This window comes from Myripristis murdjan, chromosome 19 (assembly GCF_902150065.1).
Source record: "Myripristis murdjan chromosome 19, fMyrMur1.1, whole genome shotgun sequence".
In the NCBI taxonomy this organism is placed as follows: domain Eukaryota; kingdom Metazoa; phylum Chordata; class Actinopteri; order Holocentriformes; family Holocentridae; genus Myripristis; species Myripristis murdjan.
This window is the reverse complement of record NC_043998.1, coordinates 1,515,801-1,650,702: the sequence shown is the minus strand read 5'-3', so window position 1 is coordinate 1,650,702 and position 134,902 is coordinate 1,515,801. Positions and strand designations below refer to the sequence as shown.

The 134,902-nt window shown below is 42.2% G+C and overlaps 4 protein-coding genes across 6 annotated transcripts in view; 3 read left to right on the top strand and 1 right to left on the bottom strand.

Annotated features, from left to right (window-relative positions):
* The first annotated feature begins 15,046 nt into the window (after positions 1 to 15,046).
* chst15 (carbohydrate sulfotransferase 15) lies at positions 15,047 to 47,951 on the top strand. Of its 2 annotated transcripts, XM_030078519.1 has the most exons (8): positions 15,047 to 15,313; positions 34,269 to 34,857; positions 36,186 to 36,525; positions 40,625 to 40,768; positions 43,329 to 43,485; positions 44,269 to 44,425; positions 45,851 to 45,998; positions 47,666 to 47,951. In XM_030078519.1, exons 2-8 carry the CDS (start codon positions 34,417 to 34,419, stop codon positions 47,866 to 47,868), a joined length of 1,590 nt encoding a protein of 529 aa, XP_029934379.1. In that variant the 5' UTR covers positions 15,047 to 15,313; positions 34,269 to 34,416; the 3' UTR covers positions 47,869 to 47,951. The 2 variants fall into 2 exon arrangements, with proteins under 2 accessions (XP_029934379.1, XP_029934380.1); XM_030078520.1 differs by lacking the exon at positions 15,047 to 15,313 and having other exon boundaries at positions 34,083 to 34,857.
* Positions 47,952 to 58,405: 10,454 nt separating this feature from the next.
* cpxm2 (carboxypeptidase X (M14 family), member 2) lies at positions 58,406 to 84,586 on the top strand. Its single transcript, XM_030077930.1, has 14 exons — positions 58,406 to 58,740; positions 62,192 to 62,293; positions 67,523 to 67,632; positions 69,923 to 70,062; positions 74,642 to 74,726; positions 75,697 to 75,847; positions 76,117 to 76,205; positions 78,077 to 78,200; positions 78,418 to 78,614; positions 79,129 to 79,308; positions 80,512 to 80,809; positions 81,190 to 81,329; positions 81,868 to 81,967; positions 84,249 to 84,586. The coding sequence occupies exons 1-14, from the start codon at positions 58,443 to 58,445 to the stop codon at positions 84,509 to 84,511; spliced, it is 2,277 nt and encodes a 758-aa protein (XP_029933790.1). The 5' UTR covers positions 58,406 to 58,442; the 3' UTR covers positions 84,512 to 84,586.
* Positions 84,587 to 94,409: 9,823 nt separating this feature from the next.
* LOC115378158 (G-protein coupled receptor 26-like) lies at positions 94,410 to 98,753 on the bottom strand. The gene is made up of 3 exons (XM_030078337.1): positions 97,861 to 98,753; positions 96,446 to 96,559; positions 94,410 to 94,653 (listed from the first exon to the last, which is right to left on the bottom strand). The coding sequence occupies exons 1-3, from the start codon at positions 98,529 to 98,531 to the stop codon at positions 94,410 to 94,412; spliced, it is 1,029 nt and encodes a 342-aa protein (XP_029934197.1). The 5' UTR covers positions 98,532 to 98,753.
* Positions 98,754 to 125,194: 26,441 nt separating this feature from the next.
* LOC115377425 (uncharacterized) overlaps positions 125,195 to 134,902 on the top strand; it is a 15,950-nt gene continuing 6,242 nt past the window's right edge. The window contains exons 1-6 of one of the 2 annotated variants that reach the window (XM_030077134.1): positions 125,195 to 125,354; positions 125,753 to 125,883; positions 126,095 to 126,195; positions 126,878 to 127,026; positions 127,737 to 127,965; positions 129,140 to 129,360. In XM_030077134.1, the coding sequence (XP_029932994.1) occupies positions 125,765 to 125,883; positions 126,095 to 126,195; positions 126,878 to 127,026; positions 127,737 to 127,965; positions 129,140 to 129,360 (819 nt within the window). In that variant the 5' untranslated portion in view covers positions 125,195 to 125,354; positions 125,753 to 125,764. Of the gene's footprint in view, positions 125,355 to 125,752; positions 125,884 to 126,094; positions 126,196 to 126,874; positions 127,027 to 127,736; positions 127,966 to 129,139; positions 129,361 to 134,902 lie in introns of both variants that reach the window. The other variant, XM_030077133.1, reaches the window with a different exon arrangement.

The window sequence follows — 134,902 nt, the reverse complement described above, 5'->3', positions numbered from 1 at the left end:
ACAACAAAATACTACAATTATGCTTTTTATCCACAGCTTCAAAAAATGAATATACTAATTTGTTAGCTACTGCTTTATGCTGAGATGCACATTAGAATACATGAGAAATTATTTATATCTACATTTACCATTTCGTTGGGCTGCCGCACAGAATGCATAAATGAACAGTTGTGCAGTAATCATATTTCCATTTGGCAGAATCAACACACATATGTCTGAAAGATTTTTTCTGTAAAAGCCCAAACCTCTGATGCAGTCACCCAGATCAAATTTCTTCTTTTCTTTCCCAGGGAAAATGTTCAGGTGTGCAGCAGGAGAAGCAAGGAGGAGACTCGACAACTGGGCCATTACTTTGGATTGTGAACCCACTGATCTGCTGCAAGGCTTTTTTTATATATATAAATATCAATATCATTTTTGAGGTTGCTGGAGGAGGCAGCCTTAAAGCCAGTATTCCATTGTGCTTTCCACTGGGATCGAGCCCATAATGCCTCTATCCAACCTCCCAGGCTGAAAAACAATCATGTGTGAGCTGCAGGTCTCTCAGTGTCTGCTTCCAGTAATAGCTGCTGCCTCTGTCTGCTACAGACAAATAAACACTGGCCATGGCGGAGGGCTTTATACTGTAGGAGCACAGCACCATCAGCCACGAGCACCCTGCCCAGTTCAGGCTGAAAGCAGAGCCTCGAGCTCAGGCAGTCTCAGGATATGAAAAAGATACAACAACTGACCGTGACCTACCTACCAACAGTGATATTAAGGCATGGGCTGTACTGAACACAGAAATACAGTTCTGTTAGTAAAGTAAAACATAGCTCAGGTCTGAACGTAATGAGGACATAAAGCATCCTCACCTTATTATTCTAAATCAGGTTAGTGTTTGAGAGTCGCGGCTGAGAGCACCTAAATGAAGAGCCGGAGGTCTTACTGGCAAGGAGGAGCATGCTCTAATCACAGTGTTCATTAAAGGTGAGCAGCAACATCTTAGGAATGTGAAATAAGGTTTAAGTCTATCGACCGAGTCCCTTTCCTTCAAAAATGCGACAGCGCTGCGTCATTAATCAAAGCAATTGGCTTGATTAAAGATTTCAGGTTAGGCGTGTGAAGTTGACAAATGATCGCTTTTTAATGGTCTGAGATCTGCCATCCCACATGTGATATTTAGCTATAAATGGAATATGCAAACACAAGGGATTATCCACAATTAGGGATGCATCGGTATGAATATTCATGAGAGTAACAGAATCTGGCTCTTTATCAGCGCTCTGCAGTTACCTACCTGGGGCCTTTTGGTGACTGAGAGGCTTTCTTTTGATCCAGTGTGGTATCGTCTCAGTCAATTTATCTTTCTTCAAACATTTCCTTTGACAGAGATTGAGACTGATATGAATTAGCAGGTTATTGCATGTGCTTTGTTCGTGGGCGCCTTGTGCTCAGTAAGGAGCGAGGCATGGTAAACAAACTCTAACCCACTTTTCTCGTTTGCATGTAAGCTGGGGCACAGAGAGCTTACAGCTGTGCTGTCACACGCCTCAGGTAACGCGTGAACAACGATCTTTACCAGACCCAATTAAATATTTACTTGTCTCAAACCATACAGGCAAATGAGAGCTGACAGATGTTGCCAGGGAGAGGATGGTATTCGCCTCCGTCTAATCTTGCTCTAACATCCTCCGTGTGAGACACCTTTCACCGAGCAGGTGCTTTCTCAAAAATTCCACTCAGGATGTGATCCATTTGTGTTACGAGAGGTACAAAGTGTCCATATTTCAAACACTGCGCAGATGTTTTCCACCCGTCAGACGCAGCGGGAGGAGAGAAGCACGGTGTTCATAAACAAGCAAGTTTGCCCGTTCTCTGACTTGTCTCACTCTGCAACAGCTTCCATTGTCACGTCCAATAGTTTTGTTTTAATGCTCGAGCTGCAGCAGTGCAAAACACAACATTGACCTTTTCTGGGATAAATGAGCAGGAAACTCTGTGTTGATTTTCTGAGACATTCTGTACCGGCTGCTCAACAACTTGGCAACCCAAGAGGGCATCGGTGCTGACCAGAAAGCAGTTTCCAGTGGAGAGTGGCCTTCATACTTTCCACATTACAGGAACACAAGCATAGAAAATGTTCACAACCACATCTTCTTATAGTCTGAATAACACTGACAAGCAAGACAGACACTCACAATTTTGCACGAAGTCCCATGTGGTCTGGATGATATCAACCCGCTGTAAAAAGGCCATTGCAGCTCAATTAAGCACACTCTGATCGATCCTACACTCTGATTTCTTCCATCAAAGGAAAGAAAGCTGTGATGTTGCCTATTGTGCTGCATGTAGGCCTATCGCACACTCACATACGGCAGGTTGCTTCAAAAAGCCGCAATAAATCCATAAACAAGAGAAAGCCTTTTCTTGAACCACTGCTCACCATAGTACATTTCGTTTGAAGTGTCAAATCTCATTCGTGGTCAAAGAAACAGCTTCACTCTCTTTGTACATTTTTTAGATAGCCTGGCGTAAAGGGCCTGCTGTCTTTTCAATATCAAGGCCTTGTCATTTTGGTCCAGAGAACAGAAAAAGGGAATATCGATTCTGCCTGTCTTTGACTCCCTAACTCTCCATCCCTGGATTATTTGTACATTCATGAACCATGAGTGGTTTTAAGTACAAATAAAATTCATTTGATTCATGTGTTTATCAGATAGGGTGGTTGTGGTGTAAAAGTAGGAGAAATGAACCAGGGGCTGGACTTCAATGAAGATACTCACTCAAAGGGATGGTAAACCAACTTAAAAACAGCCATTTTTGAAATAGTATCATTCTTGAGTGCTGTCTTCACCCACCACCAAGATGTGCAAGTCTTAGGGGCCACTGCCCATTACTCCAAAACCCCAACAGTCCAAAAACCAGAGGCCTGTGAGTCCAATGGCTTGTTATCCTGAAAACAAACGCCCTTTATTCTGAAACCCAAATAGTCTGAAAAACATCCACTACATAAATTTGTTTAGGTTTAGGCAGGGGGTTCCTCAGGTTAAGGTTAGGCTAAGCAGAGGTGGAATGGGCCTTTGGAGCTATGGCCGTTTGTTTTGGGATAACTGGCAGTCGGACAAACAGATAAAGGGCTTTCAGTCCAACGGGACATTTTTCAGACTGTGATTTTGGAAGAATGGACTGTCGGACCGATGGCGTGGGAACATTTTAGAGGCTGCAATTTCTACAATAGCCTAATTCATTCCAATCAAGCTGGGTTGGCAAAGATATGGACCCTGGGAAGACCAAACAACTGTCCAGCAAAGTGAAATTATCCCGCTTATTGGAAGTGAAAGAGTTGCAGACCTTACTAGCCCTGCAGTGATATGTCAGCTGATGTTTGGTAAGCCATAGCCCACTATTGGAGGCTTGTAGTGTGCCTGGTTATCAGACTGAAGCAGTTTGCAAGCCCTCATCTCTTCTGATAAAGTGTTAGGTTGGTGAAATAATCCTTGGTGCACTGAGCTAACAAGCCCCAGTTACTGTTACTGCCATTTGAGGAAAACAGGTGCAGCTGAAGAATCAGTCCAACAGGGGCACAAGGAATAAGTTGTATTCACTTCCCCCGTACCTGTGAAAGTATCTTTCTGTTCCCAGCAAAAGTGACATTTTGATTGAGAGAAACAACCTGATAGGCCTCTCTCTGCAGAGAAAGGACCACAGAGAGTTCTCATAGTTTTGTGATGTTTCCTGCATCCAGTTATGGCACTAAAAATCATTTAAATGGGAAACTGTATGTTTTAGGCTCCTCTCCCTTTAAGGGTACTCTCGCATAGAACTAGGTCGTTAGGATGAATAAGAATGCATTCTCATTCAGCTTGAGTGATAAAATAAGGATTTAAAAAATGTCATTTTAAATTTAGTGCCTTTGGTGTCACTACAGGCACATGTCAAGATGATGAGCTCTTGTCAAAAACTGTCTGCCGTCCAGTTTTTCTTCAACCAAAGGCAGCATATCACTCAATATTCTTTATCTTCGCCTGGCGTAGCCTGGAGGGGATCATGTGTTTGGTCCTCTGTGTGTGTGTGTGTGTGTGTGTGTGTGTGTGTCCATGGATAGTCTCTCAAGCCACTGAGTCTGACAGCCTGATGTTTTTTGTGCAGGTGTATCTGTATGATGAAGAGCCTCATGAGGTTGCAGTGATTCAAAACCTTTGCCAAACATTTGTTTCGGTAACTTCTGCTCTCTCTCTGCTTTCACTGTCTAGCTCACTCGACCACCGCTGCTGTCTTTCTCTCTCTCTCTTCCAGGGTAACCATGCCTCTCCTGCACCTCATTCACTGTCTAGCTTTGCTCGTTTTTTTATCTCCTTGTGGCCATGTTTGCTTCGAACACAGGTGTGAGTTTATGCACTGGTGACGAGGAAGTCAACAGAACAGTGAGCAGACACACAGAGTTAATATAGGTGACATAGCCTGACCTGAAAATGAATAAAACAGCCATCACTGATTCATACATCAGCAGTGTGTGTGTGTGTGTGTGTGTGTGTGTGTGTGTGTGTGTGTGAAAGAGGGAGAGACAGAGAGAGAGAGAGAGAGAGAGAGAGAGAGAGAGTGAGAGAGAGAGAGAAAGGAAAATTTTGCCATTTTAATTTTTGAAATGCAGTTTGTGTTCAAGGCCATATGATGTCGAGCCAGAAGTTTTCCAGTAGATATAATGTGCATTATAAAGTGAAACACATAGAGAACAAGGAAAAGCTAAACTCAACACGCCTTGGGAGTTTTATGGTATATTTTCTGTATTTTCTGAAGCATACAGTCACTTTATTTGAAATTTGACGTTTTTATAGGTTTTATTGTCCGGAAAAGGGCAGATACGCCTGGCGGAGATCTGCACTCCTCTAGATGTTAAATGTAGCTGTCAGTGTCTCTGCCGCTCTTCTGAGACTGCACTTCCTTTCGCAGGTTCATTTACTGTGTCCCCTCTCTACTTGATGGTTTTGCAAACAAAGATGAACGATTCGCCGGCAGTAGCGATGTATCAAGATAAGCATCTCAGACAGATCAACTGGTAAGCATGCAGCGGAAATGAAAACTGAACCAGCGCTTACTGACGAACACAGGAAAACAAATAGTGCAGCAGCATAGGGAGGGGACAAGAGAAACCTCGGCTTGCAGATGTGGTTTCATCATAGAGTATTGACAGTGCAGTAATGAACTCATTTCAAACCAGTAAATGCTGACAAGTAGCTATTGTGTGTGTGTGTGTGTGTGTGTGTGTGTGTGTGTGTGCATAGTGAGTCAGTCTTGCATGGAAAAGATGAGGCAGTCGTGGTGATTTTGAGCTCACCCTGTCTGTTCTGTGGGACAGACAGCAGAGCCCACTTTGAACTTGTGCCCCAATTCCTCACAGTTGGACACAGCAGGCATCATCCCACTGTTCCCCCATGAAAGCGGCTCGGACCAGCTATTATCTGGCAAAAGCCTTTGGCTACGCTGTATGGTGGCCAAAACCCCAGGGGACGAGATAAGACGTAAGGGTGGATTTGGCTGTTAAAGCCGTAAATCTTTTTTACATGTCCTCCCAGCTCATGCTGGAGACTCTTGGCTGTCTGAGCTAATTGGTTGAAAGGACTCTCCCAGCTCAAAGCTATGAAAAGAAAATAACCGGCAGAATCCCATTGGTTTTGCCCACACATAGTCCTTCGTGGTGGAAAGTGACAAAAGAAAAGGGCGGGGAGACAATTAGAAAGAAAGAAATAATGATTGAGATAATAGGGAAAGAAAGCATGAAATCAGAATGGGAAGTGTGTAAGACACAGTGTTTTGGAGACAGCAGCTTGGAGGCAAACACTGACCTTGGATTTGTGCCCACGGCTGTTTCATTCAGCAGACCCTCTGCTGGTGCTGTGAGATCTGCGGCTCCAACACCTTGAATGAGTGTGAAACAGCAAGCTATCACACAAATGCTCAGGAGGGAAGGGGCTGTGTGTGTCTGTGTGTGTGCTGATGCATGTGTATGAGCATGGATTTGAAGGTTACAGACAATCCTGAGAACTAGATGCATGAAAAGCCTCGTTGCACAAACATACAGAGCTTAAACCTCCGACTGGCACAGCGCTGGAATACTCACCCAGACTTGAAGCCAGCCAAGTCTACACTTCAGAATGACACAAGACAAAGTCATCGGCGTGTGATGATGAGAAGCCAAAGTATCCCCCCCTGGCAGTTTCTAATTTGAGCTGTTTTTAATTGTCGTCCCGAGGGATGTCACATCTGTCTGGGAGTTGCAGCGAGGTCATTATCTCCGACTTAACTTCAACTGATGCTGTTTTGCATTCTGAGCCTAACAAATGGGATTGAGCTGATTATGTGACGGAAGGTGCAGCATGTTCATGATTTCGGTCCAGCGTTTTAATCACTCCTCAGATGAGATCAGAAGTCACCCACAAATCAGTATTTTCTATTTTCCACGTCTAATATATTTTGCCAAATGTTGGTGATGGATACTTCTGTGTCCAATTTCCATTTTCCTTCCACCTCATTTTTTTTAACTGTTGTCTGATCCTTCCATTCCTCCCTCACTCCATATTTCTCCAGTTCTCTATGAATGGGACTCAGTGTTATTGGAGGATATGAAGTCAGCCCCTTGGCACAGGAACACAGGATGGCACCTGGAAGGAGCAGCTGTCTCTCTGTCTGTGACTGACAGATTGCAGCTTCGGAGCCCGGACAACAGCCACATCGCCAGGCAGAGAGCACCCTGGACACCCGCCACACAATTACTCTCCACCATCAGCCTTATAGCCACTGCCATTTTGACTCAGCCATCGCTTTGGTTCAGATTTACCCACCTATGCTCCAGCTCCAGTCCAAAAACACAGCTCCAAGCCTGAATCCAAGTCCGGCTTAGGCTGTATCCTATTTTCCCACTTTTGAAAGAATAAAAGCTTCCGAGAATTAGAAATATATAACCGACTAGTTCAAGAATTCAGCCAAAATGTTGAATTATGTCTAGTTATTTTGATAGATCAATATTTTAGGCTAGGCATTTCGACACAGCTTCAGTGGCCTCATGACTTGAAGCCAACAGGATGCATTTGTAATGCAATTGATCATCTAATCTATTTCACAGAGGTTGATCTTGGCTGATATTTAAAGTCCCGGTTTGAATCTGAATGGTTCTGTATTTCCTAGGATCTCTTCGCTCAACAAGGAGTCTTTCTTTCATTCCACTGAATTTACTGCCAGGGGTCTGGTCAAAATCTTGGGTTACACAGCTCCATGACAGCATCGCCGTCTGTCGGCCTGCTGTGTCTTGATGTAGCTGATTGAAATTATGAATTTTTCATGGTGATGTGTGTTTAGATTTAGGCTAACGTTGATGAACAATGGCTGTAGCAGCAGTTAAATTGTGTATGCGGACTGCAAAATTCAAAGAAAAAGGCAAAAAGCAAAGAAAAAAAATGCTAATGTCACAGGCTTGTTCAGTTTCGTGCACTGCATTGCACAAACAGACTCAGCACCTGCTTTCACTTTACTCGTCATTTAGAGATATAATTACTCGCTGTGCCTCATAAGTACACAAACTTTTCTGTAATGGAAGTTATCATCATACTCAATCTGCATGTTACATTTTTCTTGGGTTTTTTCCTGTGACCTCTGCTCTTTGAAAGTCTCTTGCGATCATACACCCGAAAAAATCCATTTCATGTTTCTCAGAGGCTGTTTTTTTAACTGATGTCTAATGAAATGGTTTCTGCTGGCCACTGTGATGATAATTCACCGCATGCTTTGATTCACAGCACAGTGTCCCGCAGTGTGTTTCCCCATTAAAGCCATGTTAATTTGTCCATGGTCTAATGTGGAGGCAAACAGTTATCGCGCCCTTGTAAATTATTCAATGCAAGGTGCAAATCTTGTGCATCAAACCAATTATTTCCATTTGATCTCTGACAAGAACGCTGTAGAGCTCTTGTGCCTGTGAAATCAGCTTTAATCACACTTATTTGCATGGAAATGGATATTGATTGGCAGAGATAGCCACACAGCTACGTGGCTGCTGTGCCCCTGAAAAATATTTCTCATTTACTGCCAGCCCTGCACTCTAGGGAGAAAACGACAATCAAAGATGAAATGGTAAATTTTGGGGTGGGGGGGGGGGGGGGGTATCCACAGCAAAATGTCCAGGTCCTCAGAGCGCATATTCAAGCAGCAGGATGGGGTTTGCATAGGTGAGGATATCAAACCGGATACGGCATCAAACTGTTTCATATGAAGGGGAAGAAATATGATCCCCTGTGATGCATACCCTGAGATTCTGAGCAGCAGATTTGAAGTGAGCTGAATGAAAAATAACATGTGCTTCCACACTCTGGCACACAGGAAACCGAGCAGGATGGCAGGGAGCTGTAGTGCAGAATTCACAACTCGGCAACACTTCAAAAGCCTCTATGTGGTCTCCCTCACTTCAAACATAAATATCACAAAAATACACTCCCCAAGCTGGGTTTCAATCAATGGCACGGGCTTGCTTGTCCTGTGCATGTTAAATGTGTAAAGCGATGTGCGTTGCTGAATCTTGTGAATGAAAATAATACCCCTGACTTTTGACTGACAGGTTTCCATTACTCTCTAGTAATTACTTCATCATCATGACCCTCTTATAGCCTATATTTACATGGCCTTGCCATTTATAAAACTCATTAATTCCCCGCAGAATGCAAATGGAAACAAATAATATGTTATTTTATGGACCTCTGGCCATCATGTTTCATGTTGCTCCCTCTGATGCTATTTGAATTCCTCTGTTGGCTCATTAACATCGCCAAACCAATGAGGCTTTTCTCCTGGCGTGCAGTATGTTTCAAATTTTCCTCAGAAAGACATGTAGCGGTTGAGGAGGAATTTGCTGTCCAGTAAGAAAGTGGTGACTTCCCACTATATAGCACTTATCTGTATTTGGTTGAAAGAAAAAAAAAAAAAACACATCATCTGTGAAAACATGTTTTTCTAGGACATCCAGTTGCATGATAACCACAGTGAAAGAGCCCTGTGGTTGATCACATGTGAAACCATAAAGATACAGTGGTGAGGAGCTGCATGTCTGTTACTAAGGAAACAGTCAAGGAACCTTGTGCATGCTTTGTATATGGGGTAAGCCCTCCAAATAATATCTGATGAGTAGCGCCTGCCAAGAAAACGAATCGTTGTCAGCTCTAAGTGATACATTTGCTCACCATCCTGCATCCCTCAAGCTGTCACGCTGACTTGACCGGGATTTCCTTGGATCTGCTGGGAGAATTATCTGTTGCTGTACCACGACAACTCAAATGTGTACTTCCTCTCGGTGCTTTTAGAACAAACACATGCGTGAAAATTCGTCTCTGGACAGGGCGAGCCGGAGGTTATGGCACAGGCAATTAGGCCGTTCCATTTGCTGCACTTCTGAAGCCTATTAGGTACAACGCTGCAAAAATGATCCATCTTAACAAGTCGTTTCATCAAATATTGAGTGCAAAAGTCTTCTTTTAAAAAAAAAAAAGTGGAAAGACTCTGCCACTGAGATGAGATAATCCCACTTGTTTCCAATGCTAATCAACTTGTCTCCAGAAATGTCATTTTCTTGATCCTAGTGGGCCGGTCTGGCTTATTTTACCTTGTTTGACCATATTTACACTTGAAAAAGTCCTGAAACAGGTGAAGCTGCATTGGGAACAAGTGGGATCATCTCAACCCACTGGCAGAATTGTTCACTTGTTTGAAGAAAAACAAGATTTTAACACTGAATATGAGACTAAATTCCTTGTTGAGATGGATACTTTTGCAGTGAGGACTCTATGTGGGCAAATGCTGATGAATTTCCATATGATGCAGAACTACAAAGCTTGTTTGTAGATTCTGTTGTAAGCAAACAGTCATACTCGCCCTCAGGATAATGATGTTTTTTTAGCACATTTGTTTTTATAAAAGCTTAAAGTGTCTGTGTCCATGTGTGTGTGTGTGTGTGTGTGTGTGTGTGTGGGTCGGTGGTCGGTGCACACGCATATGTGTGGTGTATGTTAAAGAGGCATTGAGAGCAAGAAAAGAGGTAATGCTTATGTGCTGCAGTTTGAAAATGTTTGTTTGAGTGTGTGTGTGTGTGCTTGCATTATGTTGTGCTGCATTATATTGTTTGTTTTGCACGAGTGCAAAACCGCAATGAGTATGTACACGTGTTTGTGTGTGTGCAGTAATTGTGTGTATGTGCACTGTGGTTATGGGAAAATGGTTGTTGACCCTGCCAGGTAAACTCATGTGTGGCGTCCTGTCTGGTGCTGCTGGACGGGCCTCCTCCGGCTCTCTCCACAGACAGGACCTCCACAGAAAAATCAGACATTTCCACAAGCAGCAGCTACAAATGCTAGCAGGACCTCATAAATCAAATCTGGATTTCATGGAGAATTATTCTGCCCCCTCTCACCCAACCTCTCTCCCCCAAGTAGTCTTTGAGCACGGCTCAGAAGTGCTGTCAATGCGCGATGCAGCGTATTGATTCAACCAACTATTGCAACAGAAATATTCAATTTTCCTTTCATCCACTCATTTGAAATGAGCAGTCCCCTAAAGCTCCAAGAGGTATGACAAAGCCGATGGGGAATGGCAGCTCCGATAGAAAGTTGCGCCATGCTGAACTGCTGAGGCGGCACTCTTCTCCATGGAGTTAGGTACTGACATCTCCTTTTGACTGTTGAGTAGAATAGCTTATGCAATATTTAGAGAGATTACGCCTTATTAACATGTAGAATAACATTTTCCTTTTGATCTGGGCAGAGGACATACATCAGATTTCATCATCTGAACTCACAGAGGTCCCCAGATACGCTGCATGCTAAAGGAAACATCCAATTCACCAGGATGACACTGATGGTGGTAAATTTAGCCTTGCTCTGTGTCAAGCCATAGGGGTTTTCGCATTATTTATTCACATGATGTTCGTCCATATCAAACTGGACTTGAAATAATCATGAGTTACTTTGCCATCTGTGTAATCTCACGTCTCTTCCGCTAGAGTTAGGAATATCACTGCTGTCAGGTGAAAACCTCAGAACTCCAATTTGGATGATTTTCATGTCTTAATTTCAGCTGAGGGGTCACGTGCTCCTCTGCGGGTTGGGAAAATTTTACCCTTGGTTGTGTGAAACCTTTTCAGAACCAATTAGATCAGCCTCCAAAATTAATGGTTGTCCAGCTAATAACAAGGCGGGTTTTCATAGCAAATCAAAATACTCACAAAATTAACTTCTGCACCTTTATTTTGTTGACATTTTGGTTGTCCAACCTGTCTCACACATCAAATGTCTTATACTGAGTATATTTTGATTTCCTCTTCAAGATAATTACAGGGCCTTATACTCAGCACCACAGCATTAAAAGGTTTTTTTTTTTTTTTTTAATAATTTTTTTTTTCACTTGATGCTCTGGTTTTCATAGTTCCTTTTGACATTTTGGATACAGTGTTTTAACCCAACAAAGCTGTTGTCCAACATTAGCATCATAACTGATTAGTAGTGAAGTGTTTACTTTGCTCCTTGCCCTCCAATGCGAAATATGTATCTCATCACATGACATCTCTTTAACATGTCATCTGGCTACATTATATTAACACTAACAACACCGTTGTTTTATAACATTATATGACCCTATTATATAACTATAGATGTATGTTTATATAAGAAAAGTGTTACATATCATTATTATTGCACTCTAAGCAGATTCTCACCAGGCAGCAAAACACATTTGGTTAAATGTCATCAGCTGCAGATCTGCGCCATGAGGTGCAGGTGTAAGGGTGAATTTTAAAAAAGCCTTTTTAAAATCTTCTAGTGCATTCCACAGTCTTTTTTCAGCCATGATATAGGAGTAGAATGGCTCATACAAATATGATTAGGGTCATGATCGAAACGCAGTTCTGCCTTGACATTCACAACATGGAATGAATGAGATGAGGAAATACACCCCTGCTGGAAACCACCGTGGCATCAGCTGCCGGGGCTCCTGGGACGCACCACACTTAGCAACAAAAGACAGAATAAATGCATTTCATCCACTTTGCATGATCAAACACACTGGGAAAGTATTCACTGGAAAAGGTGTAACCTTCCAGCACAAGGTAAGCCTTCCCTCTCCCTCCCAGGAACTTCTAAGATGATTTTTGTCAGACAACTTTTCCACCTCCTGTTGCTAAAAAGCATGTTTAACAGCTATTATTTCAAATCTCATAGAATTATGTCCTTGCCTTCCCCGCTGAGTCCTCTGCAACACTTAAACTCTTTCCTTTCGAGGAGGACAAAAATCATAGAAACTGTCTAATGCAGCAGAGCTGACAGTGCCTGGCCGTTAATAAAAAAAAAAAAAAAACATAAAAAAAAACTCTACAGGATTGGAACCTTAATGGAGGACTGGAGGCTGTTTTTTTGTGACTGTTAGTTTATTTTTCACAATTTGGGTTGGGATGAAGACAGTTTCCTTTGCCTGATCCAGGCAAAGGACAGGCAAAGCCTGGAAAATTACAGGTCATTTTGAATGCAAATGAGCTCATTACAGGACCTCAATCTGACATAAGATAACTCTATTCATAAATAAAGGTCAGACAGGCTTAGCAAAATATATAAAGGGCTTTTAATTTTCGCTCTTTATTTCTTTAGTTCCATTTTCAAGGAGATGTGAAAGCCTCATGGCCGGGAGGAGCTGTGCTGAGGGACTTGATAAAATTATTTGAGGCTCTTTGATCAAATTTGGAACCTCTAAAAAATCCAATAATGTGAAGAAAGACTAAACTGAATTTTATTTGCTGGCTATCAGTAATGTACCATACAAGGACACCAAAACAATGGTTATCCAAGAAGGAAATAAAGGAAGTAATCATCCCAAGCTAAATATAGTAAAACTTTCCAAAACATCAGCAATTCTATCTTTGTCATGCCACTTTGAGAAACTAATATTTGCATGCATGTGACGAAAAAAGCAGTTATTAAATACACAGATCACCTGTGGTTTTGGTCCATTTGGCAGTAAGGCGACAAAACCTACCAATGCAAGAGGTCTGATGCATATGAAAATTCAAATATGAACTCACATTTTTCTCTGCCACCTTCCTAATACACGAAAATAGAGGCAAATTGCATCACACTTGGGTTTCTGCAATGAATGCAATAGACAGTTTCTTCAAACTTTGAGCGCAGCACAGCTCAGCGAGATAAAATGAACACGCCGGTTACTTTTTCACAGTGGTTTCCTTCTGACTAGTTTGAACCGAGCTTTAATAGAGACTGAGGCTGAGACAGGCTGTTGCTGTGAGGCATGTCTGTCTGCAGACATGAGGCAGACTGCAGGCAGGGTGACTCATATTCACTGGATGACTTGCTATAAGAGACCACGGCCAGCCATCACAAAATCATCATCATCATCATCATCATTACCATCATCTTTTCTGTTGATGCTGATGAGGAATGTACAAACTGTGTTACCAGCTGATTTGATAATAATACAGTAGGTGGACACAATAATACAGAACATGAGCAGGAAGATGAAACTGTCAGAAATCTATAACTACCCTCCAGCCAGCTGTTTATCGCTTGGACTGAAAGGGCATGCTGGCAATGAGCAGCATGCGGAAAACAGAGACTGATGGCTTAATGCTGGTCATTACGATGATGAGAATGATGATGGTGATGATGATGATGATAGTGATGATCGTCTTGCCAAAAAATGGCTGATGAAGACCTTCACCGCTGAGTAACTTGATGATGACAGCGCTGTCTGAACTGCGGAGGCTATAGAAAATCACTGAAACGTGATATCAGTCAACATATTTTTCAGATGAGTCTGCTCTCGGCGGAGCTTCACACAGACACAACGGCAGCCACATGCAGCTTTATTCTGGGTTCAAGCTTTAATTCCTGTTGTTGGCCAATCGACCAATCGGCAGCCATAATGAATCATCACCCCCTGTGTCTTGTGTGTGTACATCTCGCTGCTGGGGTGCCTCAAACAAGAGTTGTGTACAGCTGGAGACAACTGCTACTGAAACAATAATGTCAACCCTCATCACACACACACACACACACACACACACACACACACACATACACACACTCAGCACACAGTCTGACGTGTGTGACAGCTGGCCTCGACAAGGTTAAAGGTCAGATCCTTTGCCACTCCTGTGAAAGCTAACATTTACTGTGCATTCCATCAGAAATTACATGCTCACACGCCGCAGTGTTATATAGTTTTACCCCCATCATATTATTTTGTCTGGAAAGAAATACCTTGTTACAGTCTAAACTGCCTGCACTGGAACTCTTGTAGCAGACACCACAGACTCACCGCAGCCTCAAAACACACAGCACAACATATAATGTGCCGTGATACGGTATAAATCTTATTTGCCATAATGGGCTGAGTAGGCTGCCAGTGAGAGAGCAGCTGTGCTGGTAGACCAGGCCCCTCCCCCAATCACAGACCCCTTCAACCAGAACACACCAAAAAAAAACAAAAAAAAAAATTCAATAATAATCCTGTGATTGTCCTATAGGGACCAACAATGTGTGTGTCATGCTTAACAGTGAGATTATAACAACCTTTTGCACTATATGGTATTTATTCTTTATTTCCCATGGCATCATTACGCTCCTATAGAGAATTATTATTATGATTGATATTAATACTGCTACTACTATTACTACTAGTAGTAATTATAATAATAATGTGTCTCACGCAATTACCAGTTTAAAATGACTTTTGCTTTTCTATGGTATTTTTATTTATTTATAATTTCCCAGTAAATAATTTGGGGTATTTATACTGTATTCAATAGGCTACTACACTACACTATAGCCTACTATACAGTACTATAGTATGCTAAACTCCACTGCTATATATACCATACTATGCTATAGCTATTTGTAAAGGAAGATGTCCCTGCCCCATCCCCCCTGCTGACCCCCGTCCTCTCCTCCTCAACCCCCTTTACAACTGAGAGAGAGAGAGAGAGAGAGAGAGAGAGAGAGAGAGAGAGAGACGCTGATTCACAGCTCTCACACTCGGGATCTTGAGAATGAGAGAGAGAGGGGGGGAAGAGAGAGAGAGAGAGAGAGAGAGAGAGAGAGAGAAAGAGACCAGGGCAGGCTGTCACAACACCGACTCTATAACTTGTGTGCCAAATGAAACATAACTATAAGGGCTCATAAATGCCATTTTATTCCTTCTCTGCGAAACGATATGGAAATATACGCGCCGGCGCTCAGAAGTTGTTTGATACGGGTGGTCGTATAGAGCCGCGGACTTCAACAAGAAACTCATGGTAAGCTCATCTGCCACAGGACTGTTCGCTTGCATGCTGTTTAAGCCTCGATGACTGCAATACTTTAACTACATTCTCTTTGAATAGCAAAATCGAAAGTTGCACCTTCCATCTCTTATTTCCGCTGTCATTTTGAAGTCCTTGCAGGCGCTGCTTTAAAAAAAAAAAAAAAAAAAAAAAAAAAAAAGCAGTGTTGTGTATAATCCGTGATAAATTGTGTCTTTCTTTAACATTCAAGTGAGCGCTTTGTGCAGAAATTGCAAACTTGGACTGATTTTCACTCTGTGTGTGTGTGTGTGTGTGTGTGTGTGTGTGTGTGTGTGTGTGTGTGTGTGTGTGTGTGTGTGTGTATTCTGTATTAAACCGGAGACAGCGCCAATATAACGGGCTCCTTTCAGGGGAGAGGCTCCCGCTGCCCGTATAGAATGAATGGGTTTCTATGTATTCTAATGTAACTCAAGAGTTGAGTCAGTTTTCCTCGGATTAAAGTGGTAGAAAAGCTGCCGCAGGAGTAGCAGCAGCACCGTGCACACTCGCCTGCTGTGAAACATGGAGTGGAAATTAATATAATATAATCACTACCAGTATCACGTTGCCACCAGCTCTATAACTGAGCTTTTTTCTTATAAGGCTTCTATTCCGACTCACAATTTTCACAAAGTGTGGATTTTCTGTCACATTTCCTCGCCGTTTGTGCGTGAATAGTTGGCTTCCATTCAGGGCGTTCGTGCTTACAAACCCTGGGAGCCAAAACAAAAGGATTTCTTCAAAACAATAGCTGACCAATAGGAGCCAGGAACGGGGCTCAGGACGGACGGAGTGTGGTCCTCTCCCCTCTTTTGTCCTACCTGAGACGCCAAATAGAGCACAGACTGCTGGGAGGCAATTAGGCACTGACTGCCCACACTGGCACAGCGGATCACTGTGCACAACACAGAGCATTATGATTCTAATGCCTTTGATTCTGATTCAGGTGAAATTCATGCCTTAGTGCTGGATTCCCTGCAAGTGGGGTTACAGGGAGGTGGCACATGGAGTTATACATAAAACATGCATGCACCTCATAGTTTTGGCTTTCTTTGTAGATCATTTATTCTGTGTTACAAAGGCCAGCTTGCCCCTGATCCTGCCGGGCCCTGGCTGACCCAGCTGGCAGTCTCATCACCTGTTAATTACACAGAGTTCATGGCACACCGGTCTTAATGGACTTCCAGACTTATCGCAACTCAGAGATCGCTCAGAGGAAGTGTGCGTGGGTTTAAGATGCACATCTAAGAGATATGAGCTTGGTGTTGCACTGTACAGATTTGCTGATGATCCCTGCTGAAAAGTGTGTGTGTGTGTGTGTGTGTGTGTGTGTGTGTGAGAGAGAGAGAGAGAGAGAGAGAGAGAGGTGGTGATGAGTCTTGGTTCATGGCTGAGACGTGCCCTCCGGGTGCATCACACCCCTGACAGTAATATTCCTCCCTCCTCCATTTGCCCTACTCTCAGGTTGAGTACCTTCATGTGCAGAATAATAGGGGTTTTTAATAACTTAAGCTTTCAATTAACCGTACCAGAGTTGCTTGCCAGCACATTAGTCATAAGGGTATTTCAGACAAAATAGTGACTTTAATCTCAGCTAGAGCAGGTAAGCAGGTTGAAAATGCTGCCCCAGCAGAGTTTGTGGGAAAATGCATTTCTGCAGACTTCTTCAGGGGGAGATACCTGGCAGATTTAAGGAGCAGGTTTCATCGTGATGCAGGCTTAATGTTTAGATGACATGGCTAGACATGTGGTACCCCCTGTGTATGCCATGTCAGAGCATCTCGCTGTTTGCTTACTAGTTAACATTGAGTCTGTGTGGGGAGGAACACTGTGGGCGTCGTAACTGTGGTGAGGAATCTTTTTCTCTGTGCAATATATTATTATACAGTGAGTGGGATGGATGATTAGAATGATTTAAATGCCACGACTGGGTGTAGTGTGCGTGTCCTCCAGCAGGCACTCTGTTTTGCTATGGCTTATTTCATCTCTCCCACCACTAAACTCCACCAAGCGAGTTGAGCTGTTTGATAAATTGCGTTGTCGGAGAGAAAAGTTAAATGATATTTCTGGCTTATCGTGCTTAATTTAAATCTGGCATCACTTTAGTCTTTGTAGAGTGTTGATGAAGTGCTCATTTAAAAGACCCTAAAGTAAATAAACAATGAATCACACTCGGTGCCTGCCACACATTATCCAACGTTTGCATGGGAGGCAGTGCTTTGTAATTGTCTGCAACACCGAGGGAAAAAAAATGCTTAGCCATTCAGAGACGGCAGAGCTATGAATGAATGTCATCTATAAGTTATGACTTTATTAATTATGAAAAAGCAAGATGTCAGTGTTTTTCAGCTGGACTTGTATTCCATGTAGATGTGATCACAGGTGGCATCGCAGCACTGGGGGCAACTTTTCTATCTGTGCAAGTTTTCATTAGAGATTCCAGTTATAATGGTTCTCTTAGTAAGGCATCAAACAATAGACTCTTAATTATGGCAACACAGACAGAGCGAGAATGCCTTTGTTATTGCAATCTTTATTGGATATTTCTCAAGGGAAGGGAATTCAATTGAAATGGCAGAGGGAATCCGAGGGAATTCAATTTAAATCGCCTTTTTTAGGCCACTTCATATTGAAAAGTGGAGGAATGGGACAGCTCACATCCCTACATGCGTGGTGCTGTTGGTCTTTTTAGATTCACCGCCGTTGGTCATTAGACTATGACACCCATCAAATGCTTCCTCAGTTTCTGCAAATGCCGTACCACCAACGGGATTAATGGGAGTTCAGATGATGAAACGAGTGTTTTCTTCAAAGCTGTTGTTTTTCTTTTTTTTTTCTTTTTTTTTTTTGTGGAAGGAGGCGCTCTGTGTGAGGCGTAATTTCATCTGGGAATTAGCTGGTTTTATTTGACCGCCTTGTTCCCATGTTGCTCGAGGATTGTCTTTGTGCAATTTGTAAAGCATACACAGTGAATTTTGTGCAGTGGAGTGTCCTTTATTAGCTGAGACACTTGGGGTCCAAATGAAGACTTTCAAGTGGATTGTTCTGCCGTTCTTCATTTAGCCTCTCAGATTTAACATGGTGGCACTCTGTTTATTCACATGGTCTCATTTTCAAAAGTAAATGGTGCATTTCTTCCTATTCATAATTTTGGACAAATAGGTTGTATTGTTTGAAAATAGCCTAATATATTGATTTGGCCCAGGTTGTGCTGCAGTTCATCCTAATTTATTAGAAATCAAAATCACATTGTGCTATATCCTATTATCCTGAAGCCTGCTGCCAAATTTCATAGTTGCACGTCCCCTAATTTGGCATCTCAGTGAATGCAGACTGACCTGGGACATTTAGCACCAGACAGAGCAGGGGTAGGAACAGTACATTTGGTTGCCAACTGGGTCTCCTCTCGTTACAATACCTCTGCTCAGTTCTTCAGAAACATGGGATGCCCTCGCTTCCCAGAGGACGAGCACATCCTGGCCCGGCCCTGACCCCAGACACTGTGCTGTGTTTCTATGGGAGACGTGTCCTTTCCCAGTATGAGAGCCTGAAGCTCCACTCTGTGTTTCTCAAATGAAGCATTTGACCTCTTTTTTCAGGGGTCTTGTATTTTAACAAGCCAGTTAGTGCTCCAGTGTGCATCAGGGACGGCTGTATGTGCAACTTGGCAGACTCCTGCAGGGCAAACAGACCATCAGGTTCCAAACCCGTGTGGAAGCAGGCGACAATCAGTCATCACAGTGTCAGCTTGCTGTCTTTCAAGAACGATGTCATCTTTGTCACTGGACTGCTACTGTATCTGAAGCTCACACAGATTGTGTGAAAAATGGTTTAAAACTAGGACTAGGCAATATGAACATAAATATCATGAATACTATGATAATGAAATTCTGACAATATTGTAGGTACGACTATTGGTGCTTTCCTAAGACACTCGTACATATGAGATTTTTGATAAATCATTTGTAATGTAGATATGATAACCACACAGGTAAATGCAAATCATAGAACAGCTAGATCAATCTAATAAGTTCAGAAAATTGCATCCCTTTACTATAATGCAGAAAAAAATGACACATATGCTACATCACAGTATTCCCAGACAATATCTTGTCTCATAACGCAATATTGCTGATATAATATCGACATATTGCCCAGCCTCATTTACAACCTGCTTGAAAATTTAAGAATTGTGCAACAATTTACTTTCATAACTTTGGTGGCTAAAATAACTTCCTATTTCAAATTGTACTTGAATGCATGAAGCCTGTTTTGTACTTTGGCAATTTTGGGTTAAATTTTTAAATTCAGCTTTAATGAGTTTGACATATCCATAGTCACAATGTTATCCTCCAATGCTTTATCAGATACGATCCTCTACATCCTTAATTCACGCTAGGGAACGTACAGTATCTCACTGGAATGCAGATGGTGCTTGCATCCACATCAACAAGACAGAGATGCTGAGTGTCAGATGCTCTTTTTATTTTGTGTCTCTATTCAAAAGTAATGTCCTAGGCTATTCAGCAGCCTATCAAAACACGTCAGGTTTAAACACGCCGTCTTTAGCATCAAGCCTGTCACCACCAACCCTTTGTTTCATAAATGTTTCATAGACTGCTTTCTCTGCGAGCTGCTTTGTGTGCTTCCATCTGTGTGACAGCAGGCTCCGGCTTCAGAGTAAATGATCAGTAGTGGAGATGCTATCCGGCTGCACTGAAGTGTAGGAGTTGGACTTTGACTGTGAGCAAAATAATTGTGCATGTGAGAGCTCGGTGATGGATGGGTCCCCCAATGAAGTTGCGTTATGTATTCCTGATGAGAGCGGTGGATCACTGGGCAGAATTTATGTAGCTGTGGAGGAGCGAGCACTTCAGAAGATGCTGTCTGTCTGAAGCAGCAGTCCAAGGCTATTTGTCAGCTTGACTGATGAGCTTCCAGTGATTAAGCTAACATGCTGACAGACATTAATCTGCTTTATCTTGTGAATGGCTTGAATGGAAGCCTTTTTCTCCGGCGTTATTGGCTCTAGTAAACAAAAGGAAGCGTGACAGCATCCTTGCAGCCCTCATTCTCTCTCCTGCATCAGTCAATCTTGTCACAGGCTCGTAAGGACAAAAATGTTATTGAGCCGTTTTATAAGCCATGCTGTCATTACAAACGGTGCTTGAGGTGTCAAGCATGCGCGCGGGAACTACTTTTTGCCAGGGGGTGCTGCGTATGGGGTGGGTGGGTGGGGAGGGGGGTGCACCTGCGCGCGCACACACACACAGGCTCCCTTTCTGAAACGTTAACGTTAGCTCCAGCTGTAGTGTCCCCCGAAAAATGGTCAAAAAGAGGCGCTTCGTAACACAGAGAAGGCGACTTTATGAAGGAGAAAGTGAACGTTATGTCAAAAAAACATACTCATACGTATCTTTGCGCATTTTTAAGTGGTTATACGGAAATGCGGGACCTTTTCTAGTGGGTATACGCCGTATACCTGCGTATCACGTAGACTACACCACTGATTTGGAGGCTAAACTTTCAGTGACAGACAACCAGCTGTGCGAGCGCAGCGCAAACAAGTGAGAGAGAGTTGCAGCAGTATCCCGCTGTGCTGGCAGACTCAGCAGCAGGGACGGTTTCTGCTATGGGCAGTGCAACTGCCCAAGGCGCAATCTACTTGGGGGCGCACGAGAAAAAAAAATCACTAGTTTTCTAGACTACCGTATTGACCCGCACATGCCGCGGCACCATCAGTCGGCATCAGGCGAGCCCGCCGCGGCATCATCCGGCACCGCGCCCACCCGGTCAGGTCTGCCGGATCTGACAGGTGAGCTGCCTCATGCTGGCCGGTGCCGCGGCCGGCTCGCCTGATACCGACTGATGGTGCCGCCTGATGTGTCTCGGTGTGATTGCCCCTCTGCACGCGTTTTACATGTTTTTCGTTTTCCTTGCATTAGGTGCAGTAGATTAATACACGTTTTACTTTCTCCCCCTGTCCACACCTTAAGTGACTGCCACAATCAAGTCATTTTCAAAAGAAAATGACTTTGAAATGTGGTAAAATTAATTTGACATTTATTCCACCCCTCCTCAGCAGGGGGTGCTGCAGCACCCTCAGCACCACCCTTCCCGCGCCCTTGGTGTCAAGTCAACCGTACATGCTTACAGTGCCTGTTTTTGTATTACAACATGATTCAATATGTGTAAGGTGGTCATCATGCTGGGAGATTGAGGTGGAAGTGCTGAGTAAGACGGTGGTTCTGGCAACCCCCGACTCGCTGCACACCACTGCCAAGTTCTGGGTCATTGCTTGTATTAATGATGCATGAGAAAATAAACCGGCTTTTATTTTCCTCACCATCTGTACCCAGTTGTACCATATAGATGGAATCTGGCAAACGAGAACACTTTTCCCGCAGCTCGGAGTTAGATTTATGCCACTGTTTGACATGGTGCAATAGTTGTGGCCTTCCCGTTAAATATCGCTAATGGGCCGCTTTTTCAGTGGTCAGCACTGGTTGTCAAAAGCTGTTGACTCTTTAGTGCGCTCTGCACCATTAACATGAAAAATGCACAATGCTGCCCCTTATCAGACTCAGCTAAAAAAGGGGGGCATGAATATTTTTAGGCTCCGATTGTTGCGCGTTGTTCAAATTGCATCTGTGAGCATACTCAGGTTTCTGTTTTTACACACATAATGTTTAAAACCTATATTTGCTCAGCCTCTGGGTCGCGGATGCTTTCATGTAGTGCCATGGAATCCCTTAGGTTAGCAGAAAGACCCAGTATTAATGGGTGTGCGGGACTCCAGGCTGAAGTATCTGTCTTCCAGATGTCAGTCTAATGGGCCTCAACACAGACCTGTGGGGACCTCGGCGATGCACAGCACTGGGGAGAGATACGCTCATTTTCCAATTACCCTCCGGCTACTCCTTTAAATGAGAAGCTGCAAAACCTTTCAATATCACCGTCATTTTTCACTTCACTGTTTTTTCTGAATGACTGACATGGCCCTGTGATTGCTCCTGATCCGTCCACACAGCTGACCGCCGTCTCCGTCTGTCGAGTGCAATTTGTATTTAGCCCATCTTCCGTGTAATGCAACTGAACGTGCGGGTTTAAATCGTGATTGCCCCAATAAGAACACTCAGCAGCCCGGGGCGTATTTAACCCAAATAGCAGGCGATGTCTCCACGTGGTATTCTTTCATAGCTCACACCAGTAAACAAAAGCCTAGTGTACACTTGCCAACCACCCGTACATCTGTCTGGGGTCAAAGGTCAGCATTGAGTTCCGTTTACCAGACAAACTTGAAATATCCAGTTGAGGTGTCAGACTCCCCTGTAGGGCTGTTTACATTTTTCTGTGTTTTTGGCAGTTTGGAGAAACACTCCAAAGCAGCCCAGGTCACTTTGAGAGTGCAAAGGAATTTGTACAAATGCTATTTTCATTACTGCAGCTATCATTTTGTGGGATTATCCCTGCCAAGTTAATTTGGGTCTGGAATTTTATATCTGTGCAGCCAGCCGTTGCCAGTTTGAACCTTGGAGAACCAGTGAAGGGCAGTAGCCGACACTGTGGATTTTACACTTTGCAAGATGGATGTGCTGTTGTAGTCATAACACCCCCCCCCCCCCCCCCCCCCCCCCACCACCACCACCACCACCACACACACACACACACACACACCCCACACCCCACCTCCCAGCTCTACCCCACCTCTCCTCCATTTGTCACGACTTGGCCAAGCAGATACAGCTGTGATTAAATTGCCTTTGCTACAATCTACCTCCAGAGCATACTGAACAGGACGGATGTGTTATTGTGATTTATGCTCAACTACGCACTCAAATTACAGCGTAAGTGATCCTCCTGCGTGAGAGGTGGAACATATTGGCAGCCTTAAATGAGATGCCAAAAACTAAGATACAGTTGTAATTAATCCCTCATATTAAGGGGAGACCTCTTAATGCTCACCCTTAACTTTGAGAATTAACCTGCCATTCTGTTAAGCCTGAAGAATTAGTCCAGGGTTTCGTTATTGTAGGGTCACAGGTGTGATGTAGCAGGGAAAGGATAAAGTACAGCTTCGTATAAGTTTAAAAAAATCCACAGGCCAAGTTATTGTTATGCGTGCACTGGGATGCCCTGCTGGTGCCTCTCCGAAGTCTGTTTGCATATCGGCCTCATTCCTAAGACGCGGCGCAGTAAGTCAGCCGTCTCGGTAATGCATTTTGTTAATTCACACGTTTTCTTGGCAGTCATAGGCCAGCACTCCTCAATCCGTGCGCATATCCCTATCTGGCAGGAGCTTCTGTGCAAGCTACAGATGAAGCTCTTACTTCTCGCTGCAGGCTGGATGCAACGGCGCAGGGCGGCTCTGCGTTTCCCGGAGAACCTCAGAAAACAGAGAATAAGAGACGCAACAGGAAACTCCTCTGAAAACATCACAGTCCGTAGTGCTTTTTTCCCCTCACCATAACACACAGTCGCAGATGGAAAAAGCGTAGTCTTTAATAACTAGGCCTTTGGCTGACTTTCCCCAAGATTCAGGAAGTGGGGATGGTGCCGCGCTGGGCTTCAACAGCATCCAAGTGTCTGCGGAGTTAAAAAAGCCGAATTTCTGTGATTGTGCCTAGTTACTCCTGGAACTGTCGGAGCTGAGGGATTTGAGAGAGATCATGGTTTGTTTTTTTGGGAGATGTTCAAGTTTCCTCCCAACTTAAGTGATTTCGAGAGTGAAAGTCTGATAAATAAATAAGTTTACTTGATGGAAGCTGAAAAAAAAATAATAATAAAGCTGAAAGCTGGGGATTCAATTAACTGGAAAGGAAGTTTTGTTCAAGCCTCATTTGAGTCAACAAATGAGCTCCTCTTACTCTTCCTCGCTGGCCAATCCTCAATAATTTGCACCACGCAGCAGCTCTGCTAACCTCTTCCCTATTACAGAGCACTCCAGCAGCGCTTCTCTGTGTGCCATCGCCACCTCCGTCTCCCCGGTGGGCATCTACCAGCTGAAGGTTGTGGTTGCACAGTGCAATGCGAGACGAAATCCGAGCACAGCCTACATGACAAATTCCAAGCATCTCATTCGGTCTGTCTGTTGTGAATATCATTATCACCCCCTACAAGTCAAATTACAAATTCATCACACAGCCATTCTGAAGCTTTATGCAAAATTAGCAGCACGTTAACCCCAAGCGCTGTGTTGCACTCGCTCACTGTTTGCATCTTAAAGTGCTGCATTCACAGAGGTGCTGACTTGTAATTTAAAATTCAGTGTTTTTATTTATTTATTTGCTTACTTTTTTTTTTTACTATCCACAGTGTAGTGGAGTTGACTGCTAACAAGCTGTGGTGTTTTGCACATTCGGCTTGCAGCTGAGGCTTAAGAACAAAGGATTTAAAACAAGTCAATTTGGTTTAATTGAGCTAGCTGGAGTCGCTCAAAAGTTGCACACCAGTCAGGATAATTTGGTCACTGCTGGGCGGAAACCCCTTCAAACTCATAACAAGCTCCAAGCTGTTTGTCTTAGCGGCTCAAAATTAGGTTTTCATCTCACCAACAGTGGTTCATTAGTGTAAATCATTCAAAATGTTCCCGGTGTAATTTGGAGTTTCTCCCAGGATCAGTTTGTACACGTGTTTCATGTCACTTCACGTTTGGCGCTCACTGTTTACGCCTCGCGATCGGCACAGCGAGTTGTAACCGCTTGTTGGACATGTCGAATGCAAAAAGTAAACATCCAGGGCGCTTTGATCCACATGTTTTCCTGCCTTTTTTTGGGGTTCTCATGGCCAAGAAGAATGTTTACCAAGAGAAAAAAATATTGTGCAGATGCGTCATAAAAGGGAAATTTTATTGAAGGGCTTAACTGCAGCGGTTGACCAACCTGATATGCAGCGTGACTCCAAAATACAGAGTAGTGTTTGCAGATGTGTCAGAAAAAAATATGGAGGGCGTCAGTGGGCGAGAACACGTAACTGGACAATATAGTCTAAAAAAAAAACCTTTGCTTTCAGCACAGATTCTACACTAAACAAACAAGTCTTAACCGATTCTTTCTACACTCTTTCCTCCCTTCCCTCTATTCCCGTTTATCCCCCAAATCTTGACTGAGCTGGTCTGGGCCGGAGCCACTCCTGGTGCACTGTGGGTTCAGAGACATTCCACTGGAAACAGTAAACATTCCCATTGGATTAATTACCAACTGCTTTCCCCCAGGTCTGTCAACATGGAAGATTAACAGTAGATTGAACTTCGGTCAAAATGTAAGGAGCATGCCCGTCAAATCCAATGAGGAGTGTTAGGAAATAAGTAGGAACAGGTGTTGGGAGGTGGATATTGAATGAAAAAGGTCAGATGAGGGAATGTCTGTCTGTTTGGCTGCGCTGAAAGCTTGCTTTTGCTTCATTCCTGTTTTCGCAATCAAACAAAGTGACATCTCGGTCAGGTTTATTTAACTGGGATATTTTAAATTCGCTGCACTTTTTGGTTGCACTGTTTCCAGAGGTGGAAGTAACTGACTACATCTACTCACATTACTGTAAGTGAGTATATTTTACTTTTACGTTACGTTTTTGCTTGAGTTTTGTCCTTCACTACATTTTAAATCAGATCCATTACAGAGAACAGATGATCAGTGACAGAAACGTTTCACAATAAAAGCTCAGTCAGGAAATACAAAAAGAGGAATCTGCTTTTGCGTTATTGGTTCTACTTTTTGTCATTTCCAAATTTCACAATAAAAGCTGCACCATGAAGAACTGCAGATAGACCATGGGAGCGAGGACCATTTAGATTCAACTGGCAAAAAATGTGGAATAACTGTGTTCTCTCCTCCTTTTCTAACTGCATGGAAAAGATCCCAGCTAACACAGTTACTGTTTGGAAAAAGGAGCTCAGTCACTTTTACTGCCAGGACATTTGAAATGAGACACTTTGGACTTTTACTGCAGGAGATTTTTACAGCACAACATCTCCTTTTACTGCAGTAAAATGTCAGCAAAGTGACAGTACTTCTCCTTCTACTGCAGTAAAACATCAGCAAAGTAAGAGTACTTCTACTTGAGTAGCAGTTTGTAGTGCTCTCTCCACCCCTGACTGTTTCCTGAATGCCTCTGTTTTTCATCCATTTTCTAGGAGAGCAGATCTGACTTACAAAAGCTGCCTGATGTAATTGTTGCAGGTTGCCTCGTCAGTCGCCGCCCACATTGTTGGCGATGCAGCGCCGCTAAGAGTTGGACCTTAAGGGGATGAGAAACTGATTGGCACGTACTTCACAAATCCCAGTAAGACTCCATCCTCCCACACAGCGCCGAGTGTCCATGAATCGGGATCCCACTTTTTGCCCACTTCATAGTCACTTAGCGCTCTGCATTTACGCACGATCATATTTGAGGCATTTCAGTTTCTTTCACAAGTCATTCCTCTGCCAGTCAGCCTTCATTATCTCCGTCTCTGCTCCGTCTCTCTTGCAACTCTTTTGCTTTTAACCCACATCTGATTTGTGAACGAGACGGATAAATAATACACAAATAGAGAATTTGAATGAAAAAGAGACAACAACATCTGACCACTGATAATAGAATATTAGATGGCAGGAAAAATGGAACAGCAGAATGAAAGTGACTAGAAAATATCACTGCAAAAAACAAAAAAAAAATCTTCTTAGCAGGGGAAAAATATGGAAATATACGCGAGGATTTCTCCAGAATTATTTGAATTCACCGGGGTATAAATTTTTCTAAAGTTAGATAATAAGTTACAGACACATCACATCTAAGTTCATCCTAATAAATTATTCATGGGAAGCTGTTGTGCGAACACAGCACTGTTTTGCATATGCCCCTCAAACTTGAAGCTCCTCTTCATTCACTCCAGCTTGCTTGATTGTTTATTGTGTTGAAGATGCAGCTCTCCAAACACAGTTTTCATCATCTATAATTAGATGTGAAGTGGGCTACCTTCCAAGATCAGACAAATGTGATTTGGATACCTTCAGATGACCTTCCCCCACTCCTTCCATCTTATCTTTAAATAATCATTTTCACTCCCAATCTGGCCTCGTTGTGTGCGCCTTGTTTACCGTCCGCGACTTGCCAAGCTATCCACAACATATCCATTACCGCAATCAATAATTTAAATTGTCGCCGCTGTTTTTCTGCACTTTTTTATGGTGCCATTATACGTACTTATCCACCTTAGATGAAGCCCTGGCTTAGGGAGCCTGCCAACCAAATTATAATAATGAATAAAAGATAGGATGGAGGAAAGTGCTGAACTGGGACTCCACATTTGATCCCAGCCTAGAGGCGGTTATGAATCCAGGGCAGAGGCCACGTTCCCGCCGCCCTCCGCTGCCATGGAAGTGTCTGAGCGCGGCGTTAGATAATTTGCCCCGGCTGTTCCTCGCCGGGGTCAAGGTCGGGCTCCTCCTGATCTCCACGGGGGCCACCGACTGACTTCCTGGAGATTAGATTCTGATCTTTGGGCAATAGCTTGTGTGATCCGGGGGAGCGTGATGGATGACTTCTGCCTGGGTGAAACAAAGAATAAATCCACTCCGAGCCACAATGGATATCGATCCTGTCCGTCTTGCTTGTGTTACATGGATATGATTTACATGATTGGACTTGGACCTGAGGGAGAGCTCTGTGTGTTTGTGTGTGTTGCGTGGGGGTGGGGCGGATAGGAAGTGACAGGTTTGATGGGTCATAGGGGTCCTGCCTGCTCAATTAGCAGCAAGCTTTGTGGTACAGTGTAAAGACACAGCCCACTGCAATCCCATTTCTGGATGTTTATCTGGTAAATTCACGCCATTGCAAGGATTAATTTCATGCCTCAGTAGCAGTCTTTGGTTCTCCCTTCAGGGTATATTTACTGCTTCCAGTGATGCTCATTCCATTTGATTCCCTTTATTTTAATTACACGGCCTGATGTGCCTCAGTTTGTGGACAATGTCCCTTTAAGATGCTCCTGGCAATTTACGTTGGTCCTTAAATTGGAGGAGGCAGCAACGCTGGGGAGCATCAGCGTCTTCACCGGCTATTCATCACCAGCCTCATTCAACCAATTGCCGGCTTTGTTCGGTGTCACATGTCGGGCACCGTCTCACAGCTGTACCACCCTCGCAGTGGCCTCACGCTGAACTTTAATCATTGTGAGTGGCTTAAGTGGAAAAGCTTTTTTTTCCGGGCCAACACAGTGATGATGCCCTGTGTTCTGACCGCTGCTGTCACGCTCTCCCGTCGGACAGCGCTTCCTGTGTTTTTGGTGGACTTGAACCAAAATCCACTTCCTTTCCCTGGAAATGTCAATAGGGCTGCGTATAGTGAGGATGTGCAGATGGGTTCAGAAATGCTTGTTTACAGCCCCTCAGCCACTGTTGGATGTTAAACTCCACTCATTAGCCTCTACCATAGAAAAAGACATAACTGTAAAAGTGTCTGAGTCTGCAGGCAGTATAATATTCTGCTTACTGTCTGAACTGTGCCATTAGCTGTGTTCTCCTGCCTTCGTTTCTGACTTATTTGTTTTGGAAGATCTGTGAGTGGTCCTTTAGGGGAAGCGCCTCGATAATGCTGTGTGCACAGGCTTGTTTTTGAATGACAAAATATTTGTGCAGAATGACAGAGGATGGTTTAAAGCAATCTGTCTGTAGCAGTATGGAGAGTAGGTCGAGAGTACTCTTGGCAGCTGCACACAAGGACTCTGTGGACAGAATGTGCTATTCTATTTTCGAGGTCTCCCAAGTCCCTTTGACGCAGAATTTCAGTCCACTCTATCATTTCGTGCTCATTTTTTTTCCGTGTTCCTCCACACCTCAGATGGAGATGGCAAGTCAACACAGATCCATCGGTAGGTCAGCTCCATGGTTTCAAAGGCAAACCACCAGCAACAGTTTAGTGTTGTTTATGTAGCAAGCATTCCACTTGTCTCCCTCTAAAGCTTTTTTTCACTCCTCGCCAAAGATAACAAGGGTCCACAGAGAAAGTCCAGGTTTCTCTTTGGACCGGAGATGCAACACTGCCTTTTACATTCCTGCAGAACAAATGGGATTACCTTTTCAGAAGTCACACTCTGCCCCATGACAATCACAAGCACACACTACTTGAATTGCTTTGTCTCGTTCATCTGTCAGTATTACATAACCTGCACGGTGGCTTATAATGTCTGCAGTGTTTGTACTGCATACCGTACTCCTAGAGGATAAAAGCCTAGTACTAATATGGTTATTCCTCTCCGTCAGTCGACATCTTGATCTGCTACTTTTATCATCCAGATTTCTGTGATTTACCACAAGATAATAAGCTGCGGTGTCCAGCCGTCAAAACCTCTTTGAGGTCTTAAACATTTTTCATTGTCTGTTCATAGTAATATGGATTAGGGCTTTGCTTGAGCTTACTCGCGCCAAGCAAAACCTCATATAACATTCCAGCACGTCTCAGTCCCTAACACAACCTCTAATCTGCCTGTTGCGCCTGCAGATAAGTGAAGCAGAAGCTGTCACACACTGTAAACAGAGCTGAATAATAAAAGATGCTGTGGCATTTGGGGAGACCTCCTTGTCTGGTCCTCTCAGGACAGACACATCCTCTGAGACAAATTGTCTTAGAGAGAGTTTTCATGAGTTTTAACAGCCGTTTTCAAACTGAAAACAAGCAGGAAACTTGGATTCCCGCTGTAAATGGGTTAGTGTTATGCCCAACAGAAGAAAAGGTCTTTTAATCTTCCCCAGCAGTTGTAGACAATGACAACAGCACAGCGACGCCTATAAGGACCGGGTTAGATATTTTAACAATTTTCTGTGATACTGAGTGTTCCCTCTAGCCTTAGAGAGCTGCTGCTTTGCTTTGAATAAAAACAAAAAAGGGCATTTCGGGGGCCCATCAGCGGCTCATGCAATTAATTTTCTTCATTGGAAAATGCCAGAGTGCCTAGGAACTAGGACAGCGTGCTCTCCACTTCCCAGACTGCTGCTCCAGCCAGGTGTAATGATCATTCAGCATTGTGGTTTGAGGGATGATTGTGAGGCGTTTTGCCATTCCTATTGTCAGAGAGCATTTGCTGTGCAATGCATATTATGACACAATTTCATGGATGATGTAGGAAAAATAGGAATTTATTCTTACGCTGCGACTAATGGCTTTTCTGTGTTTGTGCCACCACTTTTGTCTTAACAATCACTGCCAAAGTCACAGCAAATTTTAATTTTCACAGCATTCTAAATAAGGGAAAAGCTGGAATACAATCAGTTTTTATTATGCTTTGCCACGACAGATGGCTAAATAGCAGTTAGCAACAATAAATTGGATGGGTGCTTTTATTAAATAAAAATGAGGAGAATCTATCCATTTGCAGCAGAGCAAGGCGTTGCAATTTTTGGGACAAATAACAAGATGTCTGCATTGACAATGAGAGACGCAATGAAAATAATTTGTGAAGTCAAGAAAAGGTACACAAGAAAACGACAATTAGCTCCCAGCGATTGGGATTGGTTCTTACCAGGCCTTTTCCACAAGCGAGATGGACAGCTAGTAGGGCAGAGGAAGGCAGACTTTACGCAAATCTGCCTGATTGCCTCTCTTCCCTGATCTGCGTCTGAATGACAGGGTAGACAGCATGGAGAGGTCTCTCTATAATGAGTTATTAAGGCCATGGCAATCCATTTGCACCACCCGGGGAGGGACGCCTCAGCACAGCATGCACGCCATTGCCGTTGACGTGAGTGTCTCTGAAGTTATTTATAATCATATGGATATCAATATAAATATGAGTTTTCTGTGTGGTCAAGGTTTTTGATCTTGCCAGGGAGATGACAGATGTGCAACATTTTGACTTCCAGCCCTAATTTATCAGGCTCCCCTCGGTGAGTGATGTTTAATTTCTCTTAGCAGCAGCAGCAGCCGTGAGAGGCAGTAATTCATGCCGGAGGTGCAGAGATAAATGTCGATGAATATCGCTCTCGAGTGAGGGATACGCTCCTATCCGCAGCCCTTTGTCACCGGGCTGAGGGGTTTGGCTGATGCTACCTTGTGTCCTCTTTGTCCACTGTCCTCCAGCCTTATTTCACCATGTTTGATGGACAGAAGAAACATATGTTCTGTATGAATAGCAGAAATCCATCAAGCTGCCAGTCCCCGGCTCCTACACCTACCTGACCAATGGATTTAGATGTGGATTCCCCTAAAACATATCCTCCCTCTTTTCCTCTGTCCTTCTGTCTCCATTTCTCTCACTCTTTCTCTTTCTGTCTCTCCATTTCTAATCCTGGTGTCCTCGTCTTCCTTCCCTCTATCTTAAATAGCCTCGAGCACAAGCACCCCATTGACTCGAGCCTTGATGAAGGACACAGACAGTCAATAAGTGCTGATGGCACGACTACAGATGAGTGCATGCTCATCACTAGCACTGCGAGCTGTGGGCTTGTTACCAAAGTGCAATCGTGGAAATGTCAGCCCACTGTGAGTGCTTTGATTACATAGTGTGGCGCCCGTCTCTGTGACAGAGCCGAGCATGGCAGAGGTAACCTGTGTTTGTTTTGTATTTCATTTAATTTCTGTAGGAAAGATGTGTCTGAGGCTCTCTGTGGCTTACATTTACTTTGGGAAAGGTTAAAAAAAAAAAACTGTTAAAACGTGGCCTCACACCTTCACACACTATCAAAATAATTGGCGATGCATGAACTCCACTTGTTTCTGTGAGCTTTTTAGGTGAAACAGACACAGATATGGCATGTGCAAAGTGGAAAACTTTAATTTCACTAGCCACCATAATTTAAAATCCATTACTCTCAGTCGGGTTCTTTTTTTTCGGAATGTGATAATAATAATCCTGCAGAAAGAGATGGGCTCATTTTTAGGCTAAAAGGGAAAACATAATTATATCTGACTGTGGTTTCAGTTCAGCGCAGCAGGTTCTTGCAGTGAGGCCTCCATTCTTTCCTGTCCTGTTTTTTTTTTTTTTTTTTTTTTTTTTTCGACTGACTGAAGTTTAAGTCAGGCAAACTTTTTGAGGGTTGGAAATCAGTCTCTTTTCGGAGTGCAGCTCATTATCTCCGCGCCTGTCACCGGGAGAGACCGGGGACTGTTGCCGTGGGGTGAGGCTGAGGGCCCAGCTGGAGGTAAATGACATTACTTGTGCAGGGAGGCAGCCGCTCTCCAGCCGTCCTCTTATCAGCTCTCCCTCAAGCTGGAAGAATACAGGGGTGGGAGGGATGCGGGTGTTGGGGTTGGACAGTATCAGCAGTCGTGAGGAGGAGCGATGACTCACTCCCTGTGCTGCCCTTATCTTATGGTGCATGTGGGGCGGACCAGATTGCAGGTATAACACATGATGTACGCGCACGTTACCAGAGTCTTCAGTCTTACACCCCCTGAACATCACACTCATCCCCTGGAAAGTGTCCTAGACCCTTGGCTCAGTTTGCTTTTCGTCATTATGCCGTATTGCATTCACAGGGATAACACTGGCCGAGCTCCAGGTACAAAGAAAGCCTCAAGGATAAACTAGACATTGCAGCTGTAGGAGCATTATCATTAAAGATACCCAGTTCTTTCTGCCTTTAGACACTGGCCCTCCTTTTATCTGTGGGTGACTGTTGATCCATGTGACTTCACAGTGAGAATACTATTTTCTGATAATATAATCCCTTCTCCGGTCCAGACCGGGTATCTCTCATATTCCTGTCTCTCGCCGGGAGATGCAGACTGACACGCAGCTTCGTAGTTTCTAAGCTGAATGCGTCCCCCTTCCTTATCACTCCCTCCATATTGTGGCTTCTGCTGCACAGTGGCTGGGAGGTTGGACCGTGGTGGAGTGTCACTGTGTGGTAATCACAGATTAAAACAGGAAGTGTGAGAGGAAGTCAGCAAAGAAAATGAGTTATAGGTCGGTTCTTGGTCAACTTCATAATCATCTTAGACAGCGCGTTACGTCTTGTATTACACTCATAAGTGAGTAACTAGTGAGTCGGCTATTAGGCAACTAACGTAGCAATCAGCTTTCGCAATACTTAGTAAATGTCACCATATTCTGACATTTAATTTACTACTGTCACCATGCTGACATCCTCTTCACTGTGATTTAAGGCTTGTCTTCAGTTATGCATTCCTCCAAGGTATTTTATATCTTATTGTATTTTTTTTTATTGCAGTTTAGTTGGATTTATGCAAGGTTATTAAGGCTACAGTATAACCTTAATAAATTCATCATGACTTACTAGTTACAGTTATTCAAAGCAGTTACCCACAGCTTTCTTTGTTTGTTTCTCCCATCAGTTTATTTTTTTCTTTGTATAGCCTGAGATTATATTGCAGGCATAACTCCTAAAGCAAAAAGGAAAGGTTGAAGTAGTGCCCCCCTGCAGCTATATAATCATTTGAGTGCTCACACGAGGCAGCGTCTACTATATTTTGACAAGCCAAAGGCGCAGTGTCATTAGGATTTCCTGCAAATAATGGATATAATTGTACACTCTAAGAATAACACACTGTTGAGGTATAAAATCCGCTTCCATAGGAGCGGAAATTAATAGAAATTCAACCAGTGGTGTCAATGTCTGGCTCTGGTAGCGTCCTGTTTCCCAAACAGAGCAGATACATAAATGCAATTCAGCAGTTGAAGAGGATGTGACTAACATTATGTGCAAAGCCACACTCCCTTGCCGCAATATTGCATCAATTAAACCTCTGGGGACTTTGACGCCTCTTTGAACTATGATAAGTGTGACTCAGAGAACATGTGTATTCATTCTTGGTGGTGACAGCTCTAAAGCCACTGCTAGACAGTGGGTGGGAACAAAGGATTATTTCAAGTATTTTGAAGGTTTTGGAAGGCAGCACATCAGCTCGGTGTGAACAAGAAAACAGCTGCCAACGCTGACAGCTGGTAATCTATCTCTTATTTTAGTTGTTTTATTTTCCTTTGTCTTACTAGGGAGACATCAGCGGGTGAGGTGGGCTGCTCTTAGGAACCCATCATGGACGACGGCCCTCGGCCATTCCTCCGACTCTCAAACTCCTGTCTTGCTGGCTCCTCGCCCACATCGCCGCCCTGTGTGTGAGCTGTTGACACCTGGGACGCCATGACCCAGATGGACTACAAATACACCCTGCTGGGCTCCTCAGTGGAGGACTACCGGAAGAGGCCGCTTCTGCTGCAGGTGGACGACACACCCATGAACCTGTTCGCTGTCCTGGAGGTGAAGCGGGAGCTGCCAAGGCGCTGGAGCACCCTGAGCTGCTTCCGCAAGGTCAAGCTGTACAGCTTTCTGTTCGGCCTGGCCGTCATGTTCCTCATCATGGCCTCATACATTCTGACGGGGGACAAGAAGGGCCTCCTCCTCACCCCGTCCCCTTACCACTTCAGCAACCTGGTCAGCCCCGGGCCCTTTCCCTTCAACCTCTCCTCGGCCAAGGACTATGCCCACATCAAACTGGTGGTCAAGACCATCACATCCAAGGTGGAGTTTAGCAGCAGCAGGCAGCTCCCAGAACTCAAGGCGCTGATCAACAGTGAGCCACATGTGAGTAGAAAAGCACAAATCTGCCTTATCTGCCCTTCGTTCTGCTAAATAGGAATTTGGAGCATTCAGGAGTTGTAAAATTATTTCAGAAAGTAGACTTTTTAATCTAATCTACTGGGGTTATGAATACCTGAGTATTGCATACTATAAAGGTTATCTTTAGAGTTTAATTATAATACAAATGTGGTCTGGCATGATATTGATCAGCATTTTAATTGACAGTCTCAGCTGTGCCTTGAAAAATAATTAAATGAGAACTGTGAAAGGGTGATTCAAATCAGCGTTTGTGCCTACAGGTTGTCGACACCAGGCTCAATACAACTGTTTCGATAAAATTCCCCACTGGTTGCAGTTCCTAATTTTATTTATAAAGTGATAAAGCAGGGCTGGAAACCTCGTGTAACGCTTCATGTTATTACCAGATAATTGCGTATGTGTGTGCTTAATTTGTCTGGCCTCTGAGTTCCATGAGGGATTTAATGCTCAAAGTCATTCCCCAGTCTTTCCACAGATTGGCCCTATGACTTCCTCGCCGTGCCCGTCTTACCTCAAAGCCTGCTTCAATTAATTGCTAATCCTAATGATAATGGCTTGTGCCAGAGCTATTTGCAACACACCTAATTTCTTATTGAATGAACTAATGAATAGGGGAATGTGGCGGTGGGACAATCAATACCACATCTCCTCATAGATCCGGCATTAATTGTCCTTAAACCGGCTCTGTCTCATCGGCAGTGAGTGAGTCATGGTTTAACATGGACCCTTGTGGTATTTGATCAGCTAAAAACAGAGTTTGAAATGTGAGGGGGCTACGGATAGAGAATGTGTCAGGAATGTGTTGCCTTACCTCCAGACCTGCAGATGAATCAGCCTCACTCCTCCAGGCAGGCTGAGTGTGTACTTCTGTTTGTGTGTGTGTGTGTGTGTGTGTGTGTGTGCATGCATGCTTTGGCGTGTGTGTCTGTGTGTCTTTTTAGCCAAGTTAAGTTTGCATCTCCAGACGCTGAATCCTCCTGCACAAACTTGTCGTGAACACACTCCCGGAGCCCACACAGATGGTGTTTGCCTACACCTGACACAACAGACTCCCATACACAATAGTGTATCAAACTTAGTTTAAACAAACTTGTTCCCGACACTGTAGCTTATCTGAGAGATGACTAGAACGTATTTATCTTTCATCACGCAGCATAAGCAACGAAAGGCTCAAGGGTTTACTGCCGGCTCTGAATGCAGTTTCTCAGAAATGTTTTTCATTTATTTCTGGAAACTAACGTGACTCAGCGGCTTTTGCAGTTTTAACCGGCCTTGTTTCTTTGATTTTGCAGATGTTTTCCGTTATCCCCCGCAAATTCCTGCCTGGTGTCAAGAACCCATGCTGGTATGAGGAGTACACTGGGAATATCACTTCGGACCCTTACAGGACGAACTTGTACGCGCGCTACTCCAGGCGCTTCCGGACCGTGTTTGAGTACCTGAGGAACACTTTCCGGGAACACTTGTTACACCGCGACAGCAAACTGTACCGCATGCGGTGCCTGCCTTACTTCTATATCATTGGCCAGCCAAAGTGTGGCACCACGGACCTGTACGACAGGCTGAGGCTGCATCCCGATGTCAGGTTCACCACTTTCAAAGAGCCACACTGGTGGACCCGCAAGAGGTTTGGTGAGTTAAGAAAACTGTTGACAGTAGACTCTCACAGGTGGAGGGTCCAAGGCCAGTGTGAGGATAATGAGAGCCCAAGAGCATAAAAAGCCTGAAATGGGACCCTCTACACATCACACCTCAGTGGGTTGCATTAAAAAAAAAAAAGCTTTCAGTGACCATCCATTACTGTCCAAAAACTCTGAGTTCACAGCTCATAAACATTCAAAATGATCCTTACATGTGCTTACAGGTATGTTACAGTGTGCTAGAAAGGAAAACTCTTTAACTGTAGAGTAACCACAATGTGAAAGGGTCCCAGCATCATTAAATAGCTCCTATGCTCCTACTGTGATCATAAAACTTATTTTCTCATTTTTCAGGGGCATGACAAATACCCTTTTTTCACATTTATTGAAGAACAACCCTAGGACCTCAACTTTGTCATTAGTTCACCATAAAATAGGAAATCGGACTGGCTGGATGTTACCTTTAAGCTGACTATATGTGAGCCATGAATATGTCAAGAATAAGTATCTCTGATGCAGTTTGAACCCCCGATGCAATTAAGTGACAATTCAATATTCATGGCCCATCCTATTGCTGTGCATGAGAATAAACCTAAAGTGTTCATTTTCTACCTGAGAGTTGTTAGGTCCAAATTTACAGCTGTGGTGGGGCCTTTACAATATTTAAAGCTGCCTCAGTTCACCATTTCGAATGCTAATCTTCTCAATCTAATCTTTTTGTTTTCCCTCCGCGTGGCTTTATGCTGTCATTAGCCCTTTTAGCAGCGCGAGGCCCCCGTCTTGATGCGTGGAAAGTCGGCCTCATGCGGCGACGCTGCTCGTTAACGGCTCAACAAGGCCTATCGCACACGTGCAGAACGACGCACCACCATCATCACTGACAGGCTGTTGCTGCCGTGGTGAAAGCCACTTGAAAAGGACACATGACTCCTCCAGTGTTTGAAGCCTTTTCATATGTGCGCATTGAATCCACACGTGCGGGGTGCACTGTTTCCTGTTGTAGGATTGCTCTTCTTCAGTGTAACGCTTCAGATAAATCTCCTACGCATGCTTTGCTCATCATTCAGCGCCTTGTTCGGGCCCGGAGTTTGCAGCTTTTCAATTTCTTTTTCCTCTTTGTGAACCATGAATTTTACACTCATTTGAAAGAGGAACAGAGCAATCTCGAATTCATTGCAACAGATAGCACATTGTTTCATTTTGTGAATGCACATTTACATATTTTAGCTTAAAGGGAATATTTCAAGATGAGTTTTTTCCTCTTCCTGTTGAAAATCCTAGGAGCTCGGTTGGTAGCTTTACCTCCTGCAAACCACTGGCTTGTTTCAAATGAGAGTTTCCAGAGGCGCACAGCTTACTGCCAGTCTCCTTACTTACATAGTTGGCTTTCATGGAGTTTGAGCAGGCAGTAGTTTTTCATTCGCTCACACTGAGAGATAAACCCCCCCAAACTGTGCATTGAGAGGTAAAAGTCAGCACATACACATACACACACACACACACAGCAGACCTTTTGATGGCGAGGTTCTGCTGGCTTCTGGGTCTTGTTAATGTGTGGATGCTCTCATGTGTTTCTCTCTCCATGTGCATCTGTGATGTTGAAAGGCGTGTGGCCACCGCAGATGGGACTAAAAAGTCAAAATGTGTGAGACCCCATTTGCCCAGAGTGAACTTGAAAACCTCACCCAACCCCTCACTTACATGCAGATGCTGCAGTGCGTTGCTTTGGGGACCTTTTCTAATTACACACTAAAAAAGCATGTGAAAGGCTGTTTTTTTTTGCACAAGATCTGAATGCCACTTAGATTGTATTGTACCAAGTTGAGTTCATAATCAGACATTTCAGATTAGCCTACATTAGACGTATTGTGTAATGAACTATTTTTTTTTCACATTTTTTTTGTTTTCTTTTAAATCTGAAAGAGTCATTTAAGTTCATGAATAATAGACAGTCCTCCAGTGTTGCAAGAGGTCAGCACCAGTGTGTGTATGCTTGTCAGTGTGTGTGTAGCACTCACTGCTGTAGGGAGAAGCGTGTGTAAAGCGAGGACAAATGCGAACCCCCGTCTTCAAACTGCAGGGCACTGATCTGCCTCTCAACTGATGGCTCTGTTCAAAGTCATCTGTGATTACCAAGCTGAAAGCAGATTAGATAATGGCTTTATGCCGAGTTCAAAGACACTCCCCCGAAGCCAACGTACATATGTAGATAATCCTATAATTCTCCTTTAAGAAAAGAAACTGCAATATCCCATCACTGCAGTATGAGGACTCAATTTTCATGGTGATTTCAAAGTGTGGACAAGTGCTATTCTCCTGCTCCGAAAAAGGGCCAAACTTACATCTTGTTTTGCCCGGAGCTATTAATCTTAAAATATTTAATGACTTGAATAATTTCATCCAAGGTTTTTTCCGTGTTGTACTTTTGCGGGTGCCACAAGTTAGGCCACATCTTCGGAACATTTCTTCCAAAATTTCTCACCACAAACATAAGAGGAGGCTTAATTGTCCCAGCCGCAGCGATCCTTTTGAAGTTTATCCAATTGCCGACTACGCTGTTAATCTTATTATTCTTACGCTCACAAAAGCGAATTGGTTGATTGATCACATTGTGCTTTGGCGCTTGTTTTGCTGCGCTGTGATAGCAACAGTTTAAACTGATAATTATTTGAACTTTGGTCAAACTTCTGGATGTGGATTGGCTGTTTGGCTTAATTTGCCTTCCCTCTGTTGTGCTTGTGTTTTCTGAAGCTTGTGATGTTGCAGTCACAGCAGCTGTATCCCAAGGACATAGGCTCCTCCACTCAGGACTCACTTACTGCACTCCTCATTCCCCCATCCTTTCATCTTCGCTGTCGCTCTCTGTCTCTCATCCCCTTCTAGTGTTGCATTTAGGGCTCTGCGCGGATAATCAGCACTTTTCTCTTTACACATCCTCTGAGAACACTCTGCATTTAAATGCTCTTGTTTGGTATTTATTTATTTCATTCCCCGTGAGACTGCATTCAGCCTCTGCAGTGAAAGAGCGATCTGACGCGATCCTCGCCGCATGACTTTCTCAGAGGAACAGTGTGAATCTTAAGCTGACGTGCCTGCCATCAAAAAATATCTATTTAGCCTGTCAAGACGCACACATCAGGCTATTTGGAAATGCAGTTTCATTTTGTGGCACTTAAGACATAACAAAAACCACAGTGGGGGGGGGGGGGGGGGGGGGGGGATAAATACATGAAGCAAGACACACAAATGACACATATCACATCCCACATCAGTGTGATATCTCTGGCGGGATGCAGCTTAACAACGCAGGCGGGGGATCTGGAGAGTTTACAAGAGTTTTCTAATCATGTTTTCCTGCTCGCTAGAGAAAAGGCAGTTTACTGCAACACCTTAAAAGCATCAGTGGAAATAATGGACACTTGAGCTTTGCCTCATTATCCTATTCCGCACAGATACTTTTCGAGGGCCTCACTGAATCTCTGAATCCACAATTGCCTTGTAAATTGTAATTATACTGTAGACCATAGCAGCTCAGATGGAAAACACATTCACCAGTTGCGCATTTAAAGCATTAACTTGACATTGCCTCTTAATTGGAAAAATTGAAAGCTGAGCTAGGACAGCGGGGTCTATTGCACCATGTTGCAATTGGATTTTATTAGGTCATCGTACAGTATGTCACACCCTATCGGTGTCTTTTACAGAGGAGACCCATGGACGGGTGGGGCTAAGCAGAATTGAAAACAGGAAAAAACTCTTGAGAGAGTCACATCCCGTGCTTTTAGTTCCCCACCCAAACCAGATATTTTAAGACTGAATGTGAACCAAGATATCTAGCTCCTGCTTTCATTAGCCATGCCAACCATAAAGGAATATTCCAATGTTTTGGGTGGAATAGCCTTTTTCCGACGTACCCAGGCTCTCCACAGAATGTCCACTAACTTTGTGAACAATGGAAGATGTGATAACTTTGTCAAACGAACAGACATAAATAGACACCAGTCGTGATACTAGGGGAGACGGCTGTGCCCTGCCAGCTGTTTCTACTATAAATACACATACATCCTCGTCTTCTTTGTGTCCTCCGCCAGGTATCATCCGTCTAAGTGAGGGCTTCCATGACCGCTATCCTGTGGAGGACTACCTGGATTTGTTTGACCTGGCAGCTTACCAGATCCAGGACTACTTGAGGGCAAACGCCAGCGGAGCCCCCAGCCAACACAACATCATCATAGGTAAGAAGAACGATGCGGTTTTATTTTTATCAACCATATTTTCCTATTATCATCCTATTTTTTGTATTTTATTTATTTTATTTGTTTCATGAGATTTTAGAGAAGTAGAGGAGCACAAGCAAAGTTTGTATTTGCACTGATGTCAATCCAATAACATTACAGAGCGTAGTGGAACTATTTCAAGTTTCCGCTTATCATTGCAACCAATACTTGATGTTCTCTGATATGGGATGTGGTTTCTGTCACTCTTTTTTTGGAGTTCATCTGAAACAAATACCTCATAGAAAGGCCGCTTGTGAAAGTGCAGTTTTCCTATTGCCAGTGCATTCTCCTCAAGCTGAATTTGAACCGAAGGGGCTTTATTTGAAATCAAAGTTAAAGGTTAAATTCAACCATAATCACATTCAGCTTCACGCTATGGATATTTGTAGTCATTCATTCAAGAAATTGGTTTTGTAATTTAACAGTTCAGTAGGATGACAAATTGAAATATACGCATTTCATATACAAGCTGCTGGCGCTTATCTCTTTCCATATATTTAGCAGAGGGTACATTTAAAATGTAAGATCATCACCTAAAGTAAACACTGCAACAAGCAAAGCCACTCATTTCTGTTGTAGAATCATTATGTACAGTCAATAATTGGTAGGTAAGACACAAGAGAGAGAAAACATGGAATTTTGCCGACGATGTAATGAACAAGTTGTGTGCAAACATGAATTATGGTTTGTAGCTTTGGGAGCGTGTTGCACGTTGTGGCCTGTGAAACACGGCCTTACATCTCGCTCATCAGATCCAACCGAACAGCTTCAGCTGCACGACCGTTTCCTGTGCAGTCCGAGCTGAGCCTTCCTGTTTTTGTTGCAGCGTGTGTGCGTCACATCATAAGAGAGGGCAGCCTCGGCTCGCTCTGTCCTCACTGCATCGTGTTAACTCGGGTCATGTATCAGATCACTCGCTGTGATCTGCGTTTTGCAGCGTGGACATGGCAGTGGACTGACAGAGCGCTGTGCCCTCATCAGGCTGAAGCCAACAGCTTCTGGCTCAGGGTGACCCGACACTTGTCTGGAACTTCACTTGTAATCTTGCTTTCAGCGTTACAGAGCTGCTATTAAGCCAGCAGGTACTGGCTGAAGCACAGAGCTGCTTAGTGCCGGCCACAGTCACTTTAGCTGGTGATGATGATTTTTAACAGAAGCGGTGACTCAGCCTTAAAGAGAGGCTCTAACAGCCTAATAATACTGGACTTCACTCTACTTCACTTAAACGCTTCGCCGCAGTGCATGGCATAGAATGCAATCATTGTTTTTCTGTGTCAGGATGGCAATAATATCCGCGACAGGGTGGAGAAGTCTTACAAACTTCCTTCCTCGATCTCCATATCCTGCTCCGAGACCCTCTCCCTCCATCTGTCTCTGTCTTTTCCCAACGTCCAAGCGCGATCTTAAAGAACTGCCCGGCTGGAAAGAAAAACTGATTTAAATTTGCAACAATAGCCTTTTCACACTGGACTGAGTTGGTGCATTGAGCGCAGCTTAGCATGCCGCCCTGTTTTGTTTCCCTCTTTAAATAAATAATCCGTGAGAGGGGGAGTGTGCCAAAGCCCCGCTCAGTATTCACAGCATGCCCTGGGAGAGCCCAGCAAGGTGCAGGCCTATGGCCAGGATCTTGGGCTTTTGACTCCCTTCAACCCCCGGCCAAAACCAAACCACTGTGAAACACCAGAGGCACGCCGGCCTGGCTCCACCTTTTGTTTGCCCTATAACAGCCACTCCCCATGGGGCAAAATAAGTCCTTTTAATGGACACAGAGACCTTTAAATAGACTTGATCACAGACTAGAGCGGGGACCCGAGGAAGACTAATTGTAATAGACTAAGAGATGCGATGTGGATCATTGTAGGCATAACAGCATTAGCAGTGATCCTGTTTCACTCTCGCTGTTGTCATGACAGAAAATAGGTCCTGGCTGTGATCCCTCTCTCAAAAGGAAGCCAAGGCAGATAAGACTTGTGTTGCATTTCCTCCATATACATCACATCTCCGCCTCAGAGATAAGAGGATAATGCAGGCAGAGACAGCCTAATGAATCCTGGATATCATTTCTCATAGCTCATTCTACAGAAAAGTTCTGTGTCTCGAATCGTTTGAGAAATGACCTCCTCTGACTCATTATGAGCTAAAGTATTGTCATGGTGAGAATTGCAGTTATTCCACAATTTTGATCTCAGCTGGGAGATTTTTTTTCCCCCCTGTGTTTGCTTTGGAATCTTTTATCCCATTGATTTGTTGCGTTTGTCCACCCGCCATGCTTGTTTTTCTTGTTTTTACACAGCATGTCTGTGATTTCCCGTCGACATTCCGAACAGAATATTATAAAAACAAGTTGAAACGAACGGCCATATACTCAGCAAATCAAGTTGGGTGTGACAGCATTTTGTGTGCAAGCGATAAAACGTGCCTGTTTGTGTACGTCTGATTGCCTGATTGTAATTATGTGATGGTATGTCTGCATGTGCTTGAACTGGTGTGTGTGTGTGTGTGTGTGTGTGTTTTCCAGGAGAAGCGAGCGCATCCACCATGTGGGACAACAATGCCTGGGTGTATTTCTATGACAACACAACAGAGGGGGAGCCTCCCTTCCTCATCCAGGACTTTGTCCACGCCTTGCAGCCTGATGCCCGCTTCATCGTCATGCTCAGGGACCCGGTGGAGAGGTGCGAACTCTCACCCCTCCACTGCTTCTCCTTCTGTTTGCGCTCCAAAAAGACAGTAGTGACGCAGATGCAGCCTTGACATGATGCTGTCCCCTAAACACCACCTTCATGCCTCAGTTATGGCCGTTGATGCCGCACTCAGAGAGCTAAGTTCCCTGATTATGGCAGACAAAGACCTGTTGTTACTGCAGATTTGTTGTCTTTACTCCGTCTGGCTGTCGCATAAGTTTCATAATGATGCCTCATCACAGGCTGCTGAACGCCGGAGAGACACTCCCTTTAAACTGGGATTAGTTGATGCTGTTAACGTTGATTTTTACTTCAGAGGATGTCTCAACACGCTCACTCTAATTGCTTTTGTCTGTCAAATCACAGCCTATGCAACCTTTCCCTAAAGGAATTCCCGAGGAAATGAATTGCATGCTCAATTAGATTAACCATGCCATTTTTGTTATGTGAGACTTGTTTACAAACTTGGCATCTCTTTAGCACAGACGCCATCAAATGTCTGAATCTGAATGAAGTGCAATGAAATGTTCCAGGATTCTTTTTGTCGCGATCAGATAAAATAGTTTGTTTTATGCTCCTTGTTGCACTGGAGAGGTGGGGCTTGCTGCATCATGAGAATAGTCATCAGTGTCATGAAAAGTTAGCTCTTAATGCATCCTCTTCAAACCCCACTAATCTGGTACTCCATGCAAGTTAAAACAAAGCAAAAATATCTGCATACAGCTGCTACCAGTCACACTAATCACTTGCCTTGTGATTTTTTTTGTCTTGCAGGCTCTATTCCGACTACCTTTACTTTGGTATTGCCAATAAGTCTGCAGAGGACTTCCATGAGAAAGTGTCGGAGTCTCTGCAGTTATTTGAGGGGTGCCTTATGGAGTACACAATGCGCTCCTGTGTGTACAACACCACTCTCAACAATGCCATGCCAGTGAGTTTGCCTCCCACTTCATTTTGCCTCCCAGCCCTGCACAGAGCTGTCATTTACCAAGCAGTGCATTAGCTGTTGAAAAGAGGAGAGGAAAGGATGGACAAAGACAGGAGAGAAATCGAGAGTTCATTAGCGCTTGATAAAACCTGAGAGGGTGTACTACTGTATGAGAGGAGCTGACAACACCCATAAAGCATAGAGCAAAGCAGCATAGCCTGCTCTATCTGCACTGTGTGCTTTAGACTGCTGCCTATGTTCATTTTTACTCACAACACACACCAGCTCTCAGTGTCAGCCAGTGCAGGGTCCCAGTGCTTGGGCCCCCAGCCAGCTTTTCCCATAGTGCCCTGGGGCAGGCTGGCTGAAAGGGGGGAGGAGGAGAGAGGCCCGTCCTCTTCTGACTCCCCCTCCAGGCTGCCTTCTATTCAAAGGTCCCCCTCTCATCTGCCCCTCTCCAACTGTACACGAGGAGCTTTATGGCCCCTTCGGGAGCACGCTCATTCTCTCTCACTGGCCTAATTGTCCGTCCACTAATATCTCCTCCAAGTCATTAGACCGTACGAGATGCATTATGGCTGTCCATGCAGCGGTCTCTAATGCCTGTGGCACCTCGATAAAAGTTTTAGAGCTGAGATTAGAGTCAAGAGGGAAAAGACAAATAAACAGCCGCATGGGTACATGATTGGCCGTCGCCGTTGTGCCAAATTGTTTTAACAAAGGAAGACTTGTTTGGCTCTCTTGTGATAATTTGTTCTAAATGGCCTTTCAGTTTTGTTGAAAGAGAGCGAGAATGCAATGAAAAGCCCATTCCCAATAACACAGTATTTTGTCCTAATTACAGTCAATTACACTTTTTTTTGCAGATGCTTCTGGCATCTCACTGCATGATGGTCTATAAAAGCCGCTCCAGCAGCAATCAGACGATCTTCAGACGCTCCGGCGAAATCGCACAAGAGATCAATGGTTAATTTAGAATGAAATTGGAAAATTTGGACTCAAATGGAGGGTGAAACAAAATAACAAACAGTGACAGCAAAGTGCAGGTGTATAAAATAATGGGGGCTGAGTCCTGGCGGGAGCGTCTGGTGCAAAGAACAAGTATGTGTGATGCCGACTTGTGATTCCAGCGGACAGTCCATCTGCCTCTGAGGCCTCCACCAGTCATACCCCATGACACCAGCACATTTTTAGATGCCCACACAGTTCCTGGCAGCACCCGGGCGAGTGCACAGAGGACAGAAGAGACAGAGCTGGTAGAATTCCCCCGCCTCCATTTTTCCCACCCCGCCTGCCCCTGTTTATCTCCTAAAGATGTTTAGCCATGCATGCACTGCCTTGTGCGCCTGTGTGTGTCTCTGCTGAGGAGGAAATTGCCCGGACACAGTTCTATTATCTCACATTGATTCCCTTATTATGTGTCTGCAGGTCAGATTGCAAGTTGGCCTGTACATTGTGTACATAATGGACTGGCTAACCGTCTTCAGCAGGGATCAGATCCTGGTCCTGCGGCTGGAGGACCACGCCTCTAACAGGAAATACACGATGCACAAAGTCTTTGATTTCCTGAACCTGGGTAAGTCAGATCAGTGATCAGTTATAGGCAAAGTGATCACTAGAAAGCATAAGAAAAGATAAGGCTGTGAATGTTTGGTTTAATAACAAATCATTTGCATTTACAACTCATTGGTTGGCTATTAAATTTATGAATGATATTTCATTTTTGGAATGAGTCAGTTCGGTCTGGGCTTACAAACTACGGATATTTTGATTGAGAATTTTTAACCAAAATTGTACTGTAATGTCAGACTATCATTTTCCTTTTGAAATGTGAAAAACAATCAGACAATAAATACGTAAATAAATAAATAAATAAATGCTGTTCAAATGGGAGGCCACAACACTTTGTTTACTGATGTGAAGGATGAGGCTTAGGAAGGATAAACCCCCTCAGGTTAACGCAGAGACTAATAACTCAGAGAATTAATGTAACACTTTTAAGTCCCTGTCTTTAATCTAATGTTGTCAAATGTCAAATGAATGCAAAAACATAAACAACAGAGCAAAATACTTTTATATTTTGGGTTATGCTGGGGTAAAAGTGTTGTCCTGAACTCCTGAGGCAGAGTAGCATTCACCATTCATTACCACTTCATTGAAAGTGTCGGCCTTTAACATTATTTATTCCATAAAAAATAACCTTATCGACAAAAAAGGTGCAGTTTATAGTATTCTGTTAGATCACCGCAGCTTTTCATTTATTTATTTTTTTAAGAACTGTGAAAGAATCAGTTCAAAATGATTTCTTTTAGGAGATCGATGCAGCTGAATTGTCAAATTGATAATTGAAGCATAGGAACAATGAATGAATTGTTGCAGCTGTTTAGATGCGGTCTGTTTGTCTTTCTGTCCAAAGGCTGATGCCCGGAAGAGTCCCGAGCTCAGCCAAACAAGAAAATCCAGGCGGAGGGCAGGGTCTCTGCAGAAACACTAACACACACTTCTAGTGGTTTGCAAGTGATGATTTAGAGGATTAGGATTTTTTTGAGTCTATACACAGTTTTTTTAGGAAAATCCTGCTCACTCTGCCGTTAACAAAGAACCATATGAGCCTTTAGACCTTAACTGCTCACTGATTGTCAGACAGTTGGGCTCCTTTCGCTGCTTAAGCGGTGTACAGTCTCCTGGCCAAGTAAAGAGGATTAAAGTGCCCTCACATCCTCTCCTCAACTTCCACACATTTTGCACTTTCTCAGTATGAAAGGTTTCAACCCTAATTTGGGGTAGGAGATGGCTGTTAGCGAGGGGCCAGTATGTCTGGAGTTTGTGTGTGTGCGTGTTTGTTTTTTGTGTGTGTTTGGGCTGAGAGTCAAATGCGCCTCTGCCCGTGTAGCCCTGCCGAGCGCCGCCGATGCCCTCGCTCTCCTGTCTCGCTCGTTCCTTCTGCACTTTAATTGCCCCAAAGCTTAAACTTAGCTCTTCAAAGGAGCTGCCAACACCAGCCAAGGTGTGATTACCTCCCAGAGAGTCGGAGCTCTGGGGAGAAAACAGAGCGGTGCTGATATACAGTGAAATTTCAGAGTCGCTGATTGAATTTGCTTTCATTAGTTTAGAGCTGTGGCGGCGTCTGAAGAGGCCCGGAGGATTTAATTGATCAGGAACTTCTAAGAAGAGAAAAAAGGGAGGGGATGCCTCTTGTTCTTACTGTTTATTAAAGTGTGTGTGCATGCGTGTGTGTTACAGGGCCACTGACGGAGCAGAAAGAGGCAGAGATCACTAAGAGCCCTGCGTCCAACACCAGGAGGCCGGCCGACAAAAACCTGGGACCCATGCTCCCCATTACCAAGGAGATCCTGCGTGACTTCTACATGCCCTTCAATGAGAAATTGGCCAAAGTCCTGCGGAACGACTCCTTCCGCTGGGAGAGCAGCTCTAAACTCAGTTAAAAACAAACAAACAAACAAAAGCAACCACTTGACATGTCAGCCAATCCCTTCGTTTTTGTTTCATCTCTCTCAAGTGCCCATGAAAAAAAAAATCAATGTTCTTATTTAAATTATTTTTTAAGTTATGAAAACAGAGATGAATCAAAGATAGAAAAATAGCACAACAGAGTTTGTTTGCCGATTTTGTGTGTGTGTGTGTGTGTGTGTGTGTGTTTGAGCGTGTGAGCGGTGTGTGTGAGGGAGAAAGAGAGAGAGAGAGAGAGAGAGAAAGAGAGGATGACGGCTCTTGATTGTCTTTTTTTGTGACCAGATGTACAAAATTAAACAGTGGATTAAGAATAAAAAAAAAAACAGAGTCTTGTGTTCTTTTATCAGGTTTGTTTTGCTTGGTTCAAACACAGAGTCCGATGTAATCTCATTGCATCCCTAATAGAATTAACATTACTGGACTTGTTTTTCCTATTTTCCCATGACAGCATAAATATATCCCATCTTATATAAGACTCAAATTCGACTTGAATCACAATGCCTTGTCTCACTAAATGTTTTAATACACTGAGAACATCCTTGACTTTAATCGTTTGTGATTTTTGCAGGAGGGATTACTGCACCAACACCGCCCTCTATTGGTAGATAAATGCAGTTGCAATCTTAGGAAAAAGTCTCCTATGTGCTGCTGTGTTGAGAGAACCTGTTGGAGCTCGATGAGTTTGATAAACCAAACTCATCGCTGAACAATAAGCAAACTGAAGCTGAACAATAAGCTGAACAATAAGCAAACACTCACATGGAGACAATGTGACTTCGGTGTACACACGTGTGACAGTGTGTGTTTACAACAGCAGGGATGCCATCATCATCACTATCACTTTGTTTGTTTCCATGAAGTTGAGTGAAACTCGCAGACTGCGTCGCCGAGCTGAAAGGCGGCCATGTAATTACACAGATCAGGCGTCCATAATGAGCTCCTTTCCCTCTGGTGAAAGTCTGTCACAAGCAATGAATAATTACCAATTAGGAAAACGCTGGATTAAAACTTGTAATTTGATTTTAGGCTATTAAGTCTGGCAAATGAATTTAGTAATTACAGTGAAGGCTGTCAGACAAGGCAGAGACACCTCTCCCCGGAGGAAACGAGCCAAACAGATTCATGTGTTTAAAACATTCTGATGAGAGATAAGAAACACTGATCTTCATATTTTAAGACTTGATACACTGAGCTACATGCTGAAGTAGTTTGATACCTGTGCTCTACACCAGAGGGCAGAAAACATTAACAAATATGTCAAACATCTGCTCCCTGCTGCAGGTCCCTCCAAAATGCCATAAAACACATAATAGTTTGGGATGACACTAAATTAAGAGCTATCAAAAGGAATTATGTGTATATGGAGATAATGGCAGATATGCGTTTTAGAGCCATGCAGCTTTAATGTTGAGCTTTCCTCCCCCAACCATCACATCCACACTAACTAACCCAGATACCACTGGAAAATTTCCATTCACATTTAGGAGGTAAGCCTGCAATCACACTGTGCTATTACACAGCATTCGATACCATTCTGATGTTTTCTATTAATCCTTCTGCGTGACTTTTACCCAGTCAAGTTCCAGAGTGAGTGCAGCTCATTTGACAGTATAAAATCAGGAGATGGCAGGGCTTTACATCCTTCTTTCTCACTGTAAATAAAGAAATTTAAAAAATATGAGCGGAGACAAGTGAATTCTGATCATTTGCATATTTTGTTTAGAGTTGCAGGGGCCAGCTGGCTGCCTGGCTGAAGAGGTTCTGCTTCAATAAGAGCCCCGACCAACTTCAATTTCCTTGGAATTCACAAATAATCTCACAGCTCCTTTTATCCTCGTCTGTGCTATATCAGAGCACGGTGAGGTATAGGAAACTGGACAACTGCTGCTCAGAATACTTCTGTGATGGTTGGGAAACAGACTTTAAGCTCCGTCTATTTCACATTTCTTTGTGTTGCATGTGTGCTACGTTTTGAACTCGGGGGAAAAAAGACAGACTACTGTTTGCCAACATACTTTTTTTTCATGGGAAATTTGTATGGTAGTTAAGATCCTGGCAGTCCTGACTGTCTCCTGGATAGAAGAATGATTACTTTTGTCAGTGAGGTATGTCTGAAACAAAGCCTGAAGTTTGAAAAGGAAGGAAAAGAAATTTATTATCAGAATTGTATACAATGTGTGGAGAGAAATCCCCTATAGGCAAATCTATCTATCTATCTATCTATCTATCTATCTATCTACTGAAAAATTAGGAAATCCTTTCCAAAAAGTCACATTTGAAAACCCTCATGCTATATTTTTATTTTTCGAATATGTGTATTTTTTTTAATTTTTTTTTTCTCTTTTTTGGGGGGATAAATTTCCTATTTTTCACGTGAAATGACATATTACCTGTGTTTTTTTCTTTGCATGTGAACATAAGTGTTGCCACGTGAAACAAGTGTCATAATGCCAGTTGAAGTGTTGCAAAAAAAAAGAAAAGAAAAGAAAAGAAAAAGAGAAAAAAAATTCGCATATGGGAGCAAATCTGTGTCCAAATAGCACATATGCTGTGAATTCAAATGTGGCTTTCCATGTGCGAGTTTTGTTGTAAAGCCTTTAGTAATTTCAATATAATGTACAATAATTCACTAGAACTGATCTCTGTTGGAGAATATATAAGAGTGTCTGTTGTACTTATTGGTTTCTTTATGTCCCCACATATGGCATAGACAGCACACACACTTCAGTTTTAAATCAACAGCGCACATTTCTCTGTATGGGCTGCTCCCATTACAGAATCCTAACAAACGGCGGCCTGTGGTCTTATGTTTGTCTATTTGGTGGTTGGTGTTTTGCACTTTGGAGAACTTCTTCTCTGCGCTCATTCTGCCTCCTTCCTGGTGATGAGGAGTTGGCTCTGTTGCCTTGGTTACTGTATGATACCTTCCTCCGTGCTTGGAGGAGAAAAAAAAAATTCGGGTGCTGTATTAGGACGGGGTCTCTGAACCTGTCGCATACATGCTGGACATTTCGGCTTAATTTTGTGGGATTCGCAGCCAGGATGCCTGATAGGTCCGTTTCTACTCTGTCATTCTGGATAAGCTTAGAAGCAATATGGGCTTTAGCTGACTGAGCTCTCTTTCCACCTCCTCGCTCACTCCTCTTCCTTTACCTCTCATTTCTTTCTCTTTCTCTGTCTGCCTCCCCCAGTCGTCTGCTCTCTGTTCTCGTCGAGGCTCTCAGCCCTCATGGAGCTGTCAAATTAAACTTTAATGAAATTCCATAGTGGTGAGGGACTTCCTTGTGTGAGCAAACAGCAGGATCCCTTCTGGTCTCCCAAATTACGTCCGAACTTAAGAGCCTTTGACCATCACAGTCGGAGGGGGGAGATGCTGTGAAGACCACCAACAAAGTGGTGGAGATGATCTTCTCCTCCTCTCTCAAGGCTCACACCCTTAAGCATGGGGGTGCATAGGGAGAACTTCTATTTCAAATCCCTGCTGCTCTCGCTCAGTTTCTTGAGGTATCAAAAAAAAAAAAAGAAAACGAAATCTGGATAAACAAGTTTATGCAACAAACATTTGCAATCCATCAAGCTGATTGAGTGCTCAGATTCCCTGCCAGCTGTATCTGAGGGCCTGTGTGAGCGTCAGTCATGCCCACTGATGATGGAGCAAGCAAAGAATGCAGGCAACTTGTCATGCGTCGAAAAAAAAGAACAAACAGACTCTTGTAAAGCTGTTGCCTTCATTGGGAAAGAGTTTTGCTACTTAATGAATATATAGTGTGCGATTAATTTGCTCTTTGTGCATCATGCATCCAACACATTGTGAACATTAAACTGATCAGCCCTGCAGGAGCCATTCAGTCTTCTTAACATTTGTGGGCCGTTACGGGTTCAGCATCTGTTTGTGATATGCAATGCTATGCACTTTTATCTCTTTTGGACACACTGTAGAAATAGTCCCTGGCAAGGCTGAGGAATTAGCGATTTCCGCGCTTATTTCTTTACACGGTCTGCAGTGCTAAGAGGTTATTGTGACAGCGCTGTCAAACAAATCCCAGCTTGCCGTTGTTTACGTGTTTAGGGCACTGGGCATTTTCCAGGATCTTGTTAACATTAGTGCCCAGGCTCTAGTAAAACTTTTGTTTTTTGGGCAGGGCTGCATCTGAAGAGTCAAGGCAAAGGGAAGGCAAAAATCCTCTGAAACCTTTTTTCATTCACATTTGTTCACTAATTACAACGTGCACATAGTTCTGTCTAGTAGTTGGCGAGCCTCCATTGGCTGAACGCACTGATTAGACTATTTCTGCTGGACCCAATCCCTATCCTCCTCAGGAGGATGTGGTGATCCAGGTATAAACTTTCTTCACTTCAGCTCTGTCCTCTGCAGGCCTCTCGTTCCCCAGCGCTTGTGTGTTGCTGTTCCACAGGATGTGATGCATCCTGGGTCATTGCTCTGCATTATTGGCTCTCACTTCAGACTGCAGCCAAGCATTTCACAACAAGGATCGTACAGAATTCTGATGCGGCTACATCTGTGCCTGCGGTGGACAGTCTCCTTCTCGGCATCTACCTGCCAGACGTACCTGAGAGTGCCCACATTCATACTGTCACTGTCCTGCAGAATTCACTAAGATATGAATCAATTTACCTGCTGATGCTCTTGTCATTTGGTCAGTAATCATTTTCTACACCTCAGAGACAATGATAGAAGTCAATTACAGAAGAAAATGTAAACTAGTATCAAAATGTAAACTAGTACCAAAAACTAGTACCAAAAACAGTGTGTGTATGTATATATATATATATATATATATATATATACACATATACATATTGCAGGACATGGATGATCCACATATCTGTGACAGCTGAGGATACATCATCTTGTTTGACTGCTCTCATCTGAAAAAGGCCTGCTTCCATCTTGATCCCCTTGCCATTCAACTTAACAATTGTCACTGTTATTAGATGTTCACATCTGGCCTGTTTTGGTCATATCCAGCTGGAAATTGTCCCAGCTGAATATGAACAAAGAATGAGAAACACAGGTGTTCAGGAAGGGAGTATTTTTTGAGGAGGAAACTGAGGACGGCTGTGCTGAAAAGCATCGGGACCCGGGCCACCTCGCAGAGAAACTGACATTGTAACCGACCCGCCTGAGCCCTAAGTCTGTGATAAAGAGATAAAGAGTCTTTTCATCACCTAAAACGCTCTAAAAAGGGGGGACACACACAGTGCCCAATCCTTCTTGACAGCCTGCTCCCAAGAACAAACAGCAATAAAATGTCACAAATTTTACAACACTGACAGTAGCTTTCTCGGGGAGCAAATGAGATACGATGTAATGACTGGAAAATCATGAAAGCAGCTTGTAGCCTGTGCAGAAAGACAGATGTACATTGTACTTGTGTCTCAATAGGCCTGTACAATCAGAGCACAGCACACTTCGGCATGTCATTATTTGCATACCAATGACAACATCTGTTTTCAAATGAATAAAAATGTATTACTGTCAGAATGTATAGACTTTCAACATTTATTTAGGGACTGGACTCAGGGATTTTGGATACCAACCCAGTCAGGGTAATTGGCTCCCATGTCCATTTATTACATCATTATGTATGAAAGTACTCAAATACTATTTTGAACTAGCCGTGCATGAAAAGTAGTGGCCACAAGATGGTTTAGTCATGAAATTTCCATGCTTTCATGCAGTAGGTCTGCATTTGATCTTCAGTTCAAACTTCCTCCCACTAAATATCCTAATGCATCACTGGCTGATGTGCCTCTCTTTTCATTGGAAGTACTAATAGAGGTGTAATTAAGATGTAATTTAAGAAAATATCAGATTTGACGCTGCAGATGTGATTTTGTTCCTGGTATAATTTCAAAAAAACAGAGGAAAGAGAAAAAAAAAAAAACTGAGAGCTATTGTGCTCCACTCATCTGGATCAGAAATGAAATCTTTATGAAAACATCATTTGATGAAACTGGATCAGTTGTACCCTGCTTATGAACCTGCATCAAAATCAAATAAGACATGTCTCAACTCAATTTCATATCTGCTTGTGACCTTTATTTGCAAATAACCTGAAATCCGCTTGAGCATTAAACAGCATCAAACAAATACCAGCATCTGTTATCTGGCACTATCCTTGAGTGCTTCTCAACCTCATTGCAGCATGGGGTCTATTGGCAGTAATTAAGCTAATTAAAAGGCTTAGTGTAATAGCATTATTTAATGCATGAATAATAATGTTTATGGTCATGAGAGTGCTTGTGTTGCAGTCAGACTACGGTGTTACATTGAACGGGTTTTCTGACAATGCAAGTTGAGGCTCTGCTGCGTTCCAAGCAGGACGGCAGCCAAATGCGAGCTGACAGAGCCTTCAAGACTTAAAGCATACTGCTCTGCATGTGTGTCTGTCTGGCGAATGGACCGCTGCCACGTTTCACATGGTTTCCATGGACACTCAGGAGAATAAATCACAAGGTTCAACAGAAAGCTTTTATTTCCTTGGCTGATCATATTGTCAACAAAATTGTTCTTAATTACAGTCGAGCCAAGAATAAAAAATTCACACAACTTTGCAAACTGTGCAGAAATGCTGATATGTGCATGCAACATATACCGGCAGGTTGATTTCTTTCTGTTTTCTCAACACTATGCAGTGCAGACTTACCAAAAAAAAAAAAAAAGTTGATAAGCAATCCTCCTGTCCTGCTCAGCCACAAGGACTCTCCATGTGACTTAACATATTGACACTGGTTTTAGTGCATTAGTAAACATGATGAATGTGCCTTGCCTTTCCAGACTCTTAATAAAGACCTGCAAATGGTGCTTGTGTACCTCACTGACTCCATTTATCACTTGTCCACTAATAAAACCAGGCAATCAAATTTACATAGCAAGAGCATTAAATTTGAACACTGATGCCCCCCCAGGGCCATCCTTGTGGGGACGTTCAGTACAGGATCCCTTTCCAGTGCAAGCCACTCTCGTAGACTCAGATAGTTTCACTGCCTACCCGACTGTCGATAATGCCAGGAGTTGAGATCCCTCCATAATGAGATGCACATGCCTTGAAGAGCCATTCTGCAAATTCCAAGGTTGTAGTATGGGAAACTGGTCGTTATGGATCCATGAATGTGTCAACTGGCTGTTTGTTGGACATGCAAATAACAAATGAAACAAGGTAGGATGTCCCTGTCAGACAAAAACAAACCTGTTTGTCCTCGCTCAACTTTTAACATCAGATTTCATTAGAGAGACTGGCCACGCGCCAGGCTGATACTCTCAAGGTTGTGTTTGATGGATGAGCACACTATGTATGTGCATGTGAATGTGTGCGCGTTCTCCTGACCCCAGCATTTTTAAGCTCCACTGGGTGCAATACTAAATCTAATCCTGTGCCACATCTTTTATGGGAGCAGAGGCGAGTCAAAATGTGTGATATTGCGTTTGCCTGTTTATTTGTCACTTTTTGCTTCAGTTACCCCGAACTACACTTTGGTCATCAGGGAAACTTTGCCTTGCCATGACCTGCATAACCAACTCATTTAAGGGAAAAAAAAAAAAATGAAGAACAGTGCCGTCTTTCATTGGCTAATGCGTGACCTATTTCATCTTTCCACAGTAAGATTTATATCTGTATTGAATGACCCATCTCATGCCTGCTGCTTGAGGATAAAAGCCATTTCCCTTTTCATTAATTATAAGGTGGCAAAGCGGTAGGAGTGAGGGGTTTGAAAACACCACTGAGGCTCTAACCTGTCACTTTAGGCACTGACATCCAATTAATGAGAATTCAGCCAGGGATTTTCTCCTCTATAAGAGATTATGGAGCGAGGCAGAAGCCATCACTCTCCTACCTTAGGTGTTCCTCAGTGAGAAAGACAGTTATTGTCACAACATCCCTGCCTCAAGCTGCTTTGCTCCACAGCCTGATAAGAGGGTGTTTGATATGCCTGTGTGAGTCTTCTTTCACCAAGTATTTTAGCCTCCATATTTTAGGTTTGACTTCTCTGCGGCACATTTTGGAAATAATGTACATTTATAAAATAATGCATGTCCATTAGTAAATAGGGATCATTTTGTGAAAGCCTGAGTGTGGTATGGCAGAGATGACTGTTGTCCAGAGTGATATCATTGTCCATAAATATCAGTGTCTCCCTATTTATGCCATGAGCAGCTTTTCTAAAGCACTGCAGAGTGTGTTTTTTGTCATTTTAAACTTACACCATCTTATTGTTATACCACAGAATAATTTTCACTGTGGGTGGCTTGATGAATTTGCACTTCAACAGCCAACCCAGCCAAAGCTGTCACATCCCTAACTTTCTTTAAAACTGACAGCAAACAGAATGGAAGACGCACGTGTTATGGCACTCCTTTTGAACTCTTTCAGCGAGCTCTGAGCAATCATCATAATGTAATTGCTCCAGTAATGTAGGCCTGTCTCCCGAGGCATCACCGCCGTGCCACGCACTTGGAAAGGCCTGACATTCGGCGAGTTGTGGTTATTTTAAGGTGCGCGGGGAGGGGACGATATATCTTGTCTCAAAGCCTTTGTGTCAAAATCCTGGAGCCCTCTTGCCTCCCCTTCTGCTTCCTTTATTTTTCCCCTTCCCACCTCTCCTCCCTCCCCCCTTCCTCCCAGACAGTTTAACTCAGCGGAGAGGAGTCCATGGGTGCAGTCTAAATGAGGAGTGGGCGAGCGGTGAATGCCTGCCTAGCTGGCGAGGGTATTGTGCCAACCGAGCAGTCCTCTAGCCTCCAGATGTCCGCCCACACCGGATCCACTTCCTCTGCGCTCACCCATCTCCACACCCAGCTCCCCGACCTCCTCAGCCTCCATTCAGAATCTCCAGCTGATATTTCCTGAATCACACAGGCGTAAAGACCAATTTCCACGCAACTTCTTTTCATAAGAGTCCTGCATCGAACCTCCCAGCCCCTCTCTCAGCAAAACTGTCTCCTCCCCATCAAATAGGTGTACTGAACCAATGGGCTTAAATTGGTCCAGGTGAAGTTTGGGCAGCTCACCAGCCTGTGCTATGGGGCCAGTTAGGGAAATATTACCTTATTTTGCTTTGCCTCGGGTTGATGAAATGTCAAGAGCTGTAGTTATTAGCTGTGTGATTGCTCAGTGGAATCCCTGTCCTCCTTATGACTAAAACTTTGAAGCCTAAGGCTAGACATTTCCCTCTGATCACTCCAACTAAGAAGATATCAGATAGAACTCTGGGAATCCCTGTGATGAAATATTTTGTGTTAATTTTTTGTCACAATTGAGGTGCCAGATGAATCTATAGCAGTTTAGCAGACACAATGAGGCTTTGTTCAGGACTGTGTGTCAGCTTGATGTGGCAAATATATCCTCATTTTAGTTGTGTAATGTTGACCGGTGGCTTTGGGCGTTGCTATTGCTGTCTTGTGAAAGTGAGGCTCTGTCAGCTGCTGTAGGCATGGTTATGTGTGTGCACATGTGTGCGAAAAAGAACGAGAGAGAGAGCGAGAGAGCGAGAGAGCGAGAGGTCTACGAGGAGCAGACAGCGTTGACGTGATGAGTCGTGACACACAGGGCATCGCTCCATCCCTTGTGTTGGAACATGCCTGGATGCTGCAGAGAGACTCGCTCTGTTAAACCTCAGCCACTCATTAATGTGTAAATTACTGCGAAGTCCAAACAGGTCTTGGCTAAAACAGGAACACACACTTGGTAAATGAGGCAGTGTGGAGAGCAGCAGCAAGCTAATTATTCTCCCAGTGTTGGGAGATCATGCACTGCAGTTGACATTTTAAAGCAATAAGTACACACGTACTGGATTACGAGAGCTGTACACCCACCGTGTCTCATTGCTAGAGGAATTCAGCAGAATTGGCAGACGGCTGCTACTGTTTGTTATGACATGTATACTTTGTCTCGGCTCGTGTTGTAACTGTACCCCTAAAGAGATCAAAAGCGTCGCCTGAGCCTCTCCTCTGGACGGTTCACTGAACAGCAAACGGGTTAAGAGCTGTTTCATTCTCCTAGTTGGTTCCCCTGCAGGAGAGAGCAAACTTTCTGTCTTTCGATTGCAGCAGCCCAGAGTGGGAGGAGATGTAGATGAAAGTGGATCCTCTCAGTTGAAGTGTCAATGTGTGTTTCTCAGAGAGCTGTGTGTTTCTATCTCACTTCTTCCCCCTCTATTTGAAGGACTGTTTAGTTTGTCATTAGCCTTAGATTGGTTTAAAACAACCAAAAAGCAACTTTCTTTTTAGGACTGAGCCACCTGCTGCCATCTACAGAAGGAAATCACTTGCTGTCTCTCTGACTATCTCTTCCCTGACTTCTGCTCTCTGTGTCTCTCCCTCCCTCTCTGCATTTTTCCCAGGCTGAGGCGTCCATGGACCCTCTGGCTCCGCTGCTTTCGTCAGTGACTTGGAGCGCTCTGAGAACTTTGTGAACTCCCTGTGCTGGAGTGGGAAGGGAGAGGAAGGGGAGCAGTTGATGGGACACAGCCTGGCAGCAGCAGCAGGCTCCTCTGGAGACGGCATCGGGACCCTCAGCTGGAGATGATCCCCAGGGTCATGAGAAGACAGCGCCTCAGCCTCCTCACCTTCCTGGCTCTGCTGGGACTGCTCGTGGGACTTGCAGACCTCAGCCACGGCCACGCTGCCGAGGATGAGGATTACTACATGCAGGAGCTTCTGACCAGAGAACAGTACAACCAGGTCCAAGGAGCAGAGCAGCCTGTGGCCTCGATACCTGACAGGCAGGAGCGCCCCGGCCAAACTCCCGCCAAGAAAGCGCCAAAGGGAAAGGCAGACACCGGCAGGCAGACAGATAAAGACACCACTGAGGCAAAATCAGGTAAAAGTACTCACCTCTCTGAGCATGACAACCTGCTGCTTTTCCTCACATTTCACTCTTGTGAAAGGAAAAGGTTTACCTCTATACATTATCCACAAAATGTTTTTACTGATGGAATCCATCATCAGCTATGTCTGTAGGAATAGTACGTTACTTGCTAGAAATTTTAAATCAAAGGCTCACAAAAATATTGTGCATGGCTAACAAAGCTGTTATGTTGCACACAATATTATGATAGCTCAAAACTTTCTGAAACTTTTGCCTTGACCCAATGAAACAATATTACCACTAGATGACAGCGTGTGTCTTATCGTCACTGATTTTTGTATGTTAAGGAAGATTTTTGATTAAAGCTTTCAGTCAAACAAACTTTGGAAATGTGGATAGCTTTGCGAGATGTGTGCAAATGTGACTGTCAACACATATATGCGGTGATGGGACGAGGACACTGTGCAAATGCAATTTTAATGTCATTTTAAGCACAAGACCGCAGAAAAATCAAAGTCAAGAGTGGTGTTTCTTTGAAATTGCCTAGAAAGCTCATAGTTTCATCGAAAGCTATGAAATGGCTTACTTTTTTTTGCATAAAAGTGCATAAATGTGCCTCAGACGCTCTCACACTGCTTGATGAATTCAAACGGAAAATTTGAGGCTCAGACAGAACGCTGGTGTCCTCTAGGACTCGACAGGAGCAGCTGCATTCAATTCACATGGTGATGGATGTGCAGAGAAAAAGAGCAACAATAATCTCCTCAGGTAGTCCTTACAACCCCTTCACCCCTCACCCCCATCCTGCCAGCACACACACACACACAGATTAGACCCAGGTTTCCTCGTAGCTTCCACACAACAGAAATATCAACAGTCTCCAGCACGGCAGAGGTCAGGATTGAATTAGGAGCCATGTTGTGCTGAACACATGTGAGACCCACGTTTTCCCGGCAGCAGTGAGCAATGGCAGGATCCCTTCATTGAACCGTTCCAGCCCATACAAACGTATTTACTACGGCTCAGAGCCCTGCCTATGGGGCGTGCAGCACATGCAGTAGCAGGTTTGGAGGCATGTGGAAATCCTGACAGCCAATTGGAGGACAGTAACAGGCATGAAGGTAGGGTTGGTCCACTCTGGCCGGTACCAGGTAATTTAGAGCAGCTGTGTCGACAGTGACTTAATGGTGCAGGCATCCCGCCTCACGTGTCCCAGCAGGGCTACTTGCTGCAGGTGGGACTGCGGAGGGAGTACGGCCACAGAGAGACATGCACAAGTCACTAATGATTTCCTCTGTCATATTGGACCATATAAACAGAATTCACTGATGTTTTTTTATGGGGGCGATCTTGAGACCCAGAATCACCTCAGAAGTAACTTGTTTTTAGACAATTTTCACTTGTTTCAAGTGAAAATTCACTTGAAACAAGTGAAAATTTGCTTGTTTCATTGGCAAAATTTGCCAGTGGAAAAAGTGAAAATTCACTTGAAATAAGTGAAAATTAACTAGAAACAAGAAACAAATTTTGCCAATGAAACAAGCAAATTTTCACTTGTTTCAAGCAAATTTTCACTTGAAACAAGAGACAATTGTCTAAAAACAAGTTACTTCTGAGGTGATCATGTCTTATTTTAAGTGTGATGAGATATTTTGACTAGAAATAAGACATTTTTGACTTGAAATAAGACAAAAAATCTTGGTAAGATTTTGAGTTTTTGCAGTGTATGAGCTAGTTCAGGCAGTCAGCTTGCTGCTACGCGACATGCCTCACTCTCCACTAGAGGTGTAAAACCGAACGGTGAAAAACCGGACCGTTCAGCACGGTGCCAAACCAAAATGTAAAATAAACAAACCATTCAATACACAGCACATCCTACAAAGCTCTCACCACTGATGACCAGACCTCCAGGGCGCCTGAGAGTGACCTCACCATGAGAGGTCATTATATTTTTAGCTGTGCAGTGTTACACTCACATGAGAGCCATGCAACCTCTTAGCTGATGAATTAATGAATAAACTTGAAGTATTTTTATGTTTGCTTTAATTAGTCTGAGGGCACTTTTGCCTTTGGAGGAATATTTGTTGATTTCATATATTGTTATCACATCACTAGATGAAAAAATAGCATTTTTGAAAATAAAATAAATTACAGAGAACACTGGAAATGGTAATTTTTTTCCCTTCCGTAGTGCACAAAACAAAACAAACCAAAACAGTGACCCAAAACCTGCAGAACAAACCAAACCATGGGTTTGTTGAACTGTTACACACCTACTCTCCACATGTCATCCACCAAACAAGCCCTATCTATTTGGCAGTCTATTTTAGCTGCAAAATTTCCCATCTCTCCCTCTGATGCCGCTGCTGCCCTGCATCAGGATTGTTGCTTGCTCTTTCAGCCCTACCATCACCTCAGCATCCACCTGTAGGCTCCAGCTGGGGGCGAAGACATTTACTCATCACTCCTCAATATCTATATGTAATAAAATCTGCAGGGAGTGATGAGGTCCGAGCTGGGATAGACACCAGACTCTAACTGTGTTCTGCTGCTGTGATAAAGCGTTTCAAACATGAGTGGTCTAACTAAAATGAGAATTCTGTCCTCTCACTTATGAAGATATAGTCCTACCTGGTTCTTTTGGATTCAGCACCCAATAAAAAGTATTATTCCTTTTTGAAACCGAGCTGAACTGTTTACCTACGTTTTTTGTCGGCCCATGTGTTTGGAACTGCAAGGGCCTAGAGGTAAAGTTATTTCCAGTACATTGGTTAGTAATAAAAGAAAAAAAAAAAAAAAAAGCTGGCAACTCCTAACCGAGCTGGTGCACCACAGCAATGTCTAAATGATCATGTCTCGGTGCCCTCTTGTTCAGTCGAAAACCATTTAGGCTGAATCGCATGCAGCTCGGAGCGTTGTTTGGGATTTAACCTGTCCTCGGATTGAGTTGTGGATAAAGACTTTCAGATGTGAGAGGGATTGTTATCACATGGGGCCTATCCTGACCTGACACTCAGTCAAATAAAAAGTGCACTCCCCACTTACATCTTTAGTTCTTCCTGGAATGTGGCTCCCCGCCCCTCCCCGGTCTCTCTTATGGTGGACATTTTCATGATTGCTTTGAACCCTCCAGGTAGTCAATTGAGTAAGTACTATCATAGTACAAGGGTGTTGCATGATTGCCAGCAGTGATCTATCATCAGAAAGTGTGAATGCAATTTCAAAATCCATGTTTGGCTTTGCTACTGTGGGTCTCCACTGTGACTGAGTGCAAGGAGCAATGAGGTTAAAAAGTTTTCAAAGAGATCATCTCTTGGTTTAGCCCCCTGTCCTGGATCCATTTCTTTGTTCTGTTCCTCTCTGTGCTTTGTCAATAATCATTCAGCAATAGCAAAGATGAGTAGACTGTCCACAGAAAACATTAACCTTCTGTTTCTTCATGAGTGTTCCTTCCCTTCCTCAGTGAAACCGGCCAACAAAAAGACTGAGAAGAACAAGAAGAACGCCTTGAAAAGCCCAAACAGCGTCTCAGAAGGAGAGGGCCAGTACAGCTCAATAAAGGAGGGTGAGTGAAGGACAGACGACGCTGTCGCTACACCTGGGAAATTCATGATCTCATAAAATGATATTTCAGGAAATCCATCTTGCCACTGATGTGCAGGGGCTGTTTCTATGTCTAAACCAGGGCAGTTAGGATGGGAGAAAGAAACAAACCCTCTTAGAAATGACAAATGCTTTGGAATGAGGACAGTTTTCAAAAAGCTTATTTTCCCTGAGAGGAAAAATCTGGCAATAAAGATGATGCTCTCAGAAGTGGAGTCGAGTCACAGAGGCACTGTTGTCCTCCTTGCCGATGAAGCATTGTGTTTGGTTGCCATGGATCGCTGTATATTTGCTAAACTGAGGCCAGGATGCCCCGGTAGCCTTCGTGCACGGGCACTGTCTGTCACGGTCCTGTGAAAACTGTGTGCCACCTTTCTCAGGTCCAAGAGGACAACACACTGCTAAAGATTTGATTTGGGGCACATCACACATATTGCAACCTCAAACTTTCCAGAGTTATGAGAGAAGCAGTAAATTGCCTTTAATACACTTATTTACACAGCGTCAAACTCGAACAAGGCGCTGTATTTAACAATGCTGGAACGTGAAAATAAGTGCGTAGGCCAAGTGTGAATTTATGTGTTGATGTTAAAGCTATTGTAAGCAGCCTACTGCGAGAGATAGAGACGCTACCATTTCAAGTTGGCATTGAGAGGTGAAAGGCGACTGTGGGCAGAGATTTTGGACTGCAGAGTTGTTCTAACATGTTGGAAAATTGGAACTCCATGCTGACACGCCTGGCACAGTTGGGAAGTTATAAAGAAACCCAGCACGCAGTCATGATCTGGACAGCCCAGGCTACCAAATCATGTTTTCATGACTGCAGCTCTGACTCAACACTGACCTGGTTTATGAATTATGTGATGTTTGTTTAGCGTCTCCATGCCTTGGTAGCGTCTGATTTATCTGGACCACACTTAAGTGCCTCAGTTTTATGGGCAAAATCATAAACAACGCTTTAAAAATCGCACCCTTTCTTTATTTTAACAACTAAATCATCATCCTATAGCCTCACACGTCTTATTCTTGCCTCCAAATTTCTTTAATTATTTTGCCATTGTTGGAGCTAAACTGGAGCAGTACTCAAAAAAAAAAAAAAAAAAAAACTGTGATTGCCACATCGGCACATACCAAAACAATGGGGAATTCATTAAATGGAGGATTTAAGCACAGCGGGGATGTTCATTGTTTGATTAAACGAATGATTCAACGGCTTGTTCATTATTCCCATCAGCCGTTACACTTGTAGAGAACTGTGAAAACAAGATGTTTCCACACAGATATCAACAGTTTTATCAAATGTGTACAGTAACTTGGCAAAATGCTGTTGGATTTTGCTCTAATAACTGGAAAACAGACAAGTAAAATCAGAAAGTTTACAGAGCCTTATAAACAGGCTTTTGATGTGCAGCTGTCTGGTGATGCAAGATACAAGCAATGAATGAGAGAGCAATCACACTAATTTGTTCAATTATTTTATTTTTAATCTTAAAGTTGCTTCCAAGGCGCCACATGCATTTAGATTGATGCTCTATCCTCAAAAACATATGACTTAGAAGTTGTTTAGGGCTTACATTACAGTAGAAGTGAATCCTCTGCCAGCAGTATTTCAATACTGTAACACCAGATGTGAAATAATGATTTGTGACATATATAGCCTGACTAAACCTCTACCCCAGGAACTGGTTTTTGGCTCCCAGCAGGAACAAGGCAAGTGGCCTAGTTAGCAACATATGAGACCCTGAGTGTCTGTTTTGGTATTTGCATTGTACAGCAGATGCTGCGCTCCCCTATGGGTCTTAAAGAGGACTGCACGCAGATGGTGATAATGATTTATTCTGAATAAAATGGCACACACCCATTTATTTTTCCCCTTAACCTTGTTCCTTTTGCCTGCTGTGAGGGCCGGCCTGACCTTATTAACTTGTGATCTGTCCATTCACAGCCTGGGGACTTGCAGTGTACAACTGGACCCTGCAGCATGTCTGCAGGTCCAAGTGGATTTGAAATACAGGCATGGAGGCTTTTAGCTTCGGGTCACAGATAGGACATCACATGCATTTCACTGTTGTGTAGAGTTACTGTAAATACTAAACTAACTGGACACTCCAGTAGCATCACATCTGGCTTGCTAATCAACTTTGACACCACTTTTAAAGCAAGAATTCATTTGGCTTCACACTGTGTTTGGTTAATGCACCCAACATAAATTGTGTCCTGTAATATTGTGTGGATTTTGGAGCTTGTGGAAAACTATTTTTTAAATGTCAGTAAACTTGATCTTCACCCTCTCAAAGAATGCATTGGCTTCACTATAAATCCCAGATGGATTGATGGTATCTCCGCCTCCTCCGAAGGATCAAATTTATAGAGAGACGTGACCAACTTCACGCATGTTCTGTCAAAGACAAAAGTGCACATCTACTGTATATTCATTGGGAAATTCTTTTGTCGTCTTTTCGTCTGGGTGTTCATTTGTGAAGACAGCGCTGGCTGTATGACAGCGACATGTGCAGCACATGCTGCATATACAAACAGACCTGTGCCCAATCGGAAATTCTTGCTTTGAAATTCCATAGCTGTGGTCTAGGGAAGTCTGCAAACAGCTTGATCTGACCCAGAGAGCCGTTGGCCAGCAGGGATTTCACACGTCAGCCCTTATTTGCCCATTTGGTCCTCACTGGGTGAAATCCATTGTAGTGTAAAAGATGAGCCAATCTCACACAAAGAGCTCTATTTAGCAAACGGCATCTCAGTCTCTGTAATCACTTAAAGATGGGCATTTGGTCAAGCACACTGCATATGCCCTCCAGCAGAAAACGAAAACATTCTTAAGTGATGTGCAGCTTACTTCTTATTCAATAAAGCCTACATTTTTCCATTATAAAGGCAAACTGCCTCAAATGAGGCTGTTATTTTGACCAACCATTCCTGCACTCTTCATGTAAAATGCTGAATAACTGGCCTACTCAAACAGGCAATCGGAGGATGATCATAAGGATCATATGGATTGATTACTACTAATTGCCAACATCAGTATAAATGGTGATGGTATGAACGATTCATTGTATAATGCCTGTACCCTGAGTTAGGACAATGAGCCTGGAAAAATAATCAATGTCAACACATCATCTACCCTACAAATCATCTCTCTCATGCTCAGTCTTTAAACTGTATCATAACACAAGTGAAAAATTTGGCCAGGTGAGACAAATGTCGATATCGTGAAACATGACCGAAAACGGTAATCACTTCACTTGTATCAAGAAAATTAAGCTTGAAACAACTTAAGGCAGTGTTTAAGTTAATGTTACCCCATTGGCAAAGTTTTTATACTTGATTAAGAAAAAGTAAGACTTAGTACTCATGCAGCATCCCTTCAGCAAGACATAAAGGACAGCCGGTAAGACAGGACAGCCGCATCGCCATAGTGTTGCTTTATGACCCTGCATCTCTCCTTTTAAGTCCACAGCAAAAAGACTATAGAGATTTTGGATTCCCTTGTGCCTTTTGTGCAAAAAGGCATTGAAGGACTAAACGGGTCCTCTGGGAGTTTGGCCCATTAGTCACTCTGCTGATTAAGAGTGAATCAGTGGCAAAGTCATGTCTGTGTCTCTGGTAAATGGTTTTGTCCAGTGTCATAGACGAATGCTTAGCGTTCAGCTGGCATTGGTTAGTCAGTAATCCAAGGTTGGTAACTTTAACCACCATCTAATTTTGTTTACTGTGTAAACAAAATTCGTTCTACCACTGAAAGTGCATGCTCTTTGTCCAAGGTTGCATGTGTTTTTCCAATGTAACAGTCTAAAAATATTTACCAAAGAGTTCTCATTTTCTTACTTTGAGGATAATGTTAGCTGCACATGATGGATGCTAGAGTATCAGCATGCACACTGGACAGAGTTATCTAATGGACTCACAGAGATGATGATGATATTTACCTCTGCCAAGGAGGTGAAAAAAAAGGTGTGATCGCCCCTGTCTGTCCATCTGTCTGTCTGTCAGCAGGATAACTCGAAAGGTACTGGATAGATTCCCACAAGACTTGGTGGGAGGGTTGATAAACGGCCAGCAATGAACTGATTACCTTTTGGGGCCAATCAGTCTCAAGGGGGCGTTGCAAAGGGCAGTGTTTAGTACAAACTGGGCCACAGTTTCCAAATTCATCCAAGTAACATGATGAAAGTCAGCAGGGAGGCTGGTCAGGGGTCAATGCAGCACTGACCAACTTTCCACACTGATTAACTAAACGGGATGTGCCTTATGACGGCAACACTGCTGAAAGGGCGCGTGGCAGAACACAAACAAGGCATTAATGCACCCAGTTGAGTGCTTTCTTTTTGGGTAAGATGGCTGTGGAGCTCTTTAAAGTGTTCAGATCATGATATTTGCTACAGTCATTTTGCAGCAGCTAGATAACTGTGATAGGCGTGTATATTAGATTTCCAAAGAACAAAAATGAAGCTTGCTCATAGTGTACAAATTGATTAATCAGCTGTGTAGCTTTCCACATACATAAACTCATAGCGGCGTGTTTACATCAAAGCACCAGTCACACAGTTCATTGTAGTTTCTTTCATATAGGCTCGCCTTTTACGTTTTGATTTTCCAGCTCTTGAGAAAATGAATTGTTTACCCAGTGAGGTGTGTTAAATTTGAGGCAGGTGAACTCAGGATCTCTTTCTCTCTCCTTCAGGCTCACAGTGCTGGTGGGTGGGTGTTAAAATGAGTTTAAGAGGAGAGATACCTGATGAATGCTTTATTTCCACATCGGTTTATTATTATGCCATGTAAATAGAGTTTAGAGGGAGTGTGAGGAAAGATCGACACTGATGGATAATGACTGCTATTGTAACAATCACCCATAAATGCTCTGCCTTCACCTCGGCATTGCACATTAGAATGATATTAAAACTGTTTACAGTTCGATATGTGCTGACTAAGGATGTTTGCCATATAGCATCTGTTATTATAGATGTTCAGTGTAATGGGTGATGAATGTAGCCAATCTCTCATTAGCTTTACATATTTTGAGCTTGCAGTGCAAAGTCTGAGTTACTCATTACGACTGAGTCAAGATATTAACGACTGCATGGTCCCTGAGTCAGGAGCTGTATCTATAGCAATAGATGATACATGAAATTACCATCATCCAAGTATCACAGGCCAATTTGTCATCCTCTTCCACCAGAATGCCCCCCAATGGGACTGGAGACACTGAAGATTGACGATTTCCAACTTCACGCCTCAACTATGAAACGCTACGGCCTCGGAGCACACAGAGGTCGTCTCAATATCCAGGTAAGGCAAGATGCTAAAGCCTTGGTGTGGTGGTGTGTGGTGCAAGCCCACCAAGCCTGGAAAAAGAGGAGGGCAGCATTAGACCCTGGGCGATCTCATTTTCATTGGAAACTCTCCTGCCTCACTCTGCATGTTACATATCAAACAAGCGGATTCAGTTTTCCCACAAAGAAGCAATGGAAAAGAAATATGATTGAGAGATCATATCTTTTGATTCGAGTTGCAGTGCAGTATTTTTTAATATAATAATGCAGGTTTCTGAATGACTGTATCTGGTAAATCCATGGAAAAATGTAAGCTGTGACAACATGCTTTGGCTGGGTACACTTAAATGTGGGTGACATTATCATTCTGCTTCGATTCACTGCATATTTTAATAGTCCAAAACTAACTCCAGAGAGAAAGCAATACCGTTGCCATCAAACCAGGGGCACATCCCCAAACCTAATAAAGCGGATTGGCATCTGGGAGAGGAGGTATTTCCTGTTAGTGCAAGCTCCACTTTGAGCATATTAGACTGAGTACAGTCTGCAGCTTGCCTCATCTTTTGCAGGCTGCACTGTTCTGAATCAGACAGTGCAATTAATGAAACACACACATACACTTAATTCACTCAAGAATGAGAGGCATGACGTGTCAGGAAACCAGCAGAACAAAGCCTTTGTTGTTTGGTGTATGCATGTGTGTACGTGTGTGTGTGTGTGTCTGTGTGTGTACGTGTGCACCCTCGGGTCTGTGAGTCCATGTCAGGGATCAGAGGGACAGAGATACTGTATCCAATCGTGGGAGAAATTATCTGTAAATCTGGAGACACACATAGAAAGCAGATGTTGCCTGTTGAATCAGGCCAGTGTCCAATGGACTCAGTTTATTTCCACTCCTGTAGCTGATATGTTTAGATTCCCAACACTGTCTGTATTGTGATAATTAGAGGCCGGGTACAATATTCATTCTTGTAAATTCACTTTCTTTTGATGTTTGGAGATTTTGTATAGTCGCAGAAAAAAACTTTGTTATAGATAAAGATTATTAATGAGGGATATTTGAGATTTATGATATAATTCAGGTAAGAATAAAATGGATTATTGAGCAAATAAGTTGATCATCCTTTAAATCTCATTATATATCTAAAAATAGCCATTTGATGCAAAGTCAACTAACAGCAAACCTGTAAAATTCATTTGTGTTTTCTGGAAATGTGGCTCAGGCAGCTGGACACTTTATTGTTCCTGGGACACACTCTTCCTGTGCAAGCACTTTATTTATCTAGGACTGAAGCTAAATCCTAAAATTTTATTCACATTTCAGGGGTCCAAATTCCATTTGTGGAGGCTTCTTGTATCAGGAACAAAAACTCATCTTTGAGGTGACAAGGGGACGTGTCATCCATCTTTCTGTATATTCAAGTCTGTAATTGATTAGGTGTTCTGTGTGGAGGCGTAAATTCAGAGTATCTTGACAGTTACAATTAAGATGCAATGCTATTATACACTCAGGGCATAATTCCACCATGATATGAGTTTGGTTGAAGAAGATGAACAGTGTGGCCTGTCAGCACATTTCAGAGTGTCAGAGTGTGAACACAAAGAGCTCCGAGCCAACCATCTCAATTCATCATACTGTACCAATATGATTAGTTGTACTGCATTTTTGGAACCAGAAGCATTTAATGCATTTAGAACTGGGTCAACACTGTCAGCTGTTACCACGCGCTGCCAAAAATGTGTCGAAGAAATGCATCCCAACACTGCATCAATAAAATCTATACTCAAATCGGTGGAGAAAGCTCAGGAATGCTGGGAAACTGGAAAGAAGCGCAGACAGTTTCTCACATTATTTGGCCCGCGTTCGTTTCTATAACTCAGCCTTTACTGGCTCCCCGTTTGCCCTTTTGTTCACTCCGTCCCAGCGTTTTCAGGCGTGATCAAGCCGGTCCGAGCTACCCGGCCTGTGTCTGTACACTGCACAATTTACAGTCTCGCTGCACGCTGCCGTTTCTCAGGGGGGCACGCTGGTCTCGTGCTCGCAGATTCCTATGGAGACTGCATCATTTCAGACTGTCAGTGAACCAAATATAAGCATCCATTTTGTATTTTTATTACTTTGCCTTGATCTGAGCCTTGTTGGCTTTTACATACTTGCCAACAGACCATGAAACAGGAACAATTAACTACCTTGTAGCCAAGCCAGGCAAACAATAGACCAGAGGCATACATATATATATAGTATATATATAGCTATATATTTGTGTGAAAGCTGCTCTGAGCTGCTCACTGTTTGTCACCGGCAGGCTGGCCTTTACGAGGATGACCTTTACGACGGGGGCTGGTGCGCCGGGCGAGACGACCCGCTGCAGTGGTTTGAGGTTGACGCCAGGAGGCTGACCAAGTTTACAGGGGTCATCACACAAGGCAGGAGCTCCCTCTGGTCGTGAGTAGCAGCCCTCCAGTGTGCTCTAACATGCCGATGGCTTCCTGACTCCACGCTGGTCTCAGTGCCGCCACTACAGATTTAGGGGCCCCCGAGGCAATAAAATCATCGGGGGGCCTCTTGTGTTTTATCATGAATAGATCAGTGTAGCTCCAAAAGATGAACAGCCCGTAAGACTTTGTTCAGTTCTGTTTTGAACTGCGTTGATGTGTCTTCACTTCAGTCTGTGCAGAACATCACATCATTTTGATTGGCACTCTGAAACCCAGGAGCCTATGGGCAGAAGGGCTCACTCTGTTTCTTTTTCTTTTTCTTTCCTTTTTTCTTTCTTTCTTCCTTTTTGGGGGGTTCTTGTAAATGTTTACAATATTTGCAGTAATTTGGTGAAAATTTCATGTTGGTTTTTTTTTGGAGGGGGTAATTTTATGATTGATTTTTCTTGTGATGGTAAATTTTCAAAAAATTTTCAAACAATTTTTTGCTGATTGTGTGGTAGTTTTCTGGCAATGTTTTGGCAAATTTGATAAAAAAAAAAAAAAAAAAACGTAAAAAAAATCTTTCTGATGATTTTCATTTGTATAATTTTTTTTTTTACCCAGTTTTCTTCAGTATATATATATATATGTGTGTGTGTGTGTGTGTGTGTGTGTGTGTGTGTATATACACACATACATACACATTGTAATTTTTTAACGACCTCACAAATTTTTCAATCTTTTTTTTGCTGGTTTTCTCATTTTCCCATGTTTTTAAAAAGAATCAAGTTAATTTTCTTAGGGTTAGGGTTAGGCTCTGGCTACTCTTCATAACTTGAAACCATAATACTACCATTTCTTTTTTCTTTTTTTTTTTTTTGCTTCTGTGTCTGCTTGTTTTTTTTTGTGTGTGTGTGTTTGTTTGTGTCATTGTTTTATTTGTGCCAATTGCCCCTCTGATACCATTATTCCTGCAGGCGTGGTTGGAGATATCAGGGCTCATTTCCTTGGCTTCAGAAAAAGCCATTTGCTGCCATTCATCATTGTAGAGTCTAAAAAACAACTTTCAAAGACTTGCTCGAGCTGCATAATCAATCACAGCAAACACGAAGCCCTAATTTGGTTTTGTCAGAGTGTTTGTTTAATTGTGATTTCACTGAGCTTGAGTCGAGTGTTTTCATGTCAGTGTGCCAGTTACATTACACTCTGCTCATTGTCAGGCACCTCACATCCCCAGGAAGAGAAGTCTCTGCCAGGAAATAATCCCTCACAACAAGTTGTTTTAAACTCTTTATTGTCACATCCATGTCTTTTTTTAATTTAGCTGGAACAACAGAGAATTTCAAGGTAGCTTTGACATTGTAAAGTATCATCATAAAGTTTAAATATCAAATCACAGCACTGAAAAATAATTGAAGGGAATGTAAAATAGATGAATAAGGAAGAAAATGGACTGAAATTCTAACTGACGCCGGTATTCTCCTTCAAATTCATCTGGAAAATTTAACTTCACAGTAATATTCCTGCACGGCATCATCCTTTTTTTTTTTTTTTTTTTTTTTTTTGGTAAGTCTTTTCTGATCCCCACACTCTGGGATTAAGGATTTTTTTGAGTTTGATTGATTGGAGAGTGCACCCTCATTCCTTCATCTCGCTTAAAAGGTCATTACATTATAAAAATAACACCAGAGAAAATAGATTTTGCCACACTGTAAGCTCATTCATCACATTTAGTTGACAGGTAGAAAAAGGACACTGCGGTTTTCATTATTTTTTTTTAATAACATGTTTTAAATTGTACCTAGAGACAGCAACTACCATCGGGGATGAGTCATCCCGCTGTACTGTGCAGAAAGTGTCTGTAAAGCTTGTTAAGAGATGAATTACACTACCATCAGGTCTCCATGGCATCCCGTGTACTTAGCTTCCGAGGAAAGAGAGATGAGTTTTGTTTCTCCTCCCACTGAATCAGCCTCATAAGGGCTTCTTCCTCATTTTCTATCCCTCTTGTTTTTACTGCGCAGACACTCTGTGTGCTGACTGTGTTTTTTATGCATTTAAAACTCAACCTCCCATCACCGTCTTGTAGGTTAATCTGCTGGAGAGTTTTTAAGATGAAGTTAAATGCATAACATGTATAAAAGCTTGTGGCAGAATAGCGCCTTTGTTCATATATTGCATTAAACCCAGACACTCACGTTCACATACAATGCAACTGGATACATATATGATTTCAAGAGCCCTTGGGAAACCCACTCTGAGAGAGAGTTGCAAAGGATTATGTGTGCATTTTCCCTCTGGAGAAAGGCTGTAGTAGCCATAGTCCTTCACCTTGAATTATCCCACCCACACTTTTGCAACACGACTGGATTCTCCATTATATCAGACCTGACGTGAGGCACTTAGCGGTGCCATGGGATGCTACAGCGCAGGTCCACGCTGCTGTTCACCACCATCGTCACTCTGCAGTAACGTTAAACAGGGGCTGCTGGCTTTGCGGGCTTGTCAATTTCAATTGTGAATTGAGATGTAACTAATACGCTGTAAATAAATCCAGATGTGCCACAGGCCACATTTCTTGTAATGTTTAGCAAGAGTGCACCTCAGGCATTTGAGCATAGCACAGATCCACCTTATGGGGGTTACACGAGGACAGGTCCCCTTTAACAGTAGAATGATGAATGCTCACCTCCAATTATTTCTGCTTCAAACACATATTGCAAAATTTTATTGAAGCATTATTTGTGATTACAATATATCATATGAAAACTGAGCCCTCCCCCTTGTTGTTTGAAATCCCTTTTAATCTATGCCATCAAATGTATTTCAGCAAAAAATAAACCTGGCACACTAAATATTTTGATTAATGTTTGTCCTTCAGAGCAGGAGTCCAGTTTAGCAAAATGTTGCTGCATTTTACTCCGACCAACAGCTTTTGTCTCAAACCTGCATAATTTTCTCATGTAAATGTGCAGCTGAGGGCTTCTGTAATCATTTTTGACAACTTCTGGCCTTTGTACTCCTTAATTGGAAAGGGTGGCAAAGACCTTTGGAAACTGCCGCGCGGTTAGGGAGCAGAGGGAGACTCTTTATCAGGCTGTGTTTGTAATTTTCTTCCAAGTCCGGCATGATCTGAGGGTGCAGGAGACACGGAGGCCTGGGCGGATGAGACAGAATTTCCCAGCAATTAGCTCTGCAGGGCTTGTAGCTGTCTGTGGTGCTAGTTCAGGGCGTTCTGTTCGTAATAGCGCTTTAATTAGCAGGACTGGGAATTCTTACCAGACTGGACGAGCTCAGCGCTGATGTCTTTATCCGGAAGTGGAGGCATCCCAGTGCCAACCTATGCAACACATCAGGTAGAAATGTCTCTTATATAAGACATGAAGTCATGGGTGAAATTTTCCTTTCGGAGGTCCATTTGCAAGCATGAAAAACATGTTTTGATGAGCCACACTGTCAGAAATAGGGGTACAGTAGACACCCTTTTCTGTCCCCCAAGGTAATTATGGGTACCTTTTTCAGCGCCAAAAGGTACATCCCAAGCAGTAAGCGTTTGTTTGGCCAAATGCAAAGAATTAATAAATAAAATGAACGAATAAGTATATAAATTAATGCCAAAATAAATAAATAAATTGGAAAAATATTACTTTAAGGTAGATTTTAACTCGTAGGCTATGGTTGAGTAGCCTTGAAATGAAATTGTAGATTTGTAGATATTAAAAAATAGGCAATACAATGATCCAGTCAATATTGTAGTTATGATATAGGAACAAAGCTGGTCTCTATAAGGTACAAACCACAAGGGGACAAATAAGTACCCAATGTCAAGGGGACAAAAGCTGCACCTTAGAGGCCCCAGTGACAAGCCACTGGACCCCTAAAGGTGCAATTATGTGCTTTGTTTTCTCAGAGTGCGCCTCGCTTTGCTCTGCTTTTGCTTATCTCCTCTGAGCCTGGCTAGTGCTGCAAGGAAGGGAGGAACCGCAGATCTAAAATAGTGTATGAACTCTACAAATATGCTCCCATCATCTCTGAAAAGATCAGTGGCATAGAAGAAAGATGTCGGTGTTTCATGTCTGAAAGCTTAGAAAGTGTACACCTGCTGCCAGTCTTGCATTTGTGAAAAGAAAAGAAAAAAAAATCATGCAGAAAGCTCTGTCAGAATGAAATTCAGGCTAAATACGATCACTGACTTATAGCAGGCACATAAATAATATTACTGCATTTTACTGGAATTCAACGCATGAGCATTTGTGTTAAATGTGTGGTGTGGAAATCTTTTTTTCATATTTCTTTAGCTAGTTGTTATTACATAGACTTCGCTAAACTAAAACCATCTGGATGACATATTTCAGTTTTGCCCTCATTCAAACACTTTAATACAAACTCAGTGGGTGCTTACTAGTATAAATGGCATTCGTTGACCTCTTAGCCTATTTAAAAAAACAGCTTTCATCATCCAGTGGAAATTGCGCCTGTCTGGATGAGTGCCTAGCAATATCCTCCCAGTCACCTCCGTGCTCTATTTGCATTGAATTCAGCCTAACAGGATATTTCTCTTCTTTTCTTCCTCTCATCACTTGACTTTCTCTCAATGTTACCAGGAGTGATTGGGTGACCTCGTACAAAGTCATGGTGAGCAACGACAGTCACACATGGATAACACTGAAGAATGGGTCGCAGGACTTGGTGAGTAACGGGCATGAAGTTTGAAAGAAATAAAAGTGTCTCCTAATGTATATCTACAGCGTAGGCAATTATTATCCACAGTGTAGAGAATCCTCTTGAGCTTAATCTCTATCATTCCCTCTCTGTGTAAACCAGCTCTGTGTAAAAAAAAATATTTTACTTGTCCCTCATTAACTGGAACCTGAGAGAAAGAGGGATTCATGTTTGAAAGCAATTACAAGAGAAGATTTGGGCTTCCACTTACTTGCAGGCTTAATGAGCTGACAGGCAATAGTAAATACTGATGATCCTCAAGCAGATGGGAACCACATCCTGGATCACATTCAAAGTCATTTCTCTTCTCTCACACTGCGCACCAGCAGCCGTTTTCAGCTGAAAGTCAATGTGTTTGGCCATGCGTGGTACCCGCAGAAATCATATTAATAACCCCAATATCACGGAGCATATCTGATTAATATCATGTTTGTAGAAAAATCGTATCTTTTCAGTGGTGCAAATCCTGCTCCCTAATGAAATTTTAATGTGATGGTATTCTCTCTGTGCTGATGATGTCATCGATTGGGGAGATACTACCCATTCTGTAATTTAGTCTGTGTTCACAAGCTTCCTGCTGCCCACTCGCCCACCTTTTGTGGCAAATGCCAAAAAAGCACTGTTTTGATCTTTCAAAAATGGCAAAAGGTGGCAGAGAAGAACTGAAAGTGTGGGTGGCATCACGTTTAAAAAAAAATATTCAGGAAATTCACAGTGTCATGAAAGTTTGAAGACATTCTGTCTTGGCTGTTATGACTCTAAGAGGTTTTACTTGCCAATATAAATGTTATTTGTATGAGTATGACTTAATCATAAGATTGCACCAACCGTACTGCTAATACCATTGCTTTAAAAAACAAGTTACACCTTGTAAAAACATGCATATGCTGTACTTAAGTGTTTATTCACTCTGGGATGAATGTGTTTGCCTCAGTAGATCTTCATTGGCAATAGGGAAAAGGAGATCCCAGTTCGGAATATATTCCCTGCACCGGTGGTCGCCAGATACATCCGAGTCAACCCTCGCTCTTGGTTCAGCAGTGGCAATATCTGCATGAGGGTGGAGATCCTTGGCTGTCCTATGCCAGGTGACGGGTTTGTATGGAGCATACCTGCCACTGGTATGCACTTACAGCTACTAACAGGCCAGAGAAATCATAGGATTATAAGTAATTCAGCCGATGCATGGGTTGAACTGCAGCAATGATGAGAGCAGGCTCCAGCATTCAGTCTTGGCTCTTAAAAAACAACCATGTGTTGATCTCTTTCTTTGGCTTCAGTTTAAATGAACTGACTGGATCAACTTCAAGTTCAACCTCTTGATATCACTAACTTTATGTTTTCTGATTCTCCCCAGATCCCAATAACTATTACCACAGACGGAACGAAGTCACAACCACAGATGACTTGGACTTCAGGCATCACAGCTACAAAGAAATGCGGCAGGTGGGTTGCAGTCAACAGAGGACAACAGTAGTTATCACCCTGTTAGTGATTCTGATGTTTGCATCTTTTATTCATAAGGGGTCCTGCTACCGTTTCTTTTCTTTTTTTTTTCCTCCCGCAAAGTGACATGAAGCGATAAGACATCTTGTATTAATGTCAGCCAATTTCAGACAAGTTGTGAGAACAAAACAACAATGCACGAACAGAGCCTTGGCAGGCAAATGAAAATGTATAAAGCGTCTCGTGGGTTGTACCATTACTTATTCATATAGTTGTCATGAACAGTAGTCTGTTTCTACTGAGAGGGAAGACAGCTGTATTTGTCAGCGTGTTCACTGTGACTGAGTGGTTGTGAAGGTACAAGTGCTGTGAATTATAATCTCCTGTAATGCAGCAGCTCCTTCCTGCCAAACAGCCGACCACAGGTGTCCCAAACTGCTGTTAGGAACCACAATGAGACTCACTCAATTGAATGCTCAGCTAGCGTGGCCGACTATAGAGCAGCGGTCATTTCGGCATTATCAAAGCAAACTAAGTGGAATTTTTAACCTTTGAGGCTAATGTGTGTCATGCAAGAAGTTCAGCCTCAATAGATGTTTACAAAAGCAGCAGGGACTATTTTTAAAACCCAGCTTCGACAGCCTTTTTCGCCCTTGACATTTCTTTTCTCCGTGCAGGTACCTGGTACCTTATCTCTCCCTCGCCCACGGCAGTTTTAACAGTGTGGTGCCAGAACCTCACAGACTGCTATTGGAAATCATCGTGTCTTCTCCAATAAAGTAGAAGCCTCTTGGGAGGGGAAAAGTAAAAAAGAGTTCTTTGATAGTTTGACATAGACCCCAAGACGAAGCTTTTTGGTAACTTTTTTCGATCACTACTGAGGGGTCTCTATAGCCTCAACCACACCGATTTTGCCACAGCATGGAAGGTTTTGAGAGACATAACAAGGCAGGTGGAAACAACATTTTCCACAGCCGACATCCTCTCAAGAGGCAGGCGTAACATTATCCTGGCAAATCCTGGCCTAGATCCTCTTAGCTTCTTTTTAATGACACCATCCCTCTTACTATATAGATACTACAGGCAGATAAGTACCCCATTAAGTCCATTCTATTTCCCAAAGATAAAACTGCCTTTAAAAGGTGACGGAGTGGCACGTCCTGCATGTAAGAACAGAAAGACTGCCTTTAAAATCACCGTACACTCTTTCTGCTGAATATAAGCCAGGTGTAATTAACAGAGGACCAGTGTGCTTTATTAGATTGGAAGACAAGGCAAGAATGTCGCCTCTGTCTGCTTTCATGAACAAAAGCAGATGTTTGTTTAATGATTTACTAGGTTTAAAAAAAATAAATAAATAAAAAGGGATTCAACACGGACTTAATTAAAACCCCATCAGTCCTGACTGATTAATGACTGGAGCAGCTGGGAGAGCGAGTAAACACAACATGGATCTCTAAAATTAATGTTGTTACTTTATTTAACAGTTTGTTATGATGGTGTCTTTCCCAGCGCACCTCCTCTCTGTGCCCGTATGTTTAAATGATATCGCTTGTTATTTCAATTGGCTCTGCCGTAGTCCAGCTGTTGTACAAGCCCCTCTTCATAATTACCTCGACCCCTTCATGTGCAGTGCCCTTCCTCATTGGTCAAAGCATTATTAAGTAAGCTTGGTAACACAGTTCTGTTGATATTGCTTTTTATTGGCAAGGTGTCTCAATAACATGCAACATTATGTAACATTATGAGGCTGTGCTTCACTTGCCGCCCCAAGGGACCCAGGCGTGCAGCACCGGTTTAATGTCAGACGTTTTAGGGAGAGTTTTACATTATATATTAATAGCTGATGCTGTGTTATTTTCCTCTCGCAGCTCATGAAGGTGGTTAATGAAATGTGCCCGAACATCACCAGGATCTACAATATAGGCAAGAGCCACGGCGGCCTCAAGCTGTATGCCATAGAGATCTCTGACAACCCAGGAGAGCATGAAGTTGGTGAGAATATCTTTAAAAGAAACTGTGTACCATAATGTCTTAAAACAGGTTTTAACAGGGACGTGATTATTCAGTATTAGGTATAATGTTAACATTGGAAAACTCACACTGTGTTCCTCGCTTTGTTTTTCTCAGCGCGGCTAAATTTAGCCTTTATTGCATATTTAATCTTTCACTCTCTGTCTCTCTCCTCCCCTCGCATGAACCTGTTGACCAGGTGAACCGGAGTTTCGCTACACCGCTGGTTCCCATGGTAACGAGGTGCTGGGTCGCGAGCTGCTGCTGCTGCTGATGCAGTTCATGTGCCTGGAGTATCTGTCTGGCAACCCGCGCATACGTCACCTGGTGGAGGAGACCAGGATCCACCTGTTGCCATCTGTCAACCCTGATGGGTACGAGAAAGCCTTTGAAGTGGTAGGTCTGCAAGACTGCCATTAGTGACCTCATATCATGCTCTGGCCTATGGCAAAAATACCACCATCTCTGGCTAAGGAGTGTGTGTGTGCTCTCCTGATAAGAGTGCATGCGAATGGGCCTGTATGTGCGCTTGTGTGAAAATGGGTGAGAGTGACCTGTGGAATATAGAAAATGAGGGATGTAAGGCATGAACAAATAAATAAAAGTGGACATGTGCTCCTCATATTGCTGCAAAAACACCAGTAAAACACAGGTGGTGGATGGTATGAAATTAGTTTTGGATGGTATTAAATTAGCAGCAGGCGTGTAAGATGAAAGACTCACTATTAATTTAATACAATTAGATAAGGCAAGTAAGCCAGGTTAAAAGCTTGTCTGATACTCCTTGGACACTGCATCAAGTCATTTGGTGACCTGATGTGTGTGTGCACATACTGTACACGCTGTACCATTTTCTCTGTTCCTGCTTCATATTGTCACCATGTGTTTCCATACTGTTGGGTTTACCCAGGGGTCAGAGCTCAGTGGCTGGTCTCTGGGCCGCTGGAGCCAAGACGGAATAGACATTCACCACAATTTCCCTGATCTCAACTCCGTACTGTGGGAGGGTGAGGCCAAGAAGTGGATCCCTCGCAAAATGTTCAACCACCACGTGGCCATTCCAGAGTGGTACCAGTCCAAAAACGCCACAGTGAGTCTGACTCTTATTAGACTTGTAAATCACATTAATTTCTTCAACTTTGCTACACCTGCGAGTTTCTTTTGTCATGGCATCTTGTGTCTGAGTAGTTCACTCAGTCAAAGTGTTGCAACCAGCAGATAGAGAATATGGATGTTGCATTGTTGTACAATATTATTCTGACTTTGAAGCTACTTAAAGTCAGTATATAGATACTTGCTTGGTTTTAGCTTAGCAGCCTCTTAGTCGCAAATACCAATTATCCCACATTCACACACCCACACACAGGTAAGTTTCAGGCTATGGCTTATGGATGTGCTAAGATTAAAAAAAAATAGTCTGAATCAATAATAAGATCTAAAACAGGAGTCTGTAAATGTATGTTGTAGGTGCTGTATCTATGGTATCACAATGACCATATAATCTCCAGTGTTGCCATCAATAGACATCAAATCAGTGATGCCTGTTGATGATGTACATGCGCCTACTCTTTGCCCTGCACCTCCACTTCTCTAAATTTAACAAACAAATCCTGCAGTGTTTTGGAAAGGGCACAAAAACCGCATGAGCATGTCATCACTGTCAATTTTGGGTGCAAGGGGTGTATTTGGTATTTTGCCACAAAGAGGCTGTGAGCTAATATAAGCCAAGAAATCTATTAAAAGCTCACCTTCACAAGTGTTTTGATGTGACTGAAAGCCATGCGTGAGTCACACACACAGCCTTAAGAATAGCTGCTGCAGCTGCAGAGCTGGAATCCCCATCTGTGCTCAGGAAGCTGTGAAAACTGCCCTCGTTCTCCTCACGAGTCAGGCAAGCCAGCACTTTTGAGATACAGGACAACTGGTAAACAATATGAGCGCACACACAAGGGGGCAATTTGCCTCATTTCCTAATTGTAGCTTGTGTATAAATGCAAATACATTAAAAGCCACTGGATGCTGGCTGGCTTCCCTCCTCTTGACAACAATTTGTACATTTTATGGGGGCTTTTACTTTTGAAACCATACGCAAGTGTGAAATTTATGAGCATTGTTGGTAAATAATGTGCCAGTTTGTTAGTTTTATCTCCACCTGCCCTGATTCACTCCCCCCTCCCTGGGAGCACATCGCAATGAAATTGTTTCCAACATACAGGAGCTAATTCAGTGATCACAGTAGCGAGATGATTGCATGAATCACATTATCCTCATCTCTCCTGGGTCCCCACGGTAGGTTGCCGTGGAGACACGCTCCCTGATAGCCTGGATGGAGAAGATGCCTTTCGTGTTGGGTGGCAACCTCCAGGGAGGGGAGCTGGTGGTGACCTTCCCATACGACAGAACTCGGTCTCAGGGGGTGACCAGGGAGCAGACCCCCACCCCCGATGACCACGTCTTCCGCTGGCTGGCCTTCTCCTACGCTTCCACCCACCGCCTGATGACTGATGCCAACCGACGCGTCTGCCACACCGAGGACTTTGCCAAAGAGGATGGCACCATCAACGGGGCGTCGTGGCACACTGCGGCTGGCAGTGAGTGTCCATGCCCACCTGGGCCTTGGCTGACTGATCTGAGCACTGTGCTAAGCAGGATTTCTTAGCTCAGCCTGGAGCCTTTGAGCTGTAGCTTTGTTTAGCACCCTTGCACACATCTGCATATTCAATATTCCACCCCTCGGCTGTTTTAATGCCTCCTGTTTTTAGCTTGAAGCCTCGTATAAGAAACCAAAGACACCCAAATAAAGCATGGCAAAAATAAAACTTTTTTTCCTATTTTCTTCTGCAGGGAGCATTAAATCCATTCCACTTTTCATTTTGACCACAAATTCTTAGAAAATAACAATATATGACCAAAGATACTCTATATCCAAAACTGGATGGTGGCCTACAGATAAATTTCTCTTTGTTGGCAGGTATGAATGATTTCAGCTATTTGCACACCAACTGCTTTGAGTTGTCGATGTATGTGGGTTGTGACAAATTCCCTCATGAGAGCGAGTTGCCAGAGGAGTGGGAGAACAATCGCGAGTCTCTGCTTGTCTTCATGGAGCAGGTACAGAGGCAAAGCGGCCCCCGCAGCTCACACATACGCACGTACACATACAAGCAAACCACATAAACACATGCTTCTTTGCTGCTATGTTATTACAGAGTTATTTTGGGGATCTGGGAGCTGACTTTTGACCTTCGTTAAGTTGTTTTTTGCACTATTGTTCCCAGTAAAGATGCTTACTTTAAAGTGCTTCATCTCTAGCCTACCAACTGTGCTCACATGCTGAACATTATTTGTATTTACAAGGATTTCAACTGTACTCCGATCAAACACGTTAATGTTTATGATTGGAAAACACCCGCCGGTTGGTGACTACGTTTGACTCGGATCAAACAAGGTGATTCACCCACGTTTTAAATATTGATACTGAATGTGGAGCAGAGATATTAGGAGGTGCAGTGTCTTTCCTGCTGAGCTTTGGCACATGCATTATACATCATACTTCATGTTCATGCAATATACATTGTATTATACATGTGAAAGGGGCAGGGCTGGTGCAGTATTAAACAGGTGGTTGGGTCTTGCTTTTCACGGACAGGTGCATCGTGGGATCAAAGGTGTCGTGAGGGATCTGCAGGGGCGGGGAATAGCCAACGCCATCATTTCTGTGGAGGGCATCAGCCATGACATACGCACAGGTAATGCATTTCACCTGAGCGAGTAAACATTGCAGTGTGTTTTATTCATACTGTAACACTGGTAACTTTGATAACTTTTGCTGCTCCCTCGACTCAGGTTAATGCCATCGTTACTGCAGGGAAAATCCCATTTTTTTGCTCTACGGTATAATTTCAGTTAGGAATGATTCATTTTAGATTGAACAGTTAATCAAAATATTATCGAAATTTCAGAACGGCCAAGAGCAAATTCAAAAGCACAGGAGCTACAATTTTTTGATAAATGTAAACTGTGACAAAATACTACTACAAATGAAGTATTGGTGTATATATGTATTGGTATATAGACATGCCATGGCCTAAAAATTGTATTCTGCAGATTAAAAAAAAAAAAAAAAAATCACATCTTTTTTTCTGATAGTTTTTTCAGTGAAAATGAAAATGATCATGTTGGCATTCCCACTGAAATCATGAATCAATCAGTTGCAATATCTATCAAAATAATTCCAACATAATTATTTTAACCATATCATTCAGCTCTACTTTATTTGAGTAAGCAACAACAACAAAATAAATAAGAAGGCATTCACTGGGACACAGACAAAATTGCCTTGTTTTTCAGCATGTGGGTATTTTTTGCATCACACCTCAGAAATCACATATGAGTAATCAAAGCAGCTACCTCAGGGCTTAAATGGGTTCACTTGTGCTTATTTCTCGAGAATGAGTCACTCCTCAGTTACTATATGTGAATCTGCAGTCTAACAGAGCATCTGTAGGATACTGTAAGAAGAAATGTAAAGTAACAGCACTAAGCGGCTGATGTATTGTAGCAGAGCCGCAGGTTGGAATTACTCTCAGTTCACAGCCAGACTCAGCGTCGCTCAGGCCTTATACACTGAATTCGGCTATCAATTGTGCATCCTCAAGGCAATCTCCGCTGATGCCTAAAAAATGCAGCCTTCAAAGCCAAAGTGTTTTTGTACTTAGAGCGTGAAATCGAATGTCCACAAGGACATTAGCTGTTATTATTTCTGGAACTTAGAATAAGTCACCATTTCCTCCCAGGAACCCTGCTTCCCTGCGCTGCAGCCAGGGAACGTTTTAGGCTGATCAGTTGAAAATATATCTTCTTATCTTCTTTATTGTGCTTTGCGCAGTAAAGAAGTGCTCGAATTTGTCTCCGAATGCTATTTATCCTCACAGACAGACCTTGAAAAAGACCTGTGCCTCCGTCAGGATGAATTAGCTGCAGCCAGTGGGATGACAGGACAGGCAGCCTGGGTGCTGGTGAAGCACATCGATCTGTGAAAGATGTTTTGCCAGACTCTGGGCTTCTTCTTGGAATTATACAGCTGATTAGCATTTCATATTGGGCCGCTTTGCAGGACATGATTCCCTTCTGCCATCTGAACGTAAATGATGTGAACACAGATGTCCACTTGTTACTGTTTGCATTGAATGTAGATCAACAGCAGTGGCACAACTGCCATCATATTTCATTTGGCTCAGTGGCTGCAGCGAGGTGTCGAGTGGGCGGTGGGTTGTCTGGATGATGGGAAGGAAGCAAAGCTGTCATCTTTGTGAGCAAATCAAAGGGCTTAAAATGCAGCACAAGTTCAGCCATACTCGCAGCCCACACAAAGGCAACATTTGGCCGGGAGAGCCCAGGTAAATCCAATATGACAAAGCAGAGCTATTTTTAAGCCTAAAGAGAACTACATAGTGCTTCATTCTGCAAAGTAGAACTCTTTCCAACTTTCATTTTCAGTTTAGGGTATTCTTAGGTGAAAGCTTTGTGAAGCTTTCTGCCACTGCCAAGTATTAAATTTGGCTTTCTAGGACAAGATTTGCATATTGCTACTTTTGCACAAAATATGTGTAACCCCCTTTTTTTTTTTTTTTTTTTTTTTTTTTTTTGTGCTTGTCATGTTTTTGCTTGAATTTAACATTTACATCCTTTATAGGTCGAGCCCTTGAAAAACTGTTATTACAATAAAAAACTTGACTTGAACAGTTGCCTATTTCATCTTGGGAATGACATGAAAGATTTTAGATGAAATCTGACAACCAGTGGATGTATTTTACTACCACTGGCAAGAATCTTTTTGTTTTGAACATTGAGAATAAGGCTGACCTAAATGTTTTATGAGCAACCATTTGCAATTCAAGTTGAATGTATGTGAAACAGGATAGCTGCCCTTCTGAATCCATCTGATTCATAATCCATCTCACATGCATTGCAGCCACACAGAACCACACAGAAACCTGAAGAATCATAAACATCTTATTTGCTTTTCAGCTTTGGATGGAGACTACTGGCGCTTGCTCAATCCAGGAGAGTACAGAGTGACAGCCAGGGCCGAGGGCTACAGCCTCTCCAGTAAGAAGTGCGAGGTGGGCTACGAGATGGGCGCCACCAGGTGTGACTTCACCATCGGCCGCACAAACCTTTCACGCATCAAAGAAATCATGGAAAAATTCAACAAGCAGCCCATCAGATTGCCTGTCAGGCAGCTGCAGGCCCGCAGGCCCAGAGAACGGTATCTGGGAGCGTTGGGATGAGGGATCCAGAGGAAGAAGAAGAGTCAAAGGAATACTCCAAAGTTTTGGGCAAAATACTCTTTTTCCCTTTCACCGCTGGACGTACAGAGGTGAAAATGGTTTCGAACATCTCGTCTCAGTCTGGGTAAGTTGGAAAAAGGGGATTTGGCTCAAAACGTTGGATTATTCCTTTAAACGTCTGCTGGGATCAGACTGGGCTCTGATCAGGACTCTTAGCCTGGGTTTAGAGTGTGTGGAATTCTGTTGGGATATAAATCAGATTTAAATTGTTGATTGCTTAAAACTGGATGCTTGTTTCATTTGTTTTGTTTTGTTTTGTTTTGTTTTGTTTTGCTTTGTTTTGTTTTGTTTTGTTTTGTTTTGTTTTGTTTTGTTTTGTTTTGTTTTGTTTTGTTTTGTTTTGTTTTACCCAGGCATAAGCTCTCTCTGTCATCATCTCAATTTTTTTTCAAACTTTTTAATATGTTCATTTAAAGTTGAAGAATTTCATTTTGTCAAAATGTAAACTTATATTTCTGATTTTTTTTTCAGTGTATCAGGATACATCCTCCGTCACTCCCTTTGATATTATCTATAAATACTGCAAAAATACAGGCCAAAGTCCCATTTGAACTTAAGTTTTTTTTTTTAAATAAAGTAACATTGAAACTTAAAGATCGGTAATCAGGTTTTCGGTTGCTGTGAGGAATGGCCACGACTGTCATCATGTATATACTTATTAACTTATGTAACACAACAGCTATGTAAGCCATTACAAAAGCTTTATTACCTGCACTTATACAAGCTTCATCCTTGCAAACAATCCTTGAAACCGTATTATGTTTGGACTCAGTGACCTTTTGCATGTCATTGATGAGTTGGTTTTTTCATACATGTTACTTTTTTTTCCAAATTATTTAATAAAAGAATATGATTGAACAAACTGAACCTCGTGAGCTCTACATAAAGGAATCAGTCAAACAGACAAAAGCATAAACATTTTACCACAAGCACCCATTTCTATGCAGCCAAAGATATACTGTGAATATCCATAAGTCACTTTAACTGTTCTCTTTTTTATGTTTCACTAAATTTGCAGTTTCCAGAGCTTTCTGGTAATACATCAGTGCATTCTAGACAGGTGGATGTGATTAAAAGGCCACACAGACCACATGCCATGGCAAGATTTGCCACGTGGTAAAATAAAGCCTCATAAATTAATTCATTTTCTTTACTCATTTTCTTTGCTTCAGCCCTCCTTGGATTGTGTGAGGAATAAAAACATTGATAAGTACAAATAAATTTGGGGTGTTAACAGATCGAAGTGATTTCCCGGGATGTTGTAGGTTATCTGTGTCATTGCTTTCATTTTCACAGTCTCATAATGTTGGTGATTCTACACCTCTGACACGTTCAGTATATTCATTAACTTAGATTTTACAAGCAATCGTGCCTAATTGAATGTCCCTAATCGAAAAGGGACACCGCATTTCATTTTCATCGCTTAGATTTTTATCGCCGTAGTTAATGTTAACTGTCATTCCTTTAACTTCTCCAGCAAAGAGATCGTATCTGGGAAGAATTGAGGTGCCATGACTGTAATTATCAGAGCTCTGCTGGAGCTTTTACAGATCACCGGCTGGCTCTCCCAACCCTTAACAACAGCAGCCTTCCCCTCTCTCTCTCTCTCTCTCTCTCCCTCTCTCTCTCTCTCTCTCTCTCTCTCTATCCAACCTGCAATTACAGGAGGGCGTCCAACTCTTCTCTCCTTCTCCTCTTCCCTCCAGAGGTTATTGAACTGAGGGTGACACACCTGTTATCATTTCATGGCCCTGGAGAGTATAAGATACATCCGAGTTGCTACTTACCCCCCTTTCTGTGGCTTTAGCTCATTACTGAGGCGGTGATGGATTTCATATCTGTGCATCTGACACTAAAGTAGTGGTTGTTTGCTTTTGCAGTTCATTGAAGTCCAGGCTGTTACATGTTAAATAACTCAATCACAAATTGCACACCAGAGTTAGCTGAACTGACAATTGTTAATAGCGATTTTCAGCTTGTAATCGTTACAGTGTTTGGCAATAAAGGTGTAGAGAGCAAACTGGCTCCAGTCCTTTGCAGTTTACTAAATCAGGACAGTTCAGACAGTGTCAGGCAGCTGTCAATCACCTACGATTGAATATACCAATTTAAAGGGGCTCTACGTAAAATTGCAGAGCGTCAATTGAAGTGAGGACTGTTTAGACTATATTGCCAAAAAAAAAAAAAAAAAAAAGAAGAAGAAGAAGAACAAGGGATAAGCATGTAATTTGATGACTGAGTCCACCTGGTTGCAGCACACAAAAAGCTGGAAAATACGGTCTCAAAAAGGCAATAAATCAAAGGGAAATGTTTCCCGAGGGAAAATAGTTCCTGGGGAAACGTTTGCTTTACACAGCCAATTGTCTTTAGACAGCCATCTGATAATAATATAATATTAATATCAACATGTGAAATCTTTAGCACCCTCATGATTTGTAGACTGGTTTGTTATGATGTAAAATGTGGGTAAATTGCACAGCAGGAAATGGGTCAAAGATTCAAACTCACTCTTATGTTTTTTTAAATAAGATTGCCCAAGCATTATCACACTTGTTGTATTAATCCAGCGCAAATACTATTGGATGCATATCTGATTAGAAGACAGTGGTGATGTCTTTTAGTTGTCAGAACTTGTTATGCACATCGAGGTCCACACTTCACCCTGAGGAGTTACATAACATCCCCGGGTGGAGGTGGGTGTGGGCAGTAGTGGGGGTCGGGGCGTCTGCTGAGCGAGCATGTAGTGTATAGCTTGTCGGCTGCAGCTGTGATACCATGCAGATGTGTGGGAAGACACAGGCAGCAGCTGACCTTGCCAGCAGTTCAAAGGCCAATGCTTCCTCAGAAGTCGGTCCAACCTTTGAAGTGTGTGTGTGTCTGCCTGGATATCACAGGGAGGACTAGCCATGCAACACGGGTAAACCAGCTCATAATCTCTCTCTCCACCACCACTCCTGAGATTGGACTCTCAAGTGGGCTTGAGCTGACTTGACGGACATCAAAGACGACAACAAGACTAATGCAGACAGGGACAGGGGGCTGAGAGAAAGCATTGTCATTTGAGGACTGATTTGCCAAATTAAGTCATCTTGTAGAGAACAACACTGCCTGTTATCCTGCAAAATATCTGTTCTCCCTCTGTGATATCAAATTTTCATGCTTTGTGTCACCTCAGGAGAACATAAGCATGCTGCACTGAATAAAATGTCCATCTTAAAGAGTCACTGAGCAAATGGGAGAATAAGTAGGATTTTCCTAAAAAAAAAAAAAAAAAAAAAAAAAAGTATAGACTCATACCAAAACAATCCGTCTCAACAATCACACGAACAATCCCCGGGACTTTTCTGCTCCAATCTAATAACAACACGCAGGGCTAGATCGATAACATGATATCCAACAGGAAGCCACAAAAATTACAGATTGTGGAAAAAAGGAAATCCAGCGAGGTGAAAAATAAAGCGGACAAACAAGAGTGAATCTTTGGTTGGCTTTCACCTGCTGGCGAGCGCTGGGGGAGAGGATGAAGATGAAGAGCAACACACTGTGGGCCTGTTTTCTGTTGGACTGGTAGGTGCTGGACACGTTTTTTTTCCTAGGATGGCAGTAAAATGTTTTGCATTACATTCTGTCAGCGGTTAGCTCGGCGAGACAGGGAACAACTTTGAATGTTAATAAATCAAACTCATTCTGCCTTTAAATAATACAGTCTTAAATCTTGTTTTAAACATTTACCAGTGGGGTAGATAATCCACTTGTTTTGACCAATAAAACATGCGACTTGATCACTTGAGTCAAGAAAAGATGCATAAAAAAACATCTGAAATGATCTCATCCTGTTCTAATTATTAAAAAACTACTCACATATATGGCTTATTAGAGTGGTATTATTTGTTTGCGGTGTGAATGTGAACAGATGAAGCCTGCCGCCACACGGTGTAAAATGTTTTGATGAAATCTGCAGCACAACAACTCTCAAGACTAACACTGGCCAAAACATGATGAGCCACACAGCTGGTCCACAGGTTGACACAGATTGAACTAAAATCACCCTTCCTGATTACTTTGCTCTGCACAGCAGGGGATAGAAATCTGCAGTGGCACAGAGAGAGAGAGAGAGAGAGAGAGAGAGAGAGAGAGAGAGTTTTGGTGAAATGTGCGCTGCAGCTACGTCGGGTCTTTAAATAGTATTTGGTTGGAGGAAATGATTATTAATGTAGACGTAGATTGACATAATTAATCACAGATTGCAGAGGGATATAAACAGCACATGGAAAAGCTTTGCATCATGTCATTTCCAGTACAAACAACAAAAGCACATGGTGATACACACAACTTGTATGAGGTGTGAGGGTGTGCGTGGTCCTCAGAGGGTATGAGCGCACCAGATGCTTCTTTTGTTGATTGATATACCAAACAGAGCGGCGAGCTGGATTCTCCATCACAGCTTCACCAGCCCCAGCTACATGTCATCCAGACTACAGGATGCTACAGCCTCACCAAGCCCTCAAATGAAGCGCCATGAGGTTTTGGATTTTGCCTGAGGCGCACAAAGAAGCATTCACGCACCACAAGAGCGGTTTGTCCAAGGGGAAAAGACTGTTCGCTGACTCTTTTGTGCATTTTGATATTTTTTTTGGAGTGTGTGTGTGTATGTGTGGTTTATTGCACAAAAACATCCAGCAAGCATTCATTGTTTTCTGTGACTGGCCCTTTCTTATCCACCATTTATATCTTTTTTTTTTTTTTTTTTTTTTTGAGCCTATCCATTTACCTGACCCATAAATGTGTAATTCTGTCCTCAAGGTGATTGGATACATGTGCGATTTCACAATTCACACACTTTGTAGACTACTCACAAAATCAGGCCACAAAAGGAAATAAGTCTGCACTATTGAACCGAGTGAATCATTTTCCCTCATTTCCAACAAATGACTTAGCAGTACACTATGAGGGATATCTTGGGATTTGGGCTTCCAGCTCTCTGAAATCAATTCTCCCTCCTGCTTTTAGCAAGTCAAAGGGTTTATGAGAGAGCGAAAAGAGAAGGGAGCATTCCTTTGTTTTAGACAGAGGGGCGTTTTCTCTTTGAGGTGTGGTTGTTTCACGGTCGGCCCACGAGGTTGAGGCCAACTGTTAAATCGGCGTAGATAGCATCAAAGCTATGATTAAGACATGTCTTATGGTCAGTGCCACCTGAAGGTAATCTCTGGCTCCTGGGGTGTGAGTCAGTGTTCAGAATCGCAGTCATTTACAGCTGGGGCCATCTCCGTCAGCCACTGATGTCGTTTCATTACCACCTGCATTGTGGTGCGAACAGGAAAAAAATCCTCTTCCCTCTGGCACTGAGTATTTGCAGGTGGAAGGCAATCCAAATTGCTGCGGATACAAAAGCCAAACCCCTCGCACGGCTCCCATCCCACCCCCGCTCTCTTTTCTGCCTTTCTGCCCCGCACTCCTTAAATCTAAAAGGGATGAAAGACCTGACTGTGGCACCCCTTTATCACTCCATCGTGACAGCACTACAAAGCTGAATTTCATGGATATTGTGGACATAATAGTCTTCCCTTCCCTTGCATTAACCAATGAAAAAGGACGAGCAAAGACCTGGAGAAGTTACATTTGTCAGTCAGGACAGCACTGGACCACTCAGGGTAAAGTCTGCAATCTACTTTAATCCTCATAATCATCACCACCACCACCACCATCATCTTCCTCATCATCATCGCCGTTACAAGCACCACCATATTTCCATCTCGCAGGTTCACTGTCGTCATCGTCACCATCACAACAACATCTTCACAATCCCTGTTCATCATCGTCACCATGAGGAATATCTTAGTCATCGTCTATAGCAGCAGCAGCATCAAGCCGACCAGGTTGAATAAATAAATTAGGAGTTACATAAATAGGTTTAACAAAACTCTGGAGCCGATAACCATAATAAAATGAGGTATAGTACACTCGATTCATTGTCAACTATCAACAACAGTCAAAACGTATTACTCGTGACTTGCATGTGAAGCAGCACATTCTGTAACACTCTAACAAATACAGTATTGTCATAAATAACATGTATATCAAAAGACACAAAAATACTTTTTTTCACAGATTTTCAATAATCTAAATCTTTCTGCATACATTGTGTCATATTTAGCTTGTTTTTCACCAACTATTGACATAGTAATAATCATATTCATCATTTATGAGAAAAATAACTATTCTACATTAGTGCAAAACATCAGCATGAAATTACCATGGAAAGCAGAATGAGGGTGACGGAGGCTGATTGTGGTTAATTCTAGTGAGTGGAAATTAATAAGGCAATGACATGTCTATTTATAAACTAATCTCCCGGTTCGTTTTCTGTGAGGATTTCTATCCATATCTGATGCTGACTGCTAATGTACCGCTCTATTACAGAATTTAAGGCATCGTTTGTCTCCAAGTGTCATACAGTACTCTGCAATGCATCACACGACCAGGACAGCCGCCTCGCTCCTGCTCAAAATAATTAATCACAAGTCTTCAAAATCACAGACACAGAGTGATGAACACACCGGCACACAGGCCTGCGAGTTCCTCAACAAGTCACGTGAAGTTTTACACAGGCAGCATGTCATGATCAACATGTTGAGACATTTCTGCTGCCATCCTTCATTTGTGTTTTCAGAAAACTGATGTTTGTTCTACTGGGCAGCAGCTTCAGAGCAGTGATTTGGTCTCTCCTGCAGCTCGCTGGTGGCACTTTGCTGTCGTTTCAGTCTGAATGAATTTTAAAACCAAATGCTGTGGCCTTCCTATCAAAATAACCATCATTAATAAATGGTAAATTGATAGTTAATAGTGTAATACTGTTTATAGATGGTTTACAAAGCCTTTATTAACCATTTAACAAGCTGTTATAATCACTTGCAACTTTATAGTAGCTATCCAAATAATGTTTATAGACCATTTACAAACCAGTTATTACCCTTTAACAGATATTTTATTAACAAATTAATAAAATATCTGATCCATTTATCTGTGTAATTTAACAAAATATTACATATAGGTTCATAAACTGTTAATAAATAGTTTACTATGTAATAAGTAAACATTAGTAGTGATTCTTTCTTTGTTTGTTAACTGAAAAATAACTATTAAGTAATTAACTATCAATTTACCATTTATTAATGATGGTTATTATACTATTAATTGTTCCCAAAAATTCTATATGATCATGTAGTAATAATAATATAATTCTACATAATGCACATACTTTTTGTACAAATTTCTAATGCACATTTTTTTCTATTTCTAATTTATTTTCTATTTCTTATCGTTTCACTGCTTCTATATATTCTTCTCTTGAGAATTTGAGCAACTGCAGCCGACCCAGTTTCTGATTCTGAAAATCCCGACTGAATGGTATTAAACTGGGAATATTAACAATCATTTTTCGTCGTGTTTGGTGTAATGTTCTGATCTCAAAAAGAAAAGCCGTGAACCACGTTTATCCACTTTAACTTTTTTGACAAGCAGAACACAATCCAAACCCCATAAGCAGTCTCTTCTGATACAGAAAACAAAATGGATATTACAGATAAAGCATGTAATAGTAAAATTGCTCTGTCTACATATCTGCCCTCATAAAAATGCCTGTAAATCACTGCACTGTACAGCGATGGAGCTTGATAAATATATGCAGTATGTGTATCTATTCGATATCACAGTTAAGTGGCGGCTCTGGAGGCTATCCATCTAATTAAAAGATGCATAATGAGTTGATAACCGGTTGCCAAGTATTTTCTTTCATAACACAATGCATTTGCAGTTTTTTATTTTTATTTCCTTCGGTAAATTTGACGGTAGGGGATGAGTGAGAAATTAAGAAGGCCATTTGTGCAGAGAGGAGTTTTAGTTACACAAATATACGGTAGAACTAGACACAGAAATCATTTGATCGGTTGAGTTAAACCTCAGTCGGTGGAGGAATGTTAGATCAGAGTCCAGTGTAAAAGGGAAAATATTGCAAATATTGCAGGTTCATACCACTAGCCTACAGCTATCTGCACTAGGTCAGCTAGTTAGCAAGCTCACTGATGTTACATTATGAATTATAAATGCCATGGTTATGAATGAATGAGAAGAAATGTCATTGCCACTTTACCAGAGAGGAGAGTATCTATGTTCCAAAAGTCTTATATTCCCAGAGCTATAATGCATTTTAACCATTTTAACTATTTTCTAACACCAGATTATTTACTGAACATGCATTATCCAGACTATGCTTTTTTGTTAACATACCTTAGGAAATTTATATTATTTTTTATTTTTATTGGTCATTGTGTATATTGCTAATGTTTATGTGCGCCTAGCATCCATGCCAATGCCACTGCCAGCAAAATTGTCAGTGTTTTTTGATGTTAACAATGGGTGTGTTTGAATAAGACACTACATTGAGATTATGCATTTTTGTTCATGTAAAGAGGTTTGGAAATGATGTGTCTGTTTATGTTAAAGCAACATGAGATTCAGGGACCATGAAAAAAAACCTTGGGAACATTGGGTTGGCTTGAACTGATGGCTTACAAGATAATTGTTCCTTTGGCTCCACCCATTTAGGTTTAACTCAACCATATTTTTCACTCTGTGTCTCTGAGAAATGTTTGTACAACCAAAACCCCCGATCTGCATCATCTGTGAATCACTCCCATTATGATTAAATATCACCTAAGGTCATTATTTCATGTGTTCGCCTTAAATAGGAAGGGACAGATGGAGTGTAAAGACAAGCACGTTTTTTTTTTTTTTTTTTTTAAGGTTCGTCTGGCCAAAACAGTCAGAAAGCATGAGGCGTCCTCGCTGGGTGAGCTCCTCTCTGTGGGTGCAAGCCGAGGCAAATACTGTCAATTACGCTCCACTTGACCAAACAACCTGAGGGGCACACGTCATTCACGGCAGCGTGGCAGCCACTTTTCAAGGCCCATTTTCCCATTAAAAATCGACTTGGCCCGGGTTTTGCAAGCCCTTCTACTGGACTCTCTGAAAGCAAACAAGTGCGTTGTGTTTCATACATACATGACACAAAAAAAGCTCAAATCCACCACATTTCCTTTCCATACTGTCTAATATCACAAGGCAATATGAAAAATAAAACGCAAACCACCCTATGATACTGTTTAACCGGGAGTTTGTTTTATCACACAAAGTTTGAAATACCTGAGCCGGACTGTACAGTAGCATGCTTCACTGTCTTCTACGTGTTTCCATCTGTTATTAGGGGACTGATCTCATTTTGTATCAAGCTACTTTTCAGTGCTACATTTGGACATTATCACACTAACTTATCACTTTTGAACACGGTGCACACAGACAAAAAAAAAAAAAAAAAAAAAAAAGTACAGGAGTACAACCATTCCATATCCTGTTTTAAACATGGTAATGACATTATGGCCATGTAAAAATAATCAGCAAAATAAAAACATCTATTAGGCTGAAAGCTACCCCTATGGAAAACAACGAGCCTCGTGAGCTGGCTGTTCTTCTTGGGTGAGCACGTCTTTCCAGGTGGACGTGAATTCAGGCAGGATTACTCATCGTCCTCACTGCAAGTTCACTGCACTGATGTGTTGTTGTGGGCACTCGGTACACAAAGCACAGGAGCATTTTCCTACACAGGAGCAAAGCTGTGCTAGGATTTGCCCTTGCTGTCCAAAGTGACTCTGCGTCGGCATGTCTTATCAAGTTCAGGCAGACTTGGATGGCAGCAGCCAATATTTATCCTCCTCTTCATCAATGATAAATTAGCCTCATGTTTTCCTGACAGTTGCCGGGTCAACCCTCGGAGCGCATCCTATCACTCGGCTCCCCTGTCACTCGCAGTCTGTATGCTGTTGCCCCGGTTCTCATGCCTGCGCCCAGATGCATTTAAGGAGCTACGCTTCAGTAGCCTGTTGATGATGTCAGTGCACGTCTTCCTGTATTGGTGTCGGAGCAGAGAGTACACAAAGGGGTCACAGGCTGCCTTGCTGTAAGCCAAGCACTTGGAGACAATTCCCCAGTGAGGGTTGATAGGCACCGCTGGAAATAACTCCACAATCCTGAAGGCAAGCATAAAGAGAAAGGGAGAGAGAGAGAAGGAAGACGAATAACAGATGTGGTAAAAGACAAGCATACTCTTTGTTTACAGCATGACAATAGACAAACATATGCAAGACACTGTTTGCAATGGCATGGAATGTATTATAATGTATGAACTTTGTATGCTACACTATAATTCTCTCCAGTAACCACATTCAGGTGGGAGGTTTGTTTTTTCCTAGAGCAAGCTTAACCATTACATCCTCAATGTATGGCATCGTCAAAAGAAGGCATTTTAATGATGGAAATAAAAATCTCACTGCTTGAAAATGGAAGGACTAAAAAAAAAAAAAAAAAAAAAAAAAAAAAAAAAAAAAGCCAGAAAGAAAACAGAAATCAATACATTCCAGTTCCTTCAACTGCTGCAGCTTTAAATAAAGTCAATACCCCCACTAGATTGCAGGCAGCTGTCAAAAATGAATGTGAACACTTTCCCTCCCCCCTTGTCTCATGTGTTTTGTTGACTTATGAGGCTGTTTTTCATCCACACTCAGATTCCCATTTCTCATTTGCAGCCAGCAGAAATTTGGTCCGGAAAGAGAAAGTCAGACCCATTGGGAAAATGAAACAGTCTACTTATCTAAGCAGTAGAGAGCATCTAGAAATGAGCCAATTAACTTGGATTATTATTTAATACAGTATTTTACTCAGGACTCAGCAGAGCCCATTTAAACTGGAGACAAGTGGAGGAGGTGGAGGTCTGCATCTTCACTCTGCCAACAGTCAGCTTGTTGTACCTTAGGATACAGTAAGTACATCTGATTTGATGAGCCATCTGATGAGCATTTACAACTCACCACCTATTGCCAGTTCAACAAAGCTTAAAAGTGATCCTTCCCATCCATTTTGATGCAAATAAATCTGACGTCAGAGGAAATCTCTTTACAATATAGTCTTATTAACATCCGTATTGGTAATACAAGTACTTATGTGGTGTCATTAAACGTATAAAGAAAGCTGATTCTCTCTCTACGCTTGCACTCTGCATGATTACACTAACGGCAATCAAGCTGTCAGCACATTAACACTGGCCTTGCATGGGCCAGTGGCCATTCCCCAGGCATTTGCCAACACAGTCCGCAGCGCTGGAGTGAACAAGAGGTTAAGTAAGCTGCCTCACCATACAGCGGTGCTCTCTCTATACACAATCATGCAAGATGACCCTGAAAACAAATGTACTATAGAAAGACAGTAGGAGAGAGTGTAATTTATTCAGCTGGTAATTAGTAAACTGCCATTTATAATGTGAGTAAACTGGTCAGTGTATGGTGCTGATAGGGAGTCACTCATACAGACAATGTGACCAATAATGACAAATTGTCTGTGCTGTTTCTCTGAGTGGATAATAACACAAATGGAGTGTCCAATTCTATATTTGTCACAATCTGATTAGACTTTCACATGTGCTTAAGAAATCACGTAAGCCTCACTGGTCATCACCCTGGTCCAGTGACTGATGTGAGCGAAGTGATCCCACCTGACTGACTGGTGCATCCCAGGAACTATGGGGGGAAAAGTGCCAATGCAGCAGCAAAAGCAGAGAGAGCAGAGGCATATTACTTATCACAAGGTCAGCCAATCTCATCTTCCAACTGTGGACTGTGTGGAGCAAGCAGAGTGGAGGCAGAGTGGTGGGGGGGTGGGGGAGTTGACAGCAAAGGAGGTTTGGGGATACCAGCAACAAAGGGGCTGCGCATGCCGCAGTGTGCCGGCATGCTTTCCCTCTCCCCTGGGTGTCTCTCCCCCACTCACCTTGTGATCACATAGGGAGCAAAGCAGAGCATGAAGGTGCCGATGAAGGTGCTGATCTTCCTCGTCGCTCTCTGGCGTCTCCTCTTCTGCTCCTCCAGACAGCGCTGGCGAACACTGACAAGGCAAGGCACAACATAGAGCACGACAGCCCTGCGATCAGTGGGATGCAGTTGGAAAAGACCACAGAACACTTCCCAGAATCTCTCAAAGGACAGCCCTGAGTGTGTGTGTGTGTGTGTGTGTGTGTGTGTGTGCTTCTCTCTCTTTATGTTTTGATGTTAATGTGTTCCTGAAAACCAAGAACTAGCAAAAGATTAGCTAGGGTCTAGGATCTTGCATGTCATGTAGAAATAATTTATTTATCCCAAAGACTTTGATGTAATACAGAGCAGGGATGCCCCATGCTCAGAATTATGAATTTGAAAGTGTGTGTGCACGTGGAGATGTGTGTGTGTGTGTGTGTGTGTGTGTGTATGTGTGTGTGTGTGTGTGTGTGTGTGTGTGTGTGTGTGTGTGTGTGTGTGTGTGTGTGTGTTTATGCACATTTGTGTGTGACATGGTTATGATGCCATGGATATTCATTATAGTAACTTTCTACTTTTGAGAAATGAGTGGTTAACAATTTTGCAGGCAAACAGTGCTATGAAAAACAGGCAGTAATTAGAATATAACAACATATATGGAATATAAATTAGTCATATTGAAACAACATTGCCTCAGTTGTTTAATTATAAACTAACATTAAGTGACAAGTAGCAGATGACTACAAACTTAAGATATAACATGATAATTTATTGTACCCTTTTCCACATAATATATACTGGATTTCCTGTATGAGCTGAAAGCAAAGTAAAGCGATCACTCTGGCTGACATGTTAGCATTTCAGCAAATTTAGATTTGCCATCCCTTGTGAATACTGAGGCACTATTCAAATGTCAGTGCAAAGATAGCACAGCATCCTTAACTCTTCCTCCACATCAGGACCAATGAAAGAGCAGGGTCAATGCATGCTTAATATTCCATAATAGTGGCTGTGAGAACTGCATCCAATACACTGGATGTTGTGGTACCCCAGCTGCATGAATATGCTGCCTATTGATTAAAGGACTGCTTTGCTCAGTACATTCATTGTCTTCTCAATAAAGTCTGTGTAACAATGGGCTCTAATGTGAATCAAATTAAACTGCAACACTCTTTAAGGGTCCATTATTTTGTTGACTTCCTTCATTACAAACTCTATTGTAATGTGTCACTATTCAAATTGCAAATAGATGGCTCAGGGAAGGGGAAGGATAAAGGAATCTGAGAAGCAAAAAATGAAGGGAAGATTATATAAGAGAGAATACAAATCAGTTATATCGCATGCAAGGAATGTGCCTGAGCGCATAAAATGCATCAAGTTAAAGGAACTCACCTGGGGTGTATATCCACCAGCAGCACTAAAGTTTGCATTGTAATAATATCGATCCTTTTGCAGTGGAACCTCGCCACTTTGAGCACTTTGAGGTATGTCACACACAACACTATAAAAGACAGGAGAAAGGTGAAGGAGTGGAAAAACACAGTAAAGATAACAAATTGGGTCCGACTGCTCGCCCTCGGGTTGGACAGGGTGCAGGACGCGTAAAGCCGGTGATATCCCACCCAGGAGAGGCAGGTGGCCACCGTGGAGAAAGACATGGAGTGCGCCCACGTGTATCCCAGCACGAACGCCGCATCTTTGTGGCGCATTTTGGAGTGGTACCTCAGAGGGAAGACCACGGCGATCCACCTGTCGATGCTCAGAGCTGCCATGCTCAGCATCGAGTTGGTGGACAGGAAGGTTTCCAGAAAGCCCACTATCTGGCAAAAGCTGTCGCCTCCGGGCTGACCCTTATTGACGAGTCCCACCAAAGTCAGCGGCATGTTGGATACGGTCAGCAACAAGTTGCAGAAGGTGAGGTTGAGGGTGAACAGACCGGGGACTTGCTTGCGGATCTCCGGGTTGTACAGAAAACAAATCAGCACCAGCACATTGGACAGCAACGACACAATAATAATCACTGCCACCAACACAGAGAGAATTACCTCCGCAGTGTCCATCATGTGGCCCCCAAAAACTCACTCACTCCCACTTTTGGTATATACAGCCATTCTCCATTTGTAGTTGCAAAATGGCATTTATGTTAGCCGGTCACCCATAGCCGTGTCCATGCATCCCCAGCTCTTCCCGGTAGAGGAGATCCTCTTCTCTCCACTACATTGTCCTGAGACTTTGTGCAGCCTGCGAGCCTGCAGAAATAGCCTACTATCAGGTTAGGAGGATCCTGACATGATAAGAAGTGTGAGCGGGGAGATCTCCCATCCACAAAGTGCAGGGAACAACCTCTGTGCCAAAGCTGCTCTATTCTGGCACTGCGTCTTGCAGTGGGGCTCGTCGTCCTGTGATGCGCTCTCAAGGCATCACCCCTCCGCACTCACCACAGTGTGTGATGGGGTACTTGCTCTCTCCTTTGGCTCCACTGAGAAATAGCATAAGACAAAGAACGCTAATTAATGTTAGGAGGGTGTTATATCAAGGGATTTATTTAAGAAAAAAGACACAAGAATTAAGCAAATGGGCACTGATCCCTAGAGAGTTTTTTTCCTCTCCACATAATCCAAATTTAACCTTGCAGAGCTGTGACAACCTGAGGGGAAATGATTCAGGATTTATAGTGAAAAATGTATCACACACCATGATTTGTTTTTCCTGTTTTTTTTTTGTTTTTGTTTTTTTTTTTTTACTTGAAGCTGTATTTCTGATGACCATCTGTGAATTTCCTAAATCTGCTGAATGGTATGTTAAATGATGTCTATCAGTGTTTGATGTTTACAAGGTGTGGCTGACAGCCGATTAGTGAAGTCAGTAGCGCTGACTGCCATGCACTGTCACTGCCAACTAATCCCTCTCTCATTATGGCTGCAGCTTCTCATTTACAATCAAGAATTAAACCTCAATATCCAATCAAAATAAGTAATAACAGACAGATTTGTGCATGTTCATCAGGTCAGGTCTGTCCTTGCGTTGTATTTGTAAAGTAAGTCGGATCTTTTTGCCTTGCCTTGCTTTGTGTTATGATTGCATTCCAGCAGCATTTTTCCCCACATACCAGACTCAAATATCTCAATTATGCTTCATCAGATTGGTAAGGTGCAACATCTTCACTTCCACTGGAAGGCAGCTGACACCCCCTCACTCAGCCCCTCTGGACATTAGTGTGCAGAATTTTCTCTTTCTTCTTCTTTAGCGTGGGACTGATTTAAAGTGCACTGCTGCACATGAGCCAAGCTGCTGATGACAGGGAGGGGATGGAGAGGGGTGAGGTGGTGGTTGTGGTGGTAACAGAGGGAGGGGGAGGGAGTAGTGTGTGGGCGGAAAGAGTCATTGTTGCTGGTAACACACACATGCACAGGGCTGTGGTATCCAACTGTGACACTGTATGGCAAAGAATGGAGATGTGAGTCTCTGCAGGCTGCTGTGTTCTCTTGATTCTCTCACTGTTTGTTCTGCGGGGCAAAGATAGCCAAAGGTGAACGGGTACCAGGGCACAAAGTGACATTTGCTTGGAAAGTGAGCCTCTTTAAAATGCCATCATGTAATGGTGACTGTGAAGGATGCAGCATGGCTGAGAGTTGCTGTCTATACTGATGCAAGGGGAGGCGGCTGCAGGGCAAGGGCACACAGCTCTGCCAGCTGCTGGGTATTATTTCCAAGCCGAGAGGCAGCTCTACCCGGGGCGCGAGTAAGGCTTTGTCAGGGTTGGACTATGATGGATGCATTTCCACATTATAGTGTTTCACATGAGGGGGCAATCACCCTTCGGAGGAAGGCGTACACAAGAGCTGTCATGCAAGTGCTCTTGCAGCTCCCCGCATGCTGTCAGTTCAGAGGGGCCTCATCAGCACAGAGCCACCAGTTGATCTCATGTCACTCCGGTCCTTAAATATCAGTGAAACACCGAGTCTACCCTGTTGTAAGCATCACAAACTTGTCATACTAAGTGAGGCATGCTGAACTAGTGCTTCTAAAAATATAATTTTGATGGGGTTGGGTAAGTGGATAGAAGGACATGATGGGTGAAATTTGCATGGATGAGAAGGTTGTATTTGGGTTTGTTTTACTGTTCTAGCAGAGAGATGCATGTGAAAAAAAAATTCTGTGAAAGGTAAAAATTATATTAAAAAAAAGTGAGATCTTAGAACAAAACCACACTGAACAGACATGCATTGAATTAGCTTTTGTTAAATACGGACGCTGTGTTTTAAAAATGTCCATTTTAAGTGCACCTAATTTGAGAAGAGCATTATGTCTATGCAAATTAATGTAAATGAGGCCTTATTTCATGTGGACCCATGGGCTTTAACACTCCTGGCCGCAGGTAATATCTTTCTGAACAAATACTGATGTCGCCTAAGAGCTTCATGCCCCTGAAGACTACACTGCATAAATTGTGGGCACAGAATAATCACATTAAATCTAAGTTAGATTTAATTTTCTCTTTTCACAAGCAACATTCTGATCTATTTGATCTATTTCTAAAAGATCCCTCTGAACATTGCAGCTTCCTCCATATCAAGACATCATAATCCACCTGGGTGTACTCGTGCCACGATGTGCTGAGGGCATGCCTTTGGCCACATTATAATCTCAGTGGAATAGTCTTTATCGTTGTCATTATTATCTCTCCTCATGGCTGTGTGAGGTTTGCATATGCAGGATGGGTGTTTTGGTAATCTGCAGCCAGAATGCTTGAGGAATTTTCTGTTTACTCTGTTTGAGACAAGATCTTAAGACCTTCAGATCTCCACTTTGAAGATAATACCTCTTGTCAGAAGATTTAACAAGTGCAGGAGTTGACTGTGAGAGATGGTAGAATGAGCGAGAGCCTGCAGCCCTCCTCCTTTTCGCTGTGACAGTGCGGGGTTGAATTCGCTGCCAGTTCCAATTCCACACTTGACTTCCCTCGGATTGGCAGGCTGGGGAGAAATTTTAAACTTAGATGTATGCCTCAGCTTCCCGGTTTGCCTTGCTCACCTTTTTAAATATAGAGTTGTCAATTAGATTTTCAACATATCTTAACTACTGACCCCGCCGGAATTCACCATGTGGGGTCGGGGAGAGGTTAAATAGAAAAAGAAAAAAGTTCGGGAACTGCAGATATAAACCGTGTTGTGAAGGTGTGAGAGAGAGAGAACCGGAGAAGTTGGTTAAACTCAGTCTGGTGGAAACTCAACCCGTCCAAGGGCAAACGTTTGATTCCCCTGGCTAGTTGCCTGGCAGATTACAGCGGCCTGAGCACGACTGACAGGTTCAAGACGGCCGGCTGTGAGACCCAAAATCATTTAGAGTTGTGTTCACATTTTTATCTGTTTATCTTTAGGTTTCTATACCCTATTAGATAACACTTTATAATAACCATCATTAATAAATGGTAAACTGGTAGTTATTTTACAACTAACAAACAAGGAAATGATGATTAATAATGCTCAATTAATACACAGTAAACTATGTGTTAACAGTTTATTGTTGCACACATTAAATAATTTTATACACATAAGCATTTGCTGATGATTACAAAAGGATGACTAAACCTGTAAGAAATCTTTTGTATTAATTAACACTTTGTTAATGGGTAATAATCTAATAATCTATAAATAAAATAATAATATAAAATAATCTATAAACAGTATTTTTGTGGCTATTATAAAGTTGCAACAAATGATTATAATACCTCGTTAAATGGTTAGTAGTAAGTACTTTGTAAACCATCTATAAACATTATTTGGATGGCTATTATATAATTGCAACTACATCCTATAATAATTAGTTAATGAATATAGGCACAAGCAGTGATTCCACGGTTCAAGTGGAAACAGACCATTAGAAGGTTAAAGCTTCAACAGGTTAATTAAATATATTCAACTTTATAATAGCAAATAATGTTCAGTAATGTCTAAATAATGTTAATGATGGTTAACCGCCATTAACAAAGTGTCAAATACCTGGTCCATCTATTATGTAATGTTTGTAGATGTTTAACAAAAGATTTCTTAAAAGTTTACAAATCATTAACAAATACTTAATATAGTGTATTAAAATAAACGTGTGCAACAATAAACTGCTAATAAGTAGTTTACCTTGTAGTAAGTATCAATGATTATTTAAATGTTTGTTAACTGCAACACAACTAGTAACTATAGTTTAATTAATTATGAATTTGACATTTATTATTGATGTTATTATAAAGTGTTACTCATTATTATTACAACCTGTTTGCTGCTAATGTGCATTGTGTTTTAGACATTTAGACATTATTAGACCTGTCATTTTGTGATAGACTGGTGATAAATGAGAATACAGTATAGAAGAAAAGTATCAAAGGTGCTATACAAATAAAGTTTGTCATTATTATTATTGTTATAGATTTAGTTTGCTTTGTTTGCAGTGAAACTTGGGCTAATGTGCTCGTCCACCACTGTCCAAGCACGTGGAAGGTCAGATAGATCAAGACAGTAGCTGTGGAATGAAAAGGCTTTTTGATCGTAAATTAAGACAAAACAGACAAGTTATATACACTCCTGATCAAAATTTTAAGGCCAGTTGAGAAATTGCAACAATTTACATTTTGCACTGTTGGATCTTAAGAAGGTTCTAAGTAGAGCTTCAAAATGCAAAAAGAAGAAATGGGAGTGAGACCAAAAAAAAAAAAAAAATGAGTAAGTAATTTATTGCAAACAACCATTAAACTGAAATAGGCTGTTCATCAGCTGATCAAAAGTTTAAGACCACTGCCTTTAAAAGCCCAAATCTTCACAATCTTTGTTGAGCTGCATAAACAAGGCCTCTTGCAGCATGCCATTGCTGCTGAGGTTGGATGCAGTAAGACAGTCACTTTAAACTTCTTAAAAGATCCTGAGGGTTATGGAACAAAAAAGTCAAGTGGTAGACCCAAAAAAATTTCACCGGCCCTGAGCCGGAGGATCCGATTGGCTATCCGTCAAGACACGGGACGATCTTCTTAACAAGAAAGCTTTTTTGTCTTTGCCATCAGGAGGTTGCATGACGTGATGACCTGATGTCTCTCCCCTGGTTCCATGAGTGCAAACTAATTAGTGATACGAGGTGGAGAAGAAAAAAACTGCTGCTGGATATGAGTCAAGACTGGTCCTGCCTATAGCTAACCCTTTTAAGTGGCTTTGGAATAAAATTTAATGTTGCCACCATGCCAACTTCCTGTCATTTCTGACTCATCAGCCATGTAAACAGTTTTGATGTATAGATGATGACCTGCACCTCTGAGGCGGATCTACGGGTGGGCCTGGATGGGCGTAGGCCCACCCAGATTGACAGCTTGCCCACCCTATCAGATTCAAGACCAAAAAATAACTAACTAAATAAATAAATGTTTTAATGTCCTTTTTCCAACGTTTATTTTATGCTCGTTTGCAAATATGCAAACAGGAAATTGCATACCAAAATTTATTACGGGTCCGAGAGGTTTTTTTTTTCTTTCATTTTATCATTTTATACATGTCTATCTATAAAAATAAACAAAATGAAATAACAGGCCCATCCAGAATTTTTTAGGCCCACCCATTAGCCATGTTCTGTATCCGCCACTGCTGCACCTAAACCCTTGTGAATAAAATTAATTTATTGAGTTAGGGATATAGTGCAGGTCTTTCCCTTGAATTTTCACTCTCCTCACATTAACTTGCATGGACGTAAGAGTCTTAAGACAAAATCGAACATGTTTGATTGCATCTTAAGTCTTAGGGGAGCGGGATGGGAACTTAGATATAAGAAGAAGAAACTGTTGTGAGCCGAGTTGTGTAGATTGTCACTCTCACAGAGTATATTTCTGTTTCTCTTGTCAGAGAACTGCACGATTATTAAAATAAATAAATGCATAAATCAGACCAGATTTAGGTGAGCAGGTAATATGTGAATTTTAGTTTGTCAAGTTCACAAAGATTTTAGTTACTCTTTAAAATATTTGGATTTTAATTAGTCATTGGAAATAACTGTATTTCAAGACAAGGATGTACTTATTGTGAAAGTTACAGCAGCATATGTAGACAGAAAACATGAATTTAAACAACATGTGAACCCTATCTTTGTCTGCATACCAATCTATGTCTGCCAATTGCGTTTGCTGTAATATTCAAAAAGGCTTAATTTCTACAAAGAAGATGGGTCCTTGGAGTTATAGCTTCAGGTTGTCAGCAAAGGGCAATGAGTCCGTCTCTCCCAGGTCTCCCATATCAGCTTCAAATTCAAAGGTCAGTTCTGGCCCCGTAGGAGAAAGAAGAAAATGTTGAGGTCATGCAAAGCTCAAATATTTTGAGTTTCCTACTTGGAATTCTGACTACTTTCTTGAGTTCAAAAAAATTACCTAAAATGATTTCGCAGGCACGTAGGAGTGGAAAGAGACTGGACAGGAAGTTGATTTTGGGGCTGACTTTTCAGGTGAGACACGTTGAAGAGCCAAGCAATAAATACCTTCCTACTTGTTAAGAACACCTTATTATTCCCACATGAAGCTCAGTCCCATAGTCTTTAAAGTGCATTATCTTCGGCTTTTAAAAACATCTTTTCGAATTTGGCGTTTTCATATTCTGGAGCTGCTACTTCAGCTGCCAGCTTGAGTCGACTGAGGCGGTGTTGAAAGAATTGACCGTATCCTGTCTCTCGCCGCCCTCAGGACTCTCCCCTGCTCTCTAATTGTTCAAGTTGCATTCAGCTTAATTTAACGTAACCATCAATGACAGCCAGAATCAAGCATCAAAAGAGCTCTCTCAGAGAGCATGAACAGTGGTTTTGTCACGGCATACAGCTCCGGCTACCTGTCCTCATCAGAGGGTCTGACAGGTCTATAATTAGCAGCTGGAGCAGGCAGTGAGAGCTGATGTCAGCCACTGTCTTTATGAAGCCTGGTGTTAGAAAGAAATCAAAGATGAGAGGCTGGACATAGCCAGACTTGGCTCTTTATCATTTTGCCCTTATCTGTGAAGGCTCTAAAATGACTTGTGATAATGGTGCTTTTGGATTTTGTTTATGTTTTGAAAGTCATGCTCTACCTTCAAGGAACAAAAAATGCAAAAACCAAAATATAAAAGGGGTTCTTTTCCATGTACACCTGGTCTTTTCTATCCAACTAGATGGAGTGTTGGCAAAACTATACTTCCCTGCCTCGAATTTGTACTCACCAATGGAGGAGAGGTACAGTTTGCTGGTGTTCTTCGGCAGGAAATAGTTCCCAACGAAACTCAGGGGCTGCAGATCACGACCGGTCTTTGTGTCATTGTTTCTGGAAAGAGTTGTCACTGTAAATTTTTGAAGGTTGGAGTCAAAAAAAAAAAAAAAAAAAAAAAACACCAAATCACACAGACAATATCTCAATGTATAGACTGCAGTAGGGGTAAATAGCAAAATATCTGTTTTTGTATTTTTTATATACTGCTCCTTGTCCATTAAAACAAATTAAATTTGGCTTGTTCAGAAGATTATAGCATGTGTGTAAGTCCACCCCACCTCCAAAATAATAATAAATAAATGCATAATTTATCATAATAATGATACAAATTGGGGTTGCTAGACACAGGACATGGATCTGCACACTGGACAAATGTTCTCAATGGTTAACTAAATTTAATACTTGACGTCAACATTGGGTTTTTGTCCAGAAAAATGTGACTAAACCCAAATATCCCTCCTTGTAAATGTATATTTTGCCACATTATCCAGATGAAGGGTGAATGGGAGTGAAATCTAACATATACACAAAATTTTGATACTGCATTGTTAAAATCAACCCATTATTATAAGTATTACTCCAGTGTTTGGATTCATGTCCGTTGCAAGACACTGTTCCATTTACTGACAATACATGTGTCTATGTGACATGATACACACACACACATACACACACACACACACACATGCCTACAACTGCCACCACTTCTTTCAGGTACACTTTGTATATGAATATGAATATGAAAGCTTTGTTATCCCTGGCCGGGCAGTCGTCCACCCAAACACTCCTGAACGCTCTGCAGCCCGTCTTCACACATTAGCTGTGGCGACGTCGAGGAAACACAGCACCAAGCCTAAGCTGGCCGTCAGCAATTTATAATCAGCACTTTGTTAACACAGGCGCTGGACTAGAGAGCGTCATCTGATTTTCATTATGGATCCAGGAGCGTTTCGGGATAAAGGCTGATAATAGGCAATTGTTTTCGAGGTATAAACCAAATGATTTCAGTAACACAGGGTGTCAGAGGGTTGGACTGCGCCCCATCAGTGCTGCATGTCCCGACAGTTGTTCCAGACAAATTGCTCATTGGCAGTACATTAATATTCAGATCCTTATGAAAGCAGTTATTATCTTAAGACTGGACGGTTTTCTGCAAATATTTGCTTTCCAAGTGTAGGGTTGTGCCACAGTTTTGGCTTTTTTAGGTAAAATGTTTGAGCCCAACAGACTTAATACTAACATAATATATATACACTCCTGATCAAAATTTTAAGACCAGTTGAGAAATTGCAAGAATTTACATTTTGCACTGTTGGATCTCAAGAAGGTTCTAAGTAGAGCTTCAAAATGCAAAAAGAAGAAATGCGAGTGAGACAAAAAAAAAAAAAAAAAAAAAAAATTGAGTAAGCAATTTATTGCAAACAACCATTAAACTGAAACAGGCTGTTCATCAGCTGATCAAAAGTTTAAGACCACTGCCTTTAAAAGCCCAAATCTTGGCAAAAATGTGGATTCAGTGTCATTTTCTGTCAGGTATCCACACTGTCATGACCTCCTGATGGCAAAGGCAAAAAGGCTTTCTTGGTAATCACCTCAAAAATTCGTTTTTCGGCATGCTTGATGCTAGTGTTTCCAGGAGGCTAGTGGGAATGTTGCTCCAAGTGGTGAAGATGGCTTCATGGAGGGCATCTACTGTCTGGAACTGGTGTCCATTTTTGTCCATTTTTGTCCATCCAACCCCAAATGTTCTCAACTGGATTTAGATCAGGGGAACACGCAGGATGGTTCCAAAGAGTGATGTTATTTCTCTGGAAGAAGTCCTTTGTCAGGCGGGCATTGTGAACTGCAGCGTTGTCCTGTTGAAAAACCCAGTCATCACCACATAGACGATGGCCTTCAGTCATGAGGAATGCCCCCTGCAACGTCTCCACATAGCCAGCTGCCGTTTGACGCCTCTGCACAACCTGAAGCTCCATTGTTCCATTGAAGGAAAAAGCCCCCAGATCATGATGACGCCCCCTCCACTGTGCTGTGTAGAAAACATCTCAGGTGGGACCTCCTTGTCATGCCAGTAACGTTGGAAGCCATCAGGACCATCAAGGTTAAATTTTTTCTCATCAGAGAATAAAACTTTCTTCCACCTTTCAATGTCCCATGTTTGGTGCTCTCATGCAAACTCCAAACGGGCAATTTTGTGCCGTTGAAGGAGACGAGACCTTTGAAGATGTTTTTTGCTCTTAAAACCCTTCTCTCGCAGATGCCGTCCGATGGTTATGGGACTGCAGTTGGCACCAGTGACAAGCTTAATTTTGGCCGAGGATTGTCCTGTGTCTTGACGGACAGCCAATCGGATCCTCCGGCTCAGGGCCGGTGAAATTTTTTTGGGTCTACCACTTGACTTTTTTGTTCCATAACCCTCAGGATCTTTTAAGAAGTTTAAAATGACTGTCTGACTGCGTCCAACCTCAGCAGCAATGGTTTGCGGTGAGAGGCCTTATGCAGCTCAACAATCCGATCGCGTTCAAGAAGAGAAAGCTTTTTGCCTTTGCCATCAGGAGGTCATGACAGTGTTGATACCGGACAGAAAATGACACTGAATCCACATTTTTGCCAAGATTTGGGCTTTTAAAGGCTGTGGTCTTAAACTTTTGATCAGCTGATGAACAGCCTATTTCAGTTTAATGGTTGTTTGCAATAAATTGCTTACTCAATTTTTTTTTGTCTCACTTCCATTTCTTCTTTTTGCATTTTGAAGCTCTACTTAGAACCTTCTTAAGATCCAACAGTGCAAAATGTAAATTCTTGCAATTTCTCAAATGGTCTTAAAATTTTGATCAGGAGTGTATATATAGATAGATAGATAGATACACACACACACACACACACACACACACACACACACACATATATACACTATATTGCCAAAAGTATTCGCTCATCTATCCAAATCATTGAATTCAGGTGTTCCAATCACTTCCATGACCACAGGTGTATAAAATCAAGCACCTAGGCATGCAGACTACTTCTACAAACATTTGTGAAAGAATGGGTCGCTCTCAGGAGCTCAGTGAATTCCAGCATGGTGCTGTAATAGTAATGTAATAGGATGCCACCTGTGCAGTAAGTCCAGTTGTGAAACTTCCTCGCTACTAAATATTCCACAATCAACTGTTAGTGGTACTATAACAAAGTAGAAGCGATTGGGAACGACAGCAACTCAGCCACGGAGTGGTAGGCCACATAAAATCACAGAGCAGGGTCAGCGGATGCTGAGACGCATAGTGCGCAGAGGACGCCAACTTTCTGCAGAGTCAATAGCTTGAGACCTTTAAACTTCATGTGATCTTCAGATTAGCTCAAGAGCAGTGCGTAGAGAGCTTCATGGAATGGGTTTCCATGGCCGAGCAGCTGCATCCAAGCCTTACATCACCAAGCACAATGCAAAGCATCGGATGCAGCGGTGTAAAGCACGCCGCCACTGGACTCTAGAGCAGTGGACACGTGTTCTCTGCAGTGACGAGTCACGCTTCTCCGTCTGGCAATCTGATGGACGAGTCTGGGTTTGGTGGTTGCCAAGAGAACGGTACTTGTCTGACTGCATTGTGCCAAGTGTAAAGTTTGGTGGAGGGGGGATTATGGTGTGGGGTTGTTTTTCAGGAGTTGGGCTCGGCCCCTTAGTTCCAGTGAAAGGAACTCTTAATGCTTCAGCATACCAAGACATTTTGGACTTTCATGCTCCCAACTTTGTGGGAACAGTTTGGAGATGGCCCTTCCTGTTCCAACACAACTGCGCACCAGTGCACAAAGCAAGGTCCATAAAGACATGGATGAGCCAGTTTGGTGTGGAAGAACTTGACTGGCCTGCACAGAGTCCTGACCTCAACCCGAGAGAACACCTTTGGGATGAATTAGAGCGGAGACTGCGAGCCAGGCCTTCTTGTCCAACATCAGTGTCTGACCTCACAAATGCACTTCTGGAAGAATGGTCACAAATTCCCATAAATGCTCTCCTAAACCTTGTGGAAAGCCTTCCTAGAAGAGTTGAAGCTGTTATAGCTGCAAAGGATGGGCCCACATCATATTAAATCCTATGGTTTAAGAATGGGATGTCACTCATGTTCATATGTGTGTGAAGGCAGCCGAGCGAATACTTTTGGCAATATAGTGTATATACATATATATATGCCTGTGAGTGTGGTGATTTTTGTCACACTACCAAACAATACCAGATGTTTTCACCCTTGAAGGTGACCATGTAAGAAGTCCAATAACAGCTGAAATGTAGCGCGATCCGTCTTTCATCTCTTTATTTCACAGATGAGTTCACACTGTCATTATCACGTGTTCTTTGAAGTCTGTGCTGCATCAAACAGAGAAAAGCAAACGCAATTTGCAACGTATTGATCTTTTTATTAGCTATTCTACCACAAAGCACCATGCACCACTTTGGAGGCTGAGGAATTTTTCTTTTTCTTTTCTTTTCTTTTTTGCTATACATATGAACATACAGTGAAGGAATACATTTTGTAAGAGAACAAGCTTTTCATTACACTGACGGGTACAAAAAGTTTTTCCCCTGGGCTCGTGACGGTAAACTTGATTTTTTTTTTTTTCAAGCTATGTAAAATAAAGTCTTTCTCCATGATACCAGTTTAATTAAATCACTTTGTCATGCTGGATATATAAAAATGGAATAAACTGAAGAGGAATGCCATCCTGTTTGATGCACATGTCATCTCTATTACAGCCCAGGAAAGCCGGATCAATGACAATCAGCTCAACTTGAAGCCAGCACAGACACCAAAGTCCCAATCTGACACTCCAGATTAATTAATTTAATCAGTGTATTATCAAGAGAGAAGGCCTGGAGCGATCCCATTGACATTAAACGGGGACAACCGTATATCTTTGACCTTTATTTTGCCATAATGAGCAGTTTTGAAGCAGATTATGTAGGCCTACCCATATCCCCAGAAGATATTCATAATTATTCTCACAGCCACTCTTTCTTTCTTATTCAGTATATTTTCTATAGACTTCTATGTCACTGAATGAGTTAAACCCCTCTGCCAGTTTTGACTAAAGCAGACAGCAGCCAGCAGAGACTGTTCACACACAGTATTCATATTGTATTCAGCGCATAGTGAGTTGTCACAGTGCAGAGCTGTAATTCCCCCTGGAAGGGCGGTTATTTTTATGGCCCAGGACATTCAATCAGTAGCTGTCAATATTAACAACTTTTTCCTGCAGCTAGACACAGTAAGCTATAACTCAGATCTGGTGTCACACTGATGTACAGCTTGGAGCAGCTTCAGAGAAACCACACGCAGGTTTTGTGGGCTCACACTGTTTGCCAGACCATTTACATCCCAACAATCTATATAATATAGCATTGCTCTGCAGAGGGTAATCCTGGACTTTTTCATCTTCATCCATTCCCTCTGGAGCACAGCTACATGAGACGTCTGGAGCAGTCTGGAGCAAACTGTCCTCTCATTTTCCTGACACTGGGAGACAATAGTGAATGTTCAGGAATGCTGACCTAACCCTAAGACACATATTAGAAAGCTCAAATTAAGCAGTTTTCACCTTTGCATGAATATTCCAACATTTTGGGTAAAATACCCCTCTTATCAGCTTACCCAGACTGAGACAAGACGTTACCATTTTCACCTCTGCAAGTCCAATGATGCAGTTCCTATGGGTAGCATTTCATGTTAGCTTAGCATAAAGACTTGAAGTCTATGGGAGTCATTAGCCTGGCTCTGTTGCTGTGAGAAAACAAACCTTACCGCAACTCCAAAGCTGTCTTATTTACAAAGTGTGTCATATGGATTTGAAAACACATCTAAGCTCATATGACATGCCACCCATAGGAACTGAACCACTAGATGTACAGAGTTGAAAATGGTATTGAAAATCTTGTCTCTTGTTGGAAAAAGGAGATTTTGCCCAAAATGTTGGAGTATTCCTTTAAGAATAACATTTAACAGATTTGTATCTTTACTGTATTTTCCAGTGGCAACTGTTTTATTAAAATGCAAGGCAAGAATAATGAATGGCAAAGCTTCTGTGTGCTGGAGAAAACATGATTTTTCTGGTATGGGAACCCCCTGGCATCATTAGAAACATTGCACAGATGCTCTTAGTGCATTATGGGAAAGCCTGGAAAGCAGACTGGTGGGGGGAAAGAGCATATCTGTACAGTGTGTCACTGAGTGAGTAAATCAAGAGCATTGCAAGAGCATCTAGGCATGCTAATAAAAGCCATGTGCAGTGAGGAGCCAGGAGCACTTGTCTTGTCTTTCTGAGATAAAAATATATGAGATGCACTCTCTTGTTGTCGCTGTCTTGACTTGTACCCACCCCCACCCCCGCCCACTCAGTACGGTCCATGTGGACAACATGCTCAGCTCACTGGAGCCATTCATCCTTCATGATCATCTGAGCTAAAAAAAAAAAAAAAAAAGTTATATGCCAATGCTGTCTTCTCATCCCCTGCATTGTGTTGAAAAGTCAATTTTCCTATTTGCTAATCTAATTCAGCACAAGAACTAATCCTCTTCTCCTAATCTGATTAGGGAGTAATTTAATAAATCCAAAAATGTCATCAGTGTTCAGTTCACCTGCGAGAGGCACATTAATTAGAAATGCTAATGTGCAATTGTTCTTTATTTCTGTCTTTGTTGGTGTATCCAGTATGCATAGATCACTACAAAGGGAAGAGAGCATATTTTAGCTTCAGAAAATTAATTTCATATCAGTGTGATTACATGAGTGTGAGAGTGTGATTTGTTTTTTCTCCCTGTTTATATGGATACTCCTTGTCTGGGTGGCAAGAGACAGCAATTAACCTCTTGTGTCTCCTCTCCATGGCCAATTCTCACATGGTAATGTAGCCAGTCATGCATCATTAAAGTCACTGGTTGGTTTGGAGGGATATATTTAAGGCTTTCATTAGATCTGTCTCTCAAAAACTATGACAGAGTGTTTTACTACCTAATCGTCTACTTGGGATTTATCATTATAGCAAACCTGGCTAACAAGTCGCACACTCCAGCCAGCTCTAAAAGAGGAAAAATAATGTGACAGCATGTTATAAAATCTGCTGCCGAGTCACTTGAAAAGCAGAAGCTGTTGCTCTCCTGTTTGTTCAGGTGGTTGGCTTATGAAATTGAGTGTGTTGGAAGCCCATGGTTATGATGGCACCAGTGCATCGTACAATTATGCACTTGTGCCATCTAGTGAAATATGAAATTAGAAAGCACTCAGAGCCTTTTTTTTTTTTTTTTTTTTTTTTTTTTTTTTTTTTTTTTGCAGAGATAGTCCATGAACTAGCAATGAACTACTCCAAATTTAATTCAGTGGTACCTCCTTGTGGCAAAGCAAGGTCAGTGCTATTTTATTTTTTTTTTTTTCCACTATGCAATTTTCTGTTATAGCCTGTCTTGTTGAATGGCATTTGATAATTGCTTGTCCTCACTTTAACAGATATAATCTGAATTATTTGACACTTCTTAAAGTAAGCAAGAGGTGACCTACAAAATTAGGCTTTTACCAAAGTGTCTTTTGCCAACATCACTGCCAACAACAAAATATTTTTAATTCTAAAAATTCATGATAAAGTTGCCATACATATATATATATATATATATATATATATATATATATATATATATATATATATATATATATATATATAAATCACACATCCAAGAGAATGACCCCGTTACAGAATGTCAGGTTTTATGCAGCAAAAAAAAGGACATTTTAAAATGGTGCCCTAATCCTGATTGTAGAGATAAAGTAATGACAAGCAAAGGTGAGCATATTGTTATAAGCCATTAAAATGGCAAAGAGGTCAGAGTAAAGGGCCCAAGACAGAATTACATTTTATCTCTGCAGTGTATTAGGAGCTGTCGTCCCGAGCATGCAGCTGGGATGGAGCCACTTCACTTCTTGTTGAGATTAATAGCAGGCGCACGCTGGGGGCCATTAATGCTGAAAAGCCACAGGCCCGCCTCATCCCCACCACTGCCCTGGGAGCCACAGCCTTTACAATAGTTCCAGTGTCTGAATTAATGGCATTTACCGACCGCATGAAAAAAGGGCGATTTTAATTATAGGTTCCGGTGATACCAGAGAGAAAAGGTGAAAGAGGACGAGGGGAAAATCTTTTGTGTCTCCGAAGGCAGCACAGCCCAGCTAATTGAAGCTTTCGTTGAATCCAACACAGCAGAGCAGAGTCTTTACCACGAGTGAATCATAACAAAAACAACACAGTAATTATGAAACTAAGCTACTTTAAGTGTATTCATTTCAATTTACTGGGGCATTTCCATGTCATGGGAGCCATTCATACATTCCCCATGTTTCCAAGCTGGAAAATGATCAGGTTTGTCCATCTAAAACCATATTTTTCTGACTCAGGACCATCATCAAAATCAAATAACCATATTCATCCCAAACCTTAGCCAGTGTTACATGAGAATAAGGAGCCTGAGTCCTGTTTTGTAACAGGAGAAGGAGAAACAAACCTCAGAGCAAGCATAATCTGAGTTCCCTCTCATCTTATCTTGTCACCCTGTCACTCATTACTGTTGCCAGATCATGAAAGATTAATGCTACTGTCTCCTCATGGACTGCATGCTGCGACAGACAATACACTGATCCTAGATTTGATCCTTCGCCAGCTTCCACCGGAACATTTTCAGTGATGCCTATTACGTACATATATAAAATTAAAATTGCGAAACAGTATGATGCAACTTGCTGTGGCCTAAATAAAGATTATTTTGTCTTGGCAATGCCTCACAACACCAGGACGTGAAACCCAACCAACAGGGATTCAAAAGCCCGGTATTTTCTGTATTTGGTAGTTGTATAACTCTTTTTTTTTACACTTTCTATTGTCTTGTGGCAATTGGAGAGGCCAGACTGGCTGGGCACAGCCGCCGGAGCAGTGTGTATGTACATGAAAGACCATCTGTAAGTGATGGCTTGCTGACTGAACACACTGAGGCCCTGGCCAGCTCCTGATGTCCGTCTGCCAGCTTAGTAACATTATCCAAGTGGGGATGGACAGTGAGAGGCTGCTGTCAGCACCTGCAGTAAAACCTCCATAATCCACTGTCAGCAGCCACCAGAGGATTTCTGCAGTTTACAGGTGGTAGCAAAAGATCCCGGCATAATAAACACACCATCATCCTGCCATTGTGTCACACACTTTATATTAATGAAGGGTAACTGACGTAGCAGCAACTGCAGCAGTTCATTGCCAAGTGCAATATTTTGCCCATGCAGAAATAATAATATAATGAATGTACATACAGAGCATTTCCATATATGACAATTAACTACCCAGAAATAGCTAGTTAATTTAGTACTTTTTTATTAAGATTTAGCACTTTTTTAGCAGATGTCCAGCTGAAGTGCCTCTATCTATCTATATCATCTGTAAATTTATATCTATCTATAACTATATCGCTCTATCTATATCTCTATCCATCTATAAAGAAAGAGTACACATATATACATATATGTACACACACACATTTACGTCATTTATGTCAATACACACATTTATTTATTAATTTGTTTGATGTTTGTTTATGTATATAGAACTTGAATATCAATATCATAATTGCAGCAAAGTTGTTTTCCGCTGATCTTGTTGTATGAATCTGTCCAGATCTGTACTGATTTATGACTGAGGTTTGACCCAGCCTCACGCTGAGTAAAAAAGCTTGTTTATCGAGTTAACCTGACAGACAGACAAGGCTCCGCAGATCCTCAAACAGGATTTCCGGACACTTCTTCAGTGTGGACTACAAGGTCACATCAACACACTCTGCCTGTCACAAAAGCAGGCATAAAAAAAAAAGTTTATACACTGCAATATAAGTAGGGCTTTCATATTTACTATGATCAATGCTTCTTGTATCCTGCGGAGGGCGGGAGAGGCAGCCAGCCCATGGAACATATCTTTCACCTGAAACCTGAGAAGCGCCTCTTAAAGAGAGTCACTTGCAATCAGAAAGCCTCCATTTAATTGCAACACACAGGAAATTACTGGGTGAATGGGTCAGGCGCTGATAAGAGGCTGAGCCCCGGGGATGACAGCTCCTGAAACCTGAGCAGCACCCGTCTGAGAGCTGACTTATCACAAAGGCCCTGCCTGGAAGCCTGACAATCTGATTGTACTGTCAACCAGATTCATAATTAATATATTTATCAAATTAATCGCTGAAAAAAGCCCCGGCCTTCTGAACAGTGGGCAGATTCATTGGCCGCTGGCTCTGCTTACCACTAATAACAGTGCTGTCAGTGAAACAGGCTCAAAGTAGGCCAATGCCCCCAAACGCAATGACAGACAAATTGCTCCTGTGTGTAGAAATGATACGGGGAATTTAGAGAGTGAAAGGAAGAAAAAATGTCATTGTTTGGTGACAACCACAATTGCACCCTTGTCTCACGTTCTGCGCATTCGGTTGGACAAACACGAAACGAACATTTTTCTGTTTGGGTGAGCTGAAAATACCTCCAAATGTTATACCTCCATTTTTTTACAAATCACTCATCAAAGGATGCTTTTACATGTTGTTCAGCTGAAGAAGGATGCGTCTAGTATTTCATCACCGACATAAAAACAAAACAACATCGGATCGCTTTTGGAGCACCAGCGGCTGCAAAATTTACATGACATACTCAAACAACACGCCTCCTTATGCCAGTCTGTTTTATTTTGTAAATCCTGTATTTAACCTGGTAAAAAGACTCTCTTTTCCAAATGATCCCTCATCATAAAAATATATTGTATGAAATGTGTGTCTTTAGTGACTCTGGAGCCTCAGGATTCACATAAGGGCTCACTTAACATTTCCAGGGATAAACAGACATTATTATTATTATTTTTTTTTTTTTTTTGCAGTTTTTTATGACCTCATTAGAAACCAAGTCCAGATATAGATATATATATCCAATGCTGAATCAAAGGACCAAAGTAATAGTTTTTATGTGGACTAAGGCAGTGAGAACAGATGTGTGTTGCTTATTGTGGGATTATAATGTACTCCATTCTATACAGTCCATCTAGTTGAATATATACCACTAAAGAGCTGCACTGTGTCTATTGAAGGCAAGCCAGTCCAAACACACAAGGGGCAGATATGCAATCCTGCCATGTCCCTTTTTTAGGCCCCTAAAATAAAAGGGTATAGAGGGTTGGGACCTGTGTGCTGCCTACCTGTTGAGCAGCTGACAAACCGTCCATTCATGGGCTTCATCAGCTGAGCGGCCCTACCTGGGATAATATAAGGGGTTCTTTAATCTGGGGGAATGTACAACAAGGCAACTAAGCCACTCAACCACTGTGTGCAAGCTCCACAGGGGGCGAGCTTAGCAAAAAAAAAAAAAAAAAAGAATTCTGCCCTGTTCAGCCTCACTGCATTTCCTGGTTTCATTGTTTGCAGCAGGAACAGTCGGTCAAATGTCTCTGTCAGTGGGAAACTAGATGCGACTTGTGTTGACTAAAGCTGGAAACTTTCATGCAGTTCCCATTTTGTTAGATGGTGTTTGCTTTTTCACATAGAAGTCGTAAAACCACGACACTAAAGCCTCTGCTCGTTTGTTTCATGCTTCCACTGCGCACCCTAAATTCTCCAAGGCTCAGTTTTGAGCTTCTCTCTTAATTTTTATTTCATTTATCATAAAATATACGTTTCAGTGTAACAGTGAATCTGCTGAGGTTGTACCCTCTCGTCATTTGTCTTGATGAAAAAAAAACTCAAGGACAGCAGAGAGGCAGTTTGACAGTTCAGTCTGCAGATTGGGAGCCAGAATCTACTCATTTGAAGAGAATACACAGTGTTATGGTACCGAACACTTTATGAAAATGTAAAAACAACACATTATGAGTCAATGGGGCATCTTAGTAGAACTCCTGGTAGAGCGCATACCACAAATTAAGGCTGAATCCCTCCAACAACAGTCTGGGTTCAAATCCAGCTGCATGTCGTCCTCACTCTCTCACCTGCGTTTCCTGTCTCTCTCTATTGTCACCATCAAATAAAGTAGAAAAAAAAACAAAAATATGAGCAAAGAAACTGACTAAATCTTCAAGGTTAGCCAGCCATTGTTATTTAGGAAACAAAACTCTCTGTTCATCCTCTCTGCTACCTCTGAGGCACAATGTGTTATTTTGTCACTATGAAACAGAACAGAAAAGGCTTTTAATCTCAGTAAAGGCACTTGAGGTGTCAGATGTATAAATGTCAGTGATTGAAATATTTACACTGGTATGAGAAACAGTGGTTGCACAACATAATAACAGATGCTGGTCAATAGTTTCACTCTTACAGTTCACTTTCTCCTCTCCTCTATATCTGATTTCAGTCACATTGGCGTAGAGGAAAAAACTGTAGATTTCAAAGTTTTACCCATATTCCACTGATATCTTTTTTCCACAGTTGACATAATAAACACCAAAACAATGACAGTGGTATTTCTGTGTTACTGTTATTGTTAATAATAGAGTGCATCCCTCACTTTACCAAGACCCCTTGTTCCGATTAGATACTGGACACATATGGTTCAATTTAGCACACTAATGAGGATCTTGCGAGGCCGCTGGGTGAGACAAAAAGGGCCCCCTTTTGTCTCCCATCTGGGCCCTTGAAAAGCATGAAATGGACCATAATCATTCATCATCATCAACAGTCATCAGAGACTGATTCTGGAGCGGTAATTACATGATAAATGTCTGGATTACACATAACTCCCATCTCCAAAACACCCAGATGATTGGGATGATAGACAGGGACATGTCATGACATGACAGCCGTTCAAGAGGAACAACTGGCCTCATGCATGCATTGTTTTTGTGAATTAGACATTAGCATTGTGTTTGTGTCTTTCACATGTGGGTGCAGTGGTATGGTTTCTCTGTAGGAAACAGAAACAGCAATATGTGACGCGAGCGCAAGAAACTGCTGGAAGAGGACCAGCCCACACAGTGATGTGAAACAACCCCCCATGTAAAAATGCAGATAACTTAACTTTGTCTGTTTAACCACCATTCCTTACAAGGGATGGGAGTGCTGTGACCATCAGGACTTGTTTTGAAGGATTAAACTGAAGTGAAGGATCTATGCTGGAGAGTGAGAGTGGAGTGGCGCCCCCTCCAGGACTGTCATCCTGGACTTGGTGCTGCTTATAGGTCAGTCGGGGCTTTTCTCAGTCTAGGTGGGAGTTTAAGTGATTTTAGTTTTGTGGCCATAACTAACTGTGTTATAGGGAGGCCATTTTGGGCACAGATATCGAGTTGGGTGACTCTTAAACACCCCTCTGATGGTGGCTACAGTCCACATCCTCTCCTTGTGTTCATGGAGGCCAGCTCAGTACTTGTTATATTTTTATCCATAAATAAACCTGTAGTCTGATTCTCATGTGTGATGCTCCCATTGGTCACTCCCAGAACTTAATGTTAGGGCTCCTGTTACCTAAACAGCTGTAGTGTAATAGACACACTAGGGCAGCGATTCCCAAACCAATCCTCAAGGACGTGCATGACGGTGCTTGGGACTTAATTGGATCAGGTGCACAAGAGTAGAGCTGCAACAAAAACCTGCAGGACAGGGGGTCCTTGAGGACTGGGTTGGGAATTACTACACTAGGGGGTCTTTTATTACACCCTGCGCCGTCCAAAAGCAAATGTGATGTGTTACCCAAATGTTTTTCCGCACAGAATACAGAAAGGGCATATACTATCTCTCTTTAACGGCGCTGTTATTCACTTGCTGCATCAGATACTTTGTTATATTGTGATCTTTATTTAATTTAGATTGCTCTACACTGAGTTCTTGAGTAGTTTAGGCTTTTGTTATTGTCTTGAAGGGAGAGACCATTCATCACTGCCTTGTTTAATAGCAGCCTCTAGGTGGCAACGTCTACTTACCATTCTGTGGCTGTATTTGCCAGCGCTTACTCAGAGTCCTTATCTGGTGGTTGTCATGTAAGATTAAATAACAACAAGCAAATATTGGCGCTTTTGTTGAGCATTCACGGACTAACCACAGCAAAAGGCAAAAAATATGAGATAAAACGTCCCTATTTTCTGCAAACAACTAAGCAGAACAAAACCATTTTCGAGAGAGCATTATCTGTAATTCATTAAAAAAAAAAAAGCCTATCCAATGAATGGCAGGAAAAACAAGCAGAGAAAACTGCTTTCGATGGCCTCTGCTGAAATGTCACCACACCACAAATATAATAGAGGCACTCGATTCAGCCACACGATAGCATCAGAAATCTCCTAATTATGATCAAGAATGCTGCCGGCTATCTAATCGCAAATTCCTTAGTGACTCCTGCTGCCAGAAACCTTTTACAGCTTTGATAAAAGGAGGATATGAGGACAGAAAACATGCTGGTGAGAAAGTGCTCAATCATCCCATAGCATTCACAGGAGGAATACAGAATGCAGATGTATAGGCAGCTGATGTTATGTGCCTATAGTTGTACTGTTTGGAAATGGGAAGCTCATTTGCACATCTGATTATCAAGATGCAAGAGGAATACAAATACAATGTTATCAGAAAAATGCCTCTGTTTATTCATTTTCTCCTCAGATTCAGGTATAGTCTGACCCAAAAATGCTGTTCACTGTGACTTATTGAAAACAATGAATCAGCTTTTATGTTCTCTCCTCTTTTCATTTGTATATCTGATTGTTTATGTTTTAATAATGTTGTTGTAACACGCTGTCCCTGTGTTAATGTATTGGCTGCTTCACGGCGGGGCCTCAGCATAGCAATTTAGGTCCTTTTCCACAGAGAAAACCAGGCTGGTTCACGTCTGTGGGCTGAATGGGCCTGTACTTCAGCACTAACAACTGCACCAGGCAAGTAGCAGAGGCTTTTCAGCGAGGCCAGCCTGCCTCAATCAACTTAGTAAAAGGGCCCTCTCTGTAATTGCCAACTATTACAATATGCAGGACGAGGGGTTCAGCACTATTTTCAAACATGATGAAATGGCATCAAGGCCTCCTCTCACATCCAGTGATAATTGAACAATTAAACTTTAGCATACAAATTACCTCTTCATATGGCATAACTAATTACCGAGGCAGGCCAGTCACAAGCAAGGTTCTGCAGGGTTGATACCAAAACAGTTTTTCACACTTTCACACTTCATTTTTGAGCCCAGGTTTAACTAGGTTTATTATATCAGTGGGTTATTAGTTGTCTATTTTTTGTCACAGTTTTGCTTGCAGCATTTTAGCAACAAATGGGATGATTTCACCTCACTCAGACGGATTTTTTCTCCGAAACCACTTTATAGTACCCAAGCTTTTTTTTCAGGTGAAATGGTACTAATTATACAGGTGATTGAGACCCAGGAACATTTTTAGACCGTTTATTTCAGGTCAGCCATCTGCAACCCCTATTAAACAGCCTGATTAGACATGATTTAAATCACCCTGTTTGATTGGGGCAGTTAAGCTCTTTATACTCTTCAGTGTAAAATGCTAATTCTTTCTGAAACGAATGGACAAGAATCCTCAGAGAGCATATGGAGAATCTCTCACATTAATAATTCAAAGGAAATGAGCAAAAATTAGTGAGCGGAGCGTCAGTGATGTCATGCGGTCATTACTTCTGCAAATGAGATATTTGATTTGAGAGATTGAAAATAGAAATATCATCAACATGAAAAATGATGCATAAATTCAATCTGGCAATCTTTTTTTTTTTTTTTTTTTTTTTAAATTCATTTATTTATTTTACAATACCAGAAACAGTATCATCTGCTGGTAAGTGACAAATCAGATTCTAACAAAGACGGAAGGGCAATCAGATTCTATTTTTCTCATGCAGAGAGGCGATGAATTTCACTCTGCTCTCACGGGCCTGATCATGCTCTTGTCTTTCTGTCCGGGTCACGAAACCCCCCAGTGCAGCACAGCTATCTGCCCACCCGCCCGTACGAACCTTAATGCCTTCATGCACCACTGAGGGCTCCTGAAACCCCCAGCAGCAGCAGCTCATACGCATAGCGGCGCTCTTGAAGGTGCATTAGTTAGAAATTACATTACCACTGACAATGGGGTACACAGGGTTTCAGACACCACTTGAGGCATTCAGTGGACCTTAAGGGGGCCCCTATTTGTCTCTACAAAAAAAAAAAAAAATGGCTAAAATGAGGAGTCAAAGCACCAGCAACATGTATAATAATACTCAAAATAATCAATCCTACATTTGTTTGGGCTGTAAGTATAAGATCACAGTATGTTTAAAGTGCAAAGTTTCCACAAAAACTAAAGAATCATAAACTCAGGACAGAGTTAGAAACCGACCTCCACACCAGCAAACTGATTCACTGAGTCACTCACCAGAAAGATAACAAATTTGATATTAAATTCAACTGAAAAGGCTAAGCTAGGGAGCACAGACCACATTTAATATATAAGTGTTGCTGCACAGAACGCAAGTCATTTGCAAGTTCCAATACAAGATGATTATATGTGTTGATACGTCAAGCCGAGAGATGAAAATGATTTGGAATTGTATCATGAGGCGATTGTAGACAATATTAAAGTGCACAAAGGAGCTTTTGTTCATGAATTCCTGCAGCAGTTCAGCCAATATCGCCTCTGCTTTAATTCGATATCTATTTATTTTAGTCCATTGTTTGGATTTTATTGAGGTTGCGCCTGCTTTATCAGCCTGATCTAAACCAGAAGTGAAGGTCAGGAGAGGCAGAGTGCCTCTGCTTATTGGCTTCCATTGAGCACATATGAGCTGATTTGGCTATCTTCTTTTGATATTAAGCTCTTTCATAGTATTACGTGCCATCCGGATATTGTTTATCACTACATTGAGATATTCACTGTGTATTTACTGCTGAATTAAATATTCTTCATCACTTTTGTAATATCCTCTCTGTAGGCTTATGCAGGATGCGTGTATCCTGTCAGATGTGCAAACCTTTATGTAGACTATCTGCAAATAGAGGAAAAAATACATAATGTTCTATATTTCATCAGAGCTTTCCCAAGCAAATGCTGTGAAATGCAACCTGTGCCCATTTTTACCCCCTCCAGGAAAAATCAAAGTGTTTTAATATGGTAAGGGAGATGATTCATCATGACATAAAATGATATCCTGTCCTAAGGTAGTTCAGGGAGACATAGGCTGAGTACCAGGATCTGTGCAATGAAAATATGAATAAGATCCAACTGTGGAACCGTCTGATCAAAATGGCAGAGGACAGAATAAATAAGAAAGTATTAAAATGTGGAGTAAATCACACAGTTCTCCCTAGGTAAAAGGGCTTCCCTCTTTGCTGAGGAATTGAAGACGCTGTATATTTACAGGAATAATTTGTTTTGTGATGTTAACTCCACTAGAAATAAGCTTTTACTGAAGAAATGTTCTTTTAAAGCCAGAATTACTGACATAAATCTACATTCAACAGAAGTTTGGCCCCAAAGTTACATCTCATTGCACAGCTGAGAGTTGATGTCCTTCCTCAAGCCACTGGTCAACACAAAAATATTCAGGTGGAAAACAAACTGTGTGAGCTGGGTGATGTGGGTGACATGGAAAGTGAGTTCCATTTTCTTCTGTACTATACACATGATAATGGCCTGTATCATGAAATCACTCACTGAAACCCTGACACACTCTGGAGTTCAGATGAGCAAAAACTGGTGTGGTTGTTTAATTTTGATGTGTCTGCTAACTTTATTACAAAAGCCTGGAAAAGAAGATAGGCAAGATAGTTTGTTTAATTAATATTTACTTTGATCTGTTATTAATATATGGTAATCTTCTGTCTGTGATTTAGTGTAGAGTTTTGCCCTCCTAGATTATGCTCTGATGAAGCTTAAGATGAAAGATGCTTTAGTTGTCTCTTTGTTGCTTTATTTCTGCTCTTTGATAATGTGCACTGCGCTCTGGTCCTGGCTTGGGTGTTTCAATTCATAGTGTCTTATACGCCTGGTCATACAACCTGTATGCACCACACAATAATAAAATATTATTCATTCATCCTGAAGTGAATTCTGCATAACAGACAAGTGTTTTACTATATAGTCAGACACTGGTCTTTGGTCTTTCGACTTATTCATGACATATTTCTGTTGCAAAGATAAAAAAATGCATAGTATACTCTGTTGTCTTATGCATGTGTTACTGCAATGATAAAGTCCTTAAAAATAATAATTAGCCGCTGTATGTCTCTGTATGTCTGCTGGGACAGATCCAATATGGAGATGTTGAGATCATTTGGTTCTTGTGACTGCACTAAGAATGTCTATAACTTTTCTTTTGTTGCTCTGTGAAATCCCTTTCTTTTAGCATTTTACGACCCACTGCAGTGATTTTAATGCGGTCATGAAAAGCCTCATGAAGAGCACAGGCGGCATCATATTTCCCATTTTTTGACAGTTTATGTATTTTATCACAGCTGCTTCAGTGGCCACCCTTGACTCTGCTGACAAACCTCCCACCACCTCGTTTGCCATCATTTAATGCTCTAAGCAGACTCAGTGATAAAGTAAATTAAAGCCTGCTGTCCTGCCAAGTCGAAAGCACAAGCACAAACTTTCAAAGAGCTTTAATCACACAAGTTGAAATGACAGCTCCCTTCCAGCCATAAGGACTCTCATTAGAAATGGATGCCATTCATTCCCTTGGCAATAAAAGCCATGAACAAGCAATAAGACTCTCTTTGCTCTTTTGCAACACTAACAGCATTTCACATGATCTTGTTTATGTGGTATCTGGTGTTGCTGTTGCTTTTAAAAGTCTCCTGGATTGCAAATGATGTGTTTTTCTGACTTTTGCTGCAGATTAAAGAGCCAGTAGACGCTTCTCTCTGACTGACCAAGTTTTCTGAATTTCAAGCTGAATCTCAGTTCACTGTGTGGCTGTATTGTGAGGGATGCCTTTCTATGCCTTTCTTATTTTCATTTAGACAGACTCTCAGGGCAAGCTGTCATTGCAACATCAAGTAAATAAATCTTTATTTCAAATCATGAACACACAAAGGGGACAACAGCAGATGAAACTTTAAGACAACAAAATAAAAAAAAAAAAATAAAAAAACAGTGAAAAAGTAGAGATGGAAAAATGTGAATCAAATGAAGAAAGAAAGAAAGAAAGAAAGAAAGAAAGAAAGAAAGAAAGAAAAAGTGTATGACGATAAAGTCGCTTAGATTTTTATTTTGCGAGGAGGAAATAGCTGACCCGTATTGTTCCATTTCCGTTTTAAGTTTTTGTTTTGTTTGTAAATTTACATTTGTGAAGAAGTGGGTTTTGAACGCGCCACATAAACACCACATAAGAGTGACGTATGGCTTTGACGTCACGGCTCTGGGGGGCGAAATCTGACGCTGCACGTGGTGTGTTGTTTACTTCTTCCTAGCACGAGCCGTTATGGAGAGGAGGCGGAGAAGGGGGGGCGGTCTGACCTGAAATAGTGCAATTGTGAAAGAGTTTTCCTGGATAGAGTTACTGCGCTCGGCAGGTAGAAAAAGCTCCTCGACGGCGGAAAATGTCCAACTGATTTCGTTTATGTCTCCTCCGAGGCTTGTTTTGATCTTTTGAAAGTAACGCGAGATCTCAATGTATGTATGGCTTTGTTCTCCTTGCATGCAGGGGTGGTGGGGTGGTGTGGGGGGTGATGGTGGCTCTTCTCTGGGCTTTGTTCTCTGTCCTGGGGTCCTTGAGTTCAAGTTGGTCAACTAACCCGCTTCACCTGAATGCAGCATGAATTCAATGCGCTTCAAAACAGAGGAAACTGTATAGAATCAGTATAGAAAATGGAAAAACCTGTTTACATCATTTGTTTACTGTTGAAGTATCCAACTCAAACTAGGACTTATTTGCCTGTTATGTGTCCTGATGTTGCTTGTCATTATTTGTGATGTGTGTGTGTGTGTGTGTGTGTGTGTGTGTGTGTGTGCGTGTGTGTATGTGTGTGTGTGTGTGTGTGTGTGTGTGTGTGTGTGTGTTGCTGTTGCAGACAAAGTGTAGGATGCTTCAGCGTGGAAGCCAGCTCTCCCAGTTTCATTCAGGCTCCGGAGCTCCACAAAGCGCCCAAGGCCAGAATCCACAGCCGACACAAACACTGCAAGACTTTGTGCAGCATGTCAGGTGTGTTCATGGGAGGAGGAGGAGAAAGAAGGGGGGGTGGGGGATGGGGGGTGTATTGTGTTAACTTGGCTTGGTTGACCAGTGAAATATGCCTCTGTGTGCAGAATCTAACCCGACGCTGCACTTTCTTCTGCACCTTGTCTCCTTTTCTTTTCTTTTCTTTTCTTTTCTATTCTTTTCTTTTCTTTTCTTTTTACTCCAAACACTCCAGGAAACTCGCCGGGCTGAAGAAAGAAGATGTTTTCTGTGATCTGCGTGTCCCCAGCCTGTCACAGAGAGCCAAAGATGACATCAATGTTGTTATCCTCACAGGTAAAGAATTTACCGTGTCCAAAATGATTTGGACACGTCACAAATCATTTTGCAAATCATGTGGAGGTACTAAAGATTTCACCACATATAATCAAAATCCCTCCATTTTCAAATTAGAATTTTTGGTTGAAACAGCCGCCTTATAATAGTCCTCTTCTGCGGATCAGAAGAGGACTAAGTCATCACTATTCATAAACTACAGAACTGATAAATCACTGTGTAAAGCAAATGTTTCCCCGGGGACTATTTTCCCTGGCGGAGGGAGCAGTGCTGCTGCTTTTAGGAAAACAAATGTGGAAGACTTTATTACAGCGATGGAAAACTGGTGTGAAGAAAGTTCATTTTCATATTGTAGCAGAATAAATGGAAAACAATGGATAAAAACTGGATAAAAAGTAGTTAAAATCATATTGTAGTTCTAAAATACGGCTGCAGAAAATGTAAAGTATATGCATTTTTTAGATCTTATGCAAAAAATATGAAAAATCAGTAGTGTGGTCCTGTCAGATGGATATGGCTGCTGCTGCATTTCTTGCCACTAATTTTCATTTTTGTAGCAAATTAAGTTGTGTTTCATGCCTGTGGCGCCCATGAAAGAGGTGGCTGTTATATTTGGTAACACATCAGTGATCCAGTGTTGTAAATTCTTCACAAGAATAACCTGCTGCTCTCTTGTAAGCAGGCCAAGGTGTGTTCTGCGTAGATGTGAAACCCTGGAGAGGCACGGTGTCCACACACAACCAAAACTGGCACGTGCAGATCAAAGAAGAGGACCAAAACTTCACCAATACCTGCATCGAGCAGATGGAGGACCCTCTCAAAGCTATCACGGTGAAACGACACCATGTGCTAAAACTGATGACACACAATCATGAAAACTGTGGAACCTGAAATGTCAACTGGCACGTTTGTTTTCGAGGTCTGAGCTACGGTCCAGTGCATTTTTTTTTTTTTTTTTTGTGTTTTTCATCCAAACTGCAGTTGAGCTAGAGATTCGAGAGAGAGTCACCATAACAATTTATATGGAAATTGCAAACACTACAGTACGCTTGCTAAACTTCCCAAGTAGGGGCTCTTCATTTGAAAGGCCATAATTATGTTCACAGACGGGGGAAAGCAGGCAGGTGCCTAAACACAGCTGTCACCTTATGTGCCTGGGTCTGTAAGGAGCCATTCATTTCCATCTCTATAGATGCTGAATTTGGACTGAGATTGGCAGCTTGGCACAAGTGTGTGACAGCAAACACTCTACATTAGTGAAACTGTTCTGCTTGATTTGGACATACATTAACCTTCAAATCATGAATACACGCCAGACCTGTGGAGCCTGTTTGAGGTCGCAGAATTTTTCATTAAAACACACTCTGAAAGATGCTGAAAAGCAAACGGCTTAATTTGTGTGTTTCAGGTCATTATATTACAGGGTTATTGTGTTTAATCTGGCTCATATGTGGTTCTTATGTTTTCTCTCTTCTGGATGATTAAATAAATGCTGCTTTAATTCTAAGACTCGCATATAATTGAACTGTCTGCTTCTCCAGACCAAGACGGCTAACTTATGCCACCATCTGAAGAGGAGTGGAGTGTCTGTGCGCCAAAACCTCTTTTTCCCAAGGGTGGTCTTCCTCTCTCCAGACTGTGAGTTGGATGAGGAGCTGAGGAAGAGGAGGGAGATGGTCTCCCATAACCAGGTTGACCACTTCCTTAGCTCCCTCAGAGAAGGCTACATGGCCTGGATATCGGATGCGCTGACTCCCTCCTGGCTCTCTGGTGAGTGGATCCAGCGTGATTTACATTAATATTTCAGGGATTTAATTGATGCTCTTACACAGATTGACAAGCAATGAATAGAAGAGTGAAATACACTGAAATTGACCTTGTAACCTCGAGGTTGTCAGTTCAAATCCCCAGACTGGCTGGGAAAATGTGGGAGGAGAAAGTACAAGGCACCAAACCCCAACTGGGCAGTTCCCAGGTGTAAATCTGTGGTACAAGATATTTCTAGAAAAGATTTTCTAGAAAAGAGCAAGCATGGATATCTGGACGATATGCAGAAAATCAAATACCACAATATACCTCAATATCAATATTGTCACAGTATTGTGGGGATAATTATTGATGTTTTCATAAGATATCCACACACACAGATCCTTAATAAACAACTATTAGTAATGTTTATACGGTGACCAAGCAGGTAGAGGCAAATAACACAGTCATAACAGCTTAATACATTTCGATTTTTAATACCAGGAAAAGGTCCTTGAAAAAACTTAAGTTCAATTTGACAAATATCAGGCCTTAATAGTCATGAAATAGTCTTAAATTTGAATACTTACCTGTTAGACCTACGAGCCGTGAGAAATCCTAGAAAATCCTTTTACTTAATTATCAAGTTCTGTGGAAAAAAATAGATTTTCTACAACAATACAATACTTATAAAAACTAAAAACCTGCACAACATTTCATAGAATCATCTCGTTAATAACAACCATATTCTTGCCTAAATGTTCCCTCTGCACTCTGTCACCAACATAGGATTTACCTTTGCACTCACCTGAAATGCTGATTTGATTAAGAAAAAGATTATTTGTCCACAACAAAGTCTTACATTTTGTGAAACTGTCTTGAAAAGGCAAATATCCAAATTCCCAGATATCTAGTCTCATGATGCTGATAATATTGATACAGTATAGCGTAATTCAGTTTTTCCCTGGATAAACTCAAGGTTAAGATAAAATCCCCAAATAATAAACTACATTTCCATCATTAGTATGATTTAGTTAGGTATTTAAATAAATTAAAAAATATATAAAAGGCACATAAACTGTATAAAGTGCTGAAAGATGAGGAGAAGATGTGGACAACCATAGCCTGTAATCAGTGTGATTTGTATTTCATGATGTTGTTGTTGTTGTTGTTTTTGTTCTTCATGGTTCTCCTGCAGGTCATCTGTCATACAAGCAGATGGAGGCAGTGCGTCAGGTGCTGAGGAAGGTGGGAACGTGGGATGTGGTGAAGCTGCGCGGTGGCGAGCAGCTGAGAGGAGACTACCAGGGCTGCCCGTACATCGCTGTCGACCGCCAGGAGACAGACACGCTGGAGTTTTCTGGGGTCAAGACCCTGTCAGCTGATTCGCTCTGGGCCCTGCTGGGACACGCCCCTCAGGTTAGTCCAAACACACCTACAGCGCCGGCTCCGCTCAGCTTCCAGGGCGGCTCAGTTTAAGAAGTGCCACCCAGAAATGAGTGTTGCACTGGCTGGAAGTTAAATGTCCATGTTTAAAAGGAAAAAAAAGCCTGACCATGAAGAAGAAAACCAGCAGGTGGCAGTAGAGCTGTAAGTTTTAGGAGATTGACATCTTGAGTGTGTGTGTGTGTGTGTGTGTGTGTGTGTGTGCTGTTCACTTTTTTTCATGTCCTTAGTTACAGGAAGCACACAGCAGTGATTTAGGAAGAATCATGATAGCAATGTTATGATTTAATCACAGATGACTGTGACTTTTCCTGTTTGATAATCTGAAGATAAAACTGCATTTACAGCAGATAATTTGGTTAATGTGTCACTGCTGTCAAGAGCTGAACAATAAAATAAAATAAGGCATTTCATTCAGGTGTTTTTTTTTTATTATTATTATTTTACATTTCATTGAAACATGGCTCTGAGAAAAAATAACTTTTGAAGCCGAGTCCAAACAATTACAGGATCTCACACATGAATTTTAAAAACATTTTCAGGCATGGTTGTCCTTATTTCTAATCATTTTTGTATTATTTAGCATCAGAGAAAAGCAGAGTGAGTCTTATTTCGTCCTAGCCCTGCTTGCATCCCTATCTTGTCTCTCAGATCACTTCCATTAACACCGGCATGCCTCGCGTTAATTACTCCCCCTGCACTCTGAGCCATCACTTTCTTATTGAGGTAAGCAATTTTGTCTGCGTGCAAGGTGCTCATTAGCTGCATTCAGCTGATTGAATTAGAAGCCAAGGCAATTGCGCAGTCTAAAAGCATCATTTTAGCCCATTCATGTTTTCAAATTGGTTGATGTTTGGGAGTTAGAATTGTTTATTTTAGTGAAAGGCAATTAATGTGTTCGGCTAATAAGGTAAACGCTCTCTCTCCAGATGGCATTAGGCCAATTCTGATCTGTCCCTGTTGTTAAGTTGTTAATGTTGCAGTTAGAATGGAGTGCTGCGGAGCGTATGACATTTTCACACACCAAAAACAAAAAAAAAGGTGGTTATTTTTGCAGCATTTTCCCTAAAAAGCACACAGAATTAAATTGTGACGTTTATATTCCTGCACTTAAGTCTGATAGATGTTTGTTGAATGAAGTGAGAAGTAGCCAGAGACAAAGGTCAGGGCTTTTAAGGTCCAGTGGGTTCGACTCAAGCACAGCATCCATTACTGGTTCACACCCACCCTTAGCTACCCCCCACCCCCCCGCACCCAAACATACAGCCTGGGCTTTCCTCACAGGCTCAGCAGGCCCACCCCCCAACACCCCGACTGTACTCCCCGCTCTCCCCTCCAGCTGCTGCACACTCGATACACGACCCGACAATCATTAGACAGTCTCCAGTGGGCCCTTTCCTCGCCCAGGGGGACACACTGGGCCACAACAAAATATATTATTTTCAAAGAAATAGTAGTAAATGGAGGCAGTGTGGCCCTCCTCCCCATGTTTCAGAGAAATGTCATTTGCAGAGTGTGCAACCGTAAGCCCCTCACATTGTGTGATTTCACATTTTTCCTGTATATTCAACCAATCAGTGGCACCGCTCTCATTTCCAATCAGGCGTGCCTCATGCCAGGATGATACATTTGGTACTCCAGTGGCTTGAAAAAATGAATAAAAACTCATATAAAGCTCGAATAAAAAGCTACATATTTGTATTTGTAGTTCTTTCTTGAAACCATGGATCATTATTGAATTGCATATTGCTTAGATTCAAATTCCGCTGTCATAGTCATCAGGAAAAAAAAGAGAAATACAAGATTTCTCTGTTGGAAGTGTAAGATAAATGCAATTGATATATTTTAAGTCCCTCTGGGCGGCATGGCAGTGTCATCCGTCCTGTCTTTGCTAGTTGTGCAGCAGCTGCTAGGGGAAGCTCAGGGGTGGAAGAGAAACTCGATCGCTCCCCCAGGCGCATTTTCAGAGCCCAGAAATAATGCATGCCTTTGATTTGTTACTTGTAAACACACAGGCTGGGAGATGTGCGATATGACCTACAGTTTCACTCGGGCATCTGTCTGGTTGCGAGGAATGGCACCAGATGTGTGCACAAAGCCTCCGCGGTCAGTAGGTGTGTTTTCTGCGGGCTCAGTCAATTACTCTGCGCAGAATGGGATGTCTACATGTCCCCAAAGTGGAGAATGATTGAGTAGAGTGGGTGTAATTTATTAATTATGGTCTATATTCTTAGACCATTGTTCTGGCTTCATTCAATTTGTATGGATTGAGGGGTAATTACTGTGTGTGTGCCTGTGTGCGCATGGAGGTCTGTGTGTGTGTGTCTGTTTGGGAGATAGAGAAAGAGCTAAAGATCTATTCATGTCATAATTTAAAGCACAGGTCACTCATGTTGTTCATCTTCATGCCCCCCTCCATTCTGATATTTGACTGTTTCATTGAGCCTTATTTTTTTTCCCCCTCTCTGCACCACGGATCCCTCCCGGCTCATTTGGGAGACAGAAATGGAGCTCCTGTGATAAAAAAAAAACATTCTCCTGAATCTCAGTAGATGTAGTGGCTCCTTAATTGCATAGCTGAGAAGCAGCGGTTGAGTTCCTTCGACTGTAACTTGACTACCCCATCCCCGTCAGCTGATTAACAGAAGCAAAGCCACCAGGCAAAAAAAGCTGCAAATTCATTGGCAAAATACCTAAGAGGAATGGATAACGGCTAACAGAGAATATCCCAAATAACCAGGCCCCTCGTTGCCAGAGATACGTCGCATCTCTCCAACTGGGCACGGATTCCACACAGATTTGGCTTGTTAATTTAACTTTCCTCTGACATTCCTCTCTGTTTGGCCATCTCCCAGGCTGCACGTGTCGCAGGCCTGTAATGGACAGGCTGGTGCGCTCGGTGCTTAGCACTGAAAAGGCATAGAGGAGAGACATCAACCGCTTTGTGCTGTTAATGAATGGAGGCACACAAAAGGCCAGGAGCTGGCCATTTACAGAGCCTGCAAAGCCTGCTGACTAAATAGATAATATTGGCAGCCAGTGTGGCTTTTTGGTCTTTTTTTATATAGACAAAAATGCATTTAGCCATTTTAAGAAAATACACACAGTAATACTCTTTACATAAATATATAATTATCAAACGTTGATTTGATGGGTAATAAAAAGACTGATATGGACTTGCAACTCCACCATCATTCTGCAAAATGGCAGCTGTGGGATCTTTTCGCCTAATGTATGCTTTATGAATTGAATGTCCTAAACACAAGATTCTGTATGAAGATTAATGTGCCTGCTATTTTGCTGAATTGGACTTGACAGTGAGTGATATATACCACAGTAACACTGCTATACATTTGCCGGGAAGAACACTTATAGTTTGTTTCACCGAGAGTGCAAGCGTGAGATTTTCCGACACCATAGATTTTACCGTTTTTCTTTCAAGCACCTGTCTAAACTTGATGGAAGGATAATTTTCGGCGCACTGCTCTTTTGAAAAGTTTTCTGAAGATTTCCCAGGAACAGAGATCTATTAATTTTACAAACGCACACAGCGTTTTTCAACAAATGAAAATTGTGGGTAAATTACCATCATTTTCAGATTTCTGTAATTGCAGTGTAGCTCTCGAAAGGAAACTGGGATTGGAAATAATTTGCAGCAGAGTGTGTGTAGGAAGCTACAGGGGAAAGCTAACCATGCAATTACACATGAGAAGAGTGCTGCAGAATCACAAGTGTCTGTAATGAACTAGTTAAGACACCAGCACTTGTGCAGTGGAAGGCAATGATCAAAGCTGCCTTGTAATAGGATGTGATTAAACTTAGTAAATCTATTTTTTCACTCGAGCGCTAAGCCTCAGTGAAGAGTCCCGTAGAGAGATCCTGCATCTGTCAATTTAAAGATGACTCAATGTGTTTTCTCGAACTCCACCATCCCGCAGGCTATAGCAGTCGCTTCAGAGGGCTTTTCAAGCACTCTTTTGTTAATTTAGTTAAACATCAACATGTAGGGTTCACGTTTTACACATTCCTGCTTAACACAAGGGGAGATTGAATTTCAGTGAATTTGAATACGTTTTTAAAAAAAAAAAAAAAAAAAAACAAAGGCCTCCGAACCATTAATATTCATTGCAGAACAATTTCTTGAATGTGGTATGAGCAGGAGACAGAGTGTGTGTTGTCAAACTTGGTTCAGTTGAATTGAGTCTGCAGTACAGCCGCACACACCTGTAACAATATCCAAGTACATTCAATGTGGTGCTATATTGACTTGAACTCCTATATTGCATTGATTCAGTATTAAAAGAGGCAACAAATAATTGTGCTCCTGCTTTGGCACAGTTTATGTGAACCTGATATTGTAGTGCAATCTTTTTCTGGTTACCATTCAAATTTTAAAAGACCACCATTCCTCACAGAGTATAGATTTATCTCGTGTGTGTCTCAGATTCATTAAATATGGCAGAGGCAGCCTGCAGTCCCTGGCTTTTTGCCTTGTAATGACATTCTGACATCACATAGTTTTGTGCAGCTCTGAATGACATTAAGTGCTCAAATTGTGGATTTCTTATCTAGCCTAAACCTTTCTCTGGTCACTGGTCAGCGTGTTAATTTTATGTTAGTAAACTGAAGCCTGCTTTGTAAAATAATAAATATTTGTTTAGGGAGTTTCAGGATATTACTGTGATCCCCTGGCTGCATACGGCGTAAGATATGATCAATAGAGATTCATGAATAATGCAGAGGCCTAGCGGAGCAGAGACACTTAATTACAGTTTCAAAAGCCATTCTCCTTAATTGAGGAGAATAAAGGTGGTGAAGTGGACTGAACAGTAAGATTAGCATTTCTATCAGTGACTGTTTTACACGGCGAGACACTCACTGATCACTGGAACACCAACTGGCAATTTGCAAGTCACAAATTCTCAGCCGTAAACAAATCTAATTAGACATTTACCGTGGTTTATTGATGTGTTTCTGCGTTTGACATTTATTATCATGGTTTATTTTGTGTGTGTGTGTGTGTGTGTGTGTGTGTGTGTGTGTGTGCTGCGTCCATTTCCTCCAACCACCTGTGTGAGCCGAAGTTGGCCCTTGTATCATTCTTTTAATGTAAAGGCTAATGGGCTGCATATCCAGACAGTGTGTGTCCATTGTGTGTTCAGTGCCCAGCAGATACAGTATATAATTGACAGCCCTGCCATCTGTTACAGTTATGTGAAATTATGGATAAACTAGTTAACAGACACTTTGGCCCATTGTCTGTTGTTTTGATAATCACCCTTAATAACGGACGGCATCAATATGGTCTTTAAACCTGATTTGGGAGTTAATGGAGTCAGATGGGGGCAGTCAGTGTATGCTCTGGGGGTAATGCTGTTAGAGATGTTCGTGAAGAGCAAATTAAATCAGCCGTAGATTGTGCCCTCTCAAGTCAGCCAGACAACCAGACCCATTGAAGAGAAAATCGGGGGATTCATATTTTAACCTCTCACAGAAAATGCACTTATGCGGATGG

What these genes read in the sequence shown, in the direction of transcription:
- cpxm2 (XM_030077930.1), top strand. Translation starts at nt 58,443, where the DNA reads ATGATCCCCAGGGTCATGAGAAGACAGCGCCTCAGCCTCCTCACCTTC. An exon ending in AGAATGGGTCGCAGGACTTG is followed by an intron (nt 74,727 to 75,696) that starts GTGAGTAACGGG and finishes TTGCCTCAGTAG; the next exon opens with ATCTTCATTGGCAATAGGGA. An exon ending in GTGGCACACTGCGGCTGGCA is followed by an intron (nt 80,810 to 81,189) that starts GTGAGTGTCCAT and finishes CTTTGTTGGCAG; the next exon opens with GTATGAATGATTTCAGCTAT.
- chst15 (XM_030078519.1), top strand. Translation starts at nt 34,417, where the DNA reads ATGACCCAGATGGACTACAAATACACCCTGCTGGGCTCCTCAGTGGAG. An exon ending in CCAACACAACATCATCATAG is followed by an intron (nt 40,769 to 43,328) that starts GTAAGAAGAACG and finishes TGTGTTTTCCAG; the next exon opens with GAGAAGCGAGCGCATCCACC. An exon ending in CTCTCAACAATGCCATGCCA is followed by an intron (nt 44,426 to 45,850) that starts GTGAGTTTGCCT and finishes ATGTGTCTGCAG; the next exon opens with GTCAGATTGCAAGTTGGCCT.
- LOC115378158 (XM_030078337.1), bottom strand. Translation starts at nt 98,531, where the DNA reads ATGATGGACACTGCGGAGGTAATTCTCTCTGTGTTGGTGGCAGTGATT. An exon ending in CTGGTGGATATACACCCCAG is followed by an intron (nt 96,560 to 97,860) that starts GTGAGTTCCTTT and finishes TTGCCTTGTCAG; the next exon opens with TGTTCGCCAGCGCTGTCTGG. An exon ending in GCTCCCTATGTGATCACAAG is followed by an intron (nt 94,654 to 96,445) that starts GTGAGTGGGGGA and finishes GCTTGCCTTCAG; the next exon opens with GATTGTGGAGTTATTTCCAG.